Below are 142,967 nucleotides of genomic sequence, written 5' to 3'. Positions count from 1 at the left end.
CCACCTCATTGCCCAGCACTGCCTTCTCCTGACCCACCAGGGCCTTCAGTATATTCTTTCCAGCCTTTTATAACAATGCTTGGGCCCAAAGGAGACATTCTAGGCCAGCTGTCCAACACAGGTATTATATGAGCCATATTTGTAATTCTTAACCTTCTGGGATTTTGAGAAAAATCTCTGCCCAACATGGGGCTTAAATTCATGACTCCCTGAGATCAAGAGCCAAATGCTCTACCCACTGAGCCAGCCAGCCACCTCTCCAGGAGTCACATTTTAAAAAGTAAAAAACAGGGGCGCCTGGGTGGCTCAGTCAGTTAAGCATCGGACTTTGGCTCAGGTTCAAGCCCCACATTGGGCTCCACAGCATGGAGCCTGCTTGGTATTCTCGCTCTCCCTCTCTCCCTCTCTCTGCCCTTCCTGTGCATGCGTGCACTCGCACGCTCTCTCTTTCTCTCTCTCAAAATAAATAAATAAACTTAAAAAAAAAGTAAAAAACAGTTCCTCAGAAAGTTAAACATTTACCATATGACCCAACAACGCTGCTACATAGAATTCCAAGAGAACCGAACATGTATGTCCACACAAAAGCATATACACAAATGTTCATCGCAGCCTTATTCATAATAGCCCAAAAGTGGAAGCAACTCGGATGTCCATCCACTGTTGAATGCATAAACAGCCTGTGGAATCTACCCATACAATGGACTATTATTCAGCCATAACAAAGAATGAAGTACTAATAGATGCTAGACGAGGATAAACTTTAGAAACAATATGTTGAGGGGCGCCTGGGTGGCGCAGTCGGTTAAGCGTCCGACTTCAGCCAGGTCACGATCTCGCGGTCCGTGAGTTCGAGCCCCGCGTCAGGCTCGGAGCCTGGAGCCTGTTTCCGATTCTGTGTCTCCCTCTCTCTCTGCCCCTCCCCCGTTCATGCTCTGTCTCTCTCTGTCCCAAAAATAAATAAAAAACGTTGAAAAAAAAATTAAAAAAAAAAAAAAAAAAAAAGAAACAATATGTTGAGTGAAAGAAGCCAGTCGCCAAAGGCCACATAGTATATGCTTCCTTTTACAGGCAAGGTCCAGCATAGGCTAATTCTAGACAGAAAGTAGATCAGGGATAGTTGGGGCTGAGGGAGGAGGAGTGGGGAGTGGCGGCTAATGAGCATCGGGCAGTGACGCAAATACCCCGAGATTAGAATTATAGCAATGCTGGGGCACCCGGCTGGCTCAGTCGGAAGAGCCTGAGACTCTTGATCTCAGGGTGATGAATTCGAGCCCCACATTGGGTGTAGAGATGGCTTAAAAATAAAATCTTAAAAAAAAAACAAAACATATATATATATATATATATATATATATATATGTATGTGTGTAAAAATAGAACTGGTGACATTAATTTTAATAATACACCTTAATTTAACCTAGCTATACCCAAAATATTATCATTTCAATAGGTACTTGACATAAAAAGTTATCGATGAGATATTTTATTATTTTTTTTCCCTTTTTCTTTTTGAGAGATTCAGAGCACAAGTGGGGGAGGGGGAGGGGGAGGGGGAAGAGAGAGAGAGAGAGAGAGAGAGAGAGAGAGAGAGAGAGAGAATCTCAAGCAGGGTCCACGCCCTAAATGGAGCCCGACACAGGGGGCACCATCTCACGAACCGTGAAATCATGACCTGAGCCGAAATCAATAGTCGGATGCTTAACCCACTGAGCTACCCAGGAACCCCTCATTTTTTTCTTTTTAAAAGTCTTATATGAGTAATCTCTATACCCAAGATATCAAGAGTCATACAATCCTCTGAGTGAGCCAGCCAAGTGCCCCTTATTTTTTCTAAGTCTCTGAAATCTGGTATAGATTTCCCACTCACAGCATATCTCAACTTAGATGTTAACAACGTCTTTGGGAATACTTGATCTGCATATAGATTTCATCAAACTTACCTTTGAAAAAGTAGAGTCAAAATGTTATCATGAGGTGTTTAAATAGCATCAATGTATGTTTCAAATTCCTTTGAAAACAATGTATAAATTTTTTATTAAAAAATTTTTGGGGGGTGCTCCTGGATGGCTCAGTCGGTTTAAACGTCCAACTTTGGCCCAGGTCACAATCTCTCAGTCCATGAGCTTGAACCCCCACATCGGGCTCCGTGCTGACAGCTCAGACCCTGGAGCCTGCTTCAGATTCTGTGTCTTCCTCTCTCTGCCCCTCCCTCACGCGTTCTCTCTCTCTCTCTCTCAAAAATAAATAAAACATTTAAAAAAGTAACAAAAAATAAAAATTTTTAAGTAGGCTCCATGCCCAATGTGGGGCTTGAACTCATGACCCTGAGATTAAAAGTCGATGCTCTATAGGTTTTTCAAAAAGTAGAGCGGCATATCCAAATTGTCCCAAACGGACTTAAAAGTTTTCCAGTAACAAAATCAAGCATCAGGTTTTTTTTAACTGAAAATAATGAGAATTAAATTCAATCAGAAGTTCAATTCCTCAGTAACACTATTTTCATTTCAAAGGCCCAACTACAAGTGGGGTGGTGACTCCTGCTTGGGGAAGCCCAGACAAAGACTATTTCCAGGGTCGTCTGCCTGGTTCAGTTGATGGAGCGTGAGACACTTGATCTCAGGGTCCTTAGTTCACACCCCATGTTGGGCCTAGAGCTGACTTTAATAACAGTAATAATAAAAAGACCATTTCCGTCATCACTAAAAGTTCTTTAGCATCCCTCTCTTAGAAGAGGGTCATTGTGAGGCTTAACAGAATTGATGGACTTGAGTGATCACCGCTATGCCTGCCCAGTTCTCAGTACTCAATCCCATGTAATTATTTCACGGCTGCCTCATCTAGGAAGCCCATTCTTCCAGGCTGGGCAAGGTCCAAGCCTGTCATCCTGCTTTTTCCCTCCCTCTTCCCACTTGTAACTCTCTTCCACCTCCTAGAAACTCCTGACAAACACTGCCCCTTCCATCCCTGACAGCTGAGTGCAAGTTTCCTGAGGGCTTCCTGCGGCCTACCCTCGAGTCCCCATTCCTCCAAGCAGCAGCCAGAGTCATCCTTTCAAAAGGTAATTTGATGGAGTAATTCCCTTTCTTAAGAACTTTCTAGATCTGGCCTTGTTTGTTCTGGCCCCTCCCAGCCTGCCTTTCCACCCCACCTAGAATCTGGGACTGCCTCTGGCCTCCAGGCCTTGCCCCCAAATGCTATCCTCTTCCTTCCAACAATCTTTGCCCCAGGTGGCTCCAGTCATTTTCTTAGGGTCCTCGCTCGCCGCGCCCCCCCCCCCCCCCACCGCTGCGCCTCACACCTTCCCAGCAGCTGCAGAGGTAGCCATCTGCGTGTGACAGTTCTGATTAAAAGCGTTGATGAGTTAACATGTGTTATTGTGTGCTTAATGGCTTTCTTCTGCTAAATTTGAATTTCTTGAATGAGCGGGGCCCCATCTGCCTCATCTGTCCCTCAACCCCAGGGCCCGGCACACATAGGTGCTCAATAAATGTATGTGAATTGAAATGTTTTCTTAATGTAGATTAAAAAAAAAGTCTGCTCCACAGAAATGTATCCTCCAAGAGGTAGGAACTGCCCTTATCTGTTCCGGGTAGAAACTGCAGGAAAGACTCAAATATCGCCCGAAGGAAGAAACCGATGCATTTCATTTGCTGGTTTCTCGGAGCCAGAATGTCTGAAACAGCGGTGGTCAGCGGCCTACCTGCGCTGGCGAGGCCCCGCCCCCTTCTCCGGGCCGCCCCGCCCCCCGCAAGCCCAACAGGCGCACGCAAGCCTCTCCAGATCCGCACGCTGCTCAAGGGTATGGATTCTCCGCCAGCTCGGAGCAAGCAAGGGCACCCTCTGCCCCGGGAACCGCAAGAATCTATGTAGCAGGAAGCTCTCAACCACAGAGGAACCAGGGGGTAAGGGGGAGGGGGAGGGAAAGCACCTTGCAAGTCTATGGAGCTAGAACAAATGTCCAATATTTTAATGCTAACTTACAAAATTTCACCTCTGGACTGATGTGCTTCCCAGATTTGAAGGGTTTTATTGGTTTTTTGGGGGGGATTTTTGGAGGGGGGGATGTAATGACATTTCTAAATACAATGGCCAATTGAGCAGTACTTGTAAGGTGATCTGTTCCTACTCTGCAAGAGAACTGGATTTTAAAAGATGACAAAGGTGCCTTAAGGGATTTTCAGGGAGAATTACGACCGCACTTCTGCATCTGCACCGATCGCGGAGCCTGGGTTCTCATAGGGGCCCTGTCGCCAGTTATTCTGGTTCGACCTTAACAGCTCACCCTTTCTTTGCTCTCCACTCGGCCTCTGGCCTCTGCCCCAAATCCATCCTTCCGCTAGTTACTGAAGGACGCAACTCCTTTTTGGTCAATCCAATCAGCTTGGCACGAGAACGCCAAAGGCACGAGAAGAGAACTCAGGCTCAAAGTGCAAAGGAAGCGGTCAAACGTGCATTTACAAATCACAGGCTTGCCTACCTAAAACCCTCGGCAGAAGAGACGAACCAGCTCGGGAAGGCAAGGCCAGATTTCCGTAAGGCGGCGGTCGGCAGACCCCACTCCGTACCCTGAAATTTACGGCTTCCTCAGGAACCAGCAACAGAGTCGGAAAACAGGATTCTTAAACAAAACAAAACAAAACAAAAAACATACCTTGTTTTTTGCTGTTTTCCCTCCAGCTAAAGCTAGTCAGGAACAACCTGGATTGGAAGCTGGTGCTGGGGACGTGAGGAGGAAGCTCCCTCAAGCACCTGGGGAGGGACCACCGTGGGAGAGACCCGGCTCTGCGCCTCCTGCTAGGCTTACAGCCCTGCGCAGGCATCTGCTTCCGAGGTGGCCTTGACTGCTTGGTGAATCTCTTGAGACCCAGGCCTCTGGGGCCTCGCTTACCGTCCTGCGACCACTCAGAAGGACCTATCCCAGAAGGGAAAGCGATCTGGTCCTCTTCTTCCCAAGCTCCAGCCTTTTATAGGCCCCCTCCCAGCGGCCCACCCCCCCCTCCCCCACTGGCAGGTCTAAAGGCACGGGCCGTAATCCTTGCTTCATTTGCATAACCTAAAGGTTTACTTAAGGCGTGGTTCCAGAACCAAACAGCTAGCTATTCTAAAGTAATTTTGAAGGCTCCACCTATTCCTTTTAAGATGTATTTATTTAAATAATCCCTACCCCCAATGCGGGGCTCGAACTCACAATCCGGAGGTCAGGAATTGGAAGGCTCCAAACTCTGAGCCAGCCAGGAGCCCTTTCACCTCTTCTTGAAGCATAGTGACAAACCCCATAATGTTAGGACTTTCATTCCAACCACAGTAGCGCCTGCTCCCCCTTATCCAGGGGGATACAGTCCAAGATCGGCCCGTGAATGACTGAAACCGTGGATCATCTCGAATCTTACATATACTGTTTTTACCTGTACACATATACCTATGGTATGCTTAATTTTTTTTAACATTTTATGTTTTTATTTTTTTACTTTTTTTAAATTTTTTTTTTTAACGTTTATTTATTTTTGAGACAGAGAGAGACAGAGCATGAACAGGGGAGGGGCAGAGAGAGAGGGAGACACAGAATCCGAAACAAGCTCCAGGCTCTGAGCTGTCAGCACAGAGCCCGACGCGGGGCTCGAATTCACGGACCATGAGATCATGACCTGAGCCGAAGTCAGACGCTCAACCAACCAAGCCACCCAGGCGCCCCTAACATTTTATTTTTAAGTAATTTCTATGCAAAGGTGGGGTTCAAACTCATGACCCCAAGATCAAAAGCCTCATGCTCCAAGACTGAGCTAGCCAGGGGCCCCCACACATACCCATGATAAAATTTAATTTAGGGGCCTCTGGGTGGCTCAGTCGGTTGAGCATCCGACTTCGGCTCAGGTCATGATCTCCCAGTTTGTGGGTTTGAACCCGGCATGGGGCTCTGGCTGGGCTGACAGTGCAGAGCCTACAAGGGATTCTCTCTCCCTCTCTGCCCCTCCCCTGCTTTCTTTCAAAATAAATAAATAAAATTTAGAAAAAAATTTAACTTATAAATTAGGCACAGTCAGAGATTAACAACAATAACTAATAATAAATAATAGTTAAAACAATATACTAAATACTGTAATAAAAGTTGTGTGAATGTGGTGTCTTTCCAAATACCGTATTGTACACTCCCTTCTTTTTTTTTTTTTTTTTTTTTAACTTTTTTTGTTTTTGAGAGACAGAGAGACACAGAGTGTGAGCAGGGGAGGGGTAGAGACAGGGGGAGACACAGAATCTGAAGCAGGCTCCAGACTCTGAGTCGTCAGCACAGAGACTGACACGGGGCTCAAACTCACAAACTGCGAGATCGTGACCCGAGCCGAATTGGGTCCCTCAACCAATTGAGCCACCCAGGAGCCCCTACACTCCCTTCTTCTTGTGATGATGTGTGAGACGATAAAAAGCCTACGTGAGGAGACGAAGTGAGGTGAATGAGGTAGGTGCTGTGATATAGTAGTGTTAGCTACTGTTGACCTTTTGACCACACTTCAGAAGTAGGATCATCTGTTTCTGGACCAAGATTGGCCATAGGTAACTGAATCCTGAAAAGTGAAACCAGAGATAAGGGGGAGCTACTGTATTCACTAGAACACTTTGTTAGATAGATGGATGAATGGATGGATAGATAGAATGAATTTAGCTGCGCTACAAATAAATGTCTGCCTTTTAAATAATGTATGTTTCTACATCTCAGGGTGGGGAGTTTAAATTTTTTCTTTTTTCTTTTTTTTTTTTTTTAATTTTTTTTCAACGTTTTTTATTTATTTTTGGGACAGAGAGAGACAGAGCATGAACGGGGGAGGGGCAGAGAGAGAGGGAGACACAGAATCGGAAACAGGCTCCAGGCTCCGAGCCATCAGCCCAGAGCCTGACGCGGGGCTCGAACTCACGGACCGCGAGATCGTGACCTGGCTGAAGTCGGATGCTTAACCGACTGCGCCACCCAGGCGCCCCTAAATTTTTTCTTTTTAATGTTTATTTACTTTTGAGAGAGACAGAGACAGAGCCTGAGTGGGGGAGGTACAGAGAGAGAGGGAGACACAGGATCCGAAGCAGGCTCCAGGCTCCAAGCTGTCAGCACAGAGCGTGACGCGGGGCTCAAACCCACGGACCGTGAGATCATGACCTGAGCCGAAGTCGGACACCCAACCAACTGAGCCACCCAGGCGCCCCTCAGGGTGGGGAGTATAAACCCCACATTGGGCTATGCACCAGGCATGGAGCCTACTAAGAAACGGACGGAAGGAAGGAAGGAAGGAAGGAAGGAAGGAAGGAAGGAAAGAAAGAAAGAAAGAAAGAAAGAAAGAAAGAAAGAAAGAAAGAAAGAAAGAAAGAAAGAAAGAAAGAAAGAAAGAAAAGAAAGATGCCTTTAATGGGTCCCAGTGTTGGCTTCTGCCATGTACCTTGGGGCTAATGAATCAGGCCCAGTTTAGATAATATCTTTATAACCTTTAACATATTTTTGCATTGTTTAATTACATTACAGTACAGGTTCTTTGCAGGGTTAAAGGAAACATAATTTAACATAACATCATAACATGAATGCATGTCACACATACTGTATAATATCTGTGCATACATCACATCGTTCCACTGAGTTCATTAATGTGAAATAATCAGGTAATTTTACTCATTTTTATTTTCATTTTTTTAAGTATGCTCCATGTCCAAAAGGGGGTTGAACTCACAACTCCAAGATCAAGAGTCACATGCTCTACCGACACTGAGCCAGCCAATCGCCCCATTTTTTCTTAAGTAATCATCAGCTGGTTATAAATGCTTTATATATCTCAGAAATCCTTAGTAGGTTGTTACACGAGTGTTTCAGCATGCTTTAGCAATATGTTTGGGGAGCATATTACCTGGGAATGCATCACTCTTTTTTTTTTTTTTTAAGTTTATTTATGTTGAGAGAGAGAGTGTACACAAGCTAGGGGAGGGCAGAAGGAGAGGGAGAGAGAGAATTCCAAGAAGGTTCTGCATTGTCAGTGCAGGGCCTGAAGAGGGTCTCAAACCCATGAACCAAGCTGAAATCAAGAGTCAGAGTCTTAGCCAACTGAGCTACACAGGTGCCCCCGTATTATTCTTTTTAAAATAATGGGACATGCTAATAACAACAACAAAACTAGAAACAAGCCAAGGGGCCATCAACAGGGGAAAGGTTAAATTGGCTATACTACAATCACAATGGAATACCCTACAGCAATAAAAAAGAGTAAGTCATTGAGACACAAAAACACAAATGACTGTCACAGGCATGTGAGATTCTATGTATACTGAATACAAGAAGAGGCAAAACTAACCCATGGTGCTAGAACTTGGTTTATAGTTCCCGCTGGGTGGGGAATGGGTGGTGCCTGGGGAGGCCATGAAGGAAGCTTTTGCTGGACAAGTTGTTAGTTGGTGTTGGCCTGCATGGTGGTTATGGGATGCGTCCATATGCAAAGGCCATCGGTTAGCACACTGTACTCTCTGTAAATTCATTCTCCTTGTCCCCTGTAGCTGTGTTCTATAAGGTCACCACAAACACTGAATTAGTGAACAATGAACAATTGCTCTTAGGGAAAATATAGGAGTTGGTTCCCGCAAGCCTTGGGTCACATTTCCCAATCAATACATAATCTCGTTTTATGTGTGTTTCTGTTTAAGGACTCCTGACTGAATAGACATTGTTGGCTCATAAACATTGAATTCAGGGACAGCAGCCACACAACGTGTGCCCGAGTGAAGCTTATCTGACACCCGTATTTTCTCTGTGAGGCCCATCACAGCATTCTTGCACTTAGGAACACACTGGCCAGCCCCACCACGTTAGGGGGCCATTCTAGATACCAAAATCAACAAAAAGTGCAAAAATGCAAAAACCATGGTGCTTAAATAGACCACGAAGGGGACACCTGAGGACCATGACAGTTGAAACAGGAGGCAGAACGTCATTGCCTCGTTGGACATCAGCTCGAAACATGCCTGTCAGGCGACTCTGTTACTTTGCTCGTGTCCAGGGATGACCTCCCAAAAGCACCGTGAGTATTGATTTGGGGGTTACAAACAAATTTTAGTGAGTGAAGACACAAATACAGAATCCACAAATAATGAGGATAGACTATTTTATAACTCAGTGAGAAAAAGTTTTAAGAAAGGAGAGCGAAGGCTCTTGCCATCAGAAACTTTGCTATCCAACACAGTTTCAAGAACAGATTTCATTGGTTGCCCACGCTCTTCTTCTTTTTTTTTTTTTAAGTTTATTTACTTATTTTGAGAGAGAGAGCACAAGCTGCGGAAGGGCAGGGAGAAGGAGAGACAGAATCCCAAGCAGCCCGAGCCATCAGCGCAGAGCCTGATGCGGGGCTCGAACTCACGAACAGTGAGATCATGACCTGAACCAAAATCAAGAGTCAGACACTTAACCAACTGCACCACCCAGGTGCCCCTCCAGTGCTGTTCCTAAAGATCTCTCTTCTCATCTTCTCCCTCTGTGGATCTCACATTGTATCTCCATTCGTACTACAAACATTTATTGGGCACCTTCCGTATTCCAAGACACTGCCTATTAAATCAATGGCAGTTCCCAGAAATCAAAAACACGGTCTTGAGTATGACTCCTTGACATAATCACAGTACTTTTTTCCCCTCTTAAATAGAAAAGCTATGGACATGTGGTGAAAAATCACAGTTGTAAGAGTATAAAAAAACAAAAGCTACCCCTACTGTCCCAAGGTTGTGCACAATACATATAAATGGTGATTAGCGGAGCAGGCTTCACGATGGAACTCCCTAATAAGCCTCAGTTTCTTCACATGTAAAACAGGGACCCACCATGGCATCTAACTCAAAGGCTTAACCCACCTGCCTGTACATGGGAAGCCTGTCTTCCTCTCGTCACTGAATAGTCACTGAGCATCTGTTACAGGCCAGGTGCTGTTGTAGGCAATGAGGCTATAGCAGAGATTAAAAAAAGACAAGTACTGGGCGCCTGGGTGGCTCAGTCGGTTAAGAGTCCAACTTCAGCTCAGGTCATGATCCTATCTATAGTTCGTGAGTCTGAGCCCCGCATTGGGTTCTGTGCTGACAGTTCAGAGCCTGGAGCCTGCTTCAGATTCTGTGTCTCCCTCTCTCTATGCCTCCCCTGCTCATGTTCTGTCTCTGTCTCAGAAATAAATAAAACATTAAAAAAATTAAAAAAAAAAAAAAAAGACAAGTACTCATACAAATCCCTGCCCTCATGGAACTTATGTCATGTGGGGGGCAACAAAACAAGTCAATTATTGTCTATTAAAAGCTAAGAGGTCTATGGAGAAAAGGAAAAGAATTTAGGGGTCTAAAGAGTCTGGTTACATACAGCTTTTGAGGAAATGGCAGCTTTTTCTTAAAAAAAAAATTTTTTTTAACGTTTATTTTTGAGACAGAGAGAGAGACAGAGCATGAACGGGGGAGGGGCAGAGAGAGAGGGAGACACAGAATCGGAAACAGGCTCCAGGCTCCGAGCCATCAGCCCAGAGCCTGACGCGGGGCTCGAACTCACGGACCGGACCGCGAGATCGTGACCTGGCTGAAGTCAGACGCTTAACCGACTGCGCCACCCAGGCGCCCCTTGAAAAAATTTTTTAACTTCATTTTATTTTTTTTAATTTTTATTTATTTTGAGACAGAGTGAGTGGGTGGAGGAGGGCAGGTGGGGGGGGCGGGAGAGAGAGAGAGAGAGAGAGAGAGAGAGAGAGAGAGAGAGAGAGAGAATCCAAAGCAGGCTCCACACTGTCAGCACAGAGCTCAATGCCAGGCTCAGACCCACACACTGTGAGATCAAAACCTGAGCAGAGATCAAGAGTCAGATGTTCAACCAACTGAGCCACCCAGGCACCCAGCATCTTGAAATGCTCAATAATTCTTGAAAAAAAGGCCCTGTCTGAGCACCTACCATACATGGGATATGCAATAATTACCATGGATACAAACTTCAGAGGTTCTCAGTCGCCACCTGGCTTCCTTGGCATCTACTGTAATATTATGTGTGCAGACGACCCCAAGGTCTATTTGTTATCAATTGTCCCATTAATAGACAGGGAGAGGTGGGGGACAGAGAGAGAATTTACCACCATTACACCATTTCAGCCCAAACCACCAATCCAGGAAAAAAATAAAATCCCTACTGACTAAATTCTATATTCCATGCAAAACATTAAAAATGCCCCAAAATGGGGGCGCCTGGGTGGCTCAGTCGGTTGAGCGTCCGACTTCAAGTCAGGTCGCGATCTCGCGGTCCGTGAGTTTGAGCCCCGCGTCGGGCTCTGGGCTGATGGCTCGGAGCCTGGAGCCTGTTTCCGATTCTGTGTCTCCCTCTCTCTCTGCCCCTCCCCCGTTCATGCTCTGTCTCTCTCTGTCTCAAAAATAAATAAACGTTAAAAAAAAAAAAATTAGGGGTGCCTGGGTGGCTCAGTCGGTTAAGCATCTGACTTCAGCTCAGGTCATGATCTCGTCATGCGTGAGATCGAGCCCCGCGTCAGGCTCTGTGCTGATGGTTCAGTGTCTGGAGCCTGTTTCAGATTCTGTGTCTCCCTCTCTCTCTGACCCTCGCCCCATTTATGCTCTGTCTCTCTCTGTCTCAAAAATAAATAAACGTTAAAAAAAAATTTTAAAAAAAGAAAACAATTTTTAAAAAATGCCCCAAAATGTTAAACAGCAAACGTATAAGCTGATCAAAGTGCACGCTGTACGCTCTCTCTCACAACTCCAGAAACCCTGATTTGAGCACAAGAGGTTTTTGCAAACTTTGATCACTTTTCTCAACAGTTTCTGAGACTATTCTTTTTTTTAAAAGGGAGAGACTCTACCTTACGGGAAAAGACTTCACTGCCTGAGATTTTTCCAGAAGGACCCAAATGAGGGTAGATTTCAAGTTTCCAAATGCACACAGGGCTTCTGAGAGTGTGTGGTTAAGGGCGTGGCCCCTACAGGCTGACAGTTTCCCTCAATTTCCCTCAATTCCACCACCATGGGGCCTTAAGGCCTTGAGGCCGGGACAAGCCACCCTCTGCACCTTCTTAAAGGAGCACTTCTCGGGGTGCCTGACTGGCTCAGTCAGTAGAGCAGGTGACTCTTGATCTCAGGGTCATGAGTTCAAGCCCCACGTTGGGCATAGAGCTTACTTAATATATAAAAAAAAAAAAACACTTTTCAAAACGGTATGGGCAGTTTCTTCTCTTTTCTTTTCTACTGTTTTTTTTTTTTAATTTATTTTGAGAGAGAGAGAGAGAGAGCACAGGGGAGGGGCAAAGTGGAGAATCCTAAGCAGACGCCCCACTGTCAGCATAGAGCCCCATGTGGGAATCGAACTCATGAATCATGAGATCAAGACCTGAGCCAAGATCATGAGTCCGATGTATAACCAACAAGCATTACTTTACCATATGGACAGTCATTCCATTCCTAGGTATCTACCCCAAAGAAATGAAAACAGGGGCGCCTGTGTGGCTCAGTCAGTTAAACATCCAACTTTGGCTCAGGTCACAATTTCATGGTTCATGGGTTCAAGCCCTGTGTCGGGCTCTGTGCTGACAGCTCAGAGCCTGGAGCCTGCCTCGAATTCTGTGTCTCCTTCTCTCTGTGCCCCTCCTCCCCTCAGCTGTATCTCTCTCCCTCTCTCAAAAATAAATAAACATTAAAAAAAAAAAATTAAAACAATTCAAAACAAAACAAAACAAAAAAACACAAAAGCAATGAAAACATACTGACACACAGACTGTAGGGGAACATTTCTCACAGCACTATTTCTAGTGGCCAAAAACTGGAAGCAACTAAATGTACATGGGCTGGTGAATGGGTAAATAATACATAGTCCATCCAGGGGCACCTGGGTGGCTCAGTTAGGCATCTAACTCGGTTTTGGCTCAGGCCACGATCTCACAGTTTGTGGGTTCAAGCCCCACACCGGGCTCTGTGCTCACAGCCACAGAGCCTGCTTGGAATTCTTTCCCTCCCTCTCTCTCTGCCCCTCCCTTGCTTGCACTCTCTTTCTCTCTAAATAAATAAACTTAAAAAAAACCCAAAAAACTATAGTCCATCCGCACAGTGGACTATTATACAGCCCTAAAAAGGAACTGAATGCCCATACTCGATACAATATGGATGAACCTTGAAAACATGAAAGTTGGGGAAAGAAGCCAGACACAAGACACCACGCACTGTAGGATTCCATGTATATGAAATGTCCAGCATAAGCGAATGCACAGAGACAGAACATGGATTCGAGGTTGTTGGGGCTGGTGGAAGGAACAGGATTCACTGCAGAGGGACCCAAGGATAATTTCAGAGTGAAAGAAAGGTTCTAACCATAGTAATGGTCGCACGACTCGATAAACATACTGAAAAATCATTGAACTGTGCACTTCCAATGGCTTAGCTTTATGGTATGTAAATTATCCGTCCATAAAGTTAAAAAATAAACCACTTCTGTGCGACGTCTGCTGCAGGCATGACCGTTAGTTAAATATGTAGCCACTGGAGTCACAAGCACTTACAAAAGGATCTGCTGGCGAGACAAACTGCTATTCCCTAGGAAACCCCCCCACCCCGCTGCCCGAGGCCCCCGCAGGCCCTGTGGTCCACTGCACATCTCCACCTCTGTTCTGGCAGTCTCCGCCGTCACGGGCATGAAGTGAAATCCTGGTCATTTTTCAGGGTCTTGCTCTAAACCGCTGCTCTCCTTGAAGCCCTCCTCAGTGATGCCCTGCTCCCGCCCCCACCAAAGAATCCATGATGCCCACCTTGAACTTTGTTCAAATTACAAGCAAGTTCTAGAGATCTGTTGTACTTAACAGCACCACAGTGTTGAGCACTGAAAAACTCATTAAGGGGCGCCAGGGGGGCTCAGTCAGTTAAGTGTCCAACTTCGGCCTAGATCATGATCTCACCATTCTGGAGTTCACGCCCTACATTGGGCTCTGTGCTGATAGCTCAGAGCCTGGAGCCTGCTTCAGATTCTGTGTCTCCTTCTCTTTCTGCCCTACCCCACCCATTCTCTCTGTCTCTTTCTCTCTCTCTCTCTCTGTCTCTCAAAAATAAATATACATTTTATTTTTTATTTTGTTATTTATTTTTTTTTAATTTTTTTTTTAATGTTTATTTTTGAGACAGAGAGAGACAGAGCATGAACGGGGGAGGGTCGGAGAGAGGGGGAGACACAGAATCCGAAGTAGGCTCCAGGCTCTGAGCTGTCAGCACAGAGCCCGATGCGGGGCTCAAACTCACGGACTATGAGATCATGACCTGAGCTGAAGTTGGACACTTAACCGACTGAGCCACCCAGGCGCCCCAAAAATAAATATACATTTTAAAAAATTCTTTAAAAAAAAACTTGCAAAGAGGGTAGATCTGAAAGAGGGTACATCTCAAGTTAAGTGTTCTTGTCCACAAAAAAAAAAAAAAGAAAAAAAGAAAAGAAAAGAAGAAGAAGAAGAAGAAGAAGAAAAAGGGGCGCCTGGGTGGCTCAGTCGGTTAAGCGTCCGACTTCAGCTCAGGTCATGATCTCATGATTCATGGGTTCGAGCTCCACGTCGGGCTCTGGGCTGACAGCTCAGAGCCTGGAACCTGCTTGGGATTCTGTGTCTCCCTCTCTCTCTGCCCCTCCCCCACTCATGCTCTGTCTCTCTCTGCCTGTCAAATATAAAGAAACGTAATAAAAAAATTTTTTAATAAAAAAATAAACATTAAAAAAATTTTAAACTTAATGTTTATTTATTTTGAGACAGAGAGAGAAATTGGGGGAGGGGCAGAGAGAGAGAGGGAGAGGGAAAGAAAGAAAGAGGATACTAAGCAGGCTCCACACTGTCAGCACAGAGCCTGATGCGGGGCTCGAATTCACAAACCGCGAGATCATGACCTGAGCTGAAGTCAAGAGTCAGATGCTCAACGGACTGAGCCACGCAGGCGCCCTGAACTCATTTCTTTCTAAATCCAATTATTTTCAGCCGTGTGTATCATGCCACCAGCAGAGGATGTTCATCCACAGGCATTCCTTTGGCCTTACCTTCTGGTGGAGGAGACAGACAAGAAACGGATCCATCTGTAAGTGCCGGAGGGAACACGAGGCAGGTTTGGGGTAAGAGTGTGGGGAAGGGGCCCTCTCGGAGACGGTGGTCCAGAGTGCCTTCTAAGGAGGCCCCAGAGAAAGTAACCCTCCGTCAACCCTGGTTTCACGGACCACCAGCCCTGCTACTTGTCGGGGTGGGGGGGTCCCCCGGGACTCAGTGTGGGTTCTGAAAACTGGACATACTGATGCTAGCCCCTGGCGTCACTCTGCAGATGGGACAAAGCAATGCAGCTGTCACTGTCGCAAGTACCTAGGCAGGGTAGGGAGCCCTGTGTTTCCAGGAGGCCTCCTTCAGACGCGGACATCGTGCCACGGATTGAGGAGTAAGGTCAACCCACATCTATGGAGAACATCCAAAAGAATAATGATAAAAATTTGTTCAGCTCTTTAGTTAACGGCCAAGTGTCCTTGACTGTCATGACTGTCAGCTCTAGGAGGCAGAAACAGCTCTTTCTGCCTCCTCACCAGCTCTGTGGGACCTGCGCATAACTGGAGCTCAAAAACAATCCGGAGAATGAATGAATGAATGAATGGATCTAAGACAAATGCGAGAACACACCCGTGGGTTGTGTGTTTTTTCTGTAAAAGCAAATGAGGAAGAGGACCAAGGCAGGCAGGGCCTCTAGTGGAGGGGAGGACACATGCGTGCTCCGCCCTGCCCCATGTCTGCACCCCAGCATACAGCAGGAGCTCAATAAATGTGCATTGGACAGGGGAGTGCATGTCCTGCTCGGTCCTTTCTGTCCTTGGAGGTCGGCAGCCTATCCCGTCATGCATTCAGGTAAAATCACCTCTCATGCCCCACGCAAGGGCACTGACTCAGGTCTTCAAATTCATTCATTTCATTCTCCAGATTGTTTTTGAGCCCCAATTATGTGCAAGCCTCGCAGACATGTTCAGGAGGCAGAAAGCAGCTCTTGCTGCCTCCTGGAGCTGACAGTCAAGGGGGAGATGAGAATTAACTATCTAACAAAAGATTATGATTATGATCCTGGACGGATGTCTAGATGTGAGTTGGCCTAATCCCTCAGTTCCAGGTCGTACAACATTGGAATGTAAGCAAGGCCTCTGTTTTCTGTATCCTCCTTCCCTTCCCTCCCATCCCCTTCTCTTCCATTCCCCCCACCCTCCCCCACCCCCACGCTTCTTTGAGGACTTGACTTTTAAGCTGTGCTTTGAAGCTAGACAGAGAAGGGGCAGAAGAGCCCAAGGGCTAGGGGGCGCAAGACCTGGACGGGGGCAGTGGGAAGAACAGGACAGGTTCTCAGAGGGTTGGTGGGATCAGACTGGGTCAGAGTATTGACTGGATTAGGTTTCTAATCTCAAGTCTGCTCCCACACCCGGCTTGACCCTGGGCCATCTTTCCTCCAAGAAGGAAACGTGTCCTTCTCTTCCTTACCAAGGTGATCCTCAGAAGCCTTCTGGGGATGCTCCCAGTCATATCTGGGATGTTCCCTTGTCTCTGCAGCCCAGGGTCCAAGTGCCATTGTCCCACTCAGACCCCACTCTACTCCAGTAGATCCCACAGACACACTTGTTCCCTCCTGTCTGCAGGGTGACATTAGGACTTCATCCAACAACTGGGAGTCTGTTTACTGAACCCCTACCAAATGCCGGGCCCTGTTTTGTGTGCTGGGGACACTGTGAACAGCAATGTCCTTGGCTTTGAGGAGCTTTCATTCTGGTAGGTGGAGAGAGAGAAGCAGAGAGGTGTGATACGTGGGGTCCTGGGGGGGTGGTCTCTGGAGAGGAATACAGTTGAAGGGGACGCAGGCATAGAGGGCTGCGTGCAGGTCAGGTGGGCTGTGTGGTGGGGAATGAGGGTGTCGGGAGCCAGCAGATTGCCAGGACTCCTCATCGCTGCCGGCAGGGTGTCCAGGCTGGGGAGAGGTGGTCTTTCCCGGGGTGAATTAGGTCATGGTGTTCCCTGGCTTCAAACCCTCAAAGGCTTCTGTTACCCTTGGAACAAAGGCAAAGCTTCCCAAGGGGCAGCCTGCGTGTGTGACATGGCCTCTGTGGTCCTCCCGCCCCTGGCTCCTTCCATCTCCTCCATCCTGTCCTTGCCACAGAGGCCACAGGGCCTTTACACGAGCGGCTGCTTCCTCCACCCAGAATATTCTTCCCTTCCCACCTCTGCTCAGGGACTCCTATTCCTGTCTCAGGTCCTGACTGTCACTTCCTCCGGGATGCTTTCCCCAGACTCCCGTGACCAGGGGGAGTCAGTTATCCCCCCGTCTCCAGGTACTTTCCTTCTCAGCACTTGTCTAGGTTGGAAATGTACATGCATGTACGTGAGTGTCTCACATCCGTCTCTTGCTGTCTGCTGAACACCAGCATCAGGGACAGGACCTGGCAACAGCAGGGGGGCGGCTCATGGTTCTTGAAGGAAAGAACAGAAGGATGAATGGATTGGATGAGGGGGCCACCGCGGGAGGGCCCAGTGGGTCTTTGCGCTCCCGACAGGGTCAAGCACGCTGGGGTACAAGGCAGACTGAGTTGTTCCCAGCTCCGTGAGCCTGGGCAAGCACAGGTGTCTGTGAGCCTCAGTTTCTCTCACTGGTAATGTGGGTGTGATCACAAATGCCCAGGGAAATGAGCAGGCATGTCTAGTTTCCCTGGCCCGCCTTATGCCCAGTGTGTGTGCGTATGTGGCAAAATAGACATAACATTGTATTTATCATTTTAATCATTTCAAGAGCACAAGTCACTATTTGGTGGCGATGAGAACATTCACAGTGTTGTGCACCCATCATCGCTTTGGGTATTTCCAGAATTTATTGTTACGGTTTTTTTTTTTTAAGCATTTATTTTTGAGAGAGAGACAGAGACAGAGACAGAGACAGAGAGACCGAGCACAAGTGAGGAAGGGGCAGAGAGAGGGAGACACAGAATCTGAAGCAGACTCCAGGCTCTGAGTTGTCAGAACAGAGCCCGACTCAGGGCCCAAACCCACAAACTGCGGGATCACCACCTGAGCCAAAGTCAGATGCTTAACCAACTATGCCATCCAGGCGCCCCAGGTTCAAGCCTCATTGGCTCAGAGCCCATTGGCTCAGGGCTTGAACCCACCAACTGCCAGATCATGACCTGAGCTGAAATCAAGAGTCAGATGCTTAACCTTCTGTGCCACCCAGACGCCTGTGTGTGTGTGCGTGCATGCGTGTGTGCGTGTGTGTGTGTGTGTAAGTAATCTCTATGCTCAAATTCACAACCTCTGAGATCAAGAGTCACATGCTCTATGGACTGACCCAGCTGGGTGCCCCCAGAAGCTATTAGGTATTTATGAAGGTTGTGTCATGTACGTAAAGTTTCCAGCACAGGCTCAGGGGTTCGAGAAGTGCTCTTTAAACACGCTTACTTTCTTCCAGTCCCTCTCCCCCGCTCGTGTGCGTGGTCTCTCCCTCTCAAAACAAACAAACAAACACCCTGAAAAAACAAAACAAAACAAAACAAAACAAAACAAAACAAAAACACATGCTTACTTATTATTAGCAGCACTGACAATGGTACTCGGAAACTAACTTCTCACTTGCTGAACCTCCAGCAGCAAGCACTCTGGGCCCCTGACATATGTTCACACTCATTAACTCATTCAGTCCTCACCCCAACCCAGGGGGGTAGGCTCTATGATCCCCATTTTACAGAGGAAGAAAGCGAGGAAACAGAGCAGTTTGTTAACTTGCCCAACGTCACACAGCAGGGCCAGGGTTGATCCTGGCCCCGATATCCCCACTCTTGACCTCCATGCAATGCCAAGCTCAGGTGAAGCCAGGGCCACAGGTGTTCTCCCAGATGCAGGGAAGGGCAAGAAATTAAAGTTTCCTAAGTGAGAATGGGCGGTGGAGGGGGGGTGGGCAGTGTTTTCTGCTCACCCCAGGTGCCACCTGGAGGTGACACCTGGCTGCTCGAGGGAGAGCCAGGTAGGCACAGAAAGCGTCCTCCTCCCTCCTTCTGCCCGCCTTCCCTTTGATGCCTGGCTTCTCATACCGCAGCTGTCACCTTGTTAGGCTGGTGACAGGTCCCAGGGCCTTTTCACCAGGGCCCCGAGGGGCCGGCTGTGACCCTGACAGGCTGACTGCCCGAGAGCGCAAGCTGGGAAGCACCCGGTTAGTCGTTAGTCGTGCCGTGGGCAGGCGGGGAGCTCAGCGTCCTCCCTGCACGCCTGCCACCAGGGGGGCGCCAGGGAGCAGCGTCCCGAGGAAGGAAAAGGAGCAGGCGTGTCCAGCTTCCCCAGCCTACTTACGCCCAGCTGCTCATAACATCCCCAACAATGGGCTGTGACTTTCTTCCACCCACTGAGGTTCTCTATGAAGAGAGAGCAGTTTTTCTATTTACTAAGCATAAGAATGTCTGGGCAATTTTGGGGTTTTCTGAAGAGGGATTTTAAGACCAGCCTAGTGTTTTTGTTTTTGTTTTTAGTTTATTTCTTTATTTGGAGAGAGAGAGAGAGAAAGCAGAGGAGGGGCAGAGAGAGAAGGAGAGAGAGAATCCCAAGCAGGCTCTGCCCTGTCAGCACAGAGCCCGACGTGGGGCTCGATCCCACAAACCATGGGATCATGAGCCAAAACAAGAGTCAGCTGCCCAACTGACTGAGCCACCCAGGCGGCCCTGGGAACTTTTTTTTCTTTTTTCTTTTTTTTTTTTTTTTTTTAAATTTTTGGGACAGAGAGAGACAGAGCATGAACGGGGGAGGGGCAGAGAGAGAGGGAGACACAGAATCGGAAACAGGCTCCAGGCTCCGAGCCATCAGCCCAGAGCCCGACGCGGGGCTCGAACTCACGGACCATGAGATCGTGACCTGGCTGAAGTCGGACGCTTAACCGACTGCGCCACCCAGGCGCCCCGGAACTTTTTTTTCTTAATGCAGATTCCGAGGTCCCATGTTTGATCGGCCTGGGCTGAAGCCGGGACACCTCCATTTTCTACCTGTCCCCACCACAGCCAGACACACACACACAGACTCTGATAGATGTGGTTTTTGGACCACCCCTAGGGAAACGTAGGAATACAACAGGGATTTTTATTTTATTATGATTATTTTTGGCATTTTTATTTTGAATAGGGATAACTAAACTAGCTATACATTTCCTCTCTCTTTATTCACGTTTATACCAGCTGATGGGATCACCTCGGTCTAGAAAATGCATGGGCTCTTACTGAGATAATAGTAAAAGCAAGAGCAAACATTTATTTAGGATCTACTAGGCAAATTTGCATGGCATTTGCATCCACATTTGCATTTTTACCCTCGCAACACTCCCGGGAGACGGTGCTATAATTATCATCTCCCTTTTTTGAGAGGAGGAAATAAAATAACCTAAGCAAAGTCACCCCAGCGACTAAGAGGCAGAGCACAGATTTGAACTGTGGGCTGTCTGAGTGCCTAGCGGCCACGCCATGCTTCCTTGCCCCCTGAACAGGTGACAGGTTCCAGTGTGCACCACAGACAGGAAGTGTGGGCATCCCCAGGGAGATGTTTCTCAGGGCCCAGGGTTGGTGCCGAGAACCGTTTGTCTTATCCTCCAGTGGTGACAGAGACATCTCTCAGATGTCCCTCTAATCCCAGGGACACTGTCCACGGTAGGAAGGGAATTGGCTGCAAAGTCTCTGTGTGAGGCTGGGGTAGCCAGGGCCACAGTTTGGATCCAAAAAGCACTAGGTTTGTTTTCAGCACGGTGCTACCCAGAACAAGGTGGATTTTATTGCTGTAAATGTTCAGACACACAGATCTAGTTGCCTGAGTGGGAAGAGAGTGCAGATCCCAGGACGGCTGCCTGCTGGCCCCTGTCACCTCTGCAGAGGTCAGAGATGTCTCAGAGAGACGATGTCTCAGAGATGTCTCAGAGAGATGCTTGTTTTCATGACTTCCAGTTTGGGAAGGCCACATGCATTCTGTGTGCAGGGCAGCTCATGGCCACCAACAGAGTCCGGTCTCTCTGACACTGATAGAAACGAGGACGTCTGATGTGCTCCCAGCTAGTGACTTCCTCACAAGGGTGCTGTGGTGAGCAGGATCATGAACCCTCAAAGGGGTCCACATCTTTATCCACAGGACGGAACATGCAAATATGCTGCTTTACACAGGACGGGGAATTGAGGCTCCTAATCTGATGACTTTAAAATAGGGATGGGGGGGCGGTGCCTGGGTGGCTCAGTCAGCTGAGCATCCGACTTTGGCTCAGGTCATGATCTCACAGTCTGTGAGTTCGAGCCCCACGTCAGGCTCTGTGCTGACAGCTCGGAGCCTGGAGCCTGCTTCCGATTCTGTGTCTCCCTCTCTCTCTGCCCCTCCCCGGCTCACACTCTGTTTCTGTCTCTCTCTCAAAAATAAACAAACGCTAAAAAATTTTTTTTTTAATTAGGGATTAGGGAGCACCTGGCTGACTCAGTCACCAAGCATGCTACTCTTGAAGGTCATGAGTTCCAGCCTCACTTTGGGTGTGGAGCCTAAGTGTAAAAAATAATGATAATAAAACAAAATAGGGATTAGAGACCCGAATGACCTGGGTGAGACCAATGCAGTCTCAGTTCTTAGAAGGAAGGTGAAGCCAGAGGACCAGACCCAAGATGGACGTGGTGGGAGCCACTTGGGAGCCGGGGCTGCCTTTGCCGAAGGGAGGGGGCCGGGAGCCAAGGAATGTGGTAGCATCTCAGAGCAGCTGAAAAGGGCAAGAAAAGAGATTCTCCTCTGGAGCCTCTGCAAAGGCACACAGCCCTGCTGATGACTTCATTTTACCTTACGAGACCCACAGCAGACTTGTGACCTGCAGAGCTGTTCAATAATGATTTTGTGGTGTAAGCCATGACATTTTTGGTAATTTGTTACCGCAGCCACAGAAAACAGAAAGCATGGGGCGCCGGGTGGCTCAGCTGGTTAAGCATCTGACTCTTAGTCAGCTCAGGTCATGATCTCTAAGCTGTTGAGATCGAGTCTCATGTGGGGCTCTGCCCTGATAGCACGAAACCTGCTTGGGAATCTCTTTCTATCTGACGGTCTCCTGCTTGTGCCTGTGCTCTCTCTCTCTCTCTCTCTCTCAAAATAAATAAACTTTAAAAAATTATATATGTGTGTGTGTGTGTGTGTGTGTGTGTGTGTGTATTTTTTTTTTTTTTTTGACTCCTTGAACTATATCAGTCAGGATAGGCTGAGTTCCACTGCAGTAACAAATGACCTCCGGAGCCCAGTGACCCAGCAGCCCCAAATTGTGTGTGTGTGTGTGTGTGTGTGTGTGTGTGTGTGTGTGTGTGTGTGTGTTTTGACTCCTTGAACTATATCAGTCAGGATAGGCTGAGTTCCACTTCAGTAACAAATGACCTCCGGAGCCCAGTGACCCAGCAGCCCCAAACGACAAGGTTTACTTCTTGTTCCTGCTACACATCCATTGTCCAGATGTCAGAGACTCTGTTCCGTGTGGTGACTCAGGACCCAGGCTAACGTGATGGGATGAGGTGCCAAAGAGAACGGGAGCCGCTAAATGTCTTCCATGGTCACTTGCACACATGGCTCGCTGGCCAGACTAATCACAGAGCCTCGCGTACAGTGCAGCAAGGGCCCGGGAGTGCCGTCCCACCGTGCACTCAGGAAGAGGGAACTGGGAACATCACTAGCAACTCATCACACAGCCCTCGTCACCCTCAGCCAGGAGTCTCTGGCAGCCACGTATGGATGGCATGCCTCCTGTACCACTTACTGGACTAGGGTTGTACAAAATGACAATAGTACCTACCTCACAGGGCTGTTGTAAAGAGTCTACACAAAAAGGCTTTGAACAGTGCCTGGCACATAGAAAGTGCTCAAATCTGTCTGTTGTTGCTGGTATAAATTGTGGTTCTTTGGTTATAAGCAGGATACGACTTGGCTGTGATTATCTTAAGCAAAAAAATAGGCATTTGTTGGAAGGAGAGAGGATAGATCAGACAATCAAAGAGAAAGATGAACAACGCAGACCTCAGCCAGGGATAAGGGCAGCCGCGGGGATCCAGGAGGTAGGATCAGACAGCCTCTCCAGCCACCCCTGCTGGGCAAGGCTCCAAGATTCAGATTCCAAGACAGATCTAGCTCTGCACATCCTTACCCTTCGACACCTCGATTGACAATCCTAACCAAGCCGCCAGGAGCTGGAAGAGAGCAGCTCTTTGAAGGGGTCAAGGGCTGTGGTTGGAAGATGAGTCCACAGTTCACTCTGGGTGCCACTAACGCGTCTAACAACTTCACTGAGCTAGAGGAAGACCTTCCCTGTGGGTGGATGTGCCCCTGAACCTGTGCACATGGCTTGACAAGCAGAGGAGGGTCTCCTAGCTCAGGGGACCTTGTACAGTGCAGAACCTGCTTAACCATCCATGGCCACCCTATATCTTTTACCAGTCCACAGAGAAAGAGAGATAGAGAAAGACACAATGTGGCCAGGACTGAGCTCTGGAGCTGCCACAGTCCTTGGAGTGGTCTAGGAGCAGAGGCACTCAGACTGGAGACAGAAAGAAAAATAAATCCAACCTGCAGAAAGAAACAGAGCCAAGAGGCTCCCTGAAATGCAAATCCAGTCTGCATTTCTGATGGGTTTCCATTTCTGGACCCTCCTGGGGCCTTTACGTTCTGCAAGATGCTCCATATCTTTATAGTAAGCCCCCCCCCCTTTTGCTTCAGCTAGCTGCATTCCAGCCCCAGCAGACTTCTAACAAAGGAGGAAGCATTTGGTTACAGCTATCATTCTCCTGGGTTGACAGGGAGACTCTTTTGCCAAACACCCCCGGGAGGTGAGACTCAGACTATACCTGGGGTACAAAGGGGAGATGTATGGTGGAGCCAGTGTTCCTGGAGGTAGCGATAAAAAATGACGTCTGATTCTCTGCAGATGATGGATGAGAATTTAGCCACCTCCACCCCCTGAACTGTAGTTATTCTAGGAAAGCAGCTCTGGCAGCAGGGAGGGTAGCTTCCACAAGGAGAAGCCTCCATGGGTGTATTAAACAAAATGCTTTTGAGGAGCCCCCCCAAGAGTCCCACTAGACAGTCTGACACCAGGCCCTTCCCATCTACTCTGGGTCACAAAGCCCAGGATGATGAGTCCCCATCAAGCATCAAGGGGAACATGGCACTTTCTCCCTCCCCCTGTAAAACATCCGAGCATGTGCGGGTGGGCTTATCTTATATCAGGTCCATGATTTCATAATACTGATTGATCAACTGTGCAAATACAGGGTTACCTTGGGTAAATCTAAATTTCCCTTCCTCCAAACTCCTCTCAGAGGACTTCATGTGATCCTGGGCTGTCCTCTCTTCTCTCCACGTGGCTCAGGCTGGCCAGAGTAGCCCTGGCCACTGGATTGGCTCACAGTGTAGGCATGTGACCCTTGCTGGGCCAATCAGAAACTTCTCTGGGATATTTTTTCCAGATTTTATTTATTTATTTGTTTATTTATATTTGTATTTTTTAATGTTTCTTTATCTCTGAGAGAGAGAGAGAGAGTGCAAGCAGGGGAGGGGCAGAGAGAGAGGGAGACACAGAATCCCAAGGGGCTTCAGGCTCTGAGCTGTCAGCACAGAGCCCGACAGGCGGCTCAAACTCACGAACTGTGAGATCATGACCTGAGCTGAAGTTGGACGCTCAACCGACTGAGCCACCCAATTGCCCAATGTTTATCTATTCATTTTTAAAGTAAATGCTACATTCAGTGTGGAGCTCGAACTCATGACCCCGAGATCAAGAGTCACATGCTCCTCCAACTGAGCCAGCCAGGCGCCCCTTCTCTAAGCTTGATCCGTAGATACCGGGAAGCAAATGTTCTCCTTCTGATCGGCTGCTAACCTGGGAGTCTGAAGCCACCACAGGTCATTGTTTCTGCTACGTGGAGAGAATATCCTCGCAATGAAGCCAGGCAGCAACTCACAGAACAGAGAGAGAAAGATAGAAAAAGCACGTAGCCATTGCTAAAATTCCCGGTGACTTTCACCCATCAGTTTACCGTCTGGCTAAGCTCTTTGGGTTTGGGTTCATGCTCAAAGAAGAAAGTTACATTTTGTGGGGACTCCAATTGATGTGATTTTGGGGAAGTCCTGCTAAGAGAAAAACAGTTTAGGGACACCTGGATGGCTCAGTCAGTAGAATACTCGACTCTTGATCCCAGGTTGTGAGTTCAAGCCCCATGCTGAGTGTAGAAGTTATGAAACAACAAAGAAGGAAGGAAGGAAGGAAGGAAGGAGGAAAAGAAAGGAGGAAGGAAGGAAAGAAGGAAGGAAGGAAGGAAGGAAGGAAGGAAGGAAGGAAGGAAGGAAGGGGGAAGGGAGGGAGGAAAGAAGGAAGGAAGGAAGGAAGGAAGGAAGGAAGGAAGGAAGGAAGGAAGGAAGGAAGGAAGGATAGAAAGAAGGAAGGAAGGAAGGAAGGAAGGAAGGAAGGAAGGAAGGGGGAAGGGAGGGAGGAAAGAAGGAAGGAAGGAAGGAAAGAAGGAAGGAAGGATGGAAGGAAGGAAGGAAGGAAGGATAGAAGGAAGGAAGGAAGGAAGGAAGGAAGGAAGGGGGAAGGGAGGGAGGAAAGAAGGAAGGAAGGAAGGAAAAGAAAAGAGGAGGGAAGGAAGGAAGGAAGGAAGGAAGGAAGGAAGGAAGGAAGGAAGGAAGGAAAGGAGGAAAAGAAAAGAGGAGGGAAGGAAGGAAGGTAGGAAAGAAGGAAGGAAGGGGGAAGGGAGGGAGGAAAGAAGGAAAACAACAGTTTAATTAGGACTATAAAACGGCTAGCGGGGCGCCTGGGTGGCTCAGTCAGTTGAGCGACCAACTTCGGCTCAGGTCATGATCTCGCGGTTTGTGGGTTTGAGCCCCGCGTCGGGCTCTGTGCTGACAGCTCGGAGCCTGGAGCCTGCTTCGGATTCTGTGTCTCCCTCTCTCTCTGCCTCCCCCCACCCCCCACTCACACTCTGTCTCTCTCTCCTTCAAAAATAAACATTAAAAAAAAATTAAAAAAAAAAAAACTGCTAGGAAATGAACAGCAGCCCAGACTTTCCCCAAGAGCTAGTTTGTTGACCCTTGATCTAATATATGACTTAGGAGCAAAACTTCTAAAATAAAATAATTACTAGGGCCCCTCCCAGGGCTTAGGAGGACATAAGCAAATACCCCAAAACTCACGTTTCACGACCCTCACATTAAGTCACCTCTGTTTGTATCCACTTAGGATCAGTCCCTTAATTTGTTTGTACCTATCACTTCTTTCCCCGGTGTTATACCAGACTGCATGCGAGAGCTGCCTCATCACTGTGTTAGTCTCTGTCTGTCTACACCACACCTGAGAGCTGGCAAATAGCTAAGGATATTTATGCTCGTTCTCTTTCAACTATATATATGTAGTTATACACAGATTTAGATAAATTGATTGACTGATATACAGAGAGATTGATATATAAATATAGAAATCAATCCTGCCTGTACTCTCTCTGTTCTCTCTTTTGGAAAACAATTTAGCAGTTCTGTGCACTCAACTCAGCTCCCGCTGACAACATAGATAAGCTTAATAGTAAGTGTGAGGCACTGTGCTTAGTGCTTTAAAGACATTTTCTTATTTAATCTTCTTGATAAAGGGGGGAGGGGGGTCCGTTCCCTGCCTGTGATTGGTTCAGGAATCCAGGCCTAAGCCACTCAGCTTCAGGCACTTCCCAATGAATGGATTCTCAGTCCATGGGTAGGTATGAGACCAATTACACTGAAAAGAAGGAATCGTATTCCATCATCAGGAGGGAGGGGAGGGCTCTCCATTGCTCATTAGATATGAACAACAAGGCACATGCCCTCAACTCCCACAAGAAGCCAGAAGCCACCTAGTGACCACAAAAGAAACTCAACCTTAGTCTGAAGGCAAAGCCTGGATAGAGAAGGAAAGCTTCAGGGTTGGGTCAGATTCAGTTGCTGGATTAGCCACACCTCGAGGACACCCCACCAGTGGGCTCTTTGCTATGTGAAATGATGCGCTTTCTTGTGGTCGACATAAATTTGTGTTCCTTCCAGCCACAAACATCTGGTTGATCTACGTTCATTGTACACGTGAGAAAGCTGAGAAAGCTGAACTCAAAGATATTATGTAACGCAAGTGAGTCACTCAACGAGTAAGTAGCAGACCTGGGTCTGACTTCCATACTAGTGCCTTTCGTCATACCAGTTTGAGGCTTAGCCTGAACATCCTGCCCCACTTCCCCCGTTTCTGCAGTGCAACCAATGACACCATCAACAACAACTGTAATAATGGTAGCTAACACTTGATGAATGTCTGTGTCAGATGCTGTTCGAAGTGATTCACTGTTACCAGTATCCCCATTTAACAGATGAGGAAACCGAAGCAGAGGATTTAAGCAACCTGTCCAAGTTCATAGGAGATTCCAATCATCCATGCTCTTACCCACTACGTTAAATAAAGTGATGCATTTTAGTATCCACTTCAGTTGGAGAAACAGGTTGCCACAGACCCCACCAACACCCTGTTGTTACACTCGGGCTGCTTCACTTATTTGCAAAACCAGCCTAGCTCCTGTAGGCATAGAATTTCCAAACCTGGGGGCACAGCAGGGCAGCAAAGACTAACGGCCATTACTTTGCTATATCCATTTATTTCCCGGTTTATTTTGCTTGTTGGCTAACTTTCTCCAGTTTGCTTTTCTATCTGCACTGCCACCCACTTCCTTATGTTACGACTTTAAATGAATTACATTCTTGGCACATTCACCTCCCTTCCTCCCTCTCCCGTCTGAAGCTCAGTAAACCCAGCTGGCGATAGGTTCACCTCCAACTTGTTTCTTCTCGCACGTTATCGACTTAGGAGCTGAAAACAATTCCAAGTCTATAGCCAGTGTCCAAAGGATGCTTACCAAAGGCCCAGCACGTTCTGAGTGCTTAACATTAATGCTCCTTGAAACAACCTCTGAATTGTTCTATTGTTATCATCCACCCTTTGGGAACGGAAAAAAAACCTGAGACACAGAGAAATTAAGTGACCTGCCAAGGTCACACAGCAATACAAACCACAGCAAAAAGACTTGAATGTCGAAAGTCTGATTACGGCGGCCCTTGGCATTGCACTTACTAGGGGGGAAATGGCTACTTGTATGGTATCAGAGAACTTTCGAAATATTAAAGCGTGCCACCCCATCCCCCGCCAGGCCAATCCTGTGTTTGTTGAAGATTCCGTCAAGCAGAGAATTATATCAACTCAGACCCAATCTTTTCAACCTGACCCTTTGTCCTCAGCCTGATTTCCTCAGCTTAAAATGAATGCTCTTTGCAGGCTTTCTCATTGGCTCTTTCATCCTTCCAGAGCTGGGAGGTCCCACATGAAAGCTGTCAGCCACCTGTGGCTGCTGAGAACCTTTAGAGGGGCTAGTCCAAATTGAGAGGTGCTGTGAACATTCAATGCATGCTAGATTTCAAAAACTTCGTATCAGGAAGAAATACAATTTCGATAATTTTCGTATTGATTACAAGTTGAAATGACAATATTTTGCACGTATGGAGTGAAGCAAAATGTATTGCTAAAATTATTTTCAACTGCTTCTTCTTACTCTGTTGCTTTTTTATTTTTTTTAATTTTTTAATGTTTATTATTTAGAGGGAGGGAGACAGAGCATGAGTGGGGGAGATACAGAGAGAAAGAGAGGGAGACGCAGGATCTGAAGCAGGCTCCAGGCTCCAAACTGTCAGCACAGAGCCCGACGTGGGGCTTGAACCCACAAACCATGAGATCATCACCGGATCCAAAGTTGGACGCTTCACCGACTGAATTACCAAAATTCATCCTTTTTTACCTGCTCTGTGAAAGCAGGAAAAGTGCCCCATTTTTAACTTTTTTTGTAAATTTTTGCTTCTTCTGCCTCTTCTTCTTTTTTTCTTTATGTTACCTTACAAATGTGGCTACTAGAAAATTATAAATTATATGGGGCGCCTGGGTGGCTCAAGCCCCATATCGGGCTCTGTCCTGACAGCTCAGAGCTTGGAGCCTGCTTCTGATTCTGTGTCTCCCTCTCACTCTGTGCCCCTCCCCCGCTTGTGCATGCGCTCTCTCTCTCTCTCTCTCAAAAATAAATAGAAACGTTAAAAAAATAAAATAAAATAATAAAAAAATGCAATCGTGATAATAGTGTTTGAATTACAAGTAAAAAAACCACCTCTCTCATGACACTTGAGGCATAAGTCCGGGCCCAGCCAGGACAGCAGAGCCATATGGCAATTAGCATAGCAAAAGTTTAATTTAAAGAATTATTAGCTCCCATGGGCGATTGGTGTAGTGACGGATCGGATGCTAGGGATGAGACACAATGCCCAAAGAAGAGACTCTCTCTACTGCTCTTGGCAGCAGCCAGGCCTTGTTAGTGAGGTGTTGCCTCTGGAACTTGCTGGAGATTTGCTACCTGGGATGCTGGGGAGTCTCCCTGGAGGCTCTCACCACAAAACCATCTGACGGGGCGGGGGTTGGGGGGGATGTCAAGGGGAAGTTGGGTGCTGCTGACCACCGTGCACGGCAGGTGCCTGGAAAACTGCCCACACCAAAGGAGCTGGACTCTGGCTAAAGCTACATGCGCAGCTGGAGGCAAGCCGTGGAGGAGCCGGGGCCCTGGAGAGATGTCCAGACACACTCTAAGCGCCTGCCTGGTAAGCACAGGGCACCAGGAAGTAAAACCCTTTGCTCCTGAAACGACTCTCTCTCTCTCTCTCTCTCTCTCTCTCTCTCTCTCTCTCTCTGGCGCCCTCTACTGACAAAGCTTCAGGGCCAGCTGGCGCAGGAAAAAAAGTTGTTTTTTTAAAATTTGTTTTAAATGTTTGTTTATTTTTGAGAGAGAGAGCCGGGCGGGGGCAGAGAGAGAGAGGGGGACAGAGGATCAGAAGGAGGCTCTGCACTGACAGCAGAGAGCCTGACGTGGGGCTCAAACTCATAAACTGCCCAGATCATGACCTGAGCCGAAGTCGGATGTTGGACACTTAAGAGACTGACCCCCCCAGGTGCCACAGGAAGAAAAGTTTTAAAGGGCCCAGATCCATTTTCACAGAGCAGGTAAAAAAGGATGAATTTTGGTAGCGGCCATACACTATAATGATGCGGATTCTTCTGGATGCAAGGGACAGATATCCCATTCAAACCTGCTTTTTCAAAAGTTATGTGTATGTGTGTGTAGGAGTGGAGGTATATACAGTCTTAAAAGCATCGCCCCACAGATTACCTATCAAGTACAAATGACAGAAGGGGCCTCTATGGTGGATAAATCTAGAAGATGCTACCTTAAAACAATGATCAAATTTAACATCACCAATGATAAGAAAAACCAACACCAAGTGCCCTGTGTTGGTGAGGAACTGAGGGACACAACATCACTTAGGAAGTACTCTCACCAAAAACATTTCATGAGGGGGTGCCTGGGTGGCTCGGTCCAATTTCAGCTTCGGTCATGATCTCACGGTGTGTGAGTTGGAGCCCCACGTTGGGCTCTGCACTGACAGCTCAGAGCCTGGAGCCTACTTCAGAGTCTGTGTCTCTCTCTCTGCTCCTCCCCTGCTCACACTCTGTCTATTTCTCTCAAAAATAAAAAACGTGATTAAAAAAAATATTTCATCAGAATGTAAACAGTGGAGGGGCACCTAGCCAGCTCAGTCTTGGTGGAGTGTGTGAGTGATGATCTCAAGGTCACGAATTCGAGTCTCGTGTTCGGGGTAGAGATTACTAAAAAAAATAATAAATAAATTAAAAAAAAAAAAAAAGAATCCAAGCAGTGGAAATCAATTTCACAAATCCAAACTGAGATATTCTACAAAATAACTGTCTGGACAGAAACGTCAATGTCATAAAAAGCAAAAATGGTTGGAGAACAGTTCTAGGTTGAAGGAGACCGGGGATCTGGCAACAGTGCAATGTGTGATCCTGAATTGTGAGACAAGGACATTATTGGAACAACTGGGGTAAACTGCACATGGACCATATATCAGAAAAGTTTTTTCAAGTGAATTTATTTATTTTCAGTAATCTCTACACCCAACATGAGGCTCGAACTCAGCCCTGTGATCAAGAGTCTCATGCTCTTCTGACTGAGCCAGCCAGGTACCCCGGTGTTAAATTTCTTTCCTTTCCGTTCCTTTCTGTTCCTTTCCTTTCCTTTCCTTTTCTTTTCCTTTCTTTTTTTTTTAAGATTTCTTTCTTTCTTTCTTTCTTTCTTTCTTTCTTTCTTTCTTTCTTTCTTTCTTTCTTTCTTTCTTTTTTTCAGAGAGAGAGCGAGCAAATAAGGGGCAGAGAGAGAAAGAGAGAGAGCAGAGCCCAAAGTGGGGCTCAAATTCATGAACCATGAGATCATAACATGAGCCGAAGTCGGATGCTTAACTGACTGCAAAAACCCAGGTGTCCTCCCCAATGTTAAATTTCTCAAATATGATAATCGAATTGGAGTTGTATAGGATAAAGTCCTTGCTTTTAGGAGGTAAATATTGAAGGATTTAGGATGAAAGTGTGTGATAAGACTAAGTCATTGTCAGATGACAGGATTCAGTAATAAATACCCAGAGACAGATATTAGATAGATGATAAATATAAAGAGATATATAGATAGATACGTAGATAGATGCTAGATAGATAGATGCTAGATAGACAGACATATAGATAGATGATAGATAGTAATATAAATATAACAGAGAGATCTAAGAAAAATGTAGAAAACATAATTTTTAAAGGAGGAGCTGAAGAACGGACCCACACAACCGGAGAGGAATCCACTAGCTTCAGGAGCGGTTGGATACATGTGCTCAAATAACGTGTCAGCAATCTGTCTTTCTCCATCTCCCAGCTCTGCTCTGCTCAAATTTGTTCTCCAAGTTCATACCCTATCAGCTAGCCTAGCCTAGCACACAGACAACACCTCTTTACAGGGCTGATGCTCATTGGACACTCGGGTCACATGTTCATCCCTGAACCGTGAGGATAGGATGCCCTGATTGGTTACACTGGGTCATGTGCCCACCCTGGGAATCTAGGAATGGCAGATCAGCCCCACATAAACCACATGAGCTAAGAATGAAGGACTGGTCATGCCCGGAAGAAAATTTGGGAGGGTATTAACAGAAGAAAGAAGACTCAATGCAGGACGGATAAAAAGAACATTTGTAGGACACATATATATACATTACATATATATTTAACCATCCATACTTTACATCTTTTTTGGAGACTAACATTTTTCATTCACTAAGATACCACTGAGTTATATCTCAATAAAGGTAGACAAAAAATATATATCGTAGACAAAAACAAAATCAGACAGTAGAGAAACCTGAGAGACATTACCTCATCCAGGTCATGGTCAAGGTCAACACCAACGGCGAGAAGCTATGTTGGTAATCTGCCTCCTTGATTTGGTGTGATAAGCATGGCACTTCCATCTGTGTGGTCTTCCTCCCCAGCTGCATCATCTCAGGCTCGTCATGTTCTGCGCATATCTGACCGGTACTCCTCAAAACCGTCAAGGTCACCAAAGGCAAGGAAAAGACCTGAGGGGAGAAAAGGAAAAATGACAAATCAACGTAAAGCAGTGTTCTGGATGGGACCCTGGGGCAGAAAAAGGACGTTAGGTAAAAACCAAGAAAATTGTGAACAAAGTGTAGATTTTAGGTAATAATAATGGATCAGTATTGGTTCACTAACTGCAACAATTACATGATACTAATGTAAAATAGGGATAGGAGAATTGGAGTGCGGGTGGATGGGAACTCTTTGTGACAGCTTTGCAATTGTTCTGCATATCTAAGTAAATTTTTAAATTTTTTTAAAGTTTATTTATTTTGAGAGAGAGTGGGGGAGGGGCAGAGAGAGGGGGAGAGAATCCCAAGCAGGCTCTACGCTGTCAGCTCAGAGTCCGACGCGGGGCTCAGTCTCCAGGGCTCAGTCTCACGAACCGTGAGTCATGACCGAGCCGAAATCAAGAGTCAGATGCTTCACCGGCTGAGCCACCCAGGTGCCCCATAAATTTTATTTTATTTATTTATTTATTAAAAAATTTATTTATTTTTATTTATTCTTTTTAATTTTTTGTTTTTAACGTTTATTTATTTTTGAGACAGAGAGAGACAGAGCATGAATGGGGGAGGGTCAGAGAGAGAGGGAGACACAGAATCTGAAACAGGCTCTAGGCTCTGGGCTGTCAGCACAGAGCCCGACGCGGGGCTCGAACTCACAGACCGCAAGATCATGAGGTGAGCCGAAGTCGGATGCTCAACCGACTGAGCCACCCAGGAGCCCCTATTTTGTTCAATACATTATGGACATCTTGTACCACATCAGTTTTTTTTGTTTTGTTTTGTTTTTTTTATTTTTATTTTTTAATATATGAAATTTACTCTCAAATTGGTTTCCATACAACACCCAGTGCTCATCCCAAAAGGTGCCCTCCTCAATACCCAACACCCACCCTGCCCTCCCTCCCACCCCCCATCAACCCTCAGTTTGTTCTCAGTTTTTAACAGTCTCTTATGCTTTGGCTCTCTCCCACTCTAACCTCTTTTTTTTTTTTTTCTCCTTCCCCTCCCCCATGGGTTTCTGTTACGTTTCTCAGGATCCACATAAGAGTGAAACCATATGGTATCTGTCTTTCTCTGTGTGGCTTATTTCACTTAGCATCACACTCTCCAGTTCCATCCACATTGCTACAAAGGGCCATATTTTGTTCTTTCTCATTGCCATGTAGTGCTCCATTGTGTATATAAACCACAATTTCTTTATCCATTCATCAGTCGATGGACATTTAGGCTTTTTCCACAATTTGGCTATTGTTGAGAGTGCTGCTATAAACATTGGGGTACAAGTGCCCCTCTGCATCAGCACTCCTGTATCCCTTGGGTAAATTCCTAGCAGTGCTATTGCTGGGTCATAGGGCAGGTCTATTTTTAATTTTCTGAGGAACCTCCACACTGCTTTCCAGAGCGGCTGCACCAATTTGCATTCCCACCAACAGTGCCAGAGGGTTCCTATTTCTCCACATCCTCTCCAGCATCTATAGTCTCACATCAGTTTTTAAATGACTGCATGGTACTCCTTCGTATGGCCGATTCATGATTTTTGCTGTTTTCAAAAGTTGTCACTGTCTTCCTAGGCGGACATGATTCTAGAAGGAAGCTGGTCTCCCTAGAAGCGGCCATAGCGTGACAGAATGATCTGAAAACATGCCACCCCTTTGTCAGATCCCGCGGGGCTCCCCCTTTCCGGCGGGGGGCTGGGAAGCAGCAACTGGTAGTGGACAAGCTCAGTTCTAGAACCCAAGACACTTAGTCCCCAGCCCCACTACTGACCGGAAGCTCTTTCTCTCCCTAGGTCAGTATCCACCTCTGTGGTCATTGGCCAAACAGCTCATTGGCCTTGATGGCCCTGGTTTGGATCAAGCGAAATCCAGTGTCTGTGTCTAGACCCTGGAGGATATGTGACCTGGGAGCACAGTAGGCCCAAGAAAGAATAATCAAAGAAGGGGCCAGAGCGCCCTGAGGTTAAATGACATTCCCAGCTTCCTAGCTGGCAGTATCAAGCAGGCCTGGGACCTGAACTCCGGTTTCCCTGAATCCCCAGCTAAGCCCTAGGAAGCCGAGCACTCTGGATGCACCAAGTGCCTGCCTGGTGCTTTGGACGGGACTATGTGCTTTGTTATGGTTGGAGTTTTGCCACGTGATCCACTTCTCTTCATCCATCAAAGGCCAGACACAGACACAAAATGAAGGATGCACCTGTCCCCCCCCTCACCAGTTGACTGCTACTTGTAAATTTCTCAGCTCAGCTATCACCTCCTCCAGGAAGCCCTCCCTGACCACCACACACCGGGTGTGCCTCTGTGTAGTTCCACAGCCCCTCATCACGGTTCTCGCCATGGTGCTCTAACTGCTCGTTCAATATGCCGTCTGCCTCTGTGACTTCAGGAATGGAGTCTCTCTTGTCTGCTGCCACATGCCCTGGGACAGTCACACTATTAGGCCAGAGCATCAGTTCACTAAATGTTTGTCGAGAAACAGATGAGTTTCAGAATGAACTGTTCGTGGAAATATAGCCTGATTGCTATGCCTTGCCGCTTCAGAACTCCACTGTCGTGTTGCTACGACACATTCCCCCAAACTGGGTGGTTTAAAACAATAGGAATCTATTTCCCCAGGGTTGTGGGGCCAGCAGTCTGAAATCTAGCGGAGGTGTGTTCCCTCCAGGTGCTGTGGGGCAAGCTCTATTCCTTGCTTCTTCCAGTTTCTAGTGACTTCTGGCATGGCCTTCCGGGGCTTGTGCCTGTGCCAGTCCAAGCCCCCACCTCTGTCTGAACATGGCCTTCACCTCTTTGTGTCTGTCCTCTGTGCATCTCTGATTAGGATATGTGGCACTGGATTTAGGGCGCATCACATTCAAAGGCTCTGGAGATGTAGGTGTGAACATATCTTTTGGGAGACTACCATTCAACTCACTGCACCCACCCCACTGTAACTGTTGCTTTTCCCTCTGTCTCCCCATTACAGCATTGTGTCACTTAGGAATATATTAGCTGCAAGTGATAGAAAACCCCACCAGTGGGGCTCAAGTCACAAGGGCATTTATTGTTTAACAAGAAGTGCAGACAGAGGCCACCCAGGCTTCATTTGGAAGCTGAGTGCTGTCGGCAAGGACCCAGGCTCCTGCCCTCCTTCTACTTCACCACCTTCAGTACTGTGGCTTTTCAACTTTGAGTTCATCTTCTCATGGTCACAAAATGGCTGCCACAGCTCCACCCATCAGACTCTCACATACCATTCACAGCAGGAAGGGAAAGAAGGCAACAAATACAGCCACTCCTTCCTCATGGTCATTACGTCCGGGTGAGAAAGTTTTCCCAGAATCCCCCCGGTGGACTTTCCATTATAATTCATTGACCAGAGTTGATTTTCATCCCCACTCCACACCCAACCCAATTCTTATTAAAGAACAACAGAATTGCCATGACTGGCTTAGACCAGTCTCAGTCTTAGTAGCCTAATAAAATCACCTTAGTAGCTTTTAATAAATACTAATGCCCATGCAGGCTCAGAGCTGTCAGCCCAGAACCCCAAGCGGGGCTCAAACCCACAAACCAGGAGATCATGACCTGAACTAAAACCAAGAGACAGATGCCCAACCGACTGAGCCAACCAGGTACCCTCCAGCATTTAAACAAATTTTTTTTAAGTTTATTTTATTTTTGATAGAGAGAGACACAGAGACAGACAGAGCATGAGCAGGGGAGGGGCAGAGAGAGAGGGAGACCCAGAATCTGAAGCAGGCTCCAGGCTCCCACCTGTCAGCACAGAGCCCGACGCGGGGCTCAAACTCATGAACGGTGAGATCATGACCTGAGCTGAAGTCAGACTCTTAACCAACTGACCCACCCAGGCGCCCCCTGGCATTTTTAAAAGGATAGTTTCCCCAAATGATTCTAATGTACAACTGGGGTTGAAAACCACTGACTTAAACCGAGGGTTAGCACATTTTTCTACATTGGGCCAGAGAATAAATTTCTTTGGCTTCGTAGGCCAGTTTTCCCTGCAACTATTCAATTCTGCTGTTACAGCACAAAAGCAGCCACAGACAGTACTGAATGAACTGCTGTGGCTGTGTTCCAATAAAACTTCATTTACAAAGGCAGGTGGCGGGCTGAACTTGACCTGTGAGCCATAGTTTTCTGCCCCTGGCCCAAACCAACGCTGCATCAGGAATGCTGTGAACCAGAAAAAAGAGAAATGGTCTGCGGGGGGCGGGGCGGGGGTGGGGGTAGGGGTGCCCAGTCATGATCTCACAGTTTGTGAGTTTGAGCCGCGCCTTGGGCTCTGTGCTGACAGCATGGAGCCTGGAGCCTGCTTCAGATTCTTTGTCTCCCTCTCTCTCTGCCCCTCCCCCATACGTGCTCTGTGTGTGTCTCTCTCTCAAAATAAATAAACATTAACAAAATTAAAAAAAAAAAAAAAGACGGGGAAGGGGCCACAAAGCAAGGAATGTCGGTGGTCTCTAGAAGCTGGGAAAGCCAAGAAAAAGGATTCTCTCCTAGAGCCTCCAGAAAGGGAAGCTTCCGGGGCACAGTCTGAATTTAGCCCAGAGAGACCTATTTTGGACTTCGGACCTTCACGGCTGTCAGACGTTAAATGCGTGTTATTTTAAGCCGTTAGCGTTCATGGGGACTTGTTAAGGCAGCCCTGGGACACGGATACACCAGACCCCACAGGGTCCAGACCCCACAGCGCTTCTGTGGGAGCCGCCCCTCCGGGTAGTTCCCTCCCACAGGGGGTCTGTGCTGCCTGGGGCTTACCAGTGGGCAATGACACATGAGAACTGCTGTCAGCTCCAGACCCAAGCCTCAAGAGGGCTGGCTTGCACTTTTGGGAGTCCCAGGATGCAATAGTTCAAGCTCTGGGGTCGTGTCAGAGAAGGCTGTGCGGAGAGGAGAGGCCGGAAGAGCTTAGAGGGGAGGGAGGCCCAGTCTTCTCGGGGGTCTCCGTTTAGCCTCCAGGTGACCCCAGCCCCTCCGGCAGCCACCACGTGAGAGAGCCCCCAGGCAAGATCAGCTATGGCACAGCCCAGCCAGCCCGGTCCACCCACAGAAATGGAGGGATAATAACACGGTTCCTTTAAGCCACTGTCTAATTTTAGCTGCCATGAGTTAAGTTGAGGCCCTTCTGTGGTGAGTGCTAGGAAGCCATCAGCTCCTAACACTGTCCTGAATATCAACCCCACTTTCAAGATGAAGAAACCGAGGCCCTGAGAGGGAAGGTAAGGAGAGTGGCTGGTAGATGGGAGAGCTGGGTTTAAACCCAAGTCCTTCCACCTCCAGAGCTCCAGGCCCTTAGCACCTGCCAGAGCCAGCTCTCCTCAGAGCTCTCTGGATTATACTTGGAGGCCTAGGTAGGCCCCAGTCACGGCTTTGGCCGCCATTGTCGGCCGCCATGTTGGTTCAGGCAAACTCATTGCTAACCTCCTGCCCTTTTCCTCCTCTTGCTCTCAAGTCTCATCGGAGGGAGAAGCGGGATTACTTACAGTAAGTGAAAACCAAGACTTGTACAGGAAGCGCAGCCTGATCCATTACAGGGTTATTCTAACCTGTAATGGACCTGCACGCTCTCAGACACAGCCAGACTGTCTGGAGAGGGGCTGGGAGGGTTTCGAGCTACCCCGTGGCTGCTGGGGGGGGGTGGGGTGGGGTGGGGGGGATGGTCAAGGCTCAGGCATGCAGAGGGATGGGACCACAGGTCCTCGGTGGCCGTTGCTCTGGGTCTCCTGAAACTGCCTCCCCAGACGGTCGTCAGCGTGGCTGGAACAGCGGCCAGCAGGTGCTCGGACGCGGAGTGTTTACCTGCAGTCCTGGGGCTTTCCAGAGACTGCTGTTCCTTCCCCCGGAGGGCAGGGAGGGCCTCCCGGGGCTGATCGCTCGCCCCGGGCCTCGACCCCAGCTGCCTGGGCAGCGTCAAGGTCTGGCACCCTCTAGTGGCCGTGGGGAGAAAAGAGCCGCTTCGGAAGCGGTGGGCGGAGACTGGGGAGCTAGGTTCCAGCTGACGTTGGAAAGTCAGACTCTCCTGTCTTCAGTAAATGCAGGTGTCCGTGGCCTTATCAGATAGGTGTGTTCCAGCCATATTAGCTACGAAAAAATCTTTCTTTCTCACTGTTTTTTTTTTAATTTTTTAATGTTTATTTTTAAGAGAGACAGACAGACACAGAGAGCATGAGCAGGAGACGGCAGAGAGAGAGGGAGACAGAGAATCTGAGGCAGGTTGCGAGTTCTGAGCTGTCAGCAAAGAGCCCGACGTGGGGCTCGAACCCACGAACCATGAAATCATGACCTGAGCCGAAGCCAGGTCCTTAACCGTCTGAGCCACCCAGGCACCCCTTTCACCGTTTTTTCTTAAGACTGTATTATTTAGTATTTTTAGAGCAGTTTAAGGGCCATGGAAAAATTGAGGAGAAGCTACAGAGATTTCTCCTACACCCTGTGCCCCTATGCATGCACAGCCATTATCAATATCCCTGCCAGAGTGGGGCATCTGTCACAGTGGATGAACCTGCATGGACACATCATCACCCAGAGTCCGTAGTTTCCATCAGGGTTCACTCTGTGTAGTGTACATTCCGTGGGTTTGGACAGATGTATAATGACAGGAGTCCATCACTATGGTATCATACAGACTAGTTTCGCTGCCCTAAATATCCCGTTCACCCCTCCCTCCTCCCCATCGTGGCAACTGGGATTGTTCTCACTGTCTCCATAGTCTTTGCCTTTTCTAGCTTGTCAGAGTTAGAATCAGACGATATATAGCTTTTTTAGTCTGGCTTCTTTCTCTTAGTGATGGACATTTAAGGTTCCTCCGTGTCTTTTCATGGCTAGATACTTTCTTCTTATTCTTTTTTTTAATCTTTTTTTTTTTTTTGAGAGAGAGGGAGGGAGAAGCGAGAAGGGGCGGCAGAAAGAATTCCACAAGGGGAAGAGAGAGAAAGAGAGAGGAGAGAGAGAGAAGTGGGGCTCACCTGGGGCTCATGTTCACCCGAAGTGGGGCTTGTACTCGCCTAACGTGGGACTCAAACTCAGGAACTGTGAGATCCTGACCTGAGTCAAATTCAGGTGCTTAACGACTGAGCCATCCAGGCATCCTCTTCTTTTTTTTTTAATGTTTATTTATTTTTGAGAGAGAGAGAATGGGGAGAGGGGCCGAGCAAGAGGGGGACAGAGGATCCAAAGTGGACTCTGAGCTGTCAGCACAGAGCCCAACTCAGGGCTCAAACTCACAAACCGTGAGATCAGCCCCTGAGCCAAAGTTGGATGCTTAACCGATTGAGCCACCTCGATGCTTTCTTTTCAGTGGTGAATAAACATTCCCTCATCAGGTTGTAGTTTCTCCATTCGCCACCTGCTGAAGGACGAATCGGTTGCTTCCCAGTTTGGGCAACGATGAGAAAAGCTGCTGCACACATCTGTGTGCAGGTCTTTGTGTGGACATGAGTTTTCAACTCATTTGAGCAAATACAAAGGAGTGTGATTACTGGGTTGTACGGTAGGAGTGTGTTTAGTGTTGTGGGGAACGACCATGCTGTCTTAAAAAACAAATTCAAAACCCTTAGTTGACTACTAGGAAAAGGTTCTCTAGGTACCTCTGACATGACTTTCCTTTTTAAAAGTGGCTCCCCCGGATGCCTGGGCGGCTCAGTCGGTTGGGCGTCCAGCTTCGGCTCAGGTCATGATCCTGCGGCTCGTGAACTCAAGCCCCACATTGGGCTCTCTGCTGTCAGCACAGAGCCTGCTTCAGATTCTCTCTCCCTTCTCTCTCTCTGCCCCTCCTCCACTCATTCGCTCTCTCCAAATAAATAAATAAACTTAAAAATAAATAAATAGTGGTTTCCCATCACCCAAAACATTTCTTAATCTGGAGCCCATGGAGCACCTGTGTATCCACAGATGGGCTTTGCAGAGAGAATCCTCTGAAATCATCTGTTAAATTGTTTGAGTGGATCTGGGGAAGAAGAGGGTCTGTAATCGTCATCAGCTGCTAGTGGTGGGGGGGGGGGCGGTTGTCTGACTCCAAAAAGCTGTAGAAAATCGCTGAAAGTCCTGGTTTCCTAACGTGGCCTCTGCCTGTTCCTACCTCTGGTCACCTTCCTAAAACCAAAACAGAGAAACAGAAGTCACCCTCCTTTCTTGGCTGCTGTACTAGTGGGGAGAGGACAACTGTGTAAATCCACCCCTCCCCCCCCGCCCCCCCCCCCCCCCCCCATCTCAGGGCTTACCCAGAGAAATTTATTTCTGGCTCCTTGGCCAGTTGGGAGCCCCCTGGCTAGGGGCCACACCATCAGTCAGGGACCCACGTTCTGTCCGTCCTCGGTGGCTCTGATCTCCTCAGTGTCCTCTCCATTTGGTTGGCCGACGGAGAAAGAGTAAGGAGGATCAGCACGTTGGAGGTTTTCATGGGCCAGGCTTGCAAATGGTGCCCCAGGCTTCCCTACACATTCCACCGACAAGACGACACTCGCAAGGGAAGCTGGGAATGTGGTCTGGCCCCAAAGGAAGAAGCAGGTTGGCAGAGCAACCACCGGGTCTCTGCCGCCCGTGGCTGCCTCCTACTCACACGTTCAGCTCACCTGTCATCTCCAGGCAGTGTGCTCAATGCCCGCCCCTCCTCCCCCATGCACACATCACGCCTCAGCCTGCCTTGCCCCTGATTCGGTTAGATTCATGCTCTTCAAACTTCGGTGTGCAGTCAAACCACTGTAGGACCTTGAGAAAATGCAGATTCTGAGTCAGTAAGTCTGGAGGGGCGCCTAGAATTCTGCACTTCTTTTTTATTTTAATGTTCATTTATTTCTTTTAGATAGAGAGCACCGGCGGGGGAGGGATGCGCGGTGGGGGGTGGGGAACGTGGACAGAGGATCCGAAGGGGGCTCTGCACTGACAGCAGGGAGCCCCATGCGGTGTTTGAACTCAGGAGCCATGAGATCATGACCTGAGCCGAAGTCGGATGCTCAACCTACGGGGTCACCCAGGCGCCCCTGGAATTCTGCATTTCTAACACTTGCCCCGGTGCCGCTGGGCCACAGACCAAAGTTGGTGGAGCAGAGAGGCAGATACCTCTCGTGTCGTCTCCTCCATCAAATCACCGTGTCGTTGGGGCACCTGGGTGGGCGTCTGACTCTCGGTTTGGGCTCAGGTCATGATCTTGCGGTTTGCGGGTTCGAGCCCTGCATTGGGCTCCACACTGGCAGTATGGAGCCTGCTTGGGATTCTCTCTCCCCCTGCCCCTCCCCTGCTCGTGCTCGCTCTCTCTTCCTCTCTCAAGATACATAAAATAAAATAAAAAATCACTGTGTTGTAGACATGGCTCGTTTCTGGGGCTGTCCCCCAGGCGCCCCGAGACCAGGCGGCTGCATCCGTTGGTTGTTGGACGCCTCTGGTGCCGAGCACGGTAACTGGCCCAGAGCAGGACCCCAGTGACTGCTGCAGAGTGAAGGACCGGTGAGTCTCTTTGCTTGTAATCGAGGTTCCCCCTCGCAGCCCCCCTGGCTGAGCCACACTGGACTGGGAGACAACTTGAAATTGCCAAATTGACCAGCAGCAGAGCCGGCCTCTTGAGGGAGGTTACCACGTCGGAGGAAGGAGGCAAAGCCCCTCGTCTCAGGATCCCAGGTGGGCTTTGCAGCACCCATCCCACCCCCCGCAGTCCCAGTCTGGGCCTATGCTTGGCCCAGAGCATCCTCTGGCCTCGAGATGCTGTGTTTCTGATGGCTTTTTGTTGTTGTTGCTGTCTATTTATTTTTGAGAGAGAGACAGAGAGACAGAAGCAGGGGAGGGGCAGAGAGAGAGAGGGAGACACAGAATCAAAAGCAGACCCCAGGCTCTGAGCTGTCAGCACAGAGCACAACACGGGGCTCGAACTCATGAACTGCAAGATCATGACCTGAGCCAAAGTTAGGTGCTTAACCAACTAAGCCACCCAGGCGCCCCTCCTATGGCTTCTCCAAAGCCCCATAAAAACTAAGTTGTGGCATATGAAATTGCCTATATTCAGTTATTTTTGACCCGTGAAAAGTCAGTTTCATATGATTCAGCTTAAGAATCCAACAATTCACATATTTACTTATTTCCCCAAAGGTATCTACAGATACTCCTTCCTGAAATATTATGACCCAGAGAGGGCAAAGATGTCAAAATAAAGAAAAAAGAGTCACCTCTAACCTCTTAAAAGGAAGACAGGATCGGTGTACTGGGAGCCCAAGACAAGATAATCAATGAATTTGATGGTCTCTGTACTTAAGTTCAGTTGTTTCCAGAAATCTGGGGTAAAAAGGAAAACTCAGAGTGTAGGCTTTTTTGCAGTCAGATAAAAGGAATTAAGTTCAGAAGGAGAGCCAGATGTCACCCTCAACCCAAATTCAGGAAGAAAATGGTCCCGTTAAACCCAAGTCTGGGTGAGCTGTCATTTTCTAAACTTTGGCTCCTAGAAAAATCTCATTTTCCTTTAAGCTGGAGGAAATAAGAGTGACTTTCGGTTCCAGCAGTGAGACATCACCACAGCAAAAGGCAATTATTAGATCAAAGGCACAGTTCGATGCATCTTAATTTTATTTTATTTTTTTAAATGCATCTTTAAAAGCCACTAATTCGATGCAGAGGCGACCATTCAACCCTGCTCCCACAACTGGTTTGATTGACCTTAAACAAGGTCCTGTGATTTTTGTGCCTTGCTTTACATTTTCAAATATATGTCTCTTTTATTCTCACAGCATTAAAATATAAACAAACAGGGGTGCCTGGGTGGCTTGGTCGGTTGAGCGTCCGACTTTGGCTCAGGTCATGATCTCACAGTCCGTGAGTTCGAGCCCTGCGTCGGGCTCTGTGCTGACAGCTCAGAGCCTGGAGCCTGTTTCAAATTCTGTGTCTCCCTCTCTCTCTGCTTCTCCCCTGTTCATGCTCTGTCTCTCTCTGTCTCAAAAATAAATAAACGTCAAAAAAATTAAAAAAAATATAAACAAACAATAGCAAAGACCCACAAATCTTCAGGGACTGAGAAGAAGGGGTTTCATCGCAGGGTTTCACAAAAGCAGCACCAGGAATCTGATCTCCAGAGAAATCCAGATTCAGGATCCATACACTCCTTCTCCCACTATTCCTTTATCTCACAGGTAAAGGTTCTTCCTTTAGGCCAGTGGTTCTCAAATAGGGGTGGGGGAGAAGGAGGGATGATTCACACACACATCCATTCTGGCAATGCTTCAAGTGCATTTTGGGTAGCCACAACTAGTGTTTCTGTGTGCTGTTTGAATCTACTGAGTAGGGGAGGGGACTGAGGGGGGAGGAGAGGGAGGAAACGGGAGGAGACTGGGGATGGGGAAGAGAGGCTAGAAGAGATAAGAGACACAAAATGAGAACAGAGAGAAGAAGAGACAGATGGGGGGGGGGCGCGGATGGGGGAAGTGCCAAGCCTCACATGAGTGCTGGATCCAGCCAGACCTGAAATCCCCCCCTTGGGCATTCCAGTTATGTGAATCAATCCCTTCCCTTTTTAGTTTAAGTCTGTCCGCCCTGGGCTGCCCTTCCCTTGGGTCACCCTGAAAGCTGGAGGAGCACTCTGGTCCAGACAATCATGTTGGGTTTACGGTGTCACATGGGAATGAAGCAGAGAGACAGGGACCCCGAGTAGGTGAGAAGGGACAGCAGGTGCATGAGCCACCAGCTCCTGAAGAAGCGGACTGCAGCCTGTTACACTTTTTTTTTTTTTTAAGTTTATTTATTTATTTATTTTGAGAGAGACAGAGCACCGAGCAGGGAAGGGACAGAGAGAGAGAGGGAGAGAGAGAGAGAGTCCCAACCAGGCTAGGAGCCTGATGAGGGGCTCGATCCCACAACTGTGAGATCATGACCTGAGCCAAAAGCATCAAAAGTCGGATGCTTAACAGACTGAGCCACCCAGGCATCCCTGCAGCCCTTGTTACACCTTTAATTGGAGGTGGGCCTCCCATATTGCCTGAATTGGGGGACATTTTCCTCCGGATGGCTCCAGAAAAGGAGAGTCCTTGGGGCCAGCTGCTTGGCTTCCTGGGATGCAGAATTCATGCTGTATGCACAGCAGCCAGAGGGCTGGTTCGCAGGTTTTCCTTCCCGGCACTGGGCAGGCTGGGGGCCACCAGGCGGGCGGGCGGAGGAGGTGAGCTGGGTAGCACTCCATCTGCACAGCCTCCGCCCGGGGCGTGAGTGGGAGTGGGGGATGGACCACCGTGGGCATCGGGATTAGGAGCTGGCTCCAGGGAGAAGGCGGCCCCAGCAGATGCCTGCCTGCCCGCCCAGCCAAGCCCGAGTCTGTTTTCTCACCTGGTGGGAGTCCTAGTGGAAGAAAAAAAAACAAAAAACAAAAAACACCAAAGCAGAGGAGGGAAGATACTCTCAGCAACTTTTCTTGCAAAGGGATGCAAAGATGTGGGAATAAATCACCCAGGTCTCTGCTGCTGCAGCACAAGCCCGGGCTGTTCTGCTTCGGCCCCCCGCGTTAGGCAGGTATGACGACATCGCGTGCATCCGGACAGTAGGAATAAGAAATTGAGGGACACCAGAACGTGCTCTAGGCTATGGGAAGGTCATCCACCTGACTGCACCTCAGAATTACCTGGGGAGGTTAAAAAAAAGCACTGATGCCTGAATTCGACGTGCAGGGAGTCTGGGGTGTGATTTAACGCAGAGAAGAAGGCATGAACGGAAGCTTTAAACTGCAAGCATCCTATAAACCTGAGTCTGGGTCCTGACTGCACCCGGACGTCACGGGGGCCAGACTGTGACACTGGCCAGATTTTGTAACCTCCCTGATCTGCAATTACCTGTGTAACGGGGAGGGTGGGGCAGCGGCACCGTCTCCAAAGACTTCTCTTGCTTTGAATTCTCGTGCGTCCTCTGAGTGGCTCACCCTTCATCAGTCGTCAATATCCAGTTCAAGTATCATTTGCTCTGAAGCTCCTTGTGAGCACATGCAGTTCCCTCTGCCTGGGAAGCTCTTCCTCTTGCTTGTGGCAGAGGCCACAGTCTCCTCGTACTGCTTCTCTTCTTCCTTTAGTACTAGACCCCTGAGTGACAACTGGGCACACAGCCACGCAGAGGAAGACTACATTTCTCACTTGATTGAATTGTGGCTAATGGAATGTGAGCCAGGTGATGTCCACCTTCTGGGTCATGGCTTTAAAGGAAAGAAGCATGCTCTCCATTTTCCTTCCTGCTGGATGGAATGTTGGTATGATGGCAGGTGCTAAAGCAGCCATTTTGGACTCCCTAACAATGAGGAGCTGCGCTATCAGTCCTGGACAGAGGTAAGTTACAGAAGACAGAGAGAGAGAGAGGGAGAGAGACTTCCATCTTGTTTTAACCCCTGTTGATTTGACCCTTGGTACAACATCCAAACCAGTACCCTAACTAACACACCGCTCAATCCCTGGCTAATATCTACTTACTCTTCAAACCTCAATAAAAATATCACTTCCTCAAAGAAGTCTTCTCTAACATCTTCCTACCTAAAATAGGTCCCCATTCATACCCACGCCTTCATCCAGTATGCTAAGCATTTTGTATTTCAGATCTTGGCGGGGGGGTTCCTCATGAATCCCATTTTACAGATGAGGAATTGGAGCCACAGAGAGATGGTCTCCTAGGCTAGTCCGATTCCAGGACCCATTACTACAGTGCACAAGCCACAGATGCAGGTGTGCAGAAACAATCACTTCCTTAGTGTTCTAGAATTCAAGTCCACCCAGACCCCGGTCCTTCTGGGGACCGCTCTCTCTCTCCGTGGTTGCGCTGTGGTCCCAGGATCTTGCACCGTGCCAAAGTGGCCCTCTGTCATTGATCCACACAGGTGGCCCTGGAGACGTCCACCATCTTGGTGTATGTGACCCCTAAGGCTCCAGACTTCTCTGTGGCCTGTCTGCCTCGTGCTTGGGGCTCCAGGAAGCCCAGGTTCGATCCTAACTCTGCCCCTTGCAAGTCATTTCACCTCCCGGGGACTTCGGCTTCCTCACCTGTAAGAATGGGGGTTCCAGGATCTGCGGTGCTGTTTGCTGGGGTGCACCATCCAGCTGACTGCTCCCCAGAGTCCAGCGTCCCTCTCACTACGCTGCTTGCGGTGGAGAGCCCTCGATTCCAAGACCTGCGGGCCTCTGCTCCCGCCGCCTCTCTTTCCCCCACCCTCAGCCAAGGGAAGTCTGTTTCTGCTCTGGGGTCAAGCCCCACCCTTTCTGCTTCTGCCTCGGGGGCGTCAGACTGGCAGAGTAAGTCCATGTGACTTTTTCCGGTAAGCTGTTTACGTGCTGAACAGCCATAAACGGATGCCACGAAAAGAAAAGAAAAGTCGTCCTCCTTCACCTGTCCTCCTTCACCTCTCTCTCCCCCCAGCTCCTCACCCCAGATGCCAACATTGTTACCAATTCCAGCTCGGGTCCTTCCAGAGAAGATCCACACATAGCCTAGCAACTAGGTCCATGTAGCCTTGCTCTCCCACGTGGGCACTATTATTTAAACGTTTTAAGGAAAATTCCACACCTCCGCCAAAGTCCAGAGAACAGCATAACGACCCCACCCTGTGCCCATTGCCCAGTTTCAACCACCGTCAACTCAACTCATGACCAGTCTTGTGTACTGCGTACCCCCACCCACTAGATCAATTTGAAGCAAATCCTAGACACTTGAGTATTTCATTTGTATGTATTTCATAACTGACCTCGAATATGTAAGTACTCTTTTTTTTAATTTTTTTCAACGTTTATTTATTTCTGAGAGAGGGAGAGAGACAGAGCATGAGCAGGGGAGGGGCAGAGAGAGAGACACACACACAGAATCCGAGGCAGGCTCCAGGCTCTGAGCTGTCAGCACAGAGCCCGACGCGGGGCTCCAACCCACAAACGTTGAGATCATGACCTGAGCCGAAGTCGGATGCTTAAGCGACTCAGCCACCCAGGCACCCCCGTCCCACTTCTTGTTTTCTTGCTCAGGTAGGGAGAGGTCTGGCCTTTGCTTCTATGTACCTTGGGATCTGAGGCCTCTGAAGATTTGGTGTGTCTGTAGAGGCAGGTTAGGAGACACTTCTACAAGGTGGAGAAGAAAGGAAGAGCACAGGAGAGGCTGTGGTCATCAGAGTCTTGGGGCTCTCCCAGTTCACCCAGGGAAGGTGAAGCGTGTTTCAGGGCCTCCTGGAGAATGACTTGTAGCTCTGGGAGGGCACCAGCAGAGCAATGTCCTACTGCTATGGACGGGCATGGGAAAGATGACAAGAGGTGCCAGGTGAGATTAGCCGGGAGACCTACCAGGAGCTGCAGAGAAAGCGTCTGCATCAGGAGACAGGCTAGCTGGACGCGGCTGACCGTGGTGGGGCACAGGAGCCCTCAGCAGCCTGGCATCCCCAAACTCTCAAGTGGGAGCAGAACAGGGATCTGGAGCGGTCGGCAGGCTCAGTGCACGAGGGGGGCCTGAACACCAAGCAGGGGGAAGGGGCAGGATGCTCTGAGTGCCCCCCCCCCCAAGTCTGGCAGGTGGCCTGAGGAGGGTCAGATAAGCATTTGCTTAAGAGAGATGATGCTGGGGCACCTGGGTGGCTCAGTCAGTTGAACGTGACTTTGGCTCAGGTTATGATCCCATGGTTCCTGGGGTTCGAGCCCCGCATTGAGCTCTCAGACTCTTGCTGACAGCTCCGAGCCTGGAGCCTACTTTGGAGATTCTGTGTCTCCCTCTCTCTCTGCTGCTCCCCTGCTCATGCTCTGTCACTCTGTCTCTTAAAAAATAAAAGAAAAAAACGAAGTTAAAAAAAAAAAAAAATGATGCTGGCTGCAATACGGAAAGCAGACAGCAGGGGGCGAGAGGAGGCCAGCAGAGGTTATCCTGGGATGTCCTCGAGCAAACAGGCTGGACACCCTGAACACGTGCGTCCTGCTCTGGATGCCTCCACACACAAATGCCGATGTTAGATGTGGTTGTGGCCCTCGAGGGTGTTACAGCCACGTCGCGCCACGAGACACGTGTTCATTGTCCCAGTGCTAAAAAAAGTAAAAGATGAGTGGGTTTCAGCAGAGTCTTGCTGCAGCATGAATAAACAGTCAGACAACAGGCGAATCTGTTGGGAGGATGTGGTTTAACCTCTGAGGCCAGTTGGCCCAGTGTCATACCTGGCCACAGGCACTGACCTCCCAGATACCGTGTCTCGAGATTTTCCTGGAAGGCAGCATGGTGTGTACTTGTAAGGTCACAACCTTTCGCTCCTGTTAATTCACCTTTCAGAGCTTCTGTTTCTTCGTCCATAAAATCAGATCGCCATTTCCACCATAGTGTGGGTATGAGGATTCGCTGAGGCAACGCATCAGAGTGCTTAGCCCAGTGCACTCAAGAAATGTTAATGATTCTCTTTATGGGCATTGTTTTCTTTTCTCGAGTAAGGATGTAATCCATATATATTATTTTTTAATTAAAAAATGTTTTTTAATCTTTATTTTTGAGAGAGAGAGAGAAACAGAGCGTGAGCAGGGGAGGAACAGAGAGAGGAGACACAGCATCCGAAGCAGGCTCCAGGCTCTGAGCTGTCAGCATGGAGCCCGATGCAGGGCTCAAACCCACGCTCTGCAAGATCATGACCTGAGCCGTAGTCGGACGCCCAACCGACTGAGCCACCCAGGAGCCCCTATATCATTGTTTTTTGGGTTTTTTTTTTTTTTGAGCTTATTTTTATTTTTGAGAGAGAGAAAGAGAAAGCACAAGCTGGGGAGGGACAGAAAGAGAGGGAGAGAGAGAATCCCAAGCAGGCTCCGTGCTGTCAGTGTGGAGCCTGACGTGGGGCTTGATCTCATGAACCGTGAGATCGTGGCCTGAGCTGAAATCCAGATTCGGACACTTAACCAACTGAGACGCCCGGGCGCCCCTACATGTATTACTAACTTATTGTTCAAGAGTACCTGAGAGCAACGTCTACATCTCAGTCATCTGTGTCTGCCATAAACCTACTTCCGGGAGGGAGAGTGGAGGAGGGAGCCTGCCCCTGTCCACAGTGCTGAATCTTCCTGGTGTGGGTGTGGCCTGTGATGCCTCCACTCCGACCCATTCACATCTCGCATGGCATTCTCCTCCCAGATGCCCTCTGGAGTGATGCAACACGGTGTCCCTGATCTCCCAGACATGCTAACGTGTAGTGAAATAGCACACACGGGATGATCTCGCTGTGGAAAGACACACATTGTGTGCACATTCATTTTTGTAGAACACACATTGGGCGCAACTCATCGAACAAGTTTATAGAAATAAATAGATATTTATTAGAATTTATAGAAATATATAGAAGGATGCATATCAAACTGTTAATGGTGTTTGTCACGTTACAGCGGGATTGGTGACGGCGAGAGCTTTGCTCTTAGTGACTCACGCTCTTTGGTGGTGTTTTTTTATTGTTTTAACGATAGCCTCTACATTATTTTTTTTAAGATTTTATTCTTTCTTTAATTTTCAAATTTTTAAAAATTTATTCATTTTTCAGGGAGAGAGAGAGAGAGAGAGAGAGCGAGCACGAGCGGGGGAGGGGCAGAGAGAAAGGGAGACACAGAATCCGAAGCAGCTCCAGGCTCTGAGATGTCAGCATGGAGCCTGACGCGGGGCTCCGATTCACAAACCACAAGGTCGTGACCTGAGCTGAAGTCGGACACTTAACCGACTGAACCACTCAGGTGCCCACCAATAAATTCTAATTTTCACTGACCACTTGCTATATCACAGGCACAGTGCTAAGTACTATAAATACATTATTTTGCGTGATTCTTTCTCTACACAGTAGATACCATTATTATCCCCATTTTACTGATGAGGAAACTGAGGCCATTGAGATAAATCAACTTGCCTGGTATCTCGTGCAGTCAGCGTGGCAGACTATAATTTCCAAAAATGGTCACAGCAATATCTCCGGTCCCATGTGCCTTTCCAGAACCTTCTGGCTCCCTGGCAAGAAACAGGATCTATTTCCTCTCCATCTGACCTTAGGCAGAACCTTGTAACTGCCTCAATTAATACAACACGGAGGAAGTGATGTTATTTAACTTCCAACACTAGGTCATGAACATGATACAACTTCCAGCTGACTCTCTCTCTCTCTCTCTCTCTCTTTTCTCTCTCCCTCTCTCTCTCTCTCTCTCTCTCTCTCTTTCTCTCTCTCTCGGCATGTTTGGCCCTGCAACCCAGCCACGACGCTGTTTGAAGGCCCAAACCAACCACGCAGAGAGACCCATGTGGAGAGAAACTGAGGACCAGCCTGCATGCAGCTTCGACCACCGAACGTGGGAGTGAGGGAGCCTTCAGGCGTCTTCTAGCGGAAGCCCTGGATAAGGAGGAGCAGACACAAGTCCTCGTGGCTGACGCGCCTTCTGAACTCCTGAGCCACGGCACCTGGGAGCAAAGTACACAGTGTCCCGGTCGCAATCAGTTGGGGGCCACTGGGGAGCAGCTAACACGTCAGGGGTTGAAATCGGGAATCCCCGGCTCTTTCCGGTCTGCTTCCGCCCTTTCCCAGCTCTTGCTACCTGCTGAACCACCAGCAGTGTTCTCAGCAAGTCGGCAGGCTCCCATCTCCCAGCCTGGGGACCTCCGACTAATCTCAAGAGCAGTCATTTATATTTGGAGAAGAAAAATCAGAATCCAAAGACAATTGTTCACAGAATGTGGAAGAGGCTCTCCTGTCTTTGGTGAGAGCTCTGGTTCTTTCCAGAAAGGAGAGGCTCCAGCCCACGGATGGCCCACCCCCATGCCAGAAAACCTGAGTCAAACAAAAAGTAATGAGAACGTCTGTTCATGCCTGCCGCCCTTGCCGTTTGCTCCGATCACAAAGGCTCCTTTTTTGTTGTTGTTGCCGTGTTTAATAAGTCTCTAAGCATCTGCCAAGGCAAGCATTCTCTTTTCTATGCCCACCTTACCTCCCTCCAAAACAGTGGGGCTTCTTCCTTCCATTTGGTGTAGCATTAAAAAAAAAAAAAATTGCACTTAACTTTTCCTGGGCAGGCCTAGAAGCTCATCTGTGAGCCTTCAGGCTGGAGAGCCCAGTTTGGCTGAATGTGAATCTGTTTTCTTCCTTCTGGGCATGAAGATCCATTAGGATGCATTGCAAGATGGGAAATGAAAAAAGAAAGAAAGAAAAAGGAAAGAAAGAAAGAAAGAAAGAAAGACCCAACCATCTCATCCTAACCTCTTTAAAAATGATAATTAAAACAACAACAAAAAATAAGGATAATTGAAACAAAGAATGTATTCATTTATACACCACCAGGGAATTCAAGCGTAGTTTGTCTCTGGACGAGGCTGGACCCAGCAGCTCAGATAATACCATCCGGACTCAGAATCTCCGCATTCGTCAGCTTTGCCTTCTCTGTAGGGTTTCATTTCCTTGCTCCTCTGGGTGTTACATGGCCACTTCACTGAATCAAATATAGAGGAAGGCAGAGTTTCTCTGTCCAATAGCTTGAAAAGACATCAAGGAATGGGGACTTGTTTTCTCTGGCTGACCCTTCGTGGGTTATGAGCCCTGTCCTCAACCAATCAGCATGGCCCGGAGGAGTCCACCTGTTGGCTTCCTTTAGGTCAAAGGCTGTGAATCTGACTTCACAGGAGACTGATAAAACAGAACACAAGTGGCCACTACCGGATGGAATTAGGATGCTCTGAGAAAGACACGTTAAATATCCACAGACTCTCATAGAAGATTCTACTCACAGAAGATGATGCGGAAATGATCCTTATGAACACTTGAAAAGATGCCTGAGCTCACTGGTAATCTGGGAAATGCAAAGTAAAACATCAAACAAGAAATAACATTCCCACCTCTCCCATCCAGGGGTGGTAAGTGAAAGCTGTACCCAGCTAGCGTTGGTAAGAGTACAGGAACGGGGGGCGCCTGGGTGGCTCAGTCGGTTAAGCATCCGACTTCGGCTCAGGTCATGATCTCACGGTCCATGGGTTCGAGCCCCGCATCGGGCTCTGTGCTGACCACTCGGAGCCTGGAACCTGTTTTGGGTTCTGTGTCTCCCTCTCTCTGACCCTCCCCTGTTCATGCTCTGTCTCTGTCTCAAAAATAAAAAAACGTTAAAAAAAATTTTTTTAATAAAAAAAAAAGAGTACAGGAATGGGGTGCTCATACAATGACAGTGGGGTGTCAACTGGGGCACCCTTGGGGGACAACAATGTAACAATACATTCTGAAGGTTTAAGTCCTCACTTCTAGAAATCTCTGGAAATCGCTGTAAGTGCCCAAAGACAGGTATATAAGTGATGATGGCCAAAGGATTGTTTGTTAAAATGAAAAGAGTGGAAACACCTTAATGGTCCGTCCACAAGAAATGGACACATTACAGCATCTTCGTGCTCTGTGCCACCCTCGAAGTGAGGGAGGTAGGCCCAGTATGAACTGACATGGGATGCTTTCTAAAATGTATCAAGTGCAGGGGCGCCTGGGTGGCTCAGTCAGTTAAGTGTCTGCCTTTGGCTCAGGTCATGATCTTACAGTTCGTGGGTTCGAGCCCTGCATCAGGCTCTCTGCTGTCCATGCAGAGCCCGCTTCAGGTCATCTGTCCCTTTCTGTCCCTGCCTCTCCCCTCCCCACCCTCTGAAGTAAGTAAATAAATAAGCAAGCAAGTAAGTAAGTAAGTAAGTACATTGTATCAAGTGCAAACAGCAACATGCAAAAAATGCAGGAGGTATGATCCCATTTGTGGAAAAGAGAAAATATTTAAGAGACGGTCTGGGTGGCTGGGTCAGTTAGGTGTCTGACTCATGGTTTCGACTCAGGTCATGATCTCAGGGTTTCGTGAGTTTGAGCAGTGAGTTCACAGGCAGCTCGGAGTCCGCTTGGGATTCTCTCTCTCGCTCTTTCTCTCTGCTCCTCCCCCACTTGTGCTGTCTCTCTTTCAAAATATATAAACTTAAAAAAAAACTTTAAAAAATTTCTAAAAAGAGAGAGTAGAATGCAATGGTAATGTGTATAGAATTTGGGGCCGGGCTATCTGGGTTCGAATCCCAGCCCCCCATCTCTGAAGCCGTATGGCTTTGGGGAGTTTACCTCACCCCTCTGGGTTGGCATTTCCTCCTGTGTAAAAGAGAGATTATGGAATTCGTGGCATATGGTCATGTAGATTAAATCAGTTCATCTATGTAAATTGCTTTCAGCAGTGCCTGACATGTAGTCAGTGCCCAGTTGGCGTGAGCTGATAGCCCTGTGCACAAATCCACATAAATGCAGAGCAAAGAGGCTGTAAGGATGTGCTCCAAACTGTTGATGGCAGAAGCTGATGGCAAGGAACTTCGTACTTTGTTGTACATCGATTTGAATCGTTAGAGTCTTTCACAAAAATATGTTTGTGTATGACCAGAGTAATAGTTTTAACCCCCTGCCCTCAGATCCCCCACCGTGATGTCCCTTCACAAGCTTCCTTTTGTGGAATACTGTCATTCTGTGAGGGACAGGGCAGGGTCTAGCAGGGACTGGCCTCTAGTGGAGGCCCAACCCCCACTCTTGTGGGGATGGAGAAAGGAAAGCTGCCAGAGGTTAAACCCCTTGTCCAGCCTCAAGCTTTGACTCACTGGCCAGACAGGGGCCCATGCCCAGAATCCTGTTACCTCCAACTGCCTCCGCCCCCCCCCCCCCCCCGCCCGCCTCCCATTTCTGCCTTGGGCCTCAGGCCTCAGCAGTCCATGCTCTTTATGCCCTTAAGTCACATTTTCCTCCTTCTTTAGGCTGAACAAACTGGCTAAATGGCGCTCACTCCAAATGTTCTGTTGTAGCAGAGCCTGGGTGGCTCGGTTGGTTAAGCTTGATTTCAGCTCAGGTCATGGTCTCATGGTTCATGAGATTGAGCCCCACAGCGGGCTCTGTGCTGATGGTGCAGAGCCTGCTTGGGATTCTTTCTCTCCCTCCCTCTGCCCCTCCCCTACCTCTCAAAATAAATGAACTTAAAAAAAAAAAAAAGAGGGACGCCTGGGTGGCTCACTCGGTTGAGTATCCGACTTTGGCTCAGGTCCTGATCTCGTGGTTCGTGATTTCGAGCCCCACGTCAGCCTCACTGCTGTCAGCGTGGAGCCCACTTTCTTTGGATCCTCTGTCCCTCTTTCCGCTTTGGATACTCTGTTCCCTGCCTCTGCCCCTCCCACTCTCTCTCTCTCTCTCTCTCTCTCAAAAATACATAAACACATAAACATTTTTTTAAATGAAAAAAAAGAAAGAAAGAAAGAAAGAAATGTCCTGTTCTGTCCTCTTGCCAAACCTGGGAAGCAGACAATATTTCCTCATTTTTCAGGTGAGGAAATTGGAGAACAGAATGGTCACGTAGCATGCCAAGGGCACACAGCTAATAAGCAGCAGAGCTGGGTTTCACAGCCATCTCTTTCTGATGTTCAGGCTATGTTCTTTTTTAAAAAGTGACTTAATTAGTGGGGTTTTTTTTTTTTACTATCCTTATTTTTATTTCCATGTTTTGCTAAATAAGTTTAAAAAAATTTTTTTTAAAGTTTATTTATTTTTGAGGGAGAGAGACTGAGCAAGGAAGGAACAGAGAGAGAGGGAGACACAGAATCCGAAGCATGCTCCAGGCTCTGAGCTGTCAGCACAGAGCGTGATGCGGGGCTCGAACCCACGAACTGTTAGATCATGACCTGAGCTGAAATCGGATGCTTAAGCGACTGAGCCACCCAGGCACCCCAGGGTTTTTTTGGGGTTTTTTTTAGATTTAATTAGCATTTTAAAATAAGTTACTCCCGGCACCATCCATCCAAGAAAACCTAAAAGCTGGACTGCTCTCTGAGGTTTTACCGCTGCCAGGGTTCAGACCTTACAGGGGCCGCGGATTCTCGCATCCGGGATCTACGTGTCTCTCTGGGCCCTGCTGGCCTGGACCGAATGTGTGGTTTTGCCTGGGTCAGACTGTCCCAGCCAAGAGGGCAGAGTCAAGATGAGAAAGGAACCTTGGACGATGTTGAGCCCCTGGCTTCACCCCAGGGAAGAGCCCGGCGAGGCCAAGAACCAGAGTATGAAAGAGTCAGCACACAGGGAAGCAGAAACGATGACTCAGCTCTTCCTTGCCTGAGACATGAGTCATGGCCTGTACGTCTTTAATTTTCTGACTTCTAACTCATCCCAGCAGGGAATGGGAAGCTGATGAAGGAAAGCTCCCTGCAGCATGGGCCGTGGCCCCAGATGGCCCGACTTCAAATTCTGTCTTCCACTTACTAATCGTGGGACCTTAGCGAATCACTGAGCCTGCATTTCCCCGTCGGTGAACTGCAGATGCTAACGCCTATCTTGCTAGGTTCCTCCACCTACTCAGGATTCACTGAGCACCTACTACGTGCCAGGCAAGGGGATGTGGTAGTAAATAAAACAGACAAAAGTCCTGCCCCCATGAAGCTTACATTCCCGGGAGAAAAAACAACCATGAACAAATTTGTGTATGTCACATTGTAATGTATACATTAGGTTGTAACGTATATGTCACATTGTAACATATGACATTGTAATATCAGCTGGAGACCAGGAGAGGTCTCCAACGGTGAAGAATCCAACGGTGAGGCAGGACAGAGGGTCAAGAGGGTTGATGGAGACAGTTCTATAAACTAGCAGGGGAGGGGCAGAGAGAGAGGGAGAGAGCATCCCAGGCAGACTCCACACTGTCAGCACAGTGCAGGGCTGGAACTCACAAACTGTGGGATCATGACCTGAGCCGAAGCCAAGAGTCACTTGCTCAACTCACTGAGCCATGCAGGCACCCCAGTGTTAATCGCTTTAAAGTGACCAATTCAGGGGCGCCTGGGTGGCTCAGCCGGTTAAGCATAGGACTTCGGCTCAGGCCACAATCTCGCGGTCCATGAGTTCGAGCCCCGTGTCGGGCTCTGTGCTGACAGCTCAGAGCCTGGAGTCTGTTTCCGATCCTGTGTGTCCCTCTCTGTGCTCCACCCCCACTCATGCTCTGGCTCTCTCTCTCTCTCTCTCTCTCTCTCTCAAAAATAAACCAACATTAAAAAAATAAAGTGAACAGTTCAGTGATGTTTGGTGCATTCACACTCCTGTGCAACCATCACCTGCATCTGCTTCCAAACTATTTTATTTTTTCTTTTTTAAATTTTTAAAAAACGTTTATTTTTGAGAGAGAGACAGAGTGTGAGCGGGGGAGGGGCAGAGAGTGAGGGAGACACAGATTCCGAAGCAGGCTCCAGGCTCTGAGCTGTCAGCACAGAGCCGGATGCGGGGCTCGAACTCAGGAGCTGTGAGATCGTGACCTGAGCCGAAGCCGGATGCTCAACTGACTGAGCCACCCAGGCGCCCCACCAAGGTATTTTCATCACCCCAAAAGGAAACCCTTAACCCACCAAGCAGTCACCCCTCATTTCCCTGTTCTCCAAACTCCCCCATCCCCTACAACCAAAAGTCTGCTTTCTGACTCCGTGTATTATGTATTTCTGGGTTTGAATCCTGAAATATTTTATATTTCATATAGGGGCACCTGGGTGCCTCAGTCGGTTAAGCGTCTGACTTCGGCTCAGGTCGTGATCTCACAGTCGGTGAGTTCGAGCCCCAAGTCGGGCTCTGTGCTGACAGCTCAGAGCCTGGAGCCCACTTGGAGTTCTGTGTCACTCCCTCTCTCTCTGCCCCTCCCCCGTCCCTGCTTACATTCTCTCTCTCTCTCTCAAAAGTAAATAAATATTTAAAATAAATAACTAAATATTTCACATAAACGGAAGTACAGAACGAGCGGACCTCTTGTGTCTGGCTTCCCTCACTTATGGTAATGTTCTGGAGCCTCAGTCTGCCTTGTAGCAAGTATCAGACCTTCTTTCCTTTTTACGGCTGAATGCTATTCCATCATAGGGATGGACCACATTGCTGATTCCTTCTTCCTCAGGTGAAGGGCCTCCACAAGTGTGACTCTCCAGAGGGGCATCTGGGTGGCTCAGTCGGTTAAGCATTCAACTCTTGATTTCGGCTCAGGTCAAAATCTCACATTTCGTGAGTTCGAGCCCCACATCAGGCTCTGCGTTGACAGTGTGGAGCCTGCATGGGATATTCTCTCTCTCTCTCTCTCTCTCCCTCTCCCTCTCTTTCCACCCTTCCCCTGCTCTTGATCTCTCTCTCTAAATAAATAAACTTAAAAAAAAATGTTTGACCCTCCAGACTCACGGAGTCTCATCACCACCCCAGGAGGTGATTCCAGGAAGCTCTGTGAGGGCGTGAAATGAGATAGGGCTCAAAGAAGGACCAGCAGAGGGTTCTCTTGAGGAACCCAGCAGGTTTGTGCCGTGTGCCGCTGGCGGTCAGCTTAACCGGGGCTGGTGCAGTCACCTGAGGGACCATGCAGGGTACAGGTCAGGGGGCTGGGTGCAGGACGGAGAGACTGAGGCCTCAACCCCCAACTGCTGTCCACACCTGATGGGTGTAACGTTGGAACTTCAGCTCCCCGCGGTTTCCAGGCTGAGCCGGAGCGCGCCCCCACGTGGACAGGAGGGATGCAGGTCCTGTAGGGCGGAAGCAGGGAGAGAACAGGAAACCATCTGGCTGCAGGACAGCCAGGGGAGCGAGGGGATGTGTCGCATCGACACCCTCACATGCACGGTGATGTGTGATCCGTGCAGGGCAAAGCTTTAAGTACTTCACAAATATCCCTTCGCTGACTCTCCTTGACAGCCCCACGAGACAAGTGTTGTCATCCCCGCTCTACAGATGGAGAAACTGAGGCGTGGAGGAATGGCGAACAACTCACACAAGATCCTCCCGTAAGTCAATGGCAGAGCAGGATTCAAACCCAGAAAGTCTATGCTGGTCGTGAGCGCTTCACCACCCTTGCCCGCCCATTGTGTCTTCCCTCCTGTCGGGTCTTCCATATGGATTCAGCCGCCTATTTCCTTCAGGTCTCAGCTTGCGGACCACCTCCTCCAAGAAGCGACCGTGATCACCTCTCCTACTAGTACCTTTGGCAGAGATCTGTTTGTTTTCCTCATAGCACTTAACAGTTTGTAATAATTTTCTCTGTTGCTTTACTTACTTACCATCTGCGACTATAAGCTTCATGAGGACAGGGGCCCATCTGTCTTGTTCACTTTGAATTCCTACTTCTTATCTCAGGGACTGGCTCCGTGTAGGAGCTTAATAAATAGTATGTGCCCCTGGAGAGTAGTTGAATAATTAAATAAATGAACCCAACATACAAAATATATTGACGTCATGTTTCTATAGGCCTGACATATACACATTGCATTGTTTTCCAAATATTAATTAATGGGGCCTTTGGAATTTCCCTGAGGGGTTGGCCGAGGGTGCTTCCATGTGGAAGATGCAGGACACAAATAGAGCGAAATGATTTATTCTGGGTCACTGATGACTCAATGTCTGGGAATAGAAACACACTCCAAAACCTTTGCTCTAATTAGTCAAGGTAATTATTAGGCACAATAATTAGGCATGAATGACCTCAGCCAGGCTGTTTTGTAACCTCTGGAATTTAAGACCTGTACTAATTTTGCTTTAATGGCAGGATTTGTTGTGGCTTGCCACCCCCACCCCTTCTCTGCTTTTTCTGAGCAAACAAACATTTGTCTCAAAACACAATCTTTTGGGGGCATCTGGCTGGCCGAGTCAGTAGAGCATGTGACTCTTGATCTCAGTCTTGGGGTTTTGAGATCGAGCCCCACATTGGGTGTGGAGCGTACTTGGAAATAAAACCTTTAGGGGCACCTGGGTGGCTCAGTCGGTTGAGTGAATAACTCTTGATTTAGGCTCAGGTCACGACCCCAGGGTCGTGTGACCAAACCCCATGTCAGGCTCCACGTGGAGCATGGAGTCTGGTTAGGATTCTCTCTCTCTCCCTCTGTCCTTCACCCACTCGTGCTCTCTCTCTCTAAAAATAAAAATAAAATAAAATAAAATAAAATAAAATAAAATAAAATAAAATAAAATAAAATCTTTAGAAAACACACGCGCACACACCCTTTTCAATAAGAGATGCTTGGCCTCACCCACTGTCACATTCTGGAGTCGTCCCTCAGATTACTGCCCTTTGATACAGCTTTTGCTTTTGTGGGATTCTTTTGGTTTGGGGTTATTGTAAGAGGTGGACTCTGGTCCCTGAGAAACTCCTCTCCTGGTTCCTTCGCTTATTGAAGCGATATTTACTGCGCCCCCTTCTGGGAGCAGAGGTCTATGCACCCCAACAGAGCCAACAGGGAGTAAAACGATTCCCACCCTGGAAAAGAATTCTCAGGGCGTCCCTTGGCAGGGTGAGGAGGATTTATGAATTTTGGTTTCCTCTTTATCTTACTCTTGGCTCGTCATCGCAGCTAGCATTTCCCATGATTTTCCTCTATATGATGCGTGGTGTTATGTGAGTTTACTAGAAACAGTCCTAGGAATAGTCCTATGAAGAAGGTTATTACTATTAGTGCTAGGATTACCGCCCCCGTTTTACAGATGCACGGGGGCTTAAGTGACTTGCCCAAATTCACACAGTTGGTAGGTAAGTGACAGTGGCAGGACCTGAACCCAGTCTTCAGAATGGGTACTCTTACCCACTATACCAGGCTCACTATACCAATATTTTGGATTCTCCAGAAAGGTCTCCAAATTCTCTGACATTGTACACCCACTTCTTTTTCTGTTTTATTTATTTATTTAGAGGGAGGGGCAGAGAGAGAGGGAGACAGAGAATCCCAAGCAGGCTCCCCCACTGTCAGCACAGAGTCTGACATGGGCCTCGAACTCACAACCTTGAGATCATGACCTGAGCATTACTCAACTGACTGAGCCCCCCCAGATGCCCCTGCTCACCCACTTCTATACTCACAAGACAAACATTTCCGGGGGACCCTCTGGCTGATGGCAAGGCCCCAGTAAGGCAATGAGTAGGGATATGGAGATGAACCAAAGCCAATGCTTGCCTTAGAGTTGGGGCCATTTGGAGGAAGGACCAGGACTTTGGAGTGGGACCCTGGCCTCAAATCCTGGCTGGGTCAGTAATTAGGGTTGCCAGATTTAGCAAATCAAAGCATAGGTCACACAGTTACATCTGACTTTCAGATAAACAGTGAATAACTTCTTAGTATAAGTATGTTCCATGCGTGTGTTGCATTTCATCTGGCAACCTTACAGGTAATTAATTGCTATGTGACCTTGGGTCCTTCACTCAATCTCTCTGATCTCAGATTCCCTGCTTTCCCAATGAGGAAACCAATTCCCATTGCACAGGGTTGCTTTCAGAAATAAGAAAGGGTGTGGGGAGCCTGTGTAGCTCAGTCGCATGAACGTCTGACTTTGGCTCAGGTCATGATCTCCCGGTTTGTGAGTTTGAGCCCCACGTCGGGCTCTGTGCTGACAGCTCAGTGCCTGGAGTGTTCTTCAGATTTCAGACTCTTTCTGTACCTCTCCCGCTCGTGCTCTCTCTGTATCTCTCAAAAATAAATAAACTTAAAAAAAGAAAGAAGAAAGGGTGACTATATTAAGCACTAGGAATGCTGAGGTGCTTCCTAACTGGTCCATTTTCATAGGCAGCCCGCTCCAACTTGCCCTGTGCAGGAGCTGGGGTAGAGGGGACTTTGAAAACCAGCTCAGTCCACGGCCTACTGAAAACCTTTTGAGGTTCCCAGGGCACCTGGACTGAAGCCCAAAGGCATTTGGATGTACCTCAAGTCCCCTCGCAGCAGGTGGTATCCAGGGCAGAGACCCTTCTTGGAAACCACCGCAGTGGCCAACCTAGGATTGTATTCTCTCTGCATCTCCCCAAGGGCCCAGCTCCAGGCTTGAAGCTCCCAGAGCGAAGGAGGAGCGAAATGCATGGGGATTTCAGGCCTGAGATGTGGAAACAGTCCAGTGGGCTACCACCAGATATCCCTCCGTTTCTCTCCAACCTCCTGAATCTTCCCCATCTCGGCCACCCCTCCCCAAACGGCTGTTTGCTGCCGAATTGCGATAACCTTCTTGCAGGTTTACCGGCTTCCAGATTAAAACTAACCGTAGCAGAATTTTTAATCTGAAAATTTTAGAGGGAATAAGGGCACCTGGCTGGCTTAGTCGGTCGAGCATGTGACTCTGGATCTCAGCATCTTGAGGCTGAGCCCCACGTTGGGTGTAGAGTTTACTTAAAGAAAAAAACGGGGGCACCTGGGTGGCTGAGTCAGTTGAGTCTGACTTGATTTCAGCTCAAGTCACGATCTTACAGCTGTGAGACCGACCCCTGCGTCGGGCTCTGTGCCGACAGTACAGAGCCTGCTTGGGATTCTCTCTCTTCCTCTCTCTCTCTCTGCCCTTCCCACTCCCTCCTCTCCTCTCTAAAATAAAATTTTAAAAATTTAAAAAAGAAAAAAAACAAAACAAGTAGAAAGAATAGAAAAATGGACTAGCTCATCAGCTCACGGTCGATGCTGTTTTACCAAGTCTAGCCAATCCAAGAGATATTAAAAAAAAAAAAGTCTCTTTTGTGAATCTTGCACATCAAAAGCCTTGGCTTTCAAGATTATCATCTCTCGGGGCGCCTGGGTGGCGCAGTCGGTTAAGCGGCCGACTTCAGCCAGGTCACGATCTCGCGGTCCGTGAGTTTGAGCCCCGCGTCGGGCTCTGGGCTGATGGCTCGGAGCCTGGAGCCTGTTTCCGATTCTGTGTCTCCCTCTCTCTCTGCCCCTCCCCCGTTCATGCTCTGTCTCTCTCTGTCCCAAAAATAAATTAAAAAAAAAAGTTGAAAAAAAAAAAAAAAAAAAGATTATCATCTCTGCCATGAGTTTCAAAAGCCCGTTTAGGAACTTGGTGAAAGCCAAGAATTTGGCTGTTTGGCCACTTTCTGCTTTCTTTGTTTGAATTGGTTTGGGTCAAGCCTGTCCAAGGGATGTGTAATGATTCAGGCCTCAACCTCAGGACTGGGTTTTGTGGGGAGAGGGGTCAGAGGGTTTCTTTTATAAAGGGAACAAACATAGCATTGCTGCGTGTGCAAAACATGCTAGTCATTGCTATTTTTGTTGTCAGAGTAATTTTAGTGAATTTCAGTGATTTCTCAGAACACTCACAGATGTGATGGCCACTCCTTTGTTCTTCTTTTGTATTATTATTTTTTAAATTTTATTTTAAGTGTATTTATTTTGAGTGAGAGAGAGAGAGAGAGAGAGAGAGAAATGAGTGCCAGAGAGGGGCAGAGAGAGAGGGAGACAGAGAATCCTAAGCAGGCTCCACACTGTTACCACAGAGTCTGGTTCAAGGCTCAAACTCACACACAGCAAGAACATGACCTGAGCCTAAAGCAAGAGTTCGATGCTTAACTGACCACCCAGGCGCCCCTCCCCCCTGCCAACCCTGGTTTTTTTCCCTATGTTTTTAAGCTCTTCAACTACCATTTCTCCTAGTTTAAACTCTCGCCAGATCCTAACTCCCAACTCTGGGGTGGTTATTCTCTGCACTGAATAAGTCAGTATCCTAGGTGTTTCTACAAGAGCACCTTCTCAGGGCTGCACCCATCCAGGCTGGCAAACCAGTGGCTTGGCTGTCACCTGAAGCCCCGTGTCATCTGAAAATCTGATGCTCCTGCTTTGCGTTGCATCATCTGATTTCCGGTCATAAGCATTGGCATTAATGTTGAAGTCAGTCACCTGTTAAAAAAAAAAGCACAAAGTCCCTTTGCAGCCAAATCCACTGAAATTTCCCAATGTTTTCCAACACCAGAAGTCTCCCAGAATCAGGACTTAGCCAGACAGGATAATTCAGGCCCAGACATGATACACACTGAAGGGGAAGGAAGGATGGTTAGGGGTGAGAGCCACTTACTGAGAATAGAATCCCTGGTGTTTATCCTCAGCTCAGCCAACAACTTCCCTGGTGCCCCCACAGGCCACAGCCAGGCTCTGTTTCCAAACGGCAGTTTTCCTGATGACAAAATCGGAAGAGCCTTGTGTCCTTACAGCTAGAGGCAAGAACCCTTGTGTGTTTTTTTTTTAACGTGGACCAAATGATCACAATTGGTTGTGATTTTTTTTTTTAATGTTTATTTACTTTTGAGAGAGAGAGAGAGAGAGCTTGCACAAGGGAGGGGCAGAGAGAGACAGAGAGAGAATCCCTAACAGTCCTGATGTGGACTCGATCCCACCAGCCGTGACATCATAACCTGAGCCAAAATCAAGAGCCAGATGCTCAATCAACTGATCCACCCAGGCACCCTGGGTGATTTTTTTTTTAATAATAAAGTTTTAGAACAGTTTTAAATTTACAGACAAGTTGTGAAGATAGTGCCAGCAATTCTCCATATACCCCACACCGTCTGCTTTTCCCGCATGATTTTCCCATATTACAAACACCTTACATTATCATGTATTTGTCACAACTGACCAATGTCTTTATTTATTTTGTGGAATTTTTTTCAATGTTTACTTTTGAGGGAGAGAGCAAGAGACCGTGTGTGAGCAGGGAGAGGGGCAGAGAGAGGGAGACACAGAATCTGAAACAGGCACCAGGCTCTGAGCTGTCAGCACAGAGCCTGACATGGGGTCCGAACCCACCAACAGCGACATTTTAAAGCTAATTTCCTATTTGGGGCACTTAGGTTATTTTCAGTTTTGGGTCCTACAAATAATTTTGTAATAAGCTAGGTTGGGTTTTCTGCTAACCAAATCTTTGCATACAGATTTGTTTTCTTCACATAAACTTCTAAACATAGAATCGAAGGGTTAGGGTGACATATTTGAAATCTTTGGATGCGAACTGCTGAACGCCCTCCGCATTTCCACTCTCACCCCGGACAGCGTATGAAATGCCTATTTCTCTATATCCCCACCAACACCGCATATTAAATAGTTGTTTAAAAATCTGGTGCAGATTGCTTTGGTGTGATTTAAAAAAAAAATTTTTTTTTTTTTTTAAATTTTTTTTTCAACGTTTTTTATTTATTTTTGGGACAGAGAGAGACAGAGCATGAACGGGGGAGGGGCAGAGAGAGAGGGAGACACAGAATCGGAAACAGGCTCCAGGCTCCGAGCCATCAGCCCAGAGCCTGACGCGGGGCTCGAACTCACAGACCGCGAGATCGTGACCTGGCTGAAGTCGGACGCTTAACCGACTGTGCCACCCAGGCGCCCCTAAAAAAAAAATTTTTAATGTTTTTATTTATTGGGGCGCCTGGGTGGCTCAGTTGGTTAAGAGTCCGGCTTTGGCTCAGGTCGTGATCTCGCGGTTTGTGAGTTCGAGCCCCGCATCAGGCTCTGTGCTGACAGCTTGGAGCCTGGATCCTGCTTCAGAATCTGTGTCTCCCTCTCCCTCTGCCCCTTCTCTACTCACACTCTGTTTCTGTCTCTCTCTCAAAAATAAACAAACATTAAAAAAAATTTTAAAGAAATATCATAAACAAAAACAAGTGTTCTGTGGATAGGAACTTCATTGTGCCTCAATTCCTCTTTAAAATAGGAATAAAAATATCAACCTCCTTGAGGAATTATGGGGATCAAATAAGTTAATACAAAGGCATTATGATAAATATCAACACATGTAGAATCAAAATTAACAACTCAGGAAACAACAGACATTGGTGAGAATGCAGAGGAAAGGGAACACTTTTGTACTGCTGGTGGGAATGCAAACTGGTGTAGCTACTCGGGAAAACAGTGTGAGGTTCCTCAGAAAATTAAAAATAGAACTACCCTAGACCCAGCAATTGCACTACTAGGTATTTATCCAAAGGATACAAAAAAATGCTGATTCGAAGGGGCACATGCACCCCAATGTTTACAGCCAACAGCCAAAGTATCAAAAGAGCCCACATGCCCATCGACTGATGAATGGATAAAGAAGATGTGGTACAATGGAGTATTACTCGGCAATGAAAAAGAATGAAACCTTGCCATTTGTAAAACGTGGATGGAACTAGAGTGTATTATGGCGAGCGAAATAAGTCAGAGAAAGACAAATATATGATTTCACTCATATGTGGAATTTAAGAAACACAACAGATGAACACAGAGGAAGGGAAGGAAAAATAAAGTTAAAAACAGAGAGGGAGGCAAACCATAAGAGACTCTTAAATACAGAGAACAAACTGAGGGTTGCTGGCAGGGTGTTGGGTGGGGGAATGGGCTAAATGGGTGATGGGCATGAAGGAGGTGCTTGTTGGAATAAGCCCCAGGTGTTTTATTGTCGATGAATCACTAATTTCTATTCCTGAAATCGTGATTACACTATATGTTAACTAACTTGGATTTAAATAAAATAGGGGAGCCTGGGTGGCTCCGTCAGCTGAGCATCCGACTCTTGGTTTCACAGGCCATGATCTCACGCTTTCGTGGGTTTGAAACCCACGTGGGGCTCTGCACTGAGCATGAAGCTGCTTGGGATTCTCTCTTCCCCCCCCCCCCCCCCCCCCCGCTCACACTGTCTCTGTCTCTGTCAAAATAAATAAATTTTAAAAAACCTAAATAAAATTAAAAAAAAAAAACACATGTGAAGCCATATGTGTGGCTGGGCGACCTTCTATGAAAATGTTATTAAGGATTGCCGCAATATCCAGGTCTTTGTTCTTGGGTGTCAGGAGATAGTGTTAGGCAGGGTCATATGACTGGCTCTGGCCAACAGATTATGATCAGAAGTGATGTGTCACTTCCTATCTGAGGGAGCAAAAAGCCACCGTAAGTAAGACTCTCCAGGCTTCGTCTTCCCCTTCGCGGAGGGTGGAGTCACAAGACAGAAGCTGCCTGCATCCCTGAGTCACTGTGCATCATCCTGTGGAGGGCAGCAGCTGTGATGGATTGTTGCTTGGACCCAGAGCAGGCTCTGCCTGAGCAAGGAATTCACTTCCGTGAGGTTTAGCTGATTCGATCTTCTTGTCATTGTGGTTCAGTCAAGGGCAGTAGCCTGACTACTAGAACAGATGTTTGAATGCTCCCAGACAATAACCCACACGGCACATTTGGAGGATGCAGCGTACCGCCCCTCGAATCCCTCACCCCACCCTGAGCCTGGGCCTCTCCTGTCCTCTTACAAAAGGGTGTTGCTTCAGCTGCTGGGAGAATTCACAGAAACACAGTCTGCCAAACATATTTGTACCATCAGCTCTTAGCACCCCTGGGGTACAGGGGACATGATTCTAATTTTTTTTTTCAGTTGAGATCTAACTGGCAATTGACATGTAACACTGTATTAGTTCTAGGTATGCAACATAGCGATTCAATATTTGTATATATTGTTAAATGATCACCACAGTAAATTTAGTTAACATCCATCACTGCACAGCTTTACAGACCCTTTCTCCTTGTGAATAGAACTTGTAAGATTTACTGTTTCAACAACTTTCCAATGTACGACACGGTATCATTAACTCTAGTCTCCAAGCTATACAAGTGCTGTATTTTTTAAGAAGGAAAGAAAATGTCCCTGTGATTTTGGGATTGTGGTCTGCCAGCGCCATGGTTAACGCACCCCCATTTGGGAAGAGCTAGGGAAGATGCACATATTTGCACCTGTTCCTTGTGCTGGGCAGCCTCTGAGGGGGTCCCCAAAGATCCACACCTCCTGGTATTCATGCCCTTGTGTAATTCCCTTCCCCATGGTGGGGGCTGAACTCACTGACTTGCCTCCAATGAATAGAATACAGCCGAAGTGATGGACGTCACCTCCAAGGGTAGGTTATAAAAAACTGTCATTTCTGTCTTGGGCACCTCCTTTCTTTTCCTCTGCTGAAAAGAATCCAGCTGCCAGGTCCTGAGCTGCCCCGTAGAGGCTTAATTAACATAACTATCACCCAAACTCTTTCCTTTCCCAAAGGAGATTACAGTAGAATCTTCTTGTAATCCCTCCTTCTGGTCCTTCCCTGTCCTCCCGACATCCCCAGGCAACCTTTCATCTGTTTTCTGTGGCTATAGATTAGTTTGCATTTTCTGTAAAGGGAATGAATCATAAGGCACACACTTTTTTTTGGCGGGGGGGTCTGGCTTCCTCTACTTAGCATAGTTATTCGGAGATTCACCCGTGTTGTACTGTGGACCGAGAGTCCATTTCTTCTCACTGCTGCATAGCAGTCCCCTGTATGCATGCACCATGGTCTGTTTATCTTTCCACCTGTTGGACATTCAGGTTGCTTCCAGTTTCTGCCTATTGCAGAGAAACACACGGGGGTGCCTGGGTGGCTCTGTTGGTTAAGCATCTGATTTCAGATCAGGTCATGATCTCACACTTCATGAGTTCAAGCCCCGCTTCCAGCTTGCTGCCTTCAGTACAGAGCCTGCTTCAGATTCTGTGTCTCTGGCTCTCTCTGGCCCTCCCTCACCCAAATAAATAAATACTAAACAAAAAAAATATTTTAAAAAAGAGCATGTAAGTATAAGGGCAGATATAGGCTTTCTTTTCTCTTTGGTAAATACCTAGGAGTATTGGTGGAAATGGTATTGGAAATGGTAGAGTATTATCGTGAGTGTATGTTGAATTTTATTTTATTTTGTGAAGTTTATTTTTATTATTTTTTATGTTTATTTTTATTTTTGAGAGACAGAGTACCAGTGGGGGAGGGGCAGAGAGAGAGGGAGACACAGAACTGGAAACAGGCTCCGGGCTCTGAGCTGTCAGCAAAGACCCCAACATTGGGGCTCGAACTCACGGAGTGTGAGATCATGATCTGAACTGAAGTCGGACTCTTAACTGACTGAGCCACCCAGGTTCCCCTATGTTTTTATTTCTTTTTTTTTTTAATTTTTTTTTCAACGTTTTTTATTTATTTTTGAGACAGAGAGAGACGGAGCATGAACGGGGGAGGGGCAGAGAGAGAGGGAGACACAGAATCGGAAACAGGCTCCAGGCTCCGAGCCATCAGCCCAGAGCCTGACGCAGGGCTCGAACTCACGGACCGCGAGATCGTGACCTGGCTGAAGTCAGACGCTTAACCGACTGCACCACCCAGGCGCCCCACCTATGTTTTTATTTTTAAAGTAATCTCCACACAGTTGGATATTACCTAAGTCTCTAAACTCACAATCCCAAGATCAAGAGTAAGATTCCCTACCAACTGAGGCAGCCAGGCATCCTGTATACTGAATTAACATTTTTTTTTAAAGTTTATTCACTTATTTTGAGAGAGAGAGAGAGAGACTACGGGAGGGGCAGGGATAGAGGAAGAGAGGATCCCACGCAGGCTCTGCACCATCAGCATGGATCCTGATGGGCTCAAACTCATCAACCATGAGATCATGACCTAAGCCTAAACTAAGTGTCAGGTTCTTAATGGGCTGAGTCATCCAGGCACCCCCTGTATGTTGAATTTTAAAAGAAACTCTTGGCTTATTTTTCAAAGTGATTGTACCACTCTACAGTCCCACAAACTACTCTGTAAGATGTTTAACCATTCTGGAACTAACCAGTAAACACCAGAAGTCCCAGTGTCTGTGACAGCCATCTCCCACCACCCCCCATTCCAAATGCTTCCCAGAATGGGGCGATACCCCCACCTCTGCTAGACCAGAGGCATTCTTGTTCCAGTGGTAGGAACCCCCATTTATGAACCATGGAAGAAAGCTTGTGAACCCATATTTCTTTTTTTTACTTCTTTTTTTATTTTATTTTATTTTAAGAAAGAGAGAGTGTGCATGAGCAAGGGAGAAGGGGCAGAGGGGGGGAGAGAGAGAGAGAGAGAGAGAGAGAGAGAGAGAGAGAGAGAGAGAGAATCCTAAGCAGCTTCCATGCTGCGCGGTGCAGATGAATCCTGACATGGGGCTTGATCCCACGGCGCTGGGATCATGACCTGAGCTGAAATCTAGAACCGGAGGCTCAACCAACCGAGCCACCCAGGTGCCCCTGTGAACCCATATTTCCGAACTGAGTTCATGGTGGCCAATGTACAAGACGGTAAGAAGAGCAGGAGGTAGCTACTAGCTGGCTACTACATCTTGGCTTGGCTTTGCATTTTGTGGTTCTTTGGTTTCTGAAAAGACCAAACTGCTCTTTATTTAGAAAACCACGGTTTACATGTAGTGGAGAAACACCCCGTGGTGGTTGGAACTTACAGTCAGGACCCGTTTGCTTTCTATTCTTAACTTTGCCTCTGGCCCTGGAGCCTCCCAGAGCCTCCCTGGGGTAAAAGTAAGTGGTGTTTGGTAATCTCGGGCTGAAAGGTGGTACTTAAGTCAAAAGTACACCTGAACTCAGCTAATTTTCTCTAATCACCTGTACCAGCCAAGGATCAGCGGGTGCGGGGGGCTTGGGGGGGGGGGGGACATGATTATGATGCAACCACAACCACGCACTGCAGGACGGCACGGAACAGTGTTGTGATTCCAAAAACCTTCATCCCTGGACCTTATCAAGCTGGAGTGTGCATCAGAATCCCCAGGAGAGACTGCCTGGTCCCACAGGAGGGCTTGTTAAAGCACAGACTGCCTGGTCCCACCCCAGAGATTCTGATTTCAGGTGTCTGGAGAGGTGCCTGAGAATTGTCATTTCTTACTTTCTTCCCTTCCTTCCTTCCTTTCAGTATGCTCCACGTGGAGCCCAAAGTGGGGCTTGAACTTACAACCCTGAGATCAAAACCTGAGCTGAGATCAAGAGTCAGATGCTTAACTGATTCCTCCACCCCCCCCCTTTTTAAAAAATTAAAAAAGATTTTTTAGGGGCGCCTGGGTGGCTCAGTCAGTTAAGCGTCCAACTTTGGCTCAGGTCATGACCTCGCAGTTCGTGAGTTTGAGCCCCACATCGGGCTCTCTGCTGTCACTGCCCACTTGGGATCCTCTGTCTCTCTTTCTCTCTGCCCTTCCCCAGCTCTCATGCACACTCTTTCTCAAAAATGAAAACAAATTTAAAAAATTTTTATTTTTTATTTATTAAAACTTTTTATATTAATTAATTAATTATAGTTTTTATTTTAGAGAATCTTCGTTTCTAGTAAGTTCCCAGTTGGCACATCTGCTACTGATCATGGGGCCACTCTCTGAGACGCGCTTCCTTCCTGGAGGTCTTTGCTAAGGTCAAGTCCAGCTGAGTCAGTGACCTTCAGCTGGGGTGATTTTCACCACCAGGGGGCGAGACTTGGAGACATTTCTGGTTGCCACAGCTGGTGTGCAGTGGGCATTGCTACTGGCATCTAGTGGGTAAAAGCCACGTCTCAAAGCATGAGACAGCCCCCCACACGAGTTATTCGGCCCAGAATATCAACAGTGCTGAGGCTGAGAAACTCTGAACTGCCGAGGAAAGCATGAATACATCAGAAGATTATTATCACAAGGAGTAAATAATACGCACCCATTAGGAAGAATGCCCTTTAGACCTTTTATTTCTTTTTTTCTTAGGCATTTTTAAAAATGTTTATTTATGTATTTTTAAGAGAGACAGAGGGAGTATGAGCAGGGGAGGACAAAGAGAGGGGGGCAGAGAATCCCAAGCAGGCTCCACTCTGTCAGCACAGAGCCCGACTTGAGGCTTCAACTCATGGACCAGTGAGTCGGATGCTTAACTGACTGAGCAAGCCAGGTGTCCCATTTTCTTAGACCTTTTTGAAACTTGAGGAATTGTTTGTGATGGGGGGCAGGGGAGAAAAGGAATACGTTCAACATTATCAGTGGTTTCATTAATTTTCTTTATACTTTATCACTTCCTAGAAGTTTCTTGTTTCTGTGTTTATTTATATGGCATCCGTCTCCATTTAAAAGGACCTAACACTTTAGGAGAGTGTTAACTAGTTGGTGGATACGTGGCTGGGGAAACCCAATGTCTCATAAGTCAAATCAATGGCGAGTTGACAGGTTCTTAACAACTGACTCCCTGAAAAGAAAAGCTCTGGTTTGCGGTATTTGCTGATTTTCATGCTGTAAACATCCCCCTCCCACCCCCCGTGGCTGATTTCAAGCCACCTCATGATGTCACCGGAGAAGGAGTTGGGTAGATGAACACAACTGGCTGGCCAAGCCCATAGGAGCCAGGGGCCCTGCTGTTAATTATGGAAATAATTATGTTAATATAAAAGACTTGAAAAATATATACATTTTTTAATGTTTATTTTTGAGAGAGAAAGAGAGAACGAGTGGGGGAGGGACAAAGAGAGAGGGAGATACAAATCTGAAGCAGGCTCCAGGCTCCGAGCTGTCAGCACACAGCCCAACGCAGGGCTCGAACCCACGAACCGTGAGATCATTACCTGAGCTGAAGTGGCAGAATGCTCAACTGACTGAGCCATCCAAGAGCCCCAAGACTGGAAAAAAGTATTAAAAGACTGGAAGGAAAAATGCCAAAAGACTAATAGTAGTACACTGGGATTATGCAAACATTAGAAACTATGAAGCTCCAGCTTAATACGAAATGAATTTGAGAGCGGGGGTGGGGGGGGGGTGGGGGTAGGGAAACAGAGGTGGCTCCTAGGCTGGGTTATGTCCTGGGTTATGGAGGAACAGAATCACCTAGCCATTCAATCGATGGAATGGGAAAAGATATTTGCAAATGACCTATCGGATAAAGGGCTAGCATCCAAAATCTATAAAGAACTCACAAACTCCACACTCCCAAAATAAATAATCCAGTCAAAAAATGGGCAGAAGACATGAACAGACACTTTTCCAAAGAAGACATCCAGATGGCCAACAGGCACATGAAAAGATGCTCAATGTCACTCCTCGTCAGGGAAACACAAGTCAAAACCACACTCAGATACCACCTCACACCAGCCAGAGTGGCTAAAATGAACAAATCAGGAGACTATAGGTGTTGGCAAGGATGCGAAGAAATGGGAACCCTCTTGCAGTGCTGGTGGGAATGCAAACTGGTGCAGCCGCTCTGGAAAACAGTGTGGAGGTTCCTCAAAAAATTAAGAATACAATTATCCTACGACCAAGCAATAGTGCTACCAGGCATTTACCCAAGGGATATAGGAGTGCTGATGCATAGGGGCACATGTACCCCAATGCTTATAGCAGCACTTTCAACAATAGGCAAATTATGGAAAGATCCTAAAGGTCCATCAACTGACAAACGGATAAAGAAGATGTGGTTTATATATACAATGGAATAGTACTTGGCAATGAGAAAGAATGAAATCTGGCCTTTTGCAGCAACATGGATGGAACCGGAGGGTATTATGCTGAGTGAAATAAGCCAGGCAGAGAAAGACAGATACCATGTTTTCACTCATAGGTGGATCCTGAGAAACTTAACAGAAGACCATGGGGGAGGGGAAGGGGAAAAAAAGTCACAGAGAGGGAGGGAGGCAAACCATAAGAGACTCTTGGATACTGAGAACAAACTGAGGGTTGATGGGGGGGTGGGGGAGAGGGGAAAGTGGGTGATGGGCATTGACGAGGGCGCCTGTTGGGACGAGCACTGGGTGTTGTATGGAAACCAATCTGACAATAAATTAAAAAAAAAAAAAAAAAGAATCACCTAGCCATTAATGTTACTTAGCTCCCAATTTCTGGTCTCCACCCAAATTCTAAATTTGTGACTGAGAGAATCAGTTGACATGATCCTATGCCAATTGTAGTGGAGGTTGGGGGCGGGGGGAAGATGCATATAAACATACGGTGCATGGGGGGGTGGGCATGTGCTGCAGGTGAAATGTGGGTGAGGTAGAAGTGATGGGGGCTGGGAGACTCTGCTGTGGAACGCTCGGTCAAGGAGGACTGCTCAGAGGAAGTGACATGTGAACTGAGACCTAAATGACAAGAAGGTGCCTGACAGCCTGGGACTGTGTTTTGAGAACAGCCAGCAAATGCCTTCCCACTCAAGATGCCATCTGCATATTGGGGCACAGGCATCGCTGGGGGGTTATTGGACGGGCACCCACCCAGGGTGCACCCCAGCTGTGAGGAACTGGACTGTGCATTTGAATGAGATCGACCGGGGGGGGGGGGCGGATTCAGGTGAGAATCACAGAGCTGGGGATTGAATTCGAGAGGCTGCATTACTGTTTCAGGATGCTGGTTTCGGTCAGATACTGTGACTCCACTGCATAGACATCTCGCCTCAATGAGAAGCTGTTTCTCTAGTGAGACCCAGGCTGGCAAACAGAACTGAGTCTTTGTTTTTCAGAGCTGTGCCATTTTATTACTTTACTTTATTTTATTTTATTTTATTTTTTAAATGTTTATTTTTGAGAGAGAGAGGAGAGCACACATACAAGTAGAGGACGGGTAGAGAGAGGGAAAGGGAGACACAGAATCTGAATCGGCTCCAGGCTCTGAGTTGTCATCACAGAGCCTGACATGGGGCGCGAACTCATGAACTGCAAGATCATGGGCTGAGCTGAAGTTGGATGCTGAACCGAATGAGCCACCCCAGCGCCCCTGAGAGCTGTGCCATTTTAAAACTGGTTTTGGGGGGCACCTGAGTGTCTCAGTCTGTTAGGCATCTGACTCTTGGTTTCAGCTCAGGTCATGATCTCATGGTTCGTGAGTTTGGGTCCTGTGTTGGGCTGTGCGTGGACAGCATAGAGCCTTCTTGGGATTCTCTGTCTCCCTCTCTCTCTCTGCCCCTCCCTGGCTCGTGTTCTCTTTCCCTCTCTCTCAAAAACAAACATTTAAAAAACCCCCACAGATTTTGGGAAAGTGAAGGAATCACTTAGCAGGCAGAAGCTGGAGGCCTGAGAAACAGCGTTATCATGAGACTTTTCACAGTGACATCACCACTGGGCTGAAGCGTACCTTCAGCCCAAGCCCTGGGCACCACAGGCAGAGTTCTCACAAGTCGGAAAGGCCACGGGCTGTCTTTCTGAATGCACTTAATTGCCTGTGATTCACCCCTCAGAGAGGAGCCAGAAAGAGAGATCGTTCCTAACCGGAGTACTGATAACTGGCAGCAACTTGCAGCTACTGAACACCAGCCCTGGAAGGAACACGCTGTTGTAATGGGGCAAAGTTGCATAAAAGGTGGGTAAAAGCAAAGAGGAAGCACAACCAGCAACCTCAAATTTCCCCAAGCTACAGGAGATTGCATTTATTTAGCACTGCGCAGATTACTACGTCCTTTACATATAACGAGCAATGGATTGCGTTTAGCTGTTGGTGCAGAGACCCAACCACAGCTGCTCATATAAACTAGAGGGCTTTTCTTTTACTTAAATAGTGGTCTGAGGACATCTACAAATTCATCAGACTTCCTCTTTTCTGCTCCACTATTCTCGGCATATGGCTTCCTTCCTCAAGGTTACCTCATGGTCAAAGATGGCTGCTGCAGCCCTGGCTACCTTGTTTGAGTTCCAGGCAACAGGAAGGAGGAAGTAGCAAGAGCAAGAGACCAAGCTAAGTCACTTCCTTTTAAATAGCTTTCCTGGAAGCCCCACCCAATGACTTCCTCTTATGATTTCATCATCCTCCCTTCCTTGCAAAGGAGGCTGGGAAATGTAGTCCTTAAGCTGGGCACACTGCCCACTTGAATACAATTTAGGCTCTGTTTGCAAAAAATAACTGTGGAATGGATATTGGGAGAGAAGCATGCAGTCTCCAACATGCTTACATTATCCCATTCTGTGCTCAGTTTTGAGAGACCTTTGGGAGAATCTATAATTTCCCCCACAAGGTCTGAGATTCTCTGACACTTTTTTCTGTGTTATAAACAGACTAGCAGTATTTTTTCTTTCTTTTTCTCTGGGTGGGGAGGGGAGAGAGAGAGAGAGAGAGAGAGACAGAGAGAGAGACAGAGAGAGAGAGAATCTTAAGCTGGCTATATCCCATTGACCCTGGGTTCATGATCTGAGCTGAAATCAAGAGTCGGATGCTCAATCAACTGAGTCACCCAGGCACCCCAAGACTAGCAGTATTTTCTCTTTTTCTTAAGAAAGGTAGAATTATTTGCCCAAGGTAAGCTGCATTTCATAGCAAGGGGAGGAGAACATATAAGGTTTCAAATCTGTCGAAAATCTTCTTTCACAATTTGTTTTCTGTGTTTCTACAGAAAACAAGAGTTTAGGGAGAAACACGTCCCTTTAATTTACCAAGTGAGGTGAGTTGTGACCACATTTGATCACAGGAAAGGCATGAGAAGGAATCAGAACACATCCCTCCCACACTCCTTCCCTCACCTCCCAGAAGAGCGGATCATTGTTCCCATACACGGTGACTGAAATGTGAGTGGGGGGAGTCACCCGCATCTCCAACAAGCCACCCCACCTTTGGAGTCCAGGACTGCATGGTCAAAAAATCTCACCCTCAGTAGGAAGCTGAGTGCAGCACGGGTACAATCGAGATGTGGTGTTTTAAAGTATATCCCCATTTCTATGGCATGCCTCCCTTCAAAGGTGGAGCCAATCCCCCTGGCCTTGAACGCGACCCAGAGTTAGTGGCTTGCTTCCATGGAAGAGGCTGTACACATGCTGTATGACTTCTGAGGCTAGGTCATACAAAGGAGAACTTCCTCCTGGCATTCTCCCTCAGCTCACCCCCTCTGGGGGAACCAGATGCCATGTCTCGTAGCAAAAGTGAAATTCAGAAACCAGCTCAAGAGTGTACTTCATAACGCCAACACTGGTGCTAAACTTGAGCAGGCAACGTATTAAAACCCAAAAAGGACTGCCTTTATTTAAATGTATGTGCGGTGAAATGTTAAGTAAAAGATGTTTGATTTTATCTTATTTTTATTGACCTCTTGTGCTCACAATGTTATTTGACTTTTCTCATGTCTTTTGACTCATGCCCTTCATTCTAACTTTGAGCTTTCCTGGCAGAAATTGATCTATGAGGCCACGTGTATGGCCTACTGTGATGAATGCACGCATCATGTATCATGAGAAGCTGTGGGTATCACCCATTCTCTTGACGTTGCTGTGTGTTAGTCCAGGAGAGAAGGTAAAAGATGGGCTTCCATTTAAGTTTTAATTCAATCACGTGGGGGCGCCTGGGTGGCTCAGTCAGTTGAGCATCCGACTTCGGCTCAGGTCACAATCTCTTGGTTCATGAGTTTGAGCCCCGCGTCGGGCTCTGTGCTGACAGCTCAGAGCCTGGAGCCTGCTTCAGATTCTGTGTCCCCCACTCTCTCTGCCCCACCCCTGCTTGTGCTCTGTCTCTCTGTGTCTTTCAAAAATGAATAAGCATAAAAAAAATTTTAATTCAATCACGTGAACAAATAATCTTGGGAGTGTGGAAAGCCTTTCTAAGCCTGATGCAAAACTCAGGAGCTATAAATTCAGAGACTGAACTCTTTAAAAAATTTTTCAAAGCAAGAAAAATGGAAAAGGATAAACGAAACAGAAAGCCAATGACAACCTGGGAAACTAGACTAGTCAAAGTACAGCCATAAGGAGATAACCTTTTTTCATTTCTTTGATCAGCGAAGTGCAGAGTTTTTGGGTTTTTTTTAATACCATTAGTAAGACTATGGAAAAATGACACGCATGTATTTATGGGAGCCAGTGCCAATTGCTCTGCCTTTCTGAAGCACATTTTCTTTTTCTTTTTTTGTATTTTTTTTATGTGTATTTATTTTTGAGAGAGACAGAGCCTGACATGGGGCTTGATCCCATGAACCATGAGATCATGACCTGAGCCAAAGTCAGGAGTCGGCTGCTCAACCGAGTGAGCCACCCAGGAGTCCTTTTCAGAATATTTTATTTATTTATTTATTTATTTTAATTTTTTTTTTTTTTAACATTTTATTTTTGAGACAGAGAGAGACAGAGCATGAACGGGGGAGAGGCAGAGAGAGAGGGAGACACAGAATCGGAAGCAGGCTCCAGGCTCTGAGCCATCAGCCCAGAGCCCGACGCGAGGCTCGAACTCATGGACCGTGAGATCGTGACCTGAGCTGAAGTCGGACGCTCAACCGACTGAGCCACCCAGGTGCCCCCCTTTCAGAATATTTTAAAAGGCTTTATGTACTGACAAGGAATGGTGTCAAACTATGTTAAGAGAAAGAAGAGTGCGATAGTACTCATAAAATGGTCACGTGTTTTTCCTTAAAGGGGGGACATACACGTGTATAGTTACATACACACATACACAAGGACACCATTTCCAAAGGTTACATGTTAGCTCTTGAGTATAGGATTGAGACACATGCCAGACAAAGTAGGTGGAATAACTTTTCACTTCTTACTTTCTGTTCTTCTGTGCAATTGCAATTCTTCCGTTGAAACAAGGAGTACTTGTTAGAACCAGTGAATACAGAATACGGTGCTCTTACAGGGGATTCTACCTCATGGAATGTATAGGAAAGGAGGAATTAAAGGATGGCCAAGATGAGTTAGTTGTACAGAGACCCTGAGTACGTGTTCCTATAGTACTAAAACACTGAAAACGGCCAAAATGCTTTGTGGTGATGAACTGATACATTATGATGGGCCTATACTGTGGGGTACTATGTGACTGTTAATAAGAAGTAAGCAGGTGACTACTGTTGACCTTTAAGGAACATGGGTTTGAACTTCGTTGGTCCACTTATATGCAAATTTTTTTCAGTCAATACAGTACAGTTCTGTGAATGTATTTATTCTTCCTTGTAATGTTCTTAGTCACATTTTCTTCTCTCTAGCTTCCTTTATTGTAAGAACAGAGTATATAATACATACATAGCATACAACCTACATGTTACCCAACTGTATATGTTATGATGGATGAGGCTTCCAATCAATAGAAAGCTATCAGTAGTTAAGTTTTAGGGGTGTACAAAGTCACATGGATTTTCGACTGTGCGTGGGGTCATACCCTTAACCTCCATATCGTTCAAGGGTCAACTGTATATTGTTGGCACGGAAAAGATGTCCAAGATATATTACAAAATGGAAAATAAAAGGTCAGTTTCATAACAAGCTGTGTAATATATCTTTTGTGTTTAAAAGTGTTTACATATGGGGTGCATGGGTGGCTCAGTCAGTTAAGCATCTGACTTTGGTTCAGGTCATGATCTCGAGGTTTGTTCGAGCCCTGCATTGGGCTGTGTGCTGACAGGTCAGAGCGTGGAGCCTGCTTCAGATTCTGTGTCTCCGTCTCTCTCTGCCCCTCACCCACTCACACTCTCGCTCTCAAAAATAAATGAATGTTAAAAAAAAAAAAACTTAAAAAAAAAGTCTTTATGTATACATACCTAAAAGTCTGGAAGGTGTTAAAAATCAAAGTGCAGGGGCACCTGGCTGCCCTAGTCTGTGGAGCATGTGATTCTTGATCTTGGAATCCTGAGTTCCAGCCCCACGTTGGGCACGGAGCCTATGAAAAAAAAAAAAAAAAAGAAGATATACATTAACTCACATTTTTTTCAGTCATCAAATGCTACTTACTTTAAATGGATGTGAAGTTTCCAGAGTTTAGCTGAGAGATGTCACATGCACTGTGGCTCCTATAGACCTCCCAATTCCAAGGTTGGAGGTTAATCCAGGATCACTTTCTCAGGCCCCTTGAGGACTAATTTTTTTTTTTTTTTTTTTTTTTTTAGTGCAGTCTTTATTAATTTCGTGGATGTGTGAGGAACTCAGTTCTTTTCTCATTTATTCTCATTGAATCTTGAAAGCAAACCTCAGGAATTTCTGTTATCATCTCCATTTTTGATGCTCAAAGAGTCTTACTAATGTGCCCAAGGTCACTCAGACAGGAAGTGCTTATAAAGTTATTTAGAAAGCCAAACTAGATGGCACTATCTCATCAATAGAAAGAAAAAAAATGTGGTTCAAGTCAAACTAGATTATTACTGGTTTTGTAAGCCTTTTCCATGTCTGTGCCTTTCTTTTTATTTTATTATTTTTTTAAAATTTTTGTTTATTTTTGAGAAAGACAGAGACAGAGTGTGAATGGGGGAGGGGCAGAGAGAAAGGAAGACAGAATCCGGAACAGGCTCCGGGCTCTGAGCTGTCAGCACGGAGCCCGACTCGGAGCTCGAACCCACAAACTGTGAGATCATGACCTGAGCTGAAGTCGGACGCTTAACCAACTGAGCCACCCAGGCGCCCCTTTATTTAAAGTTAATTTAATTTAATTTAATTTAATTTAATTAAAAAAAATTTTTTTTAACGTTTTATTTTTGAGACAGAGAGAGACAGAGCATGAATGGGGGGAGGGTCAGAGAGAGAGGGAGACACAGAATCAGAAGCAGGCTCCAGGTTCTGAGCTGTCAGCACAGAGCCTGACGCGGGGCTCGAACTCACGCACCACAAGATCACGACCTGAGCCGAAGTCATACGGTTAACCGACAGAGCCACCCAGGCGCCCCATCCCTTTATTTTATTTTTTAATGTTTATTTATTTCGTTTTTTTAAAAAAACTTTTTTTAAAGTTTATTTATTTTTGAGACAGAGAGAGACAGAGCATGAATGGGGGAGGGGCAGAGAGAGAGGGAGACAGAATCGGAAGCAGGCTCCAGGCTCTGAGCCATCAGCCCAGAGACCGATGCGGGGCTCGAACTCAGGACCGTGAGATCATGACCTGAGCTGAAGTCAGACGCCCAACCGACTCAGCCACCCAGGTGCCCCTAATGTTTATTTATTTTGGACAGAGATGGAGTATGAGCCGGGGAGGGGAAGAAAGAGAAAGAGGGAGACACAGAATCTGAAGCAGGCTCCAGGCTCTGATCTGTCAGCACAGAGCCTGATGTGGGGCTTGAACCCATAAGCTGTGAGACCATGGCCTGTGCTGAAGTCAGACACTTAACCAACTGAGCCACCCAGGTGCTTTGTATCTCTGTGCCTTTCAACTTATGTGTCCCAGTGCTCTGAGGGGCCTCTGCCTTCCAGGAGCCTTGGCTGTGCTTCATGGTCTAGCAATGCTTCACCCCCCAGGAAGTCCTCTGAAATTCCACCACTGGGAAATACCCATTTATCCTCCTTACAAATCTAACTTTCCGCCATCATAGCATAGGCCATATGCTGTTTTTACAGTAGCCACAGGTGAGCCTCATCCCATAGCCCTTGCAGGTTGGCTATGAGCACCCAGCAGGTATTGACGTGTAATAATGCTGCTTAGGTTTTATAAACAGCAGTTTAGAATGAAACTGACCAATAGCTTGGGTCTCCAGAGTCATCTCTGTGTGTCTGGGGGCAGGGAGGGGGAGGAAGAGAGGAAGAGAGAGAGAGAGAACACTCATTTAAGACCTTGGCAAGTCTCAGAAAAATCTCTATGAAAATGCCCTCAAATTAAACATTTTTTGCCATACAGGCGCCTGGGTGGCTCAGTCGGTTAAGTGCCCAACTTTGGCTCAGGTCATGATCTCGAGGTTTGTGGGTTTGAGCCCTGTGTAGGGCTGTGGTGACAGCTCAGAGCCTGGAGCCTACTTTGGATTCTATGCCTCCCTCTCTCTGGCCCTCCCCTGCTCCTGCTTTGTCTCTCTCCGTCTCTCAAAAAATACGTTAAAAAAAATTTCTTTGCCATAAAAATAACAGATTTTCAGATGTTTTTCTATTGTAATCATTGAAAAAATTCTTTTAATATTATAGAATCAACAGATAGTTTTTGCTGTGCTTGTGCAAAAGAGGTAAGCCCCAGGCTGTGTGCCTCTGATAGTGGATGGACAAAATGCATTCAATGGCCTGCTGCTCCCACTCTGCCTGCCTGACAACTTGGGGTTCCCCTCTAACACCCACTTTTGCCTGGCATGTACTTTCTGCGTGGCCTCCAACCCCCTTTCTTCCTAAACCTTACCTATCTTTTTAAAGATTCAACCAGGAAGAAGACTGCCAAGATTCTGACCTTGAAGTTTTTTTTTTTTTTTTGGAGACAGCAGTCCTGTAAGAAAACACATCAATAGTAGATCATTTCATGTAGTGATACGGGGTATGAAACAGTAAAACCAGGCAATAGGAGAGTAGAAGGCTCTACTTTAACAAGGCTGGTATGACAAGAGCTCTGTGCTTACAGGCCGTTTGAGCTGAGCCTTGAGAACTGAGGGGCGGGGGGAGGGGGAAGAGTCCAGAGAGAGTGTACCATGAGAGCAAAGGCCCTGTGGCAGAAAAGAGCTTAGTGTCCTGGGGAAACATAAAGAAGGCCAGAGTGAATGGGCAGCGCAAGACAAGCAGGGGATGGTGTCAGGTGAAAATAAAGGAGGCGGACCCATATCCTGTAGGTCAAAGTGAGGAGGGTGCGCGAGGTGGCAGCTAGTGGGGGATGGTGGCCTGGCCGACTTCTCCAGCCGTGGGTGGCTCCTGCCCCTGACGCCGGCGTCTGGGGTGGCGGGTTTGCCTCTGTGCGGTCATCGCCCGTTTGCGTGGCTGCTTCCACTGGGGTGCCCCGGGGTCACAGGGGCAACAGGGTCACCGCGCCGCGCGGGGTAACTGGAGGCCGCGCCGTCCGCGGAGGCCGCGCCGTCCACTCGGCGCGGCCACGCGGGTTCCGGCCGCGGGAGGCGGGGGCTGGCGCGTGACGCAGGCTGCCCGCACGTGGCCCCGCAGCGTGCTTGTCGGGACAGGTGCGGGGCCGCCACCCACCCCGGCTTGGGCTCCCCGTCCCGCGCTCCGTTGCGCTGGCGGCCTCCAGGGTGGACTGGCGGCCGCGACACGGGACGCTGTCCCCGAAGACCAGCCCGCTGGCCTTGCCACTTGAGAGTTTTTCTTCGAGCTCGGAGGCCCAAATTGCCCGTGAGAGAAATGGGACACTGAAATAAACAGATGGGGGAGCACTCTGCCAAGCTGGACACAAGTTGGGCGTTTCCTTCTCTTTCTCCACGTCCCTCCTCCCCTTTGGAAGCCCAAAGGGCTCGAGCAGGCTGGCTGCCACCCCCGACACCCCAGCGACTCCGAGGCGCGGAGGCCCGACTTACTTTTGCTTCCCCTGAGGCCGGGAAGCGCCTGAAAAGCCCCCGCGGGGCGCGGTCGCTAGGGCGGGTCACGTGACCCCGACTCGACGCCCCGCGGGGTGGTTGTGCCCAGCGGCGAGCAAGCGAGTGCGCATGCGTACCTTTTATCTCTCCCCACCCCACCCCCGGTTGGCTTGGACGCAACCACTGTCAGCTCCTCCCCCTCCTCCTCAATCCTTCCCGACATATACTCCCTTTCCCCCGCCCATTGGTTACGTCAGGCAGACAGGCCGAAGAGCCAATCACAGAGCTGTATTCAGAGGCCGGCACGCGGAACCGGTCGGATCGGGCCAATGGGGGTCCTCGAAGCGGGCGCGCCCCAACCGGGCCGGAGAGCTGAAGCCGAGTGGGCGGTGCTTCCCCAGTCAGCATGTGGGCGGGGGAGGGCGGAGACCAGCAGCCGCAGAGGCGTCGACGGCAGCGGCGACGACGACGTTCCTCAGTCTTCGGGGTGGGCTCGGCGGCATAGGCCGGGCTGTGCGGCGGGCTAGGCGGTCAGCGGCGGCGGCCTTAGGAGGGCCGCGGCGCCATGGGCGGGCGGTAGACGGGTTCGGGCCGGCGACGCGAGGTGCGGCGGCAGTCGTCCGGGCCGCGGCGACCTTCCGCGAAGCCCGGGGGTGGGGAGGCCCGGGGCGGGGGTCGTCCCGGGCTGCGTGGGGCCGCGGGGCGGGGCTCGCAGGCCGTCGGGGTGCAGGAGGTCTGGGCCGCCGCGAGGAGCCGCCGCCGGTCGCTGGGCCCCGCCGCCGGGCCGCTCGACGACGACGCTCCCGCGGGGGCCCCGCCTGAGGAGGACGCGGCGGCGGCGGCGAGGCCGCGGGAGGCCGCGGAGGATGGAGGAGCGGAAGGAGGAGGGCGAGGCCGAGATCCAGGAGCACGGGCCCGAGCACTGGTTCTCCAAGTGGGAGCGGCAGTGCCTGGCCGAGGCCGAGCAGGACGAGCAGCTGCCCCCTGAGCTGCAGGAGGAGGCGGCGGCCGCCGCGCAGCCCGAGCACAAGCAGCAGAAGCTGTGGCACCTCTTCCAGAACTCGGCCACCGCCGTGGCCCAGCTCTACAAAGGTGAGGCCCGCCGCCGCCATCTTGCCGCCGCCGCCCCGCCGCCGCCGCCTCGGCCGCCTCGGGGCCGGCCGGTCGGCGGAGAGCCCCGGGGGTGGCCGCCCTGGTCCTGCCGCCGCGCCACCGCCCCGCCGCCCCCTCCTCACAAGATGGCGGCGCGGGGGGCGGGCCCGGCGGGCGGGCCGCGGCTGAGCAGGGGCCGGCGCTGGGGGCGCTCCCGTTTGGGGCCGCCGGGGGCCCGCCCGCGCCTCGGGCTCGGCTGCCGGCGCCCCTCGGGCCGGGAGGGCCGGGGAGGGGCTCCCACTCACAAAATGGCGAAGGCAGGCGGCGGGGCCGGCCATTGTGTCCGGAGCCGGCCTCGGGGCGGGGACCGGGAGGGGGCGCCTCCGGCGGGCGCGGCTCGGCCCCGGGGGGCTGCACCTCTGAGCCCCGCGGCTCGGCCTCGACCCCGCCGCGACCCCCTGCCTGCCGTCCTCGCAGCGAGTGTGGGATCCCGAAACCCTGGAACAAAATGGCGAAACCTAATATGGCCGTTCGGAGTGATTGACGCCCAAATAACCTCTCTTTCTCTGTGTCTCTCCCTCTCTCTCTGTGTCTTTTGTGTTTCTTTTTTCTCCCCTGCACCCCTCACCCACTTTTTCAGACCGAGTGTGTCAGCAGCCAGGACTTTCTCTCTGGGTCCCCTTCCAAAACGCAGCCACCGCCGTCACCAACCTCTACAAAGGTAAAGATAACCTTGCTGCATTGCCGCCTGAGGGGAAGGGCAGCCTGCGTCAGGGCTTGAGTCCTCCGTTGCTAGGGAGGTAGACATCCCGGCCCGGACTGCCCGAGCCTTTTCTGCGGCCGAACCCGGCCGCCGAGTGCCTGGAGCACTTGGTGGGGAGAGAGCTCCGGGGGTGGCCTGGCCAGAGCACGGATTCTCAGCTGGGGCGTTTGACCCCCTCTTCGCCTGCCTCGGGTACGTTTGACGCTGGGGGCAGTTTTGAACGTCATGTCATCGCCGAGAGGGGGCTGCTGGATATCCTGCCCTGCAGGAGACCGTGCTCCCCGTCCCCGAGTGTCAGTAGTGCTGAGGTTGAGAAGCCGAGAGGGGTGCAGCTTCTCATCGCAGAAGTCGCCCAGGGAAGAAAAGGCTTTATGGTTTGGTGCCACAGACCGACGTGAGCAGCTCCTGGAAAGGATTCTTGAGAGTTAGGCAACTCAGACCAAGGTACTTTGGTAGCATTTAAGTGCGTTGAAAATCAGCTAATGGGAATAATCTGTGCGCACGTTAACGTACTGTTCTTCCCTAGCAACCTCGAATAATTGCTTGCAGAGCTGCCATCTATCTGATTGTATATTGTTGGCAGGAAACGTGTTACCAGAGTTTGTGTCCGTAGATTTGTGCTTTATTGATAGTGTTTTTTTGGGGCTAATCTCCCGCCTCCCAGTGACCAGAAGATCTGTAAGTAAAGGTTCTTGCTCTTTGTGCGTTCTCAGTAACCATGGCATTAGATTTTGTGTCTTATGATTTTGAAGATTTGGAAATTTGGATTTGATGTCTTTTGGGGTTAAGGTTCCTATGGAGAAAGGATTTGAATTTGTTAATCTTAGGAAAAATGTAATTAAATCAAACGTTTTCAAACTTGTAGAAGCTGCTGGTAACGGTAATGGACTATGTGCACTTCAGAATTGTCAAAACAAGTTGAAGCACAGGCTGTGGACTGCCTTTTCAGGTTCTCATTTTTGTGTAAGAATGTGGAAATGGTGGCAGCATTCTATAGGAAAAATGTCCCTTCTTGTGAGATTTTCTGGGTGGAATTTGCAGTTTTGGGGGACAGTAATTTGAAAACAAACTGGTGAATGGAATGTTAATTCCAGGGAAGGAGGAACTCAGTCTAGGCTTGCGAGAAAAAGGAAACGATTAAATGTTGTCTCAGTGGTCAGCTTTGATTCTATGTAGGTGAGTTCCTTAAATTTTGACTTTTGAGTGAATTACTCTAACATTTATCAGTGCTTGAGGGTGTTAAGCATTGTCTGGAATGGCTCTTGTTTTCATCCAGAGAATTTTGAAATATTTAGTACCTGTTTTAAAAACTCCTTTCTTGGAGTATAATTTGGATATTGTGTAGTCAGTCTTCTTAAGAATCGTAGCTCAAATTTGACAAACCTACATTGAGAGAAAGCATCTACCTCCAACCCAAGCCCGCGGCGCCGCTGATCTGATTGCCGTGTGTAGTATATAGTTTCTCACTTCCATTGGGTCATGAGTAGAGCTTTATGGTATGCGGTCTTTTGTGCCTGGCTTCATCCACTTCCCATGTTTCTGAGATTGATCCCTTGAGTTCATACTGAAGGTGTGAATTCTGCCCCTCCTTTTTTATTTTTTACTTATTTTTTGCTGAGTAGCATTTTGTTGTGTGAGAGCTACTACAGTTCGTTCATTTGTTTGTTGCAGTTGCTTTTTGTTTGAAGCTGGGGGATGGCACCATTTTTGGTGCTTCTGTATGCCAAGCTCTTTGCCTAGGTCATGCAAAAATACGAATGTCCCCTAGATTTTCTGTTCAGTTTTTGGTGTTGTTGTGTGTTTTTATGATGTATCTCTTTAGAATTAAAGCTGGCAGTTTTGTATATTGCCTTAGGTGAGAAGATGCGTTCAAAAGCTGAACTCTGAAATTATCCCTAATTTGATTACTGGATTTGAAATTACTTTTTGTAATATATTGTTTCTGTTCAGAAGATTTAATGAGAGCGCCTCAGTTTTTTAAAAAATAAAATCACGTGATGTTCTTGGGTTATTGTGAGTATTAGATTGCTAGAACTCGTTGTATTTTGTGTTGTGTTACTGTAAAGGTAAATCTGTCTTTCTTTACCTGTTAGGAAAGGTAAGCTGTGGTTTGTGGTATTTGGTAGTGTGGCAGCATAGTCTTAACTGATTGACAGAGAAAGGATCATGCTCTGCAGAGCCTCACGTTCCTCTTTTTCAGGGTGAAGTGCTTGGGGACCAGGAATGCAGCTGTAGGAATAATTAGGTACCTTAAATAGAACTGGTACAATTAGCAAGGTAGTGTCACCAGTGCATACAGCCTGGAGTAGTGGTAAATCTAAATCATCCTTCATAGCTCTGATTAAACATTTACATGTAATTTACAAGGGGAAAGATTTGGAGGGTCTCTTTAAGTGGACACTGCTTAAGTATTTTATATGATGAAAGACTAAAGCTAAAGCTAAAAATGGCTCCTTTTCCAGTCCGGGGACAGAGAGGTTGGCACTTGTACCAGGTTCTTGATAACCCCTAAAGGGAGCACATTGGAAGCTCAGAATGGTGGTAAAAGCTTAACTGAGGATCTTTTGGTTGCTTGTGGGCTTTTTGAAAAATCAAGTGTCAGTTTGGTTTGGCTCGGCTCGAAGGATTTAGAGGAGAGTGAGTTGTCCCTCATCGTGGACAGGATTCAGCAAAATGGAGTGTGTGGTTCCTTCTACTCCACTGAGTAGGGCCAGACTTGGGTATCCTCTTTTGGAAAGGGGAAGAAAAAATCTTGATGGTCGGTTCTCATCTCTATCTTGTTTTGGTAAATATAAAGAGGGCGATGTTTGCTTATTTTTCAGTCAGGTTCTGTTCCTGGCCTGGTACAGTTTCTGATGTCTGCAACTGAAGAGGGGAGCGAAAAGTTACTGAAGTTATTTCAGTATAAATACTGAAATATTAATATAAATACCCCCTGCATTTTCCTGGGTGCCAGTCGCAATCTGTCTCCTGATTCCTCAGTAGGAAAGTACTGGTCTCCTTACCTAATGCTAACTTCTTTCTGTTTTGGGGAGGGGGGGTGGTCCTTGCCCAGAAGAGAGGTTGGACTGGTGGTTGTCCTGGGATAAGGCTAATCCCATGGGCCTCAGTGGTGAGTCTAAAGTGGCTGCAGGTACCTTAGCTCTTCAGCAGAGCCCTTGAGCCAATGCTTGCTCTCACCCTACAGGGCCACTTCTCAGCATTTCCCTAGCTGACTTTTCTTCTTTAATGTTTTTGAGAGAGAGTGAGTGGAGGAGGGGCAGAGAGAGAAAAAGAATCCGAAGCAGGCTCAATGCTGTCCGCACAAAGCTTAATGTGGGGCTTGAACCCATGAACTGCGAGATCATGACTTGAGGTGAAGTTAGAGCCTTAATCTATGGAATCACCCAGATGCCCTTCCCGTTTATCTTTAAAATAGTTTTTTTTTTTTTTTTTAAATTTTAAATTTTTTAGTGTTTATTTTTGAGAGTGTGAGCAGGAGAGAGCCAGAGAGGGAGACAGAATCTGAAGCAGGCTCCAGGCGCTGAGCTGTCAGCACAGAGCCCAATGTGGGGCTCGAATCCACTAACGGTGAGATCATGACCTGAACTGAAGTGGGATGCCTAACTGCCTGAGCCACCCAGGTGCCCCTTAAAATAGTTTTTAATTTTAATTTTTTAAAGTTAGCTCTACACCCAGTGTGTAGGGCTTGAACTCATGACCCTGAGGTCAAGAGTCACATGTTTCACCGACTAAACCAGCTAGGTGCCCTTGTGTTGACTTTTAAAAACTGCATCACAAACTTGAGTTGCATAGTGAGTTCTATCATCTGTGTTGGGAGGTTTCTCTTGATGCTCTTCAGGGGTTAAAGATGTTTCTGGTTCTCCCCTTGAGCACTGTTTGCCCAGGGGGCATGTCTACTCTAGCAGTGCTTAAAGAAAGCCAGCACTGCAAGCAGCACTGCTGCTATTGTCGGAGTTTGGATTTTGGGCTGTCAGTACTTAGCTGTATGGTTCTGAAGACAGGTAATGGAGGGAGATGCTTCACCATTTGTGCTCCTTCATTTTTTCCCCTGTAACTGGGGATACGTTACCCAAACCTTAGAGGACAAGATCTGAGTTTAGTGCTGGGGTATCTGGGGCAAGGTGAGTGTTGACCTTGTTGGTATTAAAGTTCTGTTTTTCAGCTTTTTCTGGCTCTGGGAAGTCCTTAAGATAAAGGGAAGAAATTCTAGGTTATTTTTTGCCTTTGCATTTTTCTTTTTTTTAATCTTTAAAAATTTAAAATTTTTTTCGCCTTTGTTTTTGAGAGACAGCATGAATGGGGGAGGGGTGGAGAGAGAGGAAGACAGAATCCGAAGCAGGGTCCAGGCTTTGAGCCATCAGCACAGAGCCTGACTTGGGGCTTGAGCTCACGAACCGTGAGATTATGACCTGGGCCTAAGTCAGACTTAACTGACTGAACCACCCAGGTGCCCCATGTCTTTGCATTTTTTTCTTGTGTTGAAAAAAGCTTAGTGGGAAGTACTTTCCTTTTTTATCTTTCCCTAAAAGTACTAAATGTAAATTGGATTGGCAGGTGAGAAAAATAGCACGATGCCCTTTAAGTCCTTATTTTTGAGATATCTTGATGCCAAATCCTTTTTATAATATGCTGTCTCACTTCCGTGTAGCAATCTTAGACCATATGTGGAGTGAGGGTGAGCAGGATGTACTGAGAATTTGGGCCCAGTGGTGAGCAGTTGGTGTCTAAATCAGTGGTCAGAGAAAGCATGTTCTACTTGGAGATAAATAGAATTTCATCTCCTTAAAATTTGACTTTGTGGACTTGGTTTGTGACTCACCTGTAAAAAACCCATTATTGACCTTTGAAGCTTTGTTCAGAAACGCCTTAATATGGATTATTGTTCTCTAAGTCTTAAGTTTTATTTTTAATATAAGGAGTAGTGGCCTCAATCACTAATATCCCTTGTGGATTCTGTCAGTTTTTGTAGAAGACAGTCTTTTTTTTCCTTAAGTTTATTTATTTTGAGAGAGCGCGAGCAGGGGAGGGGCATAGAGAATCCCAAGCAGGCTCCACACTGCCAGCCCAGAGCCAGATGCAGGTATTGGCCGTACAAACCGCAAGATCAGGACCTGAGCTGAAACCGAGTCGGACCCTTAACTGTCTGAGCCACCCAGGCACCCCGACAATCTTTTTCTTATATACAACTTTTCTGTAAAAGGATGTTTTGGTTGCAAATAAAGCAGAAATTACAAGGCAGACAGGCTTCAGTGGTGTGGGCATGGTTTGGCTCCTCTCTGGCTGGAAGGCTGAGGATAGGATGGATTTAATTCAGTCTGTCCTGCTCTCAGCTCTCTACACTGTGTGTGTGCACGTGCATGTGCAAAGCACGAGCTTTGTTTTGGGGCTAGTTTCGGTTCGTTGGCGGCTTGCGTCTTCGGGTCACTCACTGACGCTGACGAGCCCTGGCGCTTCTTTTCCGGGAGCTGCCAGCAGATGACTTCTTTCTACCGGCTCTTGGCCAGAGTTGGGTCACATGCTTAATCTGAACCAGTATCATAGGTACTGTTTGGGGCTGTGCAGATGAGATGAGCACTAAACCACGTGTTCCACCTCTTGAGTGAATGTGAAGAAAGCTCTCCCTACAGCTCTCCAAACAGAAACTTTGGAATCCCTTTCGGAGAGGCAGGGTGAGGACTGGATGCCAGGCAGATGAGGCCACTGCATTTCTTCCCTGGCTCCTTTCCATTGTTGTGTGTGCTGGGTGAAAATTGAGTATCTAAGTAGCTACAAGGGAATGCTTCTTTTTGGATACACTGCTTTGTTAGGGAATATAGGAGTCCTTTTCTCAAAACTGTTGGAAAAGGCTTTTATTTTGCCTGTAGCTCAGATCTTTGTATGTAATGAAACCTTTTTCTTTTTTTTTTAATTTTTTTTTTTTTTTAACGTTTATTTATTTTTGAGACAGAGAGAGGACAGAGTATGAATGGGGGAGGGTCAGAGAGAGGGAGACACAGAATCTGAAACAGGCTTCAGGCTCTGAGCTGTCAGCACAGAGCCTGACGCGGGGCTCGAACTCACGGACCGTGAGATCATGACCTGAACCGAAGTCGGCCGCTTAACCGACTGAGCCACCCAGGCGCCCCGAAACCTTTTTCATACTTACTTGCCCTGTGGCAGACTGGTTGGTTAGTGCCGACGCGTTTCTAAGTTCAGATATTTAGTCATTAGTATTCCTTGCAAATGTTACTTTGGTCTAGCAGTGTGTTCTCACAGTGTGTAGACCCCCTAAGGAGAGTGGGAGACGGTTTCTCTTTGGTTGGGGAAGAACTGTGTCCCTTCACCTGACTCCCAGGCACGGCCCTCTGAGCCTCAGCTCCAGTTCCTTGTCTCTGAAATGGGGAGGTCTGCTCTGGCTAACTCCCATAAGGTTTGTGAGTGTCAAAAAGCTATAAACAGTGAGATTGGGTTAATCTTGTCGGTGTCGCTAGTAACAAAATTGTGCATTTGGTCTTCATCTCGGTAATCAGATGATTCTGTGCCTCTTGTCCCCTGCCAGTGGGGACAGGATTAGACCTGTAAAAATCTGGAATTCTGTTTCAGCTGCTTATATAAAACCTTTTTTTTTTTTAAATATGAAACATGGGACATCTACCATGACTTGTCCGAGTCCATTTGTGTTTTGAATAAGGAAATGAATGTGTTGTGCTTAAAGGTTGGGTTGACATTTTGATGCCCTTGGGGTTTGCCTAACCTTCAAGCTTCTGGCCCTGCTGCACAGAGGCTTTTTGGCTTCAGTAAAATAGCTTTGCACATAAGACTGTCCCCACAGTTTCTGTGCTCTGCATTTCTAGAATTTGGATGTCTGTTTGTCAAGGTTCAGATGTAGTCACAGCAGTCTTGGGCTGAGAGCCTTCAGAAAGCCATCCTTGCGCATGTTTATGGTGCTGCTGTTCACTAAATCAACCTGTGATGACGTTAAAATCTAGCCTAGTCAGGCCTAAGATGCTCCAGTAAGTATTCATGTGTCTCCTGTTTAGTGCAAGGTATGATGGGAGGATTTTATTTTCAACCAAGCAACAGTTTAAAGTCCTAAACATAAGGACTGTATTTGAAATGCTTTAGGGTCAGTCAATGTGACGTTTTCTGTTTAGGGAAGTAACTGAGATTGGGTTAATCTGGGTGGTGAGGTGATTGGATTGCCTTTCAGGATATGCTGTTAATGGTACAAAACCAAGTTGGGCCCGGCAGTGCAAAAGGGTGTACCTGAAGACCTTAAATGTCACTTTTTGCTTTTCTCTTCCTGTACCTTCTAACCTGTAAAAGTCCATGTTTTAGAAAATGCCTCATATTTAGTGTGTTCTTGGTTGGTTCTGTTGTTTCAGGCTCAGAATTTCTGAGGTGAAATAATTGGTCAATTAGGAAGACATTTTTTTTAGTTATGTAAATTTTAAAAGAGCTTCACAACTTACATAACTGTCTTTCATCTAAACCGGTGAATAATTGCGTTTTCCAACTTTGTTCAAATCTGTGATTGAAGCATCAGGCCCTCCTTGGGGGAGCCTGGCTGGCTCAGTTCGTAGAGCATACAGCTCTTGATCTCAAGGTTGTGAGTTCAGGCCCCATGTTGGGTGTGGAGCCTACTTCAAAAAAGAAAAAAAAGTCAGGCCCTTGCAGATCTGATTTTTGGGATTTCCTTGTGTCCTCCATCAGAACAAACCAAAATTTAGCTTTCTTCCCTGAATTGTCATTTTTTTTTTTTTTTTTTTTTTAAATAACCGCTTCTGGTGGCCCCCTCCCTTTGGCCCTTGAGTTTTGTATCCAGTTTATGGAGAATTTTTTGGTGTCTGGTTTGCCAGGTGTACATTTACACGACTACTTCATCTTGGTTTGCGCTGTGCAGCCCTCCTTTGCACTTGTTTTTTGTACTCCTTTTGCACTTCCAACTTTTCCCCCCTCTGTACTTCCAATTCTGGGCCTGCTTCCATTTGGTTCTTGAAAAATAAAATTTCCTCACTCTGTTTGGAAACCCCCTTCTCCACTTATGAGCTTGAGTATAATCATTCTTTTAGGTAGGGTGGGTTTGTAGAAACCTGGTTGCTACTAGGTACACACGTATGTTTGGTGCTGTGGCATGGGATCAGTTTTTGCTCAAAGACATGATTTCTCTGAAAATGCTTCCGGTGCTTTCAGAATCTTTTCTTTTTAGATCTGGCTTTCCCAAGGTCATCTTAGAGTTTACCTAGTCCTGAGATTAGCTTCAGTAGAGTCTTTAAGAGATGGAAAGTGCTATAGTATACTCCTAAATGCTGTTTATCTTTAAAATGAATTTCACGCTTGCTTTGTTTCTGATGAAAGGAGAAATCAGAAGCTGTTCGTTCACATTGTAACTTGGTGTTCTAGTATGAGATACTAGAGAAATTACTTCGTTCCCAAGCTGCTTTCTCTATCTTTAAAATAAGAATAATCTTCTTCTCAAAGTTGGGATGGAGTTTACTTTTTTAAAAAAAATTTTTAAATGTTTTTATTTATTTTTGAGACAGAGACAGAGTGCGAGCAGGGGAGGGGCAGAGAGAGAGAGGGAGACACAATACGAAGCAGGCTCCAGGCTCTGAGCTGTCACCACAGAGCCTGATGCGGGGCTCAAACTCATGGACTGTGAGATCAGGACCAGAGCTGAAGTCAGACCCTTAACTGAGCCACCCAGGCGCCCTTGGAGTTTACTATTTTTATTTTTTTATTTTTATTTTAAAAAAAATTTTTTTTTTCAACGTTTTTAATTTTATTTTTGGGACAGAGAGAGACAGAGCATGAACGGGGGAGGGGCAGAGAGAGAGGGAGACACAGAATCGGAAGCAGGCTCCAGGCTCTGAGCCATCAGCCCAGAGCCCGACGCGGGGCTCGAACTCACGGACCGCGAGATCGTGACCTGGCTGAAGTTGGACGCTTAACCGACTGCGCCACCCAGGCGCCCCTGAGTTTACTATTTTTAAAGCGTGCTCCCATGGACAAATTCTTCCATTAAAAAAACTTTTTTTTTTTTTTTTTTTTTTTTTTTTTAAACAGGGATTTGTCATCTAAAGAACAGGCCGTGTTATAAAGTTCTGCTTGTGCTGCCCTCTTGCCATCTTGTTTAATAATGCAAATTCATAGCAGTTTGAGATTCTCTGTGATGTCTGGATTATTGTGTTTCTTTCTGGAACACAGCTCTTTTTTCTTTTTCTTCCTTTCTTCCCTCCCTCTTCCTTCCTTCCTTCCTTCCTTCCTTCCTTCCTTCCTTCCTTCCTTCCTTCCTCTTTTCTTTCCTTTTCTTTCCCTTTTTTTCTTTTCTTTTCTTTTCTTTTCTTTTCTTTTCTTTTCTTTTCTTTTCTTCCCTTCCCTCTCTTTTCTCTTTTTTCTTTTCTTTTCTTTTCTTTTCTTTTCTTTTCTTTTCTTTTCTTTTCTTTTCTTTTCTTTTCTTTTCTTTTCTTTTCTTTTCTTGAGAGAGAAGGAGAGAGCAGAGGAGGGGCAGAGAGAATCCCAAGCAGGCTCTTCCCACTCCATCAGCGTGGAGTCCGATGCAGGGATCAAACTCCCAAACTGAGATCATGACCTGAGCTGAAATCAAGAGTTGGACACTTAACTGACTGATCCACCCAGGTGCCTTGGAACCATCTTCTTTTCTTTAAACTTTTTATTTATGTATTTATTTTTGAGAGAGAGACAGAGCACAAGCAGGGGAGGGACAGAGAGATGGAGACAAAATCTGAAGCAGGCTCCAGACTCTGAGCTGTCAGCACAGAGCCTGACTCAGGGCTCGAACTCATGAGCTATGAGATCATGACCTGAGCTGAAGTTGGATGCTTAACCAACTGAGCCACCCAAGCACCCCGAAACCATTTTCTTTAATGTCACTAGAAGTATACTCATGATTTTCTGCTAGCAGAGCAGTCCAACTAAAAATAAATTGCAGTGGCTTAAATTTCCCAGTTCTTTTTCCAACTGTGTAAAATCATGGGAAGAGCAGGGATTGTTTTTTTGAAAACTTGGGCTTAGTATATACAGGGAGGGGTAGTACTTACAGGGAGACTGGGAGGCCAGTTGGAGATTTTAGTTGCAAGGTCTTTTGGGAATGATTATGAATGATGGGAAACTTTTGGGGGACTGGAAGCAGAATCCAAGTGTATACTAGGGAAAGGAAGCCTTTTCTGTTTCCACTGTGCTGTTTGGTGTTGGTGTTGACTGGTCAATCAGAATTAATTTTTCCTCACTTCTAAATTGTTTGCTGCGGCTTTCAGTGTGTTCCCAGTTCTTGGTGCTGAACTGATCTGTAAGAGTGTATCCCCAAAATGACATGGTAAATGTAGGTGGCCTGAGTGCTTTGTAATATTTAGTTCTCTGTTGAATGATGTGATGCTCCTATTTAGAATTGTGAGAATTCACTCCTTCCTTTTATTCTTTTTTAAAGTGAATTTTGAGGGGCTCCTGGGTGGCACAGTCGGTTAAGCGTCCGACTTCAGCCAGGTCACGATCTCACGGTCCGTGAGTTCGAGCCCCGCGTCAGGCTCTGGGCTGATGGCTCGGAGCCTGGAGCCTGTTTCCGATTCTGTGTCTCCCTCTCTCTCTGCCCCTCCCCCGTTCATGCTCTGTCTCTCTCTGTCCCAAAAATAAATAAACATTAAAAAATAAATAAATAAATAAATAAAAAAAAATAAAGTGAATTTTGAGAGAGAGAGCACGACCAGGGGAGGGGCAAAGGTAGAGAGATTCCCAGGCAGTCTCCACCCTGTCATTGCAGAGCTCAACGTGGGGATCGATCTCACTGAGCCAAAACCAAGAGTCAGACGTTTAGCTGACTGAGCCACGCAGGCACCCCAGGAATTCACTCTTTTCTGAAAGAGTGTAGAGCTTAGTGGTTAAGAATCATGGACTCTGGAGCAAAATTCCAGCTCTCATATGTATTCTTACACCTTGGTAGAGTTACTCGGTGTAATTCACTTCCTTGTTGCCTCATTTGCACCAGGGGGACCATAGTACCATTTTCAAGGTCGTCTTGATATTTTTTTTCCTAAAGCGAAGCTGAGTATAGTACTGATACACGTTTAATAACGTATCCATCAGAGCTCCTGGGTGGCTCAGTCAGTTAAGCATCTGACTTCAGCTTAGGTCATGATCTCTGAGTTTGTAAGTTCCAGTGCCTTCCAGTGCCGCATTGGGCTCTGTGCTGACAGCTCAGAGCCTGGAGCCTGCTTCGGAGTCTGTGTCTCTGTCTTTCTTTGCCACTTCCCCACCCATGCTCTGTCTCGAAAATAAACATTAAAATAATTTTTTTAAAGTAAAGAATAAAACTTATTTTTTTAAGGAACAAGGCAGAAGCTCTAGGACTGTGTGATGTTAGCTCTGAATTTAGACCGTGAAGATTTAATGCCACGTATAACACTTGAAACATGGATGAAATACCATTCAGTTGACTAAATTACTGATAGACCTCCAGAACCCCAATCTTCATGATGCTCATTTTGGTTAGCTCCTGAAATAGTTTTCTCTTAGGAGAGAATGCTGCATGGCTCTGCTGATCATGATGTATCTTTTTTCTTGTTCTTTTTTCCTAACAGAAAGCGTGGATACTCATCAGCGAAGTTTTGATATTGGAATTCAGATTGGCTATCAACGACGCAATAAGGATGTGTTGGCTTGGGTTAAAAAGCGCAGAAGAACTATTCGTAGAGAAGATTTGATCAGCTTCCTGTGTGGGAAAGTTCCTCCACCACGAAACTCTAGAGCTCCCCCAAGACTGACTGTAGTGTCCCCTAACCGAGCTACTTCAACGGAAACTAGCTCATCTGTAGAGACTGATTTGCAACCCTTCCGGGAAGCCATAGCTCTGCATGGTAAAGCCGTTTAAACATATTTCTTTGGAAAAGTGGTTAAGAGTGTGCCTGTCGACCCCTTTACACATTTAGGTTTAGGTCCAGATATATTGTCTTGTGTTTTGTCTCTTATTAGTAACTAAATGCTCCAGAAATGTTTACGCAGAATGTAAGCTAAGAACTTACCTGGGCCATTTTTGAATGTTAGCTAGCCTATCCTAAAAAATGTTTTTAGAAAGTTAGTTTGAGCTTATCAGTGTCACAGTAACAGAATCTTGCAACGTTGATTAGAATTTATTGCTTTATACTTCTTATTGTACATGTTTTCCTATTATTCTGAGTCAAACAGGAAGTTCTTGTGTCTTCAGAATTCTGTTATATTTCCAATTGCCTGGAGAACCTGGTTAGCAGCAGGCAAGTGAGGCAGGAAATTGTTGGGCTGTTCTCCTGGGGACTCCCTTTGGCCCTGTAAGTTACTGAGTGTGCCTGTCAAAGGTGAGAGTTGATGACCCAGGTGGGAATGGACAAATGTAAGAATGATTGATTTTCCTTCTGTCTCTTGTCCCTTAGGTCCTTGATTTGATAGTCAGGACTGTCAGGACAGTCCATCACTATCTCCCCAGGCCAGACCTGCCAGAAGGCGGCATTCTTGGCCAAGGGGTTTAAGTATTACTGGAGAAGCCTGGGGTATGCAGTCAACAAGTCTGTTGTTTGTTCCTCTCTAATACAGATTTCCAGATAGAACTGGGAGAGGTACTTACAGGACATTTAATACTGCTGTGAAAATAAAAGAACAACAAAATAATGAGACTTAGTAGATACAGAAAAGAAAACTTGAATGGTGCAGGTGACTGAGCAGAGAGAAGCAATTAGTGAATTAGGTCAGGAGTCCTGTTAGAAGTCAACATTTCTGGGCCACAGTATAGGCCATCTAAAAAACCAAGTAACCTGGTAGTAAAAAGGGTGGGATATATATGCAGAGGACATCTATATCCTTGAAGCTTTAATGCTTATGTTCTTGTTCTCTTTGGCGGACCTTGATTCTTTACCTACACCCTTCATCAGAACCTGGGGTTGGAAACAAGTGTTTTTCCCTTTTGATAGTTTGATAAGTTAAAAATACATCTGTTGCAAGAGAAAGTCCCTGATGTATGGATGCAGTACTTAGGACTGCCACTGTCTCATGTAGTGAATAGTCATGCATCAGAACCTCTGAAACTCAGGCAAAAAAGAGGTCCATCTGGTCTTTGTTACAGAGTTCACATCTTTTACCGTTAAGTTTGGAACAAATGATTGGAAGCGTGTGTAGTGTCAGGTGACTGTCCTGTCTGCGCATAGTAGGGCCGTATGCGGTTGTCTCTCTAAGCATTCTGATTTTCCTTATCGTCAAGTGCAATTTAAGATTCATTCCATACCTGTCTCGTTAAGATTTCCTTTTTCTCTATTCTATACTTAAGAAGATAGTTTTAAGACACACAGATGCCACTCCTGTTATGAAATCTTAGTGCGATTGTATACCTTGTAAAAAGGGCCAGCTTCCCCCTAACCCCTCTTTAGACTGTTCAACTTGTGGTTTATTATTTTCCTGAACTTCTGTTGGAGTTTTAGTAACAATGTAGTTTTAAGAAGAGATTATATTTATAATTTTGACTTAAGTTTAAATTGTGAGGTTTGAGAAAGTTCATAATTATAAAGCTATGTAGAAAAATAATCTTTCCTTTCAATAAAGTTTCCCATTAGCACAAGTCCAGAATATAGTGGAGACTCAGTGTACTCTTTACTCTTACTCCTAAGGTTCATACCCTGAATTTGTGTCTTAAAACAGTCTAGTAATATGGCCTCTTGAAAGAGTGTGCAGAAACATAAATTGCATCGTGTTTTGTCCTATAGTGGTTTATAGAGGACATCGATGTGTTGAGAATGCTAGTCTGGTTTGAGTGTTTACAATGACTGGAATGATTTCTAGTAATAGGGCATTGTTAACTAAGTTGTAAGGCAGATTAATGACCAACTTTGTAACCAGCTGTCCTAGTGATCTGATTTATTTCATAGTCTATAAATTGAAGTGAAAGCTGTTTAGATGATCTTTGAAAACATATTTGGAGACATCTCAATTAGGGCACATACTTGTCAGAATTTAGTTTTGCATATAATTTGCTTAACCAGATCTGTGAAATGTAATTGAAGTCAAATTGAAGTTCTTAGGAATCTGCATTGGAAGGAGAGTCTAAATTTATGAAGTTTTAGGGTATGGGTTGGTGGGGGAGGGGTGCATAGGAGAAGCACTGTGTATTGAAGCAAACTTCTTAAGTTTATAAACCGCAAACATGAGTGTAGGGGATTCACACCATTCTATCCCTTTTTATAAGACAGGACGGTTCCCCCCCCCCCCCCATAGTTTTTCTTTATCAGTTCTGAAACACCTGTACCAAGCACCCTAAATCTATCTAAAATATGCATTTTTATTTGAAGAAAAATGGCAAAGATGTAAGGTACTTACAGTACATTTATTTCTTACACTGTGTGTGATAGTAAGATCCTCTGATTAGTACCTCATCTGCCTCAGACCGAACCCAATTTCAGTCATACATCCATCAGATGGTTAGCAAGCAGTTTCAGTCAGATCTGTTGGTTACTGAAGCTTACAGAACATAATCAGTCCTGTGCTTTGTTCTGGCTCTTGTCTGCAGCATAGGTCGCTTTTTTTCTGAGTACCATGGCATCTAGTCATCTGGATCTTAAACTCACCAAGAAGTCCGGGAAACACAGGCATGTGCTACACGTGCAGCTAGGACCTGCCGCCTCATTTTTAACGTAATAGAAGATTTCAGGTGGACCTAAAATCCTCTGGACCATTTTGGTGGTTCTCAGTCTCCCTTTCTGATGATGTGGCTTAGGCATGCCTTCTCATCTGGAGTTTTCCTTTTCTTTGGTCTTTTCTTTGTCTGCTCCTTCAGCCTCTGACGTTTCCTCAGGTTCTTGACTGGCTTAGATTTCACTCCCGCGGTTTCGAGCCCTCGCCGCCTTCTGCAGGCCCCTTGCTTGCAGTTTCGCCCACTTCCGGCCTGCCGGGCGCGCGTGTTCTCTCCTGTCCACCACGCCACCCCTGCAGGCAGGGCTCTCACACAGGGCTTCACGCGGACTCCCCTTCCCGCCCCGTCAGCAAATACCTGGCTTTTCCTCATGGAGCCATCCAGATGCGTACATGGCAGATTCTGTGCTGTCTCTGGGAATATATAAATGAAGAGTGAGTGCTTCCTTTTTTACTGAGGCCAACACATACTTGGAAAATTTAATGTCCTGAGCATGGTTTGTGTATGATGTTCTAAGGGCAGAAAGGGACATTTTACAGTGCACACTGGCTGTACGTTAAGGGAAGGCTCTTTGGAGAAGATAAACCCTGGGCTCTTGGAATAATCTTCCTGCTCTTGCTTCCTGGCCCTGAGATGACCCAGTTGCCAGTCCGCGTTTCCTGAGGCCACTGGAGCAGTCCTTTCTGTCTCGTCACTTGACTGAAAAATGACTTTTGTTGATGGAGAAATACGTTGAAGTCAGAACCCAGCACTGAAAGGCCCTTCTGATTGGATCTTCACCGTGGGTCAGATATCTTAGCTATACTGTCTCATGTGTGAAATAGCTCCATGCTCTTTTCCAGTTCTTTCCCTCCGCCTGCTCATACTTTAAGACTGATCAAACGCTTCTTCCGTAACGAAGCTTTCGTTCTCCCTTCTGAAGCCTTGAGCTGTTAATCTGCTCTTTCTCTTTAGATTTGCTTCTTTGGCTGTCCTTTCCAACATGGGGCTACCTTAGGGCAGGGCCTGGTCTTAAAGTTTCTGCCTTTACCAGAACCTGGCAAAGAACCTGGTGTTAGATGTATTCTAAGTTGAACACAGAGTTCAGAGGTCTGTTATGTGAAAATATATAGTACAGTGGGTGCAGAGAACCTTTAGAAAGAGTTGAGGATCAAGATCCCCAGATGACTATAATAAGGGTAGAAGTAATGGTGTACCTTAGGAGAGCTACAAAGTAAACTCTTTAATTAGAACAACCAAGACTCGAATGGGGTTTGCGGATGATGTACCATTACAGCTATTTTAGTGTTTACTTAGTGCAAGCAACTCAGCTTAGGACGTTCTCATTTAACCTTACACTTGCCCGGAGTTACTACCATTTTGTTGACGAAGAAAGGGCGTATCTGGCCGTGATGGAACAGATGAGTAACTGGTAGAATAGGTATTCCGGATCTGCCTGTATACACACTCTTGACCACTGTGCCTCCATATTTGTGCATTTATGGTCCTTCCCCCATGGGGTTAGGGGTGGAGTGGGGTGGGAAAGATCCCTAGGCTTACTTTTCTTCTCTAAAGATATCAGAAAATACATGAATTTTGTATCTTGGGGTTTTCGCCATGGGTGGACCTTGAGAAGTAGGCTTGAAGGTGAATGGTTCGGGGCCTGTATTTCTGCTTCATTTAGTAGGAAGAATATTTATTTAGGCTTTTGTGTGTAGGCTACATTCCCGGTATGACCTTGGGCAAGATGGTTTACTTTCCCAAGGCAGTCGTCTTTGTAAGGTGTTAGATTAAATGAGAAACAAGCAAGGTACTTACCCTTTCACAACACCTTTTTACCTTGGGAGAAGCGGGATTTTCGGTTAGTTCTGAGTCCTGTGCAAAGAGTGTTCTCTTTGCCTCTGGGTGGCATTTTATTGCAAAAGTAGACCTGGAGATCAGGTAGCCTTTGAGGGTACTTTTTCCGTCCTCTTTTCAGTAAGGATGCCCTTTTAAATTGCATATATTACTCCAGAGGGGAAGGATAATTTAAAACTTACTGTTTATAACTTATGTTCCTTGCTAGGATCTTGTGCTTTTTTTTTTATCTTGATATAAATCTGTGGAGTTAGTGAGGTTCGCTTTCTACTGGATGGACAGACTTTGACTTGACTTGCCCAAGCTAGTGTTATATCTGGAAAGCCTTAGATGAAATCTGGTCTCCTCGTTCTGAGTTCTGTTCATTATCATGCGGGTTAGGAAAGGGTCGAGAGTAAGATTGGGGCATAGATTGGGGCATACGTTCCTGGAAGGGGGGAGAGAGCTGATTAGGAGAAGGAGCTGGATACCAAGTCAGACTTCGCTCGCTCTTTTGATACCGGCATTAAAGCCTCCTCACATCATCTTGTGGATGGTCTTTGTAGGTTCTGGCCCTGGTTCAGACTGTTCTGTAAAAATCAGAAACACTTGGTTTGTGTTCCAGAGGTCATTTTGATGGCATTCTTGACTGAAGTACTAGGAATTAACATCACTGGGCCTGGGTCGTCCTGTAAAATTCATCAGTTCAGACTCAGGCCCCTAGCATGCAGGGTGTCGTGTCATAATAGGCACTGCCGTTGCTGTCATTGGCATTTGGCTTTAGGATCTCCCATTGTCCAGTTTTAAGTTCCTTTGGTGTTTAAAATAGGAAGTTTTAAAAAGGCAGTGGGATGCTACATTCACCAGTGTAAGTACTGAAAGAGGCTTAGGCAACCCAGCATTTACATGACCCTGGAGAATTTCAAACAAAGGAAAGTTTGTTTTTTCAAAGAAAGCATTTTGTGAGTTAAGCCAGCAGCTCTTTAAGTATTGAAGTCTGAAGTCTGAATCCTTTTTAGTTTGAAATCCTGCCTTTTTTTTTTTTTTTTTTTGTGGCTGTGGTCTTATGAGTACTGATTTCTGCAGTTCATATCCTTCCGTGGAAGGGGTGGTCATTTAAAAATAAAGTATATATTGTCATTATGCAGCCTTTTCTATTGCCCAGCATTTTACTGAAAGTAAATACCATGCAGTCTATTAGAGACTAGTGGCAGGGGCCTGTGTGATACAAAGAGGAGTTAGGTAATGTCTTTGAGGAATTTCTAGCCTGATAGATTTCTATGAGAGCATTTGAAGTGTTCAAACCTAGGCAGTCAGATTGAGGCACGGTACATTGCCTTCGGAGTTCATAGACTCCATTTATGGCTACTTGCTTTTTTTGCCTTTAGTCTTCTCTGGACTACGTACATGGTGATTCTTGTTCTCTTAAATCATTAAGTTGCTTGACAGATTCTTGGACATGGAGAAAACTGGGTGTGTAGGGCTTTTTAGAAAATTGTGTAAGGTCAGGTAGGAATTTAACTTGGGAAAAATGTAGGGCCTATTCCTAGTTTGTCATACTCAGGGTATAAAACTGATACCACCTTCTCCTAGGGTTTATGGAAAGCTGTGATTCCAGGCAGCTTGAACCAGTAGGGTTTTCGTACTCCTCTGAGCACAGGTTTTTGTAGCTTTGGTTAATTTGGTCAGCACATCGTTTGGCCTGTGTGCTCTAGAGTGGTACAGAAGAGAAGTTAGGAAATTCCAGTGAGAGCAAAGCTTCTTGATACAATTTCACCTGAGATCCAGTACATTTAAGAAGAAATTAAGTAATTGTGCTTGGTTCTGTCTCTTCCTTAAGGATTCTTGTCCCCTTCCATCCTAGAGGTAAATGTTTAGAAATATTCTGACCGCACCGGTGCTTAGGTTAAACGATTTTACACTGGTGGAGTAGCGTAAAGGAGACTCTTGTAACACTGCAGAGGACTAACTGGAAATCCATGCACCTGTCAAGGTGCTCCCTTCTCTTGCCCACACTCCCTGTGCAGCGTGTGGGACAGTGCTAGAGACTTGACTGTGTGCGTGTCTGCATCTTCCTGAAATAACAGAACTGTCAGTAGTTATTTTAACAGCAAAATATTTTTTTAAAAACTTATTTGGAAATAAAGATGTAAGAGATTTAATGCACCAAAACAATCGCCTCTCTTAAATGCTTAGAAAAATGATTATTTCAAAGAAGCTTCTTTAATTAAAATTCATCTCTGAAGGCTGGAATCTCTAAATTACGGCCTTTGTTCAAACCAGCTTTTGGGAATGAGGAAAATGAAGGCAATTAACAGCATTAAAATTTTTGATGAAAACTTGGCATTTCTTTATGTTAAGATTAGATATTAGCTGCTGAAGTTTCTGGGGTAGGACTTCACTAAAGCTACCATCAATGATACGAAATTGTTTGGAAGTTGCAGTAAAATTTTCTTGGACAGTTTTTCATTGATGTGAAAAAGGAGTCCATGCAGCCATGCCTCAAAGCCATTTCGTGCACCTAGTACTTAATGTCCTCTGGTAGTTTACGAAGCACTTGAACATTTGAGTTTAAATTTTCCACTAGTCTTCTGATTTACAAATAACATTCTCTTGGAAAGTTTGAAAATTTCCGAAAAGTAAAAAATTCAGTATCTTGTTATCTGACTATACAGAGATAACCACAGTTAAATGTTTGGTGCATTTTCTTTCAGTCTTTTTTTTTCAATGTATAAATATTAAAATTATTTCATAGTTGAGATCATACTGCATATATGGTACTGTATCTTTTTTTCATTTTAACGTCGTGAGCATTTTTCCCATGGCATTAAAATTGTCTTTGAAAAAAAAGCATTGGGCTGTCAGCATAACTGAAAATGTTTTCTTGGTGTGACACATGTATCTTTGTAATTGGTTTGATTTAGTGTGCTTTACTTCAATAAAAATTCAGTATTACAATTTACATATTGGGGTGGGGAGTGGTATCTACTTCAAATTACTAAAATCTTAGTAGAATTCTTTTTTCAGTGATTTGAACTCCTTCCTTGGTGCATTTCAAACACGACATTTACACACAAGTGCTTGCTTGCTTCAAAACCTCAGAACACCACTTTGTGCACAGGGAGCTCTGGCCATTTGAATAGTGCAATTCATTTGAAATGCAAGAATGCCAGTTTCCTAGGGTTCCAGTCAGGAAGTTCTCACTTGGTTCAAATTGTGGGGATTTCAAATCCCCTCTCATGCTGCAGATGAAAAAAACTGGTGGAGCGTATCTGCCGAACATTCTGAGCCTGTGCTGAGTGGATCGACAATGACAGTCCTCCGCCTTTTCTCCTCTGGGGCTGGCCCTCTGCTCTCAGTCTTAGGGAGTTGGGGAGCAGGTAGAGAGTGTAGAGGCGGCCTCCAGGCCATGGGCTGCTGGACGGAGGAAGGGGGGGGTGCATCGGTCTGCATTTGCTCTTTCTGTGCCTATATGTGATCTAACTATGTGCTGGTAAACTGGAATTACATGTAATTAATTCTGAAAACAGGATTATCTTATTATCTGAAGCATGAACTTGGTATGAAAATAATAGTTATGTGCTGCTCTTAACATTTGACCATGTAACCTAGATACCTATAACCTGGACTGTAACTGTTTTAGCTCCAGTGGGAGCTTTCTTTTTAAAGTATGATTAAATCATCCTAATCTTTTTTTTTTTTTCCCCTCCCTCCTACACTAATCATTTAAAACGAATGCAGAAACTTTAAAACTGCTAAGTTTATCTTGTATTAAGCAATGGAGACTTTTCTGTCTAATCATACTACTTGTTCTGCTTTTTGTCAACTGATACTCCCATAGCCCTTTTGAAAAAGTGTGTTTTGGTAGAAATTAAGTTGTATGCCCTTGGGCTGTACAACTTAGTTTTTAGTTCTGAAGCATGTTCAGACTCTCTGTACTTGTATAGGCCTGATTGTTCATGTGGCTTAGCTAAGGTTTCCTGAAGCATCTTCCAGTAGCTGTCATTGGTTTGTAAAATAAAATTTGGGCTGTTTAAAATATATATTTTTTGGTTGTTAATCTTAATTTTTTTTTTTTTTTGACACGAAAGTGTTTTTGGGGAAGATTTTCAGCTAGTTAAATGTTGAAAAGAATTTTCACTGCTGAGAGTAGGTAGGAGGAAGCTCATGTTGCACATTGTGGTTGCACTTGAGCTGCCCAACTAAAGCCCCCAGTCATACACTCAACAGAAGAAAGATGGCAGTTGCCCAGCAGTTACTGGGGAATTTTCAAATTGACCAAATTGATATTTAATGTCTCTTCTTTTTCACGGAGAATAGCAGTGGAAACAATAGAAGTGTTTGCTTGATGTGCCTGTTCACTTCTGGTGGAGTATTCTGCGAGCCTTGGGTATTTGTCCTTAGGTGTTAATAAACATGTTGCTATGTTAACAAGAGGGGTTCAGGGTGGGGGGGGTTGTTGAGTTCTTTTGATGGTTTCCAATGATAAAGGGGATTAATTACTGAAGTTAGCCCAGTTTCGTGCCGAAGGCCTAAATTTTGCAGTCTAATTATCTTAGGACTTCCTGTATTATGAACCAGCTATGAAAAGGTTCTTGTTTTAATTTCACGGACACCTTTTAGTAGTTTGTTTCAGGCCGCTAGGTTGGAAAAAAGAAAGCACAGCACATAGAACTTGGGGGAAAAAAAAACATGCCAGCAATTTGGGAATAACTTAAGTTTTTAAAAACTTGATGGCAGAGATTTAAGAGACAAGAGCCACCTGGGTTTATTTCCGGGCTTTGGAGAGGGGATGAATGCCAGCAGGTTTGGGTTTCAGTGCATTTCAAAATGGATAGACTTTGAAGCACTCCCCTGTTTGCAGAATTGAGCGAATGCTGTGTGCCAGGCACCATGTACGTTAGGTGGAGATGAAGCTACACGATTGTACCGCATTGCATGAAATGAGCCCAAGATGTTTCTTTCCCTTTTATTTATTTTTTAATAAACCTTCATGGCCTGAGGAAGAAGCAGCGTGTAGCGCCTTTTTGATGTTAAATGGGAGAGGTCCAGCAGGCAGTTAGAACTGTGGATGGGCCCATGTGCACAGGAGAGATCCCCTGTGCTGTGGAAAACGATGCCCGTCGGTAAGCTAAGGGGTCGAGGACACCACCCTGCGTGGTACCCAACTTGTCCAGTGGAAGTGAACCCCGCAGAGGCCACTGAGGAAGGAGCTGGCGGGCTGCAGACAGGAAGGAGTGGAGAGTTTCAAGCAGGAGGGAAGCGGAGCCAGCCAGAGACTAAATAGGAGAGAGGAGGCAGAGTCAGGAAAGGAGCCTCCGGGCGGAATAGGTGCCGGAGGAGCTGGGGGCCAGGCGTCAGCAGGTGCACACGGTGGAAGAGAGGCGCTGGCCAACCTACCAGAGCTGCTTGGCCGTGCACATCCGCTCTCCCGGTGGTGTGGGAGCACGAGGCCTGAGAGAGGCCAGGCGCAAGACCCTGTAGCCGCTTCATGCTAAAATCATGTTGACTTGAAGAGTGTAACAGTCAAGGGGAACGTTAGATTGTGCTTAAGTTTTGAGTTGCAGCTCTTGCTTACTAGCTGTGTGACCTTGGGTCGCTTACTTAACCTTTTAACCTCCGTTTCCCATCCGCAAACAGACCATATGGATGTCGTAGGATCACTGTGAGGATGAAAATTAAAAGTACTTAACGTAGCACCTGCCTGACACAGGAAGTACTCCCAAGATTAGTGCCTCTATTATATTTTTTTAAATGGGCACCAGCCTTGCAATGGCTTAGAGCTAAGGAGTGACATGCCCACCCTTCCTCTCGCCACCAGTGGGAGGGAGGACGCATCTTCCACAGGCAGAGCAAGGAGGGGGCTGATGGCTACCAGGTAGGGAGTTTGAGAGCAGGAAGAGGTGTGGGCTGCAGAACACAATCAGCATAAGGGAGGCTGTTGAGGCCTGCAGCCTGAGAATGTTCACAGAGTATTTGTAGAGTCCGAATAATGTCAAAGTTGATGTGGTAGAAAGAGAATTTTTTCTCAACATTCAAATTTAAATCACATTAACAGTATAAACTAGAATGGGCCCCTACCAGACCAACCTCTAAGCTCATTTTAAAATCTGAGAAGTTCTGTTCTTTGGGAACATGGGAGTATCCTAGGTCATAGTCTATGAATTTAGTCAAGCAATAACAAAAACCCTGTGTGAGGCTAGAATAGCGTAAGGGGAAGTTCGTAAGGGAAATCCACCGTTCGTGATGTTAGGTTTTCAAATTCAACGCTGTGGTTAATGTTTCCTGGCGTCTCTTGGGCCTTTCACAGGTTCATCCTGAACATTTCAGAGCGGAACATATGTTTGCCTCCTTAACTGTTCAGGAATCTGAGGGATGAGTGTCCAGCGTTGGGTGCTGGGTCTGTTCTGGATTTAATTCAACCTTGAAGGCAGCAGGATTTTTTTATACCGCCATAGGCACTACCTCCTTCTCAGAGGGATCATCCATGATGATAAGTGAGGTTGTCCCGAGGAGACCAATCAAGTCCAGACCTTGGGCGATCGTATAGCTTGTTTCATCCAAGGGCAGACTCACTTTGTGCTTGAGGTCCCTGCGTACTTTTTCAGTAGTGACCCCTTTTTTGGGCTGCAGCGTGCACGGTTTTGGATGATCATTTGGGGGAAGTTGGAATGAGCCCACTCAGACCTAGAAATCATCGCTCCCCTTCGTGCACGTACTAGGGGATCTATTGGGGGTGGTGACTCTGGATAACCAAAATGTCCTATTTAAAGCATGCGCTTGCTGTCCTCAGCCATAAATTATAAGCAGTATATTACCCAGTAGAGTAGATGGGAGGGTTTTGTGATCTGTGTATCCACCTTATATGGTGCTTGCGACAGAATATGCTTCCCAGAGTTGTAATTACCAATATTGTAAATAGTGGTAGTCTTCCCAATGAAACATCTACGCCAAAAGCCCGGCGATTCATTTTTCCAGAAGAAAACATAACTGCCCCCTGGTGACTCCTTAAGAAAACAGGCAGACCTCCTTTGACACTATGAAACATTGAAAGTAAAGTGGGTTGCTTTCAAGAGGGTTAAATAATCGAGCAACTCTAAAACCTTTTTTCTTCTTCCTAGGTCTTAGTGGTGCAATGGCTAGTATAAGCGTGCGTTCGAGTACCCCAGGCTCTCCTACACATGTAAGCAGTGGATCGAATGCTAGTCGAAGGAGAAATGGACTCCATGATGTCGATTTGAACACTTTCATATCAGAAGAAATGGCACTCCACTTGGACAATGGTGGAACTAGAAAGCGTACCTCAGCCCAGTGTGGCGATGTCATTACAGACTCACCAACCCATAAACGCAACAGAATGATCTAAACTACAGACATTTTCACACCCACCATGCTGCTTGAAAGCCACTCGATCCTCCACATATACTCTTATTGCAAAGGAAACATGAGGCCATCTTCCCTTGTTCACTGTTTAAGACAAGTGAATTCTATAGTGGTTGCCATAAAAGGAAGCTCTAGGTATTTACAGTAGATGCCTCTTGTAACCATGGCTTTCTTAAAACTATAATCCTAGCAGAGGACATCAGACATCGTGTAGTCATTAGCAAGATCATCATAGGCAAACATATTATCCGTTCCAAGGCTAAAAGTGACCTTAACTGTATTTATTCTCAAAGGGAAAGGAACTATCAGATGTTATTTGGTTATATAGAATGCTTCCCCCACCCCCTCCCACCCCCACTCCCCTTCTTCTTCTTTTTGGTCCATTTCCTGCTGCGTTGAGTATTTTGCTTCAACAGTATTGCCAGGTTCCTAAAATGATCTCAGACCCACGATTTGGCTTCTTCGTCAAATCTGCAGGCTTCCAGTTTTTGCAGCGGCCCTGTACCGTGCACCTGGTCTCTCTGTAGTCCACAGCGTGCAACTTCTAATGATGGGACTGTGCCCTGGTCTTAGTTTTCCAAGCAGTTTCTGATTCTGGTGATTGTGTGATGTAAAGAGGTGCTATGATGGTCATGCAATTAATACTTAATATTGAATCAATACACAGAACTTTATTGGATTCACTTTGTGTGTGTTAGCGCTCTAAAAGTAGCAATATGATTATTAAAGTGCCCCCCCCCCCCCAGATTGACCCCGTAGGCTTAAAATACTCCTGTTTTAAGACAAGTACTACTTCCCACGCAGGGTACTGTTCCTTACGGTAAATGTAAACTTGTAGACTGCATTCAAGGGGGACCTACAGTAGTGAGGTCATGAACTTGGAGGATGGGCTTCCTTTTTGGCTCAGCATTAGCGAGAGGGAGTTGGATGGTGGGGGAGGGTAGGTATTCCAGTCTCTCATGTCCTTTTCTATCTACATTTTTCACGAATGCCCTACTTTGTGCAGTTTTCCATTGGAGTTGGTGGAAGATAAAGGTCTTCGATCTGCCAATAATGTGATCGCAACTTAAGTAGCAACCCCCCCACTCTCCAGTCCCCCCTCCCCTAAAGAGTGCAGTTTGGAATCTCATTCTGGAAAAGATGGAATCGCATGGAGGCTTCTCTAGATGTTAGTTAGACCTAAATAAAAGTTCTGAGTAGATTCCTCTTTTGGTCCCTTATAAGACCTCTTGTAGCCACAATGTTTTAGAGCATGCTTCACCTTCATTTTTAATATCTTGAACTGAATGATAGTCTTTTTTAGATGAAGAACTGATGTCAGCCTGCCAGGTACTGTAATTTATTCTATCATATTATTATGTTATATATCAAGTAGGACAGTGAAAATGTTTCCTTGCAAACTTGTAGTCCAGTATCAGTTAACTTCCTGTTTTTATCCTTAAAAGACCACTGCAAATCAGTGGGTTTTTCCAGTAATTACTCACAGCACTTTGTTAAAGTTTGCAATTCCTTCAGCCATTTAATAATATCTTTCTGTGAAGAAACTTTGCTAAGTTAACCATAATATTCATGGACTGGGTGGGAGGTGAATGGAATGTTAGAAATGTTCTGTATTCATATAGATATAGCCCTATTTAAAACAAAAAAAACCCCCAACAGAACAAAAGTCAATTCCATAGTAAAACTTAGGACTGAAAGTGAGGTATTTGAAAATTTTTGCAAAAAGTGGATCATTCTTTTTTGTTTGAATATAATAGCAGGAAGAATTATAGAAACAGACGAGCCTGTGTATTAGGAATACTTTTAAGCTTCCCTTTGGAATATGCCCAGAAATGCATTTGGAGTTACCATTGTTTTTTTTTTTTCCCCATCGTTGTAAATTTAGATTCTGGAATTGGCGTTTGGTGTGGTGTGAAGCGTAGCTCACAAGTGGCCAGACCCCCTCTTCCTGAAGGATTTTGAGATTGAGGAACGCCTGTATAACCCTCCCTTTATGCCTTGGTTCTCTAGTTCCTCCTTCCGAAGAATAACAGGTTTTTTTAAATTTTTTATTTTTGGTTGTTTTTTGTTTTAGTTGGTGCTCTGACGCTGAATCTCAGTACCCTTTACTCTCGATTGTCAAATTTTGATAAAACATGTGCCATTTTCTTTGGTTAGAGAAAGCAGGTCTTAATGTCTGCCAGAACACGATTTATATGCCTTATTGGCTCCATTAAACTTTTTAAAAACTTTAGCATTCGTTACTTTTTTCCACTGCATTGAATCTCAAATGCGATTTGTCAACCTCCTCGTAACTCCCCCCACCCCCGCTCTGTCTCCCCTGCTCTCTCCTGTGCCCCCTGAGCACAGAATAACTCTTCACATTTAGGAGTAGAAAGGGAAACGATTTCTCTCTCATAGGAAAACTTAGTTCTGACTGCTAGAATTTTGAAGCCTTTGATTGTGCCATTTTAGATGCAGACAAATCATGGAAGATTGCATATTGTGTGGTACTTTTTAAATGACATTGATTTTCTTTTTTTCAGTCTCTTGAGAACAGTGTAGGCTGAATTTTAAAACTGAACGGTTTACTCTGTGGGAACAGAACCTCCCTTCATCTTAAGCTAGATCCTCGGATTCTTTCAGACCTCATGGCTCATGAGACCTGTTGCTGTCGCCCTCACTTGGCATGAGTGGGTTCAGCTCATCCTTACTTACCCTGCAGTGTTCCGAGCATGGCTGAAGCATTCAAAACTTAATTACAATGTTTAGTATTTTATAGAGCAAAATTAATGGAAAGCATTTGGCTGAACTAAAGACCCACAGTCAAATTCTTCAATGTGGTTTACCCAACTGGAGTCATGGTACACACCTTAAATCATTCAATGAATAAATAATTTAAAAATCCAAAAAACTATGGGGCTTGTCTGCGGTTTTGTTTTGGTCACCACATCCGAGTTAACTTTTTTGATCGAGTCAAGTTCAGTCTTTTAGAAAAGAACCAGCCTTCCTACCATTCCCCCCTCCCCAGGGCTTTTGAGACCCATTAAACTCGCACAGCTGTGTCTTCGGGCCAGAAGGGCTCCCTGCAGCAGTGAGAGCTGGGCTGGCTGGCTCCCCCTGTAGGTCGGGGGTGGGGGGTGGGGTGGCCAGGGCCTGACGGGGGCGGGGGTGTGGGGGGGTTGAGCCAGCCTCAGTGCAGTGAGGACACAAGAGGCCGAGGGATGATCGGGAAATGGAGAGAGTGGGGACCTAGTTGGGAACATGGGCCACATAGTTAATTTTAGAAAATTACCATGAATGAATCACTAAATTTTTGTCATGATTTTTTTTGAGGGGTATTGTGACTATGTCAGTATACTTCTCTCATTGCATCAGATTTCATATTGTTTGTTAGAGCTTGCCACCTCATTAGATGCATGACTCAGGTGTCCAGTTGCATGGTGGTGGGGAATCTTCACAGATGTATTCCCGGACTCTAAGGGTCGCGGGGTGACTCGAAAGGTTCTGCCAGAAGAAGAAGTTTTACTTTACGGTTCAAAGAAACTGAAGATTCATCCCTTTAATTGAGTTACAGGAGGTTGATGTGGTCAGGTACTCATGGTACCCCGCTCCCCCTGCCATGAAAGCTGTTACGTTTCTGGTCAGTTCAGGTGACCTAACCTCATGCCGGCCAGCTTGCAAGCGCCATACTTCAGGGTTTCCGAGCTGTGTGATGGTCGAGAGGGGACCGTATTTTGAGAGAGGAGCAGGCCTTCGCGCCCAGGCTGGCCGTCCCATCACTCCGTGTGTTGTACTGACGCATTGGACTTCTTCCCACAAGACGTGCACCATCTTGGCGGAGTTCAGCAGACGGCAGCCTTCGACACGCACAGGTTTGGAGGGTCCGACGCACATCCTGTGACCCTTGGTAAAGCCGGGAAGTCTCACTGATGCTGTTGCGAGTTCCCAGTGGCCTCTCATTTCAGTTGTATTGCATTAATGCTTTAAAAAAAGTTAAAACTCCCCCAAATCCAGCCACACAGCCACTTAACCGTGTATACACATCTTTCTGTGCCAGAGTACGTATGCGGATACCTGAACAAACAGTATTAGCTTCTCAAAATTGGTGCTGTGCAGTAGTGAATATTCTAGTTTCGTTAAGTTTCTGTAGGATATGTTTCTGCAGGTAAAATGGTTCAAAGGAATTCATATTTAAAATATTAATGGGTCCTACCAAAGGACCTTCTATAAAGTGCTGGTTAAGGCTCACGCCAACACGGTTCTCCCAGCACCTGAGCCAGCATTGGGTATCTGGACTATTTGCAGGCAGGGGTGATCTTACCATTTTCATTTGCTTTTTTGCCCCCTTGCATGAAGGAAGAATCTTTGCTTGAAATCCTGTGGATTTGAACGCTGGCTCCACCACTTACTAGGTGTGGGAACCTGGGTAAGTTTGCCTCCCTGGGCTGGTTTCATCATCTGTGAAATGGGGTGTATTAGGGGAAAAAACAATGTGAAGCTCAGTGACTTGAATTTCTTGGGTACTTTACATCTACATCTATAATCTGCCTCTCATCAGTGGTACCTTGAGCACTCTGGAATGTGGCTGATAATATTTGCAATGGCATGTTAAGAAAAACCTAACACATGGTTTGTTTTTTTTTTGTTTTTGAAATGGCACACAAGTCGGGGAGGGGGAGGGAGGGGCTGGAGGATCCAAGGATCTGAAGCGGGCTCCTCACTGACATCAGTGAACCCTGTGTGGGGCTCAAACTCAACGAACCATGAGATCATGACTTGAGCTGAAGTCGGACACTCAACCAAATGAGCCACCTGGGTGCTCCAACACGTGCATTTTTGTAAGGAAAATTAAAATGTCAGACCTTAGTAGAGAGGCTGTTTTAATCTCTCCTCCCCAAAGGTAAAAGCTGAATGGTTTTGGAGAGTAACCTTCCTAGTATTTGTGTTTTATGTATGTAACCATTAAAAATACGCACGCTGATCGATAGGTGTTTAGGAGTCAGTGTCGGGTAACCCACCTTGGGGACATCAGTCGTGGGAAATGAACTTGGGATTTCCAGTCTTGGAAGTGGACTGATTTCACCGTGTTCTGGTGCAGTTTGAAACCTGACAGCTTCAGGAGTCTTAGGTTTTATCCAGCTTCAGCAGTGAGGAGCCTCAGCAGCCTGAATACCATGAGAAAGGTGGCCCTGGGGGGACTCGGGGCAGTCTGCCACCACCAGCGTTCCCGGCCGCCTTCAGCACCTGAGCCGGCCGACGGATGCTCGATCCAGATGTCCTCTACACATCCACCAAGGTATGTGTCACTGTGACTTTGGGATTCGAGGAATATTCTCAGACCATTGGTTCTCTTTAGGGGTGGGGTGGTGGTGCCAGGGCTCAGATACCTCGGGGGACGGGGAACACCTACCAAACTGTCCTTGAGTGCCGTGGGCAGAGGTTGGTGGCTTCCCCCATCTCTTCTCTCAAGGCGAAGCTCCTGATCACAGTGGTGAGGTTGGTTTCAAGGTGTATCTAGAAATCAACTACCAAGAAGTTCTGATTTGGTGTTTGAGGCCTAGGTTGACATAAACCTATGGAATCGTGTTCGCTTACACTTTTTATTTGGTATCTTAAGGCTTTTCTCTTGTCCATCTTCAGTGTTTCTCTGATGTTTTGGGCTGCGATCCACAGTACGAAATACCCGTGGCATCGAGACCTAGTGTGGAGACATACACATAACACACAGTAACCAAAAGAAGTTAGAGCGCTTCCTCTCTTTCCGTCCGGTGCACAGCACTTCACAGTTTCTCGCAGGTTCACGAAACAGATTGCTGTGTGTGATCCTACTACGTTGACTTCACAGCAGCTTGAAAACCAGGCTCTCTGGACATCAGTGGCTGGCAGAGTAGGTTCCTGGACGTTTCTTGAATGAGTGAGCAGATACAAGGTGCCTTGAGATTTTCTAGGTTTTCGTGAAGAGTCCCTATTTTTCCTTCTGGGCTTTCACAGCGTCTCCAGAACCAGGGTGTGGTGGTTAAGAGCTGAACTTTGGGGTCAGTGGGGTGTAGATGGGCCCTGCCATGGGTCTGGGGAGATTAAAGTGCCTGAGATGACCCCTGGCTCGTAGTAATAATCACACACACGTTAACCATTAAGTATGGTCACCATCATCCATCTGGTTGGATAAAATTCCCTTTTCAGAGTCTGAGAGGGATCTCTCCTGACCCCTGACCTCTGTGCTCCCCTGCAGCCTTGGTTCCCCGCCCCCCCCCCCCCCCCCCCCCCCCGCCAATTTCCTCTCTTCCTCAGATTTCATGGTTCTCAATCTGTGCGCACACCAGAACCAGCTGTGCTCAGGCTGTACCCGAGACAAACTAGATGGCACTCCTTGGGGTTGGCCATAGGTACCAGCATTTTCCAGGCCCCTCCAGTAGAGAAACACTGTCCGAGGGCCTCAATGTGTTCTGCAGAAGGGAGTGTTGCTCTGGCCCTTTTCCAGATTGTTTACTGGGCAGGTGTCCAGTGACATTGGACTCTGCCCGCCCTCCTTCATCGGGCTGCCTGCCCGTCCACCTTCGGTCCCTCAGGCTTTGAGGAAGTCTGGACTTGACCAGTGCATTCCTCTGGGGCAGGGTGTTTTCCTGGGCTTGCTTGGCAGGAGGAAGTTTGCACCCACAAGACTTCGGGGCGTGGCACATCCTGGCTCACCAAGAGTGACCCAGCAAGTATGCCGTCCCCAAGACAGGCTCTCCACCTGGTTGGGAATGTGTCCCCTTGGGAGAGGTTTCAGATAGGTTCCTGGACTCTCCTCCCACACACACACACACTGAACCCAAAGGGTCTGAGTTGGGGACAGGGTATCTGAAAGAATACCTAAAACAGATACTAAGTCCTGCCACCTCTGTTGACTTTTTTTTTTTTTTTAATTTTTTTTTTTTTTCAACGTTTTTTATTTATTTTTGGGACAGAGACAGAGCATGAACGGGGGAGGGGCAGAGAGAGAGGGAGACACAGAATCGGAAACAGGCTCCAGGCTCCAAGCTGTCAGCACAGAGCCCGACGCGGGGCTCGAACTCACGGACCGCGAGATCGTGACCTGGCTGAAGTCGGCCACTTAACCGACTGCGCCACCCAGGCGCCCCTCTGTTGACTTTTAAAAAATTACATTGCTAGTACGTGCACCTGGGGGGAGATTGTACAGAAAGGTCCTGGGTGAAGAGTTGTCCTTTCCGGAGCCGTCTCCCTGGCACTAACCTGTGCACGTGTGGCCTGGAGCTGAGTGGGGCCCGGGGCCGAGGTTGACAGGACAGGGAAGAGCCTGGGCCTCCAGTGTGTGGGCCATTGTGTCATCTAAACCTGGAACCCTGTCACAGACACGTATCATGAGGACCAATCCCAGGATATCAGGGTGGATCTGTCCCCACCACCCCCCTCCCCCAAGTCTCCCTATCTCGTCTAGAGGTGCTGGGTATACCTTATAAAACATTGCTGTGTATGTGCACACATACAGGCATACAGAAGGGGGTCAAAGCCACTCCAGTCTGCACTTGTGTTTCCCGAAGTGGCCCTTCCCAGCCTGTGTATCTTGTACTGTGCACTTGGGGAAGGGCTGGAGATACCTGGGTGCTCGCCCACACATCTACTCTTCTGTCCATTTACCAGGTGAGAAGCTGAGACTTCGGTGACTGGCTTTGTGGCCACCGCCCTTGTGCTGTTGCCACTGCTGGGGAAGCCTAGGGCCTCGTGGTCATGGTGTCACCTGTCTTGGCAAGTTCTTTAGCCACCCTGCTTTAGTTTCCCCATCTATAAGGGGGGTTGTGAGGATGAAATGAGGTAATGCCTAAACCTAGAGGATCCCTGGCATGTGGTGAGCCCAGAGGTCTTAATCCTGGCAATATGTGTTGGCTGTGAGACCGTATGTGCTCCATTTCTCCACGGGGGAGCTGATGAGGTCCTGAGGCTGGTAAGTGGTGGGTTGGAAGTTGCCCTCAGCGAGAGGAGAGCGCTCTGGGGGGAGGACCAGAGTGCGTTGAGGTCAGTGGACTGTTTAGGTGCCGAGTGTCGCCAGGAAGGGTTTAGGTGACACTCCCGGGTTCGGCATGGACCCGCCTCAAAAGGCAGGAACTGTTCCCAGCAGTGCCCTCAACTGGCCCACAACACGAGCAGGTGGGTTCCTGTGGAGCTGCCTGGAACCCAACAGCCCAGAGATCAAGATCAAGTTGACTCGGCTTCCTGGAACAGGCGGCTTCTGTCCACTGCGTGGGCTTCCCTCCAGCTGTGGAAGCCAGAGCGCCAACAGATGAACCCAGCATGGGTAACTGGCCGGGGGGGGGTCGGTGGCCCCAGTGCTTGTGTGCAGTCCTCCCAGCCCAGCCAGCGGGGAGGGCCCATGAAGGCAGGATGGGGGAGTGGGGGTCAGTTTGCAGTCCCCCAGCGTGGAACTCGCCCTGTCTGAGGCCGGGGGGACCAAGCTTGGGGCACAGGTGCTGTCACCCTTGCTGGCATTCTCAGTGGGTGCCATCAGTGAGGATTTCCCATTTTCCTTCCCTGGGAAGGATCTGGCAGTGTCTGGGGTCCACCCCACTGGAACCTTCTCCTGTAGAGGTGTCTCCCTCCTCCTAACGTTTGCTCCTGCTGCAAGGTTTATGAAGAATGGAAGTCTTCGGAATTCTCTACGTGTGCCCCTGGGATGTTTTTCTGCCCCCTTTATGAAAAGGCTGTCCCCTTATTTTCTGGTTCATCTTCCTTATTCTCTTGCAGGAGAGCCCATCTGACCCTCTCTGGCTCTTGCATTGTTCTCTGCTCTCTCATTTATTCCTGGAAGGTTTATTTACTGGTCTGCTTTTGTTTGGGGTCTGCCTTTCCTGAAGGTTGAGTGTGTTCCTTCTAGCTTATCTCCGCTCCTGTCTCCAAGTAGACCACCAGTAAGTAGTGGCTGAAGGGATGAGGGCATCTCCACTGAGACGGGAAGGGAGTGGCCAAACCAGGTCAAACCACATCCCAACCCCGGGTCTGCCTGGCTTCTGACCTACCTAGAAGGCACTTACACATTTCTTGTTGAACTGGCACTCGGGTTCCAATTCACGAGGATTAGGGGCACCTGGGTGGCTCAGTCAGTCGAGCGCCTGACTTCAACATGAGATCATGGTCTCGAGGTTTGTGGGTTCGAGCCCTGCTTCGGGCTCTGTGCTGACAGCCTGGAGCCTACTTCGGATTCTGTGTCTCCCTGTCTCTCTGCCCCTTCCCAGCTCGCGCTCTATGTCTCTGTCTCTATCAAAGATAAACATTAAAAAAAAATTCAAATTCTCGAGGACTGGGGAGTGTGGGGTGGTGTAGGACTTGGGCAGGTGATCTTCACCCGAGCCTCAGTTTGCTCTTCTGGAAAGTAGGGATGCCCATGTAAATGATTGAGCTCTGTCTTAGTATGTGTGCAACAACCCCTGCTGTTGGGGGTCCGGCCAGCAACCAAAAAGAGATGCCTGAGTGATCTGCCTGACCCTGGTCAACTCCAATGAACTTGGGTGGAGTGTGAGATCTTGTGTCAGCTGCACCCCAGCCAGCCAAGCAGTATGAGCAGATGCTGAAATCTCGTCACACTTCCTGCTGAGCCAAGCACCCCAACGATGCCTGACCCCAACAGGGGGACCTCCGAGGTCGCCCTTGAGCAGCAGCTCCCTACGGCTGGGAGCCCTGCATTTTCCTGCAGTGACTCATTTCCTGTTTGGGCCTGGAATTCGGAAGACTGTGAAACAGCTCAGCGAGCTCCATGGAAACTGCTGGGCCCGCCTACCAGAGCCTTAAAGGGGCAGTCCTCCCAGGGCAGGACTGGGTGGAGGTGAGGGTGGGTGGGGGCCCTGGTGATAAGCGGGGTGTCGATGAAGTTAGGATTTGAACCCACGGGGTCTGCGGCCAGATCCCACAGCCCTCCCCTTTTCCCCTAAGGAGCCCCCCCCCGCTCCCAACCCCCCTTCTCTGATGCCCAGTCCAGTTGCTGATCTGGTTTGGAAGGACCCTCACTGCCAAGACCTCACTGAATAATTTGGTCAAGCTGGCTGCCTGTCTTGCCCTGTATCCTCTCCTCTTAAGTTGAGTGACAGTATCCCAGGCTGCCGGTGAAAATTCCAGGGGATCCTGTTTGTTGGGGGTGGCACACACTCAGGACGTTGATGGGGACAGGTGAGTGAATCTGGCAACCCTGAGACCCCAGTGAACTGCAGAGTGCACTTCCCACCAAGGACACCCAGTTCATGTGTTTAAACACCGACCCTGCCTTTCCATCCGAGCCCCTGTGGATGAGGCTGTCCTTGGGGCAGGACCCGAGGGAAGCAAACGGGTGGATGCTTTTCTAGGCTCCTTCAGAAACAGCTGCCCAGTTCTCTGGGCCTCCGCTTGTCCACCTGTACATGGCCCCTCTCACCAGCCCTGGATTTGGGGTCCAGCGTGCTGAGAAATCTGAACTGTTACTTGCAGATACTTGTTCTCAGGCTTTAGACCCTGCTTCCTGTACCTCTAACTCCCTCGCGTTCCCAGGCTGTGCCACATGGAGTGCTGGTGGTGCCCTTGGCCTGGCCTTCAGGGCTCTGCCTCAAGAGTCCCTTCCTGGGACGCCGTGATGGCTGTAGTTCTTCCTTTAGCCTTTGGCAGAAGGCGAACCCCGGCTGTGGACAAAGCAGGCTCTGGCTTCTCAGTGTGGAACAAGCTGGGGACCAGACAGATAGAATCAAGTCTGCGAGTCCTGGAGGAATTGATGTGATGGCACATGAGAGGGGCCAGGCGTCCTGATAAGCGCATATCTCAACTTCCTCTTGGGTACTTTATGTGCAAATCCCATGGTGTGATGATGGCATGTGTGTGTGCCTGTCCTGCCAGTGGAGAAGCTGGGCTCAGAGAGGTTGTGTGACTTGTGTGGGAGAGGCCCAGTGGTGACTCCACTGTGGGATTGTGTTTCTCTGAAGTCTGGACTCTCCTCTCCTGTGTGACTTTCCCTTACCTGAAAAAGGCACAGTCCTTATTTCCCTGGAACTTGTGATCCAGCAGGCAGCGTGACATTGGCATCATTTCACGCGTTTAACTTTGCTTTTTATTCGCGCCAGTTAAATGGTATTTAGTGGTCTCGGCGTAGAGAGAGAACATCGCCTCTTCTCCCATGCAATCATGCTCTTTATTACAAGAATGGGATTCTTTATTAAAGCGGCTGGTTTAGAATATTAAAGCCCATTATTTAAGGAAATGGAGCACCATAGAAGGACTAAAAATAAGTAATGCTGATGTACAGTCTCTGGATGTAGGCTGTCTGGATTTGAATCCACTGGCGAGCTGTGTGACCTTGAGGAAACCTGCTTGACTTTTCTGGGCCTCCGTTTCCTCATCTGTAAGTGGTGGGGAATGATAGCTTTTATTTAAGTTGCTATGAGGCTTACATGAGTTTAATGACTTAATATTTAAACACTCTTTAGAATGGCACTTGCCATCTAGTTAGTACAGACCTTGACCCAGAGCAGAGCTAATGGCCTCCTTTGTCCCCCCGAGTCCCAATCCTGGTTCTTTTGCAGAGGCAACCTCTGATACAATTTTGGTAGTTTTTTTTTCTAGGCCAGGAGTCCACAAACTACAGCCTGAGGGCCATGTCCAGCCCACTGCCTGGTTTTGCCAAGTTTTATTTACACCTGTTCACATTGTCGTCTTCTTAGGTGACAGATACCTTTATGGTTCACAGAGACAACAGTATTGATGATCTAGTCCTTTACATAGAGTGTTTGCTGCCCTCTCTTCTGGAGCATTTCTTATGATTTAAAAAATAGATGGACTGGGGCGCCTGGGTGGCTCAGTCGGTTGAGCATCCGACTCTTGACTTTGGCTCAGGTCATGATCTCATGATTCATGAGATGGAGCCCCATGTCGGGCTTTGTGCTGGCAGCACAGGGCCTGCTTGGGATTCTCTCCCTTTCTCTCTGCCCCTCTCCTGTGCGCTCTGTCTCTCTCAAATAAACATGGGGCACCTGGGCGGCTCAGTAGGTTAGGTGTCCAACTTAGCTCAGGTCATGATCTCGCCGTTCCCAAGACAGCTGGAGGAGCCTGCTTCGAATTCTGTGTCTCCCTCTCTCTCTGCCCCTCCCCCACTCCTGCTCTGTCTCTCTCAAAAATAAACAAACATCAAAAAAAAAAAGCCTAACAAAAAATAGATGGACTCCTACCGTAAGCATTTGTTTAGCGTGTCTGCTTGTCTTTTTTTTTTTTTTAATTTTTTTTTTTTTTTTTAACGTTTATTTATTTTGGGGACAGAGAGAGACAGAGCATGAACGGGGGGGGGGGGGGAGGGGGGGCGCAGAGAGAGAGGGAGACACAGAATCGGAAACAGGTTCCAGGCTCTGAGCCATCAGCCCAGAGCCCGATGCGGGGCTCGAACTCACGGACCGCGAGATCGTGATCTGAGCTGAAGTCGGACGCCCAACTGACTGAGCCACCCAGGGGCCCCTGATTGTCTTAATGTTAGATCGACAACCTCCTTCCTTCTCTGTACATGGTGCCCTGCCTGCCCGCTGCTGGTCTTTCAGATTTGGCCACACCATAGCTTATTACCCACCTCCGTGATGTCATCTAGTTTATTTCTAGTCTGTTGCAAAAAGTGCTACAGTGAACACCTTTCGTGCCCATGTGTGAGACTTCTAGATCTCAAGAAGTGGACATTCTGGGTCAAAGCATACATCCATCTAAGAGTTTATGATTGAGGGGCGCCTGGCTGGCTCAGTCGGAGGAAGGTGTAACTCTTGGTCTTGGGGTCGTGAATTTGAGCCCCACTTGGGGTGTAGAGATTCCTTAAATAAGAACTTAAAATAAAAGTTTATGATTGAGATGATACAGTTATCTTCCCCGAAGGCCAGTTTTTACTATCTCTGGCTCCGTCCTCAAGTACCCACTTCCCCGTCTTCGCCCTGGAGTGCTGATTCTTTTCAAATTAACTTACAGTTGGATTTGTGGTTCTAATAAAAGTCCAAAGGGATTTTTGGAAACGGGTCAGCAGTATTTAAGTTCAGCTGAGTGAATTCACAGCTGAGAATAGCTAAGGCAATTTTGAGAAACAAAAGAAATTAAAACAAATAGTAATAATTAAAAGTTAGGTATCGGGGCACCTGGATGGCTCAGCCAGTTAAGTGTCCGACTCTTGATTTCGACTCAAGTCATGATCTCGCAATTCATGAGTTCAAGCCCCGTGTTGGGCTCTCTGGACAGCATGGAGCCTGCTTGGGATTCTCTTTCTCTGCCCCTCCCCTGCTTATACGCACACGCTCTATCTCAAAAATACACAGTAAAAAAAAAAAAAAAAGGTTAGGTATTAGCAGCAGGATAAAGACAGGATAGAACGCTCCAGGAAATAGTCTGGTTTATATAAGAACTTGGTGGTCCGTGAGGAGAGAGTGCAAAATGACAGGGGATGGACTGGTCACAACAGGTGGCATCAGAAAAATTGACTATTTGGAGAAATATTTTTGTTAGAGCATCACTTCATGCTCCCTGACATATTGACAGAGTTAAATGTAAATTGACAGTTAAATGTAAAACCTAAACCATGAAAAACTGGAGGAAAATATATGTGAGTATTTAACTTTATAAGCATCAAGTTATTGGGGACAATATTTAAAAAAAATTTTTTTTTTTAATGTTTATTTGTTTTTGAGACAGAGAAAGACAGAGCATGAACGGGGGAGGGGCAGAGAGAGAGCGAAACACAGAATCGGAAGCAGGCTCCAGGCTCTGAGCCATCAGCCCAGAGCCCGACACGGGGCTCGAACTCACGGACCGCGAGATCGTGACCCGGGCTGAAGTTGGACACTTAACCGACTGAGCCACCCAGGCGCCCCAGGGGACAATATTTTTTAAAATAAAAGCTTGACTGTAAGAATAAATTTAAACTTTGATATAAACAAAATGGAAAGGAAAATCTAACTGTGGCAAGGATTACAGATTTAATCTCTGTATATCCATATATGTATATCTATATTTATATACACCTCCACGCACATACTTGAATAAGAAGGTAGTATGCCAAAAAGGAAAAATAAAAAAAAATATGAATAGGGAGTTTTCAGAAACAGAAATAAGAATGACCGACCAACCCGTACATGAATAGAAATTTCAGCCTTTGTGAAACTCAGATTTGAGAAGGAGATACTGTTTTGAATACAGTTTTTTTTCTATTTATTAATTGAATTGAATAGAGTGAGAGAGCGAAGAGTGCACAAACTGCAGAGAGAGGGAAAGAGAATCCCAAATGGGCTGTGTGCTCACAGCAGGACTCGAACTCCCAATCCGGGAGACCACCTGAGCTGAAGTCGGACCCCTAACTGACTGAGCCACCCAGGTGCCCCTCCCCTCGAGTAGTTTTGAAACGATGAGTGGCTGGCACTCAGCCCTGGGAAGTCTGAGATGATGTTCCCTGGCGGAGTTAGAGAATGAGAATATATATGTAATACATATGTGCATATATTATATATATAGTCCCAGTTTCCTACCCTTTATTTCCGTTTCTAAGTATTAATCCCAACAGGGGAATAATCAGACTTGCGGGAGCCAGTTGTTACACAACAATATGAAGTGTAGTATTTGGAGAACAAGGCAACACACACACCACATGACATGGGACTGATTAAACATACCAGTTTCACTAGCTGGGAAAACGTGAAGCCTGTATAAAGCATGTTCTTGAGGAATATGGTAAGAGATGGGAGGGGCCCCTGGGTGGCTCAGTCAGTTAAGCATCTGACTTGGGCTCAGGTCATGATCTCACGGTATGTGAGTTCGAGCCCTGCATTAGGCTCACTGTCCGCGTAGAGCCCCTTTCAGATCCTCTGTCTCCCTCTCTTTCTGCCCCTCCTCTGCTCGTGCCATCTCTCTCTCTCTCTCCCCACTCTGTGTCTCAAAAATAAATAAAAAATTATTTAAAACATGGGAGAATGCCCGTAACATGTACAGTGTGATATATGATCTTAGTTTGACTGGAACAGTGCCAGGCAGCAAGTTTTCAATAAATGTTAGCTACAATCATTATTGAGAACTTCACCCCCTCAAGTGATCTTTCGCTCGTGTGTTCATTCATTCCTCAGTTGACACGCATCTGAGTATCCCACCAAGTATCTGAGCTGCCTTCTCCCTCCTTGCAGTTCGGCCTTTCTGGAAACAGGTTCTGTTTCTGGCGAGGCACTGCCACCTAGAGGCTCCTGGCCTACACGGCGGCTGTCCCTTGCAGCCCCTCACTTTGACCCTAGGCCCAGCTGATGAAGGCCCTCACTCACTGCACATGCTCTCCCTGGGAGAGCTGCTTGTTCTCTGGAAGCCTCTGAGAGTGTCAACGCTAGAAGGGCCCTTCCAGCTCCCTTATGGCAAAATCTTTATATGGATCGAGGGAGCCTTTGGGGCAGTGTTTCTTAAAATGTGGTCCTTGAACCTGCATTAGTGTCAGCGGGTGGGGAACTTTTTTTTTTAATATATATATTTTAATGTTTTTATTTATTTTTTTTTAATTTTTTTAACGTTTATTTATTTTTGAGACAGAGAGAGACAGAGCATGAATGGGGGACGGTCAGAGAGAGGGAGACACAGAATCTGAAACAGGCTCCAGGCTCTGAGCTGTGAGCACAGAGCCCGACGCGGGGCTCGAACTCATGGACCGTGAGATCATGACCTGAACTGAACTCGGCCGCTTAACCGACTGAGCCACCCAGGTGCCCCTAATGTTTTTATTTTTTATTTTTTATTTTTATTTATTTTTTTTTTTAAAAATTTTTTTTTTTCAACGTTTTTTATTTTATTTTTGGGACAGGGAGAGACAGAGCATGAACGGGGGAGGGGCAGAGAGAGAGGGAGACACAGAATCGGAAACAGGCTCCAGGCTCCGAGCCATCAGCCCAGAGCCTGACGCGGGGCTCGAACTCACGGACCGCGAGATCGTGACCTGGCTGAAGTCGGACGCTTAACCGACTGCGCCACCCAGGCACCCCTAATGTTTTTATTTTTGAGACCGAAAGAGTGTGCAAGCAGGGGAGGGGCAGAGAGAGAGGGAGACACAGAATCTGAAGCCGGCTCCAGGCTGTCAGCACAGAGCCCGATGCAGGACTTGAACTCATGAACTGTGAGATCATGACCTGAGCCGAAGTTGGACGCTGAACTGACTAAGCCACCCAGGCACCCCTGGGGAACTTTAATAGTAAAGATCTAGGACCCATACCAGTGCCCCTGAATCAGACCTTGCTGGAGGGAGGCAGCGGTCCTGAATATCTAGGCTTTTTTTTTTTTAAGTTTGTTTATTTTGAGAGAGACTGAGAGCAGGGGCAGAGGGAGAGGGAGAGAGAGAATCCCAAGCAGGCTCCATACGGTCAATGAGAGCCTGACTCGGGGCTTGAACTCACACAGCTAGAGATCATGAATTGAGCCAGAATCAAGAGTTGGACTCAACTACTGATCCACCCAGGTGCCCCTGTATAGAATTTTGCCACACTCCCCAGGTTATTCTGATGCTGGCTGGAATTTTAGAGCCAGCCACCCAGACCAGTGATATTTTATAATTTAAAAGGGGGCTGGAGCTGGGCACAGAGCTTTGACTTTCTCCTTCAAAACATACACAGATACATTTCAAGAGGTTCCTTAACTCTATTTTAAGATTAAGAAAAAATTAGTTTCAAACAGAGAGGGAGGCAAATCATAAAAGAGTCTTAAATACTGAGAACAAACTGAGGGCTGATGGGGGTAGGGGAGAGGGGAAAATAGGCGATGGGCATTGAGAGGGACACTTGTTGAGGTGAGCACTGGGTGTTGTGTGTAAGTGATGAATCCTCAGAATCAAACCAAATCTTGACCAAAGTCAAGAGCACACTGTATACACTGTATGTTAGCTAACGACAATAAATTATATATATATTTTTAAAATATTTTTTTAGGGGCGCCTGGGTGGCTCGGTCGGTTAAGCGTCCGACTTCGGCTCAGGTCGTGATCTCACGGTCCGTGAGTTCAAGCCCCGCGTCGGGCTCTGTGCTGACCGCTCAGAGCCTGGAGCCTGTTTCAGATTCTGTGTCTCCCTCTCTCTCTGCCCCTCCCCTGTTCATGCTCTGTCTCTCGGTGTCTCAAAAATAAATAACGTTAAAGAAAAAAATTTAAAAAAATATTTTTTTAGAGCAGTTTTAGGTTCACAGCAAAGTTGAGAGAGGGGGTACACAGGTTTCCCACATAACCTCCTTCCCCCCAACACCTGCACAGCCTTCCCCACTATCAACATCCCTACCAGAGTGGGACATTTGTTACAACTGGTGTCAAAAAAGCTTATAGTTTATAGAGGAGTTCTTCTGGTGGTGGAAATTCCATGGATTTGGACACATATCTAATGACATGTATCCATTATATGGCATCATACAGACTAGTTTCACTGCCCTGAGAATCCCTTGTACTTCACCTATTCATGAGCCTCGGGCAACCACTGAGCTTTTTACTGCCTCCATCCTGTTACCTTTTCCAGAATGTTCTACAGTTGGAGACATACAGTACGTAGCCTTTTCAGGCTGGTTTCTTGCACTTAGGATTGTGCATTTAACTTTCCTCCGTTTCTTTTCATGGCTGGAAAGCTCATCTCTTCTTTGTGCCAAATAAGATTTCATTGTCTGGGTGTACCACAGGTTATGAATAGAGAGCTGTAAACATCCCGTGCAGGATTTGGTGTAGACATAAGGGTTCACCTCCTTTGGTAAATACCAAGGAGTGTCATTCCTGGATCATATGGTGGGGGTATGTTTTGTGTTGTAAGAAACTGCTAGACTGTGTTCCAAAGTGGCCCTGCCGTTTTTGTCTTCTCATGAAGGAATAAGGGTTCCAGATGCTCCATATCCTTGCTAGTATTTGATGGTTTTGGTGTTCAGATTTTGGCTATTTTCACAGGTACTGGATGGTATCTTACTGTTGTTATAATTTGCATTTCCTGATGATATGTGATGAGGAGCATGTTTTCATATGTTCACTGGCAATCTGTATCTTCTTTGCTGAGGTGTCTATTAAGGTCTTTGGCCCATTTTTTATTCAGGTTGTTTCTTTCCTTATTGTTGAATTTTTTTAAGATTTTTTTTTTTAGGTGCACCTGGGTGGCTCAGTTGGTTGAACGTCTGACTTCGGCTCAGGTCATGATCTCAAAGTTTTTTTAAGTTTTTTTTTAATGTTTATTTTTTAGAGAGAGACAGATAGAGACAGAGTGCAAGTAGGGGAGGGGAAGAGAGAGAGGGAGACACAGAATCTGAAACAGGCTCCAGGCTCTGAGCTGTCAGCACAGAGCCTGATGCAGGGCTCGAACTCACGAACCGTGAGGTCATGACCTGAGCCAAAGTCGGACGCTTAACCGACTGAGCCACCCAGGTGCCCCTAAGATTTTTTTTTTTTTAATTTTTAATGTGTATTTATTTTTAAGAGAAAGAGTGTGAGTCGGGGAGGAACAGAGAGAGGGAGACACAGAATCCGAAGCAGGCTCCAGGTTCCAAGCTGTCGGCACAGAGCCCAACGGGGGGCTTGAACTCATGAACGGTGAGATCATGACCTGAGCCGAAGTCGCTTAACTCACTGAGCCACCCATGTGCTCCTTTAAGATTTTATTTTTAAATAATCTTTACACTCAATGTGGGGCTCAAGCTCAACCCCGAGATCAAGAGTCAAATGCTGCATTGACTGAGCCAGCCAGGTGCCCCCTTATTGTTGAATTTTAAGAGTTCTTTGTATATTTTAGATAATGGTCTTTTATCAGATAGGTTCCTTGCAAGTATTTTCTCTTGGTCTGTGGCTTGTTTCCTAATTCTCTTGGTGTTGTTTGTTTGTTTATTATTTTGAAATGTTTCTTTATTATTTTGAGAGGGAGAGGCAGCCTCCCTGGCAACTACAGCTGTGTGGCCATGTGACCAAGCTCTGGCCAAGGGGGCATAGGTAAAAGTGGAAGGAAACTCCTAAGGAGTGTTGTGCTTCTCTTCTTTCCTCCTGCCCCTGAAGAGGATTATAGGTGTAATGGCTGGAGCTGGAGCAGCCCTCTGGAACACGAGGACCTTTTAGGAGTTGAGAATGGAAGGCGTGCATATTAGTTCTCCAAGTTAGAAGAAAGTCACTTCCCTAACACCATGGAGCTGTCACACCAGCCCTGGACCCTTTTATCTCAGATTTTCATGTCACAGAGAAGTAAACATATCTTATTTAGGTCACTGTCATTTTGGGTCTCTGTTACTTGTAAACTGATCTTCGTCTTAATAAATGCATGACCTCACAGATTTCTTGGGGAGACTCAATGAGATATTGTGTGCAATGCACATGTCATAATACCAGGCACATTGTAAACACTCCGGAAAACTAGTCGCTTCTGTAGCGCTCAGTTATAATAACTGTCCCTCATCTCCAGTGAGAGCTCCACAGAGGAGTTCTTCTGGAAAGAAAAATGGTCAAGATTGTGTTGTTACCTTCCTTTTGCTTCCAAACAGTTACAAAAAGGAAAACAGGATCACCGTAAACAACTAATTCAGTTAGAAATGACTTCACTTTGAGCTCCTCTGTTCTCCTGTTTACTCATTCTAGCTGACAAAGCCAGGCCTCACAAATTTGTATGGTATTTTCATTGGGAGCTAAGTCACACGTTCTTTTAAATAGCTGTATTTACAAACACGCAGCTCAGTTGTTCCACATTTGAAATGCAGCCTTTTAAAAACAATTTGGTTCCATTTTTCTTGGTTTTCTCTCTTTCAAAACACAAGTCGGAACATTTTCCGGGAGTCGGTGGCCCCCAGTTCAACTTTATGCTCTAAGATGGTCCCCTTTATCGACTGTTTAATGATTTCTCCTGTGTCTAATTAATGTCTGTTTTTAAAAATTTTTTTTTAATGTTTATTTTGGAGAGAGAGGGAGAGAGAGAGAATGAGAATGAGAATGAGCAGGGGAGGGGCAGAGAGAGAGGGAGACACAGAATCCGAAGCCGGCTCCAGGCTCTGAGCTGTCAGCACAGAGCCTGATGCATGGCTTGAACTCACAGACTGCAAGGTCATGACCTGAGCCGAAGTCAGATGCTCAACCGACTGAACCACCCAGGTGACCTTAAGTTAATGTCTTTTGACTCCATCATTCTAAGGTCCTGTTTAACTGTCAGGTTCTCTGATTCAGCAAAATGTTGCCAGTCTTCAGGACACAAACCTTGATTCCTAAGGAATCCCGAGGGTAAAAAAGCAAAGACAGTCAAGCTGAAGAAAATTGTCACAAGGTTTATTATCAATGGTTGAAAGAAAAGAGAAGAGGACGATCAAGATGGTTACTCTTTTTTTTTTTTTTTTTAAGTTTTTTTAATTTAAGTAATCTCGACATCCCATAGGGGGCTTGAACTTCTAGCCCCAATATCAAGAGTTGCACACTCTACTGACTGAGTCAGCCTGGTGCCCTGGGAGGGTTACTGTTTAATGTTTAAAAAAATACAAAAATTGGGGCGCCTGGGTGGCTCAGTCAGTTGAGCGTCCGACTTCGGCTCAGGTCACGTTCTCGTGGTCTGTAGGTTCAAGCCCTGTGTCGGGCTCTGTGCACACAGCTCAGAGCCTGGAACCTGCTTCGGATTCTGTCTCCCTCTCTCTTTGCCCCTCCCTTGCTCATGCTCTGTCTCTCTCTCTGTCAAAAATAAATAAACATTAAAAAAAATTTTTTTTTAATACAAAAATTTAACAATATTAAATATAACGTGTGGGAGGAAGATGATGCCCATACTACTTTACATTGATATAATTTTTAAAAATGATATAATTTATAATAACTTCATTATATTGTTGATAATATTGAATAATATAAAATACTATAATATATTAATAAATACAAAAATAACGTATACTATTTTATTATTGCATAAACAGCATTTTATATGTTAACTCAATTTTATTTTATTTTATTATTTTTTTAACTTTATTTTGAGAGAGAGACAGCATGAGTGGGGAAGGGGCAGAAAGAGTGAGGGAGAGAGAGAATCCAAAGCAGGCTCTGTGCTGTCCGCACAGAGCCCGACATGGAGCTCGAACTCACGAAACTGTGAGATCATGACCTGAGCCGAAATCAAGATTTGGATGCTTGACCGACTACATGTACCGCTCCGTTTTACAGTACAGGGAAAACACTTCATGCAGGACTGTAGAACTTCATGGGCTGTGTTTGGGGTGCCTGGCTGGCTCAGTTGGTAGAGCATGTGACTTGATCTCAGGGTGTTGAGTTTAAGCCCCACGTCGGGCATAGAGCTGACTTAAAAAAAAAAAAAAAAAGAAAAAGGCTTGGGGCACCTGGGTGGCTCCCTCGGTTGGACATCTGACTTCGGCTCAGGTCATGATCTCACCGTGAGTTCGAGCCCCATGTGGGGCTCTGTGCTGACAGCTCAGATCCTGGAGCTTGCCTCAGGTTCTGTGTCTCCCTGTCTCTCTGCCCCTCCCCTGCTCATACTCTGTCCCTCTCTGTCTCTCAAAAATAAATAAACATAAGAGGCACCTGGGTGTCTGTCAGTTAAGCATCCACCTCTTGATTTCAGCTCAGATCATGATCTCACAGTTGTGGGATCGAGCCCTGAATCGGGGTCCATGCTGACAGAACAGAGTCTCTCTCTCTCTCTCTCCCCATCTCTCTGCCCCTCCCCTGCTTGCACTGTCTCTCTCTCTCAAAGTAAATAACTTAAAAAAAAAAAAAAAAAAAAAAAAAGAACTGAAGTTCACATACAGGCAGGACCTCGTGTCAAAGACCAAGAGTGGAGCTGGCAGGCTGCATTGAAATGATTTTAGTGTGTATGCAGTGAGTGCTCTCGGTGACCATGTCCTTTGTCCTACACTCTCCACAGAACCCCACATTTCTTTGCGCTGTCTATAGTGGTCTGCTGAGGCTCCCGCTGCTGCAAAGCACCATGAATACATTGAAACAAACTTTTTTCTCTTCTCACAGTTCTGGAGGCTACATGGCCAGAAACAAGGTGCTGACCCGGCTGGTTCCTTCTGAGGGAAGTGAGAGAGAATCTGTCCCAGGCCGCCCTCCTGCAAGCACTCCCTGGCTCGTAGGTGATATCTTCTCTCTGTGCACGTCTTTGTGTCCAAATTTCCTCTTTCTATAAGGACATCACTTGTACTCAGGGCCCACCCTCACGCCCTTATCTGAACCCGGTTACCTGTGTGGATCACATAGCTCCACACATGGTCACGTTCCAAAGTCTCAACAGCTTTTTTTGGAGCAGGGCCCAGTGCAACCCATAACATCCACCCCTTCAAAGGGAGATCCCACAGGTGCGTGGCCGGCCAGGGCTGCCCCCTGCACTCTCTGGCTTTTCATATTTACACATTGTGTCTTTCTAAACGTTTGAGCTCCCTATTTATCCATGCAGGGTGGTGGGGGGGAGGGGGGGCAGTCTTACGCAATGTTTAGTGCAGGAATCAGTGAGGGATCTTTGAGCCAGTCCAGATGGCCCCCATTCTGGGTGAAAAGGTGGAAGACAAGGAAACTGCCCAAGGTTCCCTGGACCCAGGGACCCAGGGACGGAACAAGATTCTCAGGAAAGTCTTTGGGAGGCTGCACAGCCACATGGTGGAGAAGGAGGGCCTTGGGGACACCTGCCTGAGCTGGAATCCGGCTCTGGGACTCGTAGCTAAATGACCTTGAGCAAGTCACGTGACCTCTGTGTGTCTCCATTTCCTCACGTGTAAGATGGCTCTATAATGGTACCTACCTCGTGAGGGTTAGAAGACGGGATACGTTCAGGGTGCCTGGGTGTCTCGGTTGAGCATCCAACTTCAGCTCAAGTCATGATCTCTTGGTTTGCGGGTCGAACCCTGCATCTGGGTCTGTGCTGACAGCTCAGAGCCTGGAGCCTGCTTCCAATTTTGTGTCTCCCTCTCTCTGCCCCTCTCCTGCCCATGGTCTGTCTCTCTCTGTCTCTCAAAAATAAATAAAACATTAAACAATTTTATAAAAAGAGGACACATGTGGGGTGCCTTGTGCCACACCTGCACACACATCTACACACACACAGTGCCCGCTAAGGGTTAGCTTGGTGTTGTCACTTTCAGGGTCATTCATTCCTCCTGTCGTGAGCCTGTCCTGCAGTCCTGCCCGGCCTGATCGTGGGGCCTCGGTTCGGGGTGGGGGATTGGGCTTGCAGTCAGGTGTGCTGAGGCAGAATGCTGGCCTCTCCCCTTCTTGGATGTGCAAGCTTCAGGTCCCCGAGGCTCAGTTTCCCCATCTTTAAATGGGGCCGATGGTATTACTAATCATAGAGAGCCATTGTGAAGCGTAAAGACCATTCCTTCTTTCAACACATACTTCCTGTGGTCCTTTTCTATACACCCTAGGATCTGTCTAGATATTGAATACATCCACAAGGCAATTATTTAGCAAGTTGGGGAGACATAAGTGCTATAGGGAAAAACAAAGCAGAGACTGGGGAAGAGAGAAAGTGGCAATTTTGTGAAGGGACCTTTGGACAAAGACCTGAAGGGGAAGAGGGAGTGACTCATGAGGAAACAGGAAGTGCAAAGGCCCTGGGGCAGGAGTGTGCCTGGTGGGTTTGAAGGAAGGCATAGAAGCCGGTGTGGCTGGAACAGAACAGGGGAGTGGAGGAGGTGAATGCAGAAAAGGACAGAGGCTTCTGGAAGGACCTTGGTCCTACAAAGAGGTCAAGTGTAGTCATTGGAAATACTGCACATGTTTTGGGGGCATTGCTTTGCCCCAGGGATTATGCTGGGTGTTGGGGCCTCGAAGAGCTCAGCCCTGCACTTGGAACCACTGGGGGTTTGCAAAGCAGCTTTCTCGGGAGTCCTTGGGCCTCCATCTGGGTCTGCTTATTTTGCGACCAGAAATGGGTGTTCTGAAAGCCTTTGGAAGTGGAGCAAATACACCCTTTCAACATCTAGTGGCTTATTTATTAGAAATTACTTAATTGGGGCCCCTGGGTGGTTCAGTTGGTTAAGCATCTGACTTCGGCTCAGGTCATGATCTCGCGGTTTGTGGGTTCGAGCCCCGCGTCGGGCTCTGTGCTGACAGCTCAGGGCCTGGAGCCCGCTTCGGATTCTGTGTCTCCCTCTCTCTCTGCCCCTCCCCTGCTCATGCTCTGTCTCCCTCTGTCACAAAAATAAATATGACATTAAAAAGAAAAAAAAAAAAGAAATTACTTAATTTATTTTTTTCCCTAGGGGTGGCTGAAGCCCCCTGCTTGCCTGGCTTTCTTTTTCTTCTGCCCCTGATGATGGCTGAGCTTGGTTCGTCTGCTTTTTCTGTAGCCCTCCAGGAAAACGCTGCCAGCCTTCGGGATCGGCACGGATAATATATTCTTATGAAGTGCATTTTTATTATTATTCGAATCTTTAAGATGTCAGTCCATTGAATTTGGAACTGGAATCAGATGGGGCCACTGGACTCAGCTGTTCTCCGCCCCCTCCCCATTCCCCCCCCAGCCCCTTCCTGGTTTTGTTCACTCCAGTTGATGCCAGTTCCTGTGTCTTTATCTCTGTGTCCTTCCCTGTTTCTTCGCTGCCTCCTTATCTCTGTGTTGACTCCAGCAATATCGACATTGGGACTGGATGCTGCTGTGTTAATGGCGTCCCTGGTCCCCACGCACTAGATGCCAGTAGCACCTCCTCCCCAGTTGTGACAATATGACACATCACCAGACACAGTCACCTGTCCCCTGGGGGACACAGTTGCCTCGAGAACCCCTGGTCTGTCCCCTTCTCATCTGTGTGTGTCTCTGATTAACTTTCTCTCTCTCTGTCTCTGGCCAACACGAGCCGGTAGTTAGGGTGGAACTGTCCCTAGGCCTGGGAAGCCAGGCTGTGCCCTGTCTCTTGGCTGCGCTCTGCCTCGTCCTCAGTTTCCATGCAATGGGGCCGTGAGCTGGTGGGGAGGAGTAGGAATGAGGCCAGAGGCCCGCGGGAACTTTGGGAGTCTCTCCTTGCATGAACCTGGGAACCTGGAGGATCCCAGGCTTCTCTCCAGCCTCTGGTGGTCCGTTCGAGACCCACCGTATTGGGCTTGGATAGACACATGATAGTGGCCTGTGGCCTGTGTCCAGGATTCCAAAAGATGTCCGAGCAGTTGAACCCGAATCTGAACAAATCAAGTGCCAAGTGTCTCCTGAGTCCCCCATGGTGTGGGCGCTGGCCTGGCCCTGGTCAGCCACTGGTAAATTCTGGGTTATCACATGAGCCATGCTGGCCCAGAAACCCAAGCGTGTGCCTGCTCCGTGCCCTGGGCGGGCACATGCTCCCTACCAAGGGCATTCCCAGAGCACCGTCACCTCCTGCTCCCTTACTTGCCACATCTGGCCCTGACTCCCATCCCAGGAGAGCTGGGAAGTGGCTGGTCTGAGGGTCTTGGTTGTGAGCACCCTCTGGTCCCTGAACCACAGAGGGAGGGGCCAAGGCAGGTGCTGAAGACTGCACAATGGCAGAGCAGACAGGGGACTCACAGACCCCGCTTGGAATCCAGATTCTGCGGCTCACCAGCTGTGTGACCTTAAGCAGATCACTTCACCTCTCTGAGCTTCTGTTTCTTCTTCTTTTTTTTTTTTTTTAAAGTTTACGTATTTATTTTGAAGAGGCAGAGACTGCACGAGTGGAGGAGGGGCAGAGAGAGAGAGAAAGAGAGAGAGAGAGAGAGAGAGGATCCCAAGCAGGCTCCGTGCTGTCAGTGCAGAGCCCTGTGCGGGACTCAAGCTCATAAAACCTTGAGATGGTGACCTGAGCCGAAACAAGAGTCGGGTGCTTAATCGACTGAACCACCCAAGTGCCCCTGTTTCCTCTTCCACAGTATAGCAATAATACCACCCAGTGGTGTATGTGGCTTATGTACACCCAGAGTGGATCGTTGAACACCTTTTACTTTCTTTTTTGGGGCAGATACAATTCACATGCCATATACTTCACCCACTAAAAGTATAATTTGATGGTTTTGAGCATATTACATTATTGATTTAAATATTTGTGGTAAAATATGTATCACATAAAATTTACCACGCTGACCATTAAAAAAATTTTTTTTTAATGTTTATTTTTGAGACAGAGAGAGACAGAGCATGAACGGGGGAGGGTCAGAGGGAGAGAGGGAAACACAGAATCCGAAGCAGGCTCCAGGCTCCAAGCTGTCAGCACAGAACCCGATGCGGGGCTTGAACTCACGGACCGTGAGATCATGACCTGAGCCGAAGTTGGACGTTCAACCAACTGAGCCACTCAGGCACCCCTAAAAAGTTTTTTTAAATGTTTATTTATTTATTTATTTAAAATTTTTTTTTTTTAACGTTTATTTATTTTTGAGACAGAGAGAGACAGAGCATGAACGGGGGAGGGGCAGAGAGAGAGGGAGACACAGAATTGGAAGCAGGCTCCAGGCTCTGAGCCATCAGCCCAGAGCCCGACGCGGGGCTCAAACTCACGGACTGCGAGATTGTTACCTGAGCTGAAGTCGGACGCTTAACCGACTGAGCCACCCAGGCGCCCCAAAAAATTAAATTTTTAATTGAAGTACAGTTATATACTATACATATATAGTATACATGTATACTATACATGTATAGAAGTACAGTTATATACTATATACATATAATATACTATTATATATTATATGTATATGTATATACATATATGTACATTATGTATGTATATTATATGTATATACTATACATATAATAGTATCTTAGTTTCAGGTGGACAGCACAGAGATTTGACACTTACCTACATTACGAAATGCTTAGCATGAAAAGTGTAGTCACCACCTGTCACCATAGAATGTTGGTATAACATTATTGGCTGCATTCTGTCTCTTGTACTTTTCATCCCGGTGACTCATCTGTTTTATAACCAGAAGCTTGTACCTCTTCATCCCTGTCCCCTATTTCACCCGTCCCTGCCACTCCCCTGCTTCTTTCCTTTTGAAACAAAGGATTAATAGGGCGCCTGGATGGCTCAGCGGGCTGAGTGTCTGACTTCAGCTCAGGTCATGATCTTGTGGTCTGTGAGTTCCAGCCCTGCGTCAGGCTCTGTGCTGATGGTGCAGAGGCTACTTGCGATTCTCTCTTTCCCTCTCTCTCTGCTTCTGCCCCACTCGTGCTTGCTCGCTCTCTTCAAAACAAAACAAAACAAAACAAAACACCAAAGGATTAACAGCTAAAAGAGAAGCGTCCAGTTCAGTTTTAAACATGTTACTCGAATTCACTAAATTGTTCCGTATGTGAATTGGAATTCGCACTTGCCGAGCAAAAAGAGCTCACCCCGAAGATCCCACCATTTCGAGGTCCTAAGCTGTAAACACAGAGTGACAGAATGGGAGTAAGTCCAGCTCTGTCTCCCTGTCACTGTGCCCTCCTTGACCGTGTTGACTCTGCTGCTCAGACCCAGGGACACTGAGCGCCACGCGGGTGTTGGAGATGTGCATTGCCCCCTGACAGAACGCCGAGGGCCCCCGGAGACCAGGAATTTTCTCTCCAAACAAACACGGAGCCAGGTCTGTTTGGCTGTGTAGCTGGGCATTCTCCAAATTCACTTCTGGAGAATGTGATGTTTATTAAAAGGTGAGTAATAAATATGTGCTGATTTGAAGTTTAGGTATATATTATTAAAACTCAGCGGAGCCCTGAGTAATGTATAGAATGGGGAGTCACTATGTTGTTCTCCTGAAACTAATACAACACTGTATGTCAACTGTACTTTAGTAATACATTGAAATCCCCCTCTGTCTCCAGCAGAAACTCAATGCTATTTGCAAAGACGAGGTAGCCCCCTTATTGTCTGCCCCGGGGGGCCACCCCACGTCCCACCAGGCTGTAGATTGAGGGTCAGCGTTCACTCGCAGGAAGGACCCAGCGCGCTCACTGTGTGTCGTGGGCATTTGATGGATGACGCCTCTGTCATGGTCAGTATGGGCTAATGGCCTTTCCATTGACAGGGTTTTCACGGCCTGTTTAGGAATTTCTGCATTTTCTCATCTTCGGTGTGGTCCTCATGCAAGTGTAGGTCATTGTGTTCCCGTCTGAAACCCTTCTCCAACAGGACAGGTGTATGGAATGTTCAAGAATCGAACTTAATGCTGTTTTTCTGTGTAATTTGCTGGGGAAGAAAGAGTAACCTGCGTTTCTCTGAGCCTTTCTACTTTGGGGATATCGGTTGGAGCTCACGGAAGATCCCCTTTTTATTAAAGTCCTCAAAGTAAATTCCGGGGACCAAGTGTCCACATGTCACAGACAGGAACAGAACAGCCAGGCATTTAAGGCTAGGCCGGGGTGGTGACGTGGGAAAAGGCTCTGTCCCAGAGTAACCCTGGATCAAATCCTGACCCCACCCTTCCAGCCTACCCCTGCCCCCCTCCCCTCCCCTGTCCCAGAGCCTCCCCTCCACACCACGCCTGACACGGCCCAGGCTCACACCCCACTTCAGGGATGAAGAGACGCTGATGTTAAGTGAACAGCGTCTGGATGCCCAGTGGAAATCTCCCAGCTCCCGAGTCCCGGGGCGCCCCACATTTGGACACCTGGATTCCCCAGAATTGTATGTCTGTGTGTGTGCCTGTGGGGCTCCCTGGTAGCTCTTGGTCCCAGGCAGGCCAATTGCTCCGGGCCAGCTGCCTACCTACCCCGTGGCTCCTAGAAGTCTGAGGCTGGCTTTGTTGGAGATCCATTTGGGTGTCCTTTTTGCCCTGCATCCGTTTCCTAAGGTGGTCTGAACAAAAGACCAGGCATTGGGTGGCTTAAACCTCCAGAAGTTATTCTCTACTGGTCTGGGGGCCAGAGTGTCTCCACAGGGCGTCCTCCCTCCCAGGACTCTGGTTCCAACCCGCCAGCTCCTGGTTCGTGCCCCCAGCCCCTGGTGTCTTGGCTTGTAGCTACCCCACCCCAGCTCTCCCCATGACTCTGTCCGACCTCCCGTCTTATACAGACACCCGTCATTGGATTTAGGCCACTCTCCTCAATTTAGGTCTCATCTCAACTCTTGCACCTGTGAAGATGCTATTTCCAAATCAGGTCACATTCTAAAGTTCCAGGTGGACCTGAATTTTGGTGGGGGATCCTCTTCGACCCATACCAGTCTCCACCTCATCCTGATCCCCATCCCGAATCTTCTCCGTGACCCATCAGGGCAAAGGGCTCTTGATGAGGTGGCTTCCCTGAGGGGTCATTTGGATCCAGCGGCACAAGGATCCAGGCCTGGGAGCCGGATGACCATGAAATGGTAGCTTGGTGGGGGGAGGGGATGAGAAGGGAGAGCCCAGGTGGGGTCGGGGTCCAGGTCCAAGTCCAGGGCTAGGATGGGAAGCCAGCAGGGCAGCTGGAGACACTTTTTCATGTGGCTCCTGCTTGTGATGAGAGAGTGACAGAGAGGCAGGATCTGAAGCTGGAATATTCTCTGGGCGGGGATAGTTCTCTGCTGGGATCTGGAGGTGGGTCATGGAGGAGTGCTGTCTGTGCAGCGGTTCTCAGCCCCACACTCAGATCCTCGCAACCAGAATTGCCGGGGAGGGGAGTGGGGGTGGGGCGGGCTGTCCTGGTGGTTGCATCTTGCAGGGGAGGCTGAGCACAGCTGAGCTGGAGGTCCAGTCCCTGCAAGGCTTGCACAGCCTCCCCCAACCCCAACCCCCCGGGGGGCCAGGGTGGATTGCTCACATAGGTGACCTTGAAAAGCCCCTCGTATGGAAACATACTCGCCTCTTCAGGGCCCAGAGTGGGGGCTGAGGGTCCCTGGGTGATAACTCATGCAGCATCGGGCGCTTGGGCAGGGGGGGCATGGCTAAAATACTGTTCTTGGGCTCTGCCCCTGACAGCCTGCTTCTTTCCAATTACCCTGGTGACTGCAGTGATAAATCCTGTCCGCCCAAGTCTGGATGCTGGGCATGCTGGGCCCTGCCTCCTCCCTTCTGAGTGGACCCTGGGCCTTCTTCCTTGCAGACCCTCCTGCCCCTGACTCTGTAGGACAGAGGAGCCAGGTGCCCTAATGCTTTGTTCTGGGCCAAATTGTGCCCCCCTCCCCTACCCCATTCATAGGCAGAAGTCCTAGCTCCCAGCACCTCCCAATGTGGCTATCTGTTGAGGTGGGGTTTTCAGAGACGTGATTAAGTAACAAGAGATCACTAGGGTGGGCCCTAATTCAGTAGGATTGTTGTCCTTATGGGAAGAGGAAATGTGGGGACATCTGGGTGGCTCAGTCGGTTGAGCATTGCAACTCAGGTCCTGATCTTGCGGGTTCGTGAGTTCGAGCCCCATGTCCGGGGGCTGTGCTGACAGCTCAGATCCTGGAGCCTGCTTGAGATTCTCTGTCTCCCTCTCTCTCTGCTTGTTGCCCGCTCATACTCTCTCTTTCTCTCTCTCTCTGTCTCAAAAAGAAACAGAAACAAAAAAAGGAAGAGGAAATTTGGACATAGACACGTGTAGAAGGAGAATGTCATGGAAACACTCAGATGGCTGTCTACACCACAGAGAGAGGCCACAGAAGAAACCAGCCTGCCTGACACCTTGCTCTTGGACTCCCAACCTCCAGGACTGTGACGGGACAGGAGAAATCCCTGTTGTTCAAGCTGCCAGGTCAGGGGCGGCGCGAGCCCGTTAAGTGGCACGTGCTCCCACCCGGCCCTGGGATCTTGGGGCCAGCCCACGATGACATAGCACTTGTTTGCAAGCTTTATTTCCTTGACCTCACGGCTGATTTTTCCACATGAAACCCTGTGTCGCTCCTCAAATGTATAACAGAAAAGCGGGAGTGTTCTGGCTGTGCTGTTCAGCATCCTTATTCTCAACCCCCCCTGCAGCCCCGGGCGCTTTCCTTAGAGGACCCTGTAAACACCGCTGCACAGAAGAGTGCTACTCATTTTGCAGAAGAGTAACTTCTGCAGAAAAACTTGAAGGTGCTGCTCCATGCCTCATGGCTCCAGAGATCAGTGCAGTCCAGAGTCAGCCGATGCGGTGTAGAGTGGAACGCTGGGTTTGCAGGCCCATGCCAGGGCTCAAGTCCCTCCTCTCCACTCCCTGGCCGAGTGCCATTTGAACAGGTCACCTGAGCTCTATGAGCCACGTTTTCTCCTCTGTAAAGCGGCACAAGGTGCTGAGATTGTGCGTGAGTCCAGAAGCCGCCTTGTAGAATAAACGTGAGTTTTGGAGTCAGTTCTGCGTTTGAACCCGGCTCTGCCGCCTCGTAGCTGTGTGGCCTTGGGTAGGTCGAGTGACCTCTCTGAGCTTCTTTCACGTGTCACAAAATATTCTTTAGATTTTTTTTTTAAATTACGTTTTTAATTTTGATTCCAGTATAGTTGACATACAGTGTTACATTAGTTTCAAGTGTACAATATAGTGATTCAACAATTCTATATATTTCTCAGTGCTCATCATAATAGATAAGGGTACTCTTTGGATTTTTAAAACAATCGAGAAATGTAAAAACCGTACTTACAGGTGGTTGCACAAAAACACAGCGGGCTAGATTTGGCCGGTGGGCTGTAGTTTGCTGACCCGCAGGTTAGACTGTGAAAGCCTCCAAAGCGCGAGCAATTTCCTTTATATTCTCAGCGGACTCCCTGTAGATCCAGCAAATGGCTGGTGAATGAGAACGTCTTGCTACCTCTTAGAGATAGTAATGTGGCTACTGGCTGGAGATATGAATGTGAACATGGCATGTTGCCGGTACAGAAGGTTGTTCTGGAAAGACAGAAGCCCCTTCCGGGGGGAATTTGCATCTTAGGAGAGAAGGCAGGGAGAGCTAACAACCTTGGAAGCTGCTGCAATTCTGGAGAAGCTGCCCTGGCTCCTCAGCCACTCCCCACTCAGCCAGCAGGGGGCGCTAGAGGACCGCTTTCCTCTGCGTGTCCGGGCAGCCGGGAAGCCTTGTCTGCGGTGCCCTGCCAGGAGGTGGGAGATGCTGGGGATGGCCCAGACGACCTCCGAGTGTCTTTTCTGCCCATTGAAGCTTGGCTTTTTTTTTTTTTTTTTTTGTGCCGAGGAATCCACAGGGATGAACTTCCCCGAGCTGGCTGGCAGCCGTGAGTTCTGCCCCCTGTCCCCAGAAATGCAATAAAATGAGAACACGTCTCATGTTGCAGGGGGCTGTCTGTCATCTTGGAGTTTCAATGTTTCAGAATCGCAGCGACCACAGCTTTTGGTGTGTATGTATGTGTTGGTGGAGGGATTAGTGGGGCGGGGCGGCGGGGAATGGGGGGAAGCCAGGGCTTTCTTCAGATTACAGGCAGGCCCAGGAGACACATGGCAAACACCAGGCAGGAAGGAAACGGTCAGATTGGGCTGTTTTGGGTGCTGAGGACCCACAAATGACACTCTCTTAGTCTTGAAAACCTCAGAGAAAGCCGAGAGGTGAGACCATCTGAAAACCTCTAATGGCCGCCTGTGCTGGCTGGGCCCGTGCTGCATATGGTCTGTTCTGTGATTCTTCGTGTCCCTATTTTATAACAGGGAGAAAAGATCACAGGTCCATGGTGTTCAGCATGGTTTTCTCAGCAAGGATCCCGACCAGTAGGAGCTGCTCAGAAGTGTATGTCCTGCCCACACCGCCCCTTCCAGGGCCCCCTGCATTAGACACTGCAGTTGGGGGCCAGCAGCTGACCCCTGACAAGCCCTCCAGGTGAGTGGGATGCATGCACCATGGGCGAGAATCACGGGTGACCTGTAGCTGTTTTCAGCCTTGGCTGCACATTGGAACCTCTTGGCTTTCAAGCCACAAGGGGACCACGCCTCAGACCCATTGCATCAGGCCCTCCAGGCTTGGGACCGGCACCTGTGGTTGATTCGAAGCCAGCCAAGGTCAAGCCCGGTGGTGCACTGGAAGGTGGTTTTGGGGTCAGCCAGACTCAAGTTCAAATCCCAGCTTTCTCACTTGCTGGCTGTTTGACCCTGGGCAAGGCACACCCCTTTCCTGGCTCCCAGGAAGTTTCCTGTGCTGGACATTTGAAATCCTCTTTCCTGCCTGGCAGAATTTGTTTGAGGACTGAGCAAAGCGTCCTGTGTATGGAAGCACCTAGAACAAAACCTGGTGCCCCGAGGGAGTTCAGTACATGATGGTTCGTCTCTGCTCCCTTCTGTTGGACTCTGGGATTTTTCCAGAGCAGGGACCACATCATAGTTTTCTTTGCATCCCCAGGGAATAATTCATCGCGTGTGCCCTGCACGGCTGGGAGAGAGCTGGGGAAGTGGGCATGTGAGAGGCTCAGCTACCAGATTTCTTCCCTTACAGCCCGGCTGCCATGGGCTAGGATCACCTTTCTCTGCATCGTCTTAACTAAGGTCAGCCCTGGTGTCTGTTCAAACGACAAACGCTCGGTCCCCTTGACCTTCAGGAATCTATCCTGGTACAAACGAAATGGCCAGAGTGTTAGGATATGTGTGCAAAGATATTTATTGGTGTGTGGTCTGCCCTGGCAATAATTGGAAACATTACTTTACCAATAGGTGAATAATAGAATCAATTCTGGCACATTCAGTATTATGGAACATCATGGGTCCTTACGAAGAATTAGGTAGATCTCCCTGTATTGATCTGGGAGGCACGCTATCTATTGCTCAGCAATAAAGCAACTTGCTGATTCATGCCTGTGACATGATTCCTTTTTTTTTTTTCTTTTGAGGAAAAAGAGCCTCCATGTTATATGTGCATTTGTGTGTGTGGTACAGGGTTTGGAGGAGGGGGCAATAAAGATAAGCAGAGCATGGAAGAATATGAAGAATGTTACCTTGTAGGGTTGCAGGCAGGGCTGAAACCCATTCACTCATTTGTTTCGTTCATGGTTTTGTTCAATTCATAGTTATTCATTTAAAAAAAAAGTTTAACGTTTATTTATTTAGAGAGAGACAGAGCGCCAGCAGGGGAGGGGCAGAGAGAGAGGGAGACACAGAACCCAATGCAGGCTCCAGCTCTGAGCTGTCAGCACAGAGCCTGAGGCGGGGCTCGAACTCACTGACTGCGAGATCATGCCCTGAGCCGAAGTTGGATGCTTAACCCACCGAGCCACCCAGGCGCCCCTCACTTAATATTTATTTAGGGGCACTGCAGCTCTGGGGAAACGGCTCTGAACAAAACAGACCAAGTCCTTGCTTTCAGGCGGCTGGAGTGTCCCGGGACATTCCATTTGAGCCCCGCGAAGAGTGTCCCTTGGTCCTAGACACCCTAGGGTGGGGGGGGGTCCCCCACGGAACTTGCACGTCAGCACAGGGAAGACGGGAGAACAGGTGTTAGGGGATGCAGATATTTTGGTGGGAAACCAGCGGTTCTGGAACTCTCTTGATTTGCTTACAGTGAGAATGCCCCGACCCCCGCCCCCCACTGCGGCCGCCCCTAAGTTCCAATGGGCTGTCAGAGATTGAGGAGAGCGAGGGCTGAGCAATCCAAATGTCCCAAGAGTCAGCGGCCCAGTCTCGCTTTTGCTGAGTTGGCAGCAGGACCTAATTTGTTAATTAAGAGGCATTGAGAGCTGTCCTCGTGTTTTGATTAACCTGATGGCCTTCCCAGCACCACTTGGGTTCAGCTGTAGACGTCGCCGCAGCTTTTAATGAAATGATCTGGAGGGCCATTTGGAGGCACTTGCCATTATTAGCCAGCTCATCGAAACCGATAACTGAGCTGGCAGCCGAGCCGAGCCGGCCGGAGCCGTGCCCAACGAGCACTCGGGTCCTGGTTTTCAGGCCCCACGCTGCATCTTTTAGTCATGCTTGAGGGATCGCTGCCGGCCTTTTCGGCTTTCACCCGATTTGCTCTGCACCGGAAGTGCAGCCCGGAGACGGCTCATGAGCTCAGAGGCTGTGGCAGACATGTCGGTGTCCTGCCCATGTCCCCCTGGCCCCGGGTTCTGCCATCTGTGAGTACCTGTGACACCCTAGACTCTGTGCAGGGTTTCCCTCACTGGCCTGGGCGCAGCTGGAAGTGTGGGGGGTCATGTGGAGTTGACTCGTGTCCCCCACAAAGTAAGGTGAGGTCACTGGGGCGGGCCCTAACCCCATATGACTGTGTCCTTATAAAAGGGGGAAGTCTGGGGTTGCCTGGGTGGCTCAGTAGGTCAAGCGCCCAACTTTGGCTCAGGTCAAGATCTGACGGTTCAA

At 47.4% G+C, this 142,967-nt stretch overlaps 1 protein-coding gene and 2 long non-coding RNA genes across 3 annotated transcripts; 2 read left to right on the top strand and 1 right to left on the bottom strand.

The window, feature by feature from the left end:
* Positions 1 to 51,827: 51,827 nt before the first annotated feature.
* LOC131501281 (uncharacterized) lies at positions 51,828 to 81,756 on the bottom strand. The gene is made up of 8 exons (XR_009256736.1): positions 81,524 to 81,756; positions 81,116 to 81,199; positions 78,576 to 78,694; positions 63,381 to 63,479; positions 63,055 to 63,205; positions 58,011 to 58,099; positions 57,765 to 57,926; positions 51,828 to 52,377 (listed from the first exon to the last, which is right to left on the bottom strand). It is a non-coding gene; the product is annotated as an uncharacterized LOC131501281 (long non-coding RNA).
* A 953-nt stretch (positions 81,757 to 82,709) lies between these two features.
* HAPSTR1 (HUWE1 associated protein modifying stress responses) lies at positions 82,710 to 110,159 on the top strand. Its single transcript, XM_058711157.1, has 4 exons — positions 82,710 to 83,321; positions 83,962 to 84,042; positions 95,661 to 95,936; positions 107,665 to 110,159. Exons 1-4 carry the CDS (start codon positions 83,096 to 83,098, stop codon positions 107,907 to 107,909), a joined length of 828 nt encoding a protein of 275 aa, XP_058567140.1. The 5' UTR covers positions 82,710 to 83,095; the 3' UTR covers positions 107,910 to 110,159.
* A 28,621-nt stretch (positions 110,160 to 138,780) lies between these two features.
* LOC131501034 (uncharacterized) lies at positions 138,781 to 141,741 on the top strand. The gene is made up of 3 exons (XR_009256590.1): positions 138,781 to 140,022; positions 140,331 to 140,499; positions 141,016 to 141,741. It is a non-coding gene; the product is annotated as an uncharacterized LOC131501034 (long non-coding RNA).
* The last annotated feature ends 1,226 nt before the right edge of the window (positions 141,742 to 142,967 follow it).

This window comes from Neofelis nebulosa, chromosome 18 (assembly GCF_028018385.1).
Source record: "Neofelis nebulosa isolate mNeoNeb1 chromosome 18, mNeoNeb1.pri, whole genome shotgun sequence".
In the NCBI taxonomy this organism is placed as follows: domain Eukaryota; kingdom Metazoa; phylum Chordata; class Mammalia; order Carnivora; family Felidae; genus Neofelis; species Neofelis nebulosa.
The sequence above is the reverse complement of the archived record's forward strand: the minus strand, read 5'-3'. Positions and strand labels throughout refer to the sequence as shown.

Coding starts and splice junctions, on each gene's coding strand:
- HAPSTR1 (XM_058711157.1), top strand. CDS start 83,096: ATGGAGGAGCGGAAGGAGGAGGGCGAGGCCGAGATCCAGGAGCACGGG. Junction 84,043..95,660: donor CGTCACCAACCTCTACAAAG/GTAAAGATAACC, acceptor TTTTCCTAACAG/AAAGCGTGGATACTCATCAG. Junction 95,937..107,664: donor GGAAGCCATAGCTCTGCATG/GTAAAGCCGTTT, acceptor TCTTCTTCCTAG/GTCTTAGTGGTGCAATGGCT.